The sequence below is a fragment of the Apodemus sylvaticus genome, chromosome 1 (genome assembly GCF_947179515.1).
Source record: "Apodemus sylvaticus chromosome 1, mApoSyl1.1, whole genome shotgun sequence".
Classification (NCBI taxonomy): Eukaryota; Metazoa; Chordata; class Mammalia; order Rodentia; family Muridae; genus Apodemus; species Apodemus sylvaticus.
In genome coordinates, this window is record NC_067472.1 from 15,172,515 (window position 1) to 15,285,897 (window position 113,383).

The following is a 113,383-nucleotide window of genomic DNA, read 5'->3' on the forward strand; positions in this document are numbered from 1 at the left end:
GTCCTCGAGTCCCTAGAGCCCCCGAGACTTACTGAAGCCTACTCTACTTGGAAGGCAATGGCATGCCTTCCAGGCCACAGCACATCTGTACACAGCACATCTGTACACAGGGCTTCATGGAGTATGTCAGCTGTCTCCAGCTTCCTCCAGGGTCCAGACTTGGCAGGCAGCACCAAGCATGTTTTCAGGAAGAGGGTATGAGGGATCGGGGGCGGGGGAGCAGGGCCCCCAGACCCTTGTCTAAAAGGACAGTAAAGTTCATCTAGGAATAAGTCCTGTTTAAAGATCACTATATACATGGCTTCCGAACCATTTTTGCTGAGCAATAAAAATACCATCGGTTTTCACAAGAAAAAAAACAATCATTCCGCAGGTGGAGCATCCTGACTGAGGAAATGCTCGCTGGGGCTGACAGGCAGTGTGTCCTCATGTATGTTCTGCATAGCAGGCTGTATGGCAGGATGTCCTACCCCAGGAGCTCATCAGTGAAACCTGGGGCAGCAGCAGGTGGGTGAGGAGGGTTTGCAGGTGCACCCTTACCCGCTCATTGGCATGTTGGACAGGGGCCTGGTCACATGGGCTTGGCTGCTAGGGTGAGGACCCTGGGCCTGAGGTAGGCGGGGCCTCGATGGGCGTGGCACTTTGCAGTCATCCCCACACTTGCCCTTTTATTCATGGGTATCTCCGTTACAGGCTGTCACACTGGAAGTTTCTCGGAGCAGCCCGGCAGGGCGGAGCCCAGGCTAGTGCAGGGGGCTGTCGAACACCACGTCGGGGAGGATCGACACCTTGAGTTTCTTCTCAGGCCAGCTGTACTCTTTGGGAAGTTTAAACTGTGAAGAGAGCAGAGTGGTTAGCTGCCTTCTAAGAGTGTCTGGAGTGAGGTGGCATGCTGGCCCACACCCTGTCCCTAGGCTGCTGGGGCCAAGACAGACTACCGAGACTTCTCAAAGGCTAGACTCAGGGTGTGTGCGTGTGTGCGGCTGGTCCAGGCCCTCCTTTCCTCTCACACTGCCAGTAACTTGCAGGCTGCAGAAGGCAGGCTTTGGCTCCTTTTTTTTTTTTTTTTTTTTGGTTTTTCGAGACAGGGTTTCTCTGTGTAGCCCTGGCTGTCCTGGAACTCACTCTGTAGACCAGGCTGGCCTCGAACTCAGAAATCTGCCTGCCTCTGCCTCCCAAGTGCTGGGATTACAGGCGTGCGCCAGCCCCACCCGGCAGGCTTTGGCTCTCTGTGTAGATGCTTTCCTGCTCTTTGCCTTGGTTCTGCCTTCTCATGTAAGGAGCCAAAATCATGTAAGGAATCTGTTCCCTGGGGCCGGAGGCCAGCAGAGCAGATAGTACTGGAAAGGTCTCATTGCCATAGACTCTTTCTGAGTCTAGAATCTGTCCTCCATAGCTTTGTCAAAGGGTCCGCAAGAAAGAACCTGTTCAGCCCTCAAATCAGACCCAAAATGTGACCCTGCTGGGAAAGTACAGGATGAAGGTGGTCTCTGTGCATTCTCAGAAGGAAACTTCTTCACTACCCACTGCCCCTGTCACCTTGCTTCCGTTCAGAGTGATCCCAGAGGAGAGCAAAGGTCTTCCAAACTAGAAATCAATGACTACTGTAATTTTGTTTCTCTCCCTCACCTGGGGTCTTTGGGAGAGGAGAAGCTGACTTCTTGTTCCTTCTGGATTCTAGAACCCTGTAAGGAGCCCAGGACACAGCTGGTGCTCAACAGATCCTCCCTGACTTGGTGCAGGAGCTCTGCCCATAGTCTCTGGGCTAGGCTGGAAGTCAGAGCCAGGAACAGCAGGAGAGAATCATCTTCCGGCCTGCCTGAAGCTGGGCTGGACACACAGACACTTCCTGCCTGGCTGCCCCTTGCCTTTTCTCTCTTGGGGGACTGTAGACCCAGGACAAAGTGGAGCCTGGGGCAGGGTGTGGGGATAGCCTCTGGGCAGGAAAGAGGCAGAAGAAGTCATTTTTCGTGACCTACTTTCCTAAGCTCCCCTTGGCTCCTGTCTCTCCTGCCTGGATGATCCTCCTCCTCCCGCCCACTCAACACCCAAGCTCAAAGCAGCAGTTTGGCATAAGGCCACTGCAGTGTGACAAGACCTCTCCGGAAGCACTTCTGGGTAGCTGGCTTTGTCCTGACCGAATCAGGGAGCTAGGCCTCTGAAGCAGTGACTTGTAGGGATGACTGGCTGGCACACAGTGGGTACTTGATAACCTTGGACTATGCAAATGAATGAATGAATCAAGCTGGATCCCTGGGGCAGGGAAGGGAGGGAGGGCATGGCTCTCTGGGGTGACAGTTCTGAGGAGTTTCTGTCTGTCTGGGAGGTGAGGTGCTTTGCCTCAAGCACATTAGGGCAATGGAAGGGAAGGGGCAGTCTTGGCCACAGGTGGGGGAGGGAGGGCCAGAAGGTCCCTCAGGCTGGGAAGCTTAACTATGGATCCCACTACCCCACGGATGGGGGAGGGGCAGGAAGGCCTGCCTGCCCGCTGCCTGGGTGCTGGTTATAGGAGACAGCAGGAGGAGAAGGGACTTTCCAAGATGAGGTAAGTCCCTGCAAATGAGGAGGCCAGGAACAAGGAAAAAAAACAAAAGGGATTATGGACTCCGGTCCTGTACTCCAGAGAAGGAGCCAAGGAGAGAAGTAACCCCACCTGGCCTGCCAGCTCCTCAGACTGAGCTACCCAGGAGGAGGCTGAGAGAGGCAAGCTATAGCTGGAGAAGGAAGGGACTGTGGCGCTTGGGTGGCCCAAGGCAAGAGCAGGAGTCCCCTCCTGCCCACTAGAACTCCCCAGTGGAATGTTCTCTGGCAGCAGACATGGCTTTCTGTTTAGAATCTGCCAGGGAACAGCAGGGGCTGGGGAGAACTCGGGCCTGAAGGCCCTGGCTACTTCTTCAATGAGGTTCTCAAGAGCTGGTCATTCAGTGTGCTGGGTGTCCTCACAAGGGCAGGGGCTGGGCGGGGGTGGTCCATGAAACACAAGAAAAATAAAGTCATTTAACATTCTCAGGGGCTCCTCTCCAGATTATCCCTGTACTTCAGTCCACAGCTGGGTGAACACACACACACACACAGACACACACACACACACACACACAGACACACACACAGACACAGACACACAGACACACACACAGACACACACACAGACACACACACAGACACACACACAGACACACACACACACACACACACGTCCATGCTCTTTTGCCCAGGAATCCTCTATCCACTGATATCCAGAGAAATGAAATAGGCTCACTTCCTCTGGAGAAGTTAGATCTTCTAAGTCCTCCAACATTTTTTCTACAAACTCTTCTGTCAACAGAATCTGGAAAAGAAAGCAAAAGACAGGTTTTTATTTATTTATTTTTTACAGTCTTTTTTGTCCATTGCAAAGGGGTGTTTCTTCTAGCTGTGGAGGGACGACCCACTGATTAGTTCTAGGGACAGAGGGAAGAAGTACTTGAGGTTTTCAGAAAAGACCACACTCAGCAAGTGCCTCCCCGGCCCCTCCCCACTTGCTTGGGACACTGGCTAGAGGAGGGCAGAGAGGCAGGGTGGAGGCCATGGAAAAAGGGATGGCGTCTGGAAGGTGGGCCGCAGGGCGGCAGAGGAAGGTGGGAAAGCTGAGAGCCGGGACAGCTCTTGTCAAGGTCTCTCTGCCTGGTCAAGCTCACATGTTCCCACCCCCTTCTCCCAACCAGGTAGGGCAAAAGCAATCCGTCTGACTCTGGAGTACAAGCCCTGTGTGGGACTGAAATGTACTCCAGTGGTGGAGCACAAGACCTGGACTCCATCTCTACCACTGGAGGCAAAGAAGCAGGTAACAACTGGACAAAAAGACCAAAACCCCTGAGCCTTGGAAAATGAGAGCCTGCCTGGCTGTTCCCAGAGGTAATCGGTCTCTCAGGGTCCCGTTGCAACTGCAGCACTGTCTGTCAGGGCTGCTCCAGCGGCCCTGGGTGGCAGCTATGCACTTCTAGACTTCTGGGGTACTCTCCTACCTCCACTGGCTGCTGCTTTATTCTGATGCCTGTTGCCCCCCCACCTGGCTGGAGTGACTGTCCTCCTCCGCCCTAAGCGAGCTTTCTCAAGCTCCTCCATGTTCTTTTCGCCTTGCCCCTCCACCCTCGCTGCCCTGTGCACAGGGCCTCTCCATCTCTCTTGTGGCAGACCTTGTGCAAACGAAAGTGAAGGGGTCCTTGCAGGGAAACTCTCCCTCTCAGAAGCTGGTGAATCAAAAATTTGAGAAAATCCCTGTTAAATTTCCGGTAGGAGTTGCTCCACTGTGAGGGTGGGCAGAAGTTCCCATGAGATAAAGTGAGGCAGCAAAGGAAAAAGGAAGGAAGCAGGGCAGAGAGGGGCGAAGGGGCCTGCAGGACAGGAGACACAAGGAAGCCCAGAGCAGACACCATGCTGACTGCTCGCTTCTTATCTCTTCCAGTCTCCTTCCAGATGGAGAAACTAAGGCACCGAGAGGTTATGGCACCTGCCCTGTGGGCCAAAGTAAGACCATATCCCAGTCCTGTCTTGGCCTGAAACTTGATGCCTTGGACACTGAGGTGGAGGACACTGACTCATATTGTCTCCCAGGACACGCAAGCCTGGCTCCCACTCAACTAGCAGCTCCCTTAGAGGAACAGGGCCAAATAGCAAGGACCAGGAATAAAGAGGGGGAAGGGAAGAAGGGAGGGAGGGAGGGAGGGAGAAAAGGAGAGGAGGGGAGAGAGAGAGAGAGCGCCAACAGTCCAGGAGATTATCCATCCAAGTTACTCATTTCTTTTCCTCCTCCAAGATCCCCAGAGGGGGTTGACTGGCTCTTTCCAGTCAGTCTATCTGGCACTTTCTGGTCCTAGGCCATATCCAGTCACACCTGGCCTTCCTTCCTGGAGCCTGAGCGCTCCTCTAATCCCATGGGTCCCCTCCCCCAAGCCAAGTTTCTCCACTGGTTATCACCAGTTGCTTGAGTAATATAAAGTCACATTCATATTTTTGGCATTTCCGGGGCTTGTTGCCATCTCTGCAAATGCTAGCACAAACACAAGCATCCCTCAAACCCAGTTATGTTACAGTGACTCCAGGGCTCATTCCTAACCCTCAAATAGTCTGGAGGAGGGGCCCTCTGTTGGAATGGTAACTAGGGCTGGACTGTTGGGCTGGGGTAGCATGGGGTGGGGGAGGGTTCCAAGAACAGCGGCCACCCAAGAAGGCTCCCAAGGGTGTTTTTCAACAAGAAAGGTAAGGCCACCAATAATCAAGTCCTAAGCCAGTCCCTCTGTCAAAGGTCTAGAACTGGTGAGTTATGGAGGCTTTCAGCAGAGCTGCCACTAAGTGTGGCTCCTCTGTGTGTGGACTTCATTTTGTACTCTGCTGGGGGAGGAGGTGACAAGACCCCCAGCCAGGGAGAAACCCTAGCGGTGCCTTCATTTTCACTTTTCAAGATTTGCTGGTTTCTGCTGGAAACCACATTGCTTTAAAAGAATTAAAGGGAAAAAATTATACATGAGATCCACATAATATTAAGGGTGACATTCTCTGCACAGAAACACGACAGACTGTCATAGCTCCAGGCACCTGATTTAATTTCCTTTGGGAGTTAAACCTTAGAAGCTTGGACTGAACAAACAGGCCCTGTTCTTTGTATATTTCAGAGCTGGAGCTGAGAATGTTAACAGATCTTATCAACAGGATACTGGAGATAGACAGCTATGATGGAGCACTCCTGGGAGCCCTCCCTGGGAACAGACTCGCCGTTGTGATGCCACTGTGGGAAAAGCCCGAGCAGGGCTAGGGCCTGGAGCTCCTGAAGTGCACTGTCTGCTTAGAGTAGCCAGCCTCTGCCACAGTAACAGGAGCCTCGAGCAGAGCAGCGTTACAGCAGTCTCTGCCTTATATGCAGGAACCTGTGCTAAGTGTTAACCTGTATCTATCTCTTCCTTGAGTCCTGCTGTGGGTTTCCAAGGGAGGTGACTCTAGTTCTCAATGTGCAGATGACTGGGTGTGGAGAAGGAAGACGGTCTTCCTGACTTCAGAACAGCGCCTACCTGGTGGTGACAGAGCATGCTCTTTTCCTGTTTGCGGAAGGTGTGTCAACTCTAAAGGTGTGTGCACTCAGAGCTCACCTCTTTCTGATGGGGGAGGTAATGGTAGCTTTTACCAGTGACCCAGAAGAACAGCACCCTCAACCCAGCCAGGAGTATATCTTCTCATTTTAACAGGGCTGGAACCTGAGTATCACAGACACACAGCTACTAACAACAAATCAAAAAGCATGCTGGCTAACTGGAGAGAAGGCTTCCTATGTACCCCCAAGCCATCTCGCTGGCCAGAGTCCATACTTGTTTTGAGAAAGAGTCTCTCTAGTCCTGGCTGTCTCGGAACTTCTTTTGTAAGCCAGCCTAGCCTCAAACTCTCAGAGATCCTCTTGCTTCTGCCTCTCAAGCACTGGGATTAAAGGCCTACAGCACCACACCTTATTCTGATTTTAACAGTTCCTCTAGTCTAGAAATATCAGCAGCAATGACAAACCTACAAGCTCTTATGCTTCTAGGAAGAACCAGGACAAAGCACTGAGGTTTATGCCCAAATAGTCCTTGGAGAGAGTAGACCCTCTAAGGAGAGAGGAAGGGCCCTGGACCAATTGAGAACACTGATGCTGGGCCACATGCTCTCTACAACAGTCTACCCAAGGCAATGAGTGAAACCTGCATTTTTACAAGGTACCCAAGAGATGGCAATGGGAGGAAATGCTAGGGAGAGCCCAGAGGAGAGGGCTGTGAAAAGTACAAACTAACAGCTGCTGGCTGCAGCTCGCCCACTGGTTGATTGTGAGCGCAGTTAGCTGGAGAGTTTGGAGCCGAAGCTCAGAACTCACTCCAGTGGGCTCATATCACTGGACCTTTGCGGTGCAGTCAGACAACCTGGCTCACTGGTGGTGAGAAAGGATTGTCAACAACCTCTCAATTCTCCAGGTTCCAGCAAGTTCCAAAAAGGAACCTGAAAAGTGATCTTTTGTCGGTGCCTGCCCTGGGCAGGCCCGCTGTGCTGCAGGCAGAGGCTGGACTGCTACAAATCTGACACTCATTCCAGTCTGCGGTCAACGGGCTTTCTAAGTGGCTGACAGTGCCCATTCCTTCCCTCGGTACGATGACAATCCACACTTTGTCTTGGGCCTTGTTTGCTCCTTGTGTTGACACGTTGTTCTGCTTCCCAGCAAGCCTGGCTTTCTTTCCCTCCCTTTCCTCTTCTCCAGGAAGGAAATGTGCTCTTTACAGAGGCAAGGCCTGCCAAGGAGCAACTCTGGCAACCGCGATGGCTGTGAGGGAGAGACTAGCACGGGCTCCTGTCAGCGGCTCCCCTTCCCCACACGGGCAGACCTTGGCCAGAAAACAGCCTACAGACACTCCCATGCTGGGAGGGGCAGAGCCATGTGCCTGTGAGCTGTGGGGACAGTCACTCATTTCCTGCTCTGGGTGGGTGGTGAGAAGTTGGCTTTGGTGGCCAGAAGCAGGCTCAGACTCCTGCTCTGTCCACCCAGGAGGGAATTACAGTTTGCTCTAAAACTTACTGGGCACTGGACTGAACAAAGAGACAGCTCAAGGCAAGATCTCCAAAGGAGAGCAGGTATAGCCAGGTACCAGAAAAGGAGTGCCGGGGTCTAGGCTGGGGACTCCCAGGTTGGCTTCTACACACATCCAAAGGTGTGCACGGGGATGCACGCAGATAGAAGAACATGGGACCTTGGCTGTAGGAATCTGGGGAGCCTGTTCCTGGGCTGGGATAGAGTTCAGCAGAGCTTTCCCACTGGGAACAGCTGTGAGGAGTCTTCTCCTAAGCAGGACCTCCCATTGGGCTGCTAGGGAGTGGCTGGGACTAAGGGCCCCACCTGGGTGAGCGATCAGACACCACACAGCTGAGAAAGCATTGCAAAGCCTAAAAAAAATAATCTCAATGTTTGGTCATATGACCTTTCTGTGACCTCTGGGACCAAAGTGTCTCTCCTTCAGATCCCTCTGGCTAAGAACTGCTGTGGAACTGACTCAGCTCTGGGCGGGGCTCTGCTCAGAAGACTGACAACTCAGAGTCAACAGGCCGAGGGAGAAGCATGCCACAGCCCCTGGGAAGGGGTGCCGGGCTAGGAAAGGACACTGGCCTGTCCAGCTTTTCACGAAGCTCTGGACTTGGTTTACAGACTATAATCTTAAGGGTGACATGACCTGCCATCTTTAGTGCCCTGGGTCCCCTGAGGTGGCAGTTGGGGATGAGGCCATGCCACCAGCTCTGAGAAGGCTCTGGCTCCCTCCCCTCCTCTTGTCCTTTCAGTCCCCCTTTCCCGGCACTGGGAAGAAGGGTGCCTTTGCCTTGCTTTCCCTAGGCTGGCAGCCAGAACAAGCCGCCAAGCTGGGGGTGCGCCCGCCCTTTGGAGGCTCCTGAAGGCTGATGCAAGCCAGTCTCCCTGGCCCTCCACTCCAGCTGTGACTTACAGGGACAGTTCAGGCAGCCAGAGGACAGCGGGCTGGGTCTCTGCACCCATGCCTGCTGCACCCGGCTGCCTCCACCCTTCTGCCTGCTCTCAGGTCTGGGCTCAGAGGCTCAAGGAGGCCCTGTGGACCCCAGGAGTGGCAGGAAGAGCACTGTGAAGAGCAGCACAGGCCTGGGCCCTTCCTTGGCATCGTGGGGTTTGATCTGTGACTTTGAGAGGGAACCCCAGGGTTCCAGAAGTTTGATAGATTCCCGAGGAGACAGCTGGCCCTTTAGAAGCAACCTAGAGGCCCATAAGTCATTGCAAGCCTAGTTCCCACAAGCCTGGGAGCTGCCTGTGACCACAGAGGCAGGACCCTGAAGGAAAAGTCAGGCTGGCGGTCAGAAGCAGAAAACGCTGATGCTCTCAGGAGGGGAGGAAGGCTGATGTGGGTGTTGGCTTCACTGAGAGAACCGGGCTGACTGGGGCAGGTCAGATGGAGAGTTTCCCAGGGCTCCTTGCAAAGAGCCTGAGAAACCCCTTAGTGATCAAGGGTGCCTGCCTGGAGGGCGGGACCTAAGCCAGCCTTCCCAGGGTTCTCTTGAGGGGCGGCCCGTGGTGGACCACACTAATGAGCCCATAACAGGCCTTTGATTAAGCAGCTCTTCCACAGCAACTTGATTGAAACATGCCGAGGCCAGCAACTCGTTCCCACCGCTCCCTGGTTCCCCAGGCAACAGCCCACGGGAGGGGACCCATGTGCTGGGAGTATGGAAGGGCCCAACTCATTGAGGGGCTGTCTGTGGCGGGGCGGGGAAGGGAGGCGGAGGGGCAGTGGGTCGGTAGTGCCAAGAGTGGGAACACCAGCAGCCTGGGGATTAGGAGCTTGAGAACTGGGTGGGGTGCAGGCGGCTTCCTTCCAGAAAACTGAGGGGCTGCCAGACATCTGCTGAGTTTCCTGGGGCCTAGGTTCCTGAGCAGCTGAAAACCAGAGATACAGACCCGTCCTGGCCCTCAGCCAGAAGATGTTCTTAGAAGGGTGACAGAACAAAAGGGCAGAGACTCGTCTTTAATCTAGGAAGACCCCAGTCCCTAATTCCCTCCTCACAATGTGCTTGAGCTGCCAATGTCTACACAAATGAGCCACAACAGCAATGTATACACAAATGTATACACAACAGCAATGTATACACAAATGAGCCACAACAGCACTCTGCTAAGGCCTGCTGGCACAGCATCTCCGTACTGGAATAATGATCTGTGGGCTCTCGTTCCCTGCATCCTCCGGTTGGTGGTCAGCAGAGCAGGGTGGCAGCCTAGGGCAGGGTTGGGGTGGAAGTGGGGTGTGGGAGGGCTTTCCTATTAGTGCTGGGCTCATTTCAAATGTTACACTTCAGAGCTTTTGCTACAGTAACTACCAACACTACACAGACCAAATCTAACGTTACCAAGTGGGACTTTTAAAATGTATTTATAACTTTATGGTTCAAAGTAATTTTGTTATGAAACAATGTAATAACAACAGTGGAAAAAGGCAAGATAATTTATGGAACACAATATCCCTAAAGCACTAGCTTCCATTTCTACCTCTGGGCTTAGTTTGAGAAGAGTAGCTGGTCTCCTTTGTTTACTGTTTGTTTTAATTAAGGGATAGGACCTGTGGGGGGCAGGGAGGAGGTTGCTCTGAGGAAGGAAGGCTCAGCTGCAAGCAGACATACACAGACAAAATCATACCCGTATTAAGAATAGTGCAGACCCCAGACTGGGCTACCCACGAAGCCAGTGTAATTCTTTGCCTTTTTACTGTAATTCCTACTTGCTTTCTGGCCTCAAATCCATAGATCCGCATCTCTGCTTCCCAAGTGCTGGGACTAAAATTGTATATCAACATATCTAGCCTTGATTTCCTTTCCTGATATTTTTATGAAAGGTAGGTAAATTAATTTTCCCGTACATAAGCATAGCCAATAAGCCAAAAGCCAAAGGCCAAAGGCCAAAGGCCAAAAGTCAAAATCCAAAAAAATAAAAAAATAAAAAAATAAAGAGTATGGCGGACCAGGCTATAAGCCTGAGAGACCTGGGCCCCAAGTACTGTGCTTGACATCAGCTGTGGTCCTTGCTCCAAGAGAAGAACGGAAGAACTGAGTGCTCTGGGCACGCCGTCAGGTTCTGTTCAGTGGTCTCTGTCAGGAGTCAAGGGAGCACCTGGCTGATGAGTGGGAAGCTCGGCTCGGGACCTGCCCGCCCACTCTGGTCAGCATTCACTTCCTCACATTCCGGTGAGGTTGCCACATGCCACGCTCCATTTTTGGTCTTGATTTCCCAGAGTATGGGAAGTTCCCTACTTCTCACACCTGGGTTCCCATTGTCACTGACCAGCAGTTCCACCAATGGCCAGGAAGTGCCCTGCCGCTGTGAGGACAGCAGCGCCCATACTCACAACCTCTGTATCCAAGAGGCAGAACCCAGCTCGGCATGGAAGCTATAGGAGATGTCCAGGGAGGGACGGTAGGCAGCAAGGGAAGAAAAGAAGAAGGAAGAAGGCTGCTTCTCACTTGTAACCAGGGTCCGTGAGCTGCGTACGGGTGCTCCTCAGTGGCAAAGGCACCTTCCACTCCCGTAGACACAAATGTGATGGCCATGTCCCCTGTGATACTCTTGTAGGTGAAGTGCCGGCCATGCAGGAGTCTGCCCCTGGGGATGGGAATATGGAGACGGTGGGGATCCGGGCCTAGAGCAGTCCCTAGCCATGGTGCTGGGGCGACAGAGCAATGGTCCCTGAGATGGAATGCCTGGCCGGTGCCCTCATGATGGCCCACCCACCTGTCCTGTCTGCTAACAGGGGACTTTAACCAAACATGCTCATTGTAGGATGATAGTGAGAGGCTGCCACCAGCAACTCACTAAAGCATCCTTCCTTTAGCTTCTGCCAGTGGACATCCTAGATCAGAGCTCAGAGCTCCTCAGGAAGGAAAGACCAACAAGGCCAGAGAGGGAGGTTAACCATGTGCTCAGCGTCATGCCCAAAGTAAAGGACTCATGTCTCCCAGAGGGATGCTTGGGTACCCTGAACAATCTTCCTTTTGTTCTGGGTTCTTCTGTAACATTTAAGCAGTTATTCTAGAGGCAAAAGCAAATCTTTAAAAACACAAAAACAAAAAAATCTGAGCCAAGCAGGGTCACTGCAAGAAGTCACCGCTAGTCCCCAGTCTGGACATTGGAGGATGGTAGCCAGTGGCAACTGACAGGTAGGATACCAAGCACTGAAGGAGAAAAAAATTGGCTCTGCATTCTCTGCCTGCTTCAGATAAACCCTTCCCCAGGCTCAAAGCCCAGGCCTGTGCCCAAGAAGCTGCTAGGAGGTAACAGCTGGAGCCCGGCGCTGCCCGGCAGGCCCACCTCACCCAGACCACCTGCTACCTTTGCCCTGCTGCTCAGGGCAGTGGGCTAAGGCTGGCTAAACTCAACTCCTACCCCCACCTCTCCTGGCTCCTGGGGACGTCTTCCCAGGCCTTGTCCCCTCAAATTTAGAAGGATTCGTGTTGCTTCCTCAGCTTGCTAAGGGCGGCTGGAACTCCACAGTGTTTGGAAGAGGGCAGCCACAAGATCCAGCCCAGTGCAGTTCTGAGCAGAGTGGAGTTCTGTCCACAGGGCAGCTGCTGACTCTCACAGCAGCAGAAGAGACACAGCTGAGCTTCCAGCCACTCACGGAGTCTGCGGGATTGGTCACAGGTTTTTGTAAAGAACCAAGTGTCTTGCCTGGGCAAGCATCAAGCAGGAGGATGCAGAACCTAACCTGTCAGAGTGCTCTCACTCCTGACCTATGGTGGCAGGGCCATCCCAGACTCTCTTGGGCCACTGAACCCCAAGAAGGATACTTCCTCCACACGTGAGAGTTCTCAGCATCTAGTCCCCATGGCGTCTGACTTGGAAACTTCTTAGAGAAGCAGATGATAAGAAAGCTCTATGTAGGGTACACACCTTCAATCTAAGCACTCAAAAACAGAGGCTCTCTGTGAGTTTAAGGCCAGCCTGGGCTACATAGTGAGACCCTGCCTCAATAAACAAACAAACCTCAGATGACAGACCAATTCAAAAGATACAAAACAATCTCTCTCTAGGAATGAACTGCACGGCCACCTGGCCTTGCTACTGCTTGAAGACTTCTCAACTGCCTGCACAGCCCAGAGGCTTAGATGGGGAAGACACTGCAGGGCCTATGACACAGAATCGCCAGCTTCCACACAGGCCGAGCACAGGCTGTCTGAGTGGCTGTCTTCCACCCCAGCCCTGGACACTGCTTGGGTATCACATGCTCACAGATAACCTGTTTGGTTAAGATGGCTAGCCCAAAGCTATGTTGGGATGAGTGTGGAGGCTCTGAGGCCTGCAGGGTTCTGCGGCTAATGTGGAATGTGCTATCCCAGCTCACCTCAGGCAGAGAGGGATGAGGGCTCCTGACTCCTGGTTAAATTTTAGATGCACGCTCTCCAGCTGCCGGGTGCGGATCAGCTCGTGGGGGATAACGGCTGAGGAGCTGTCGCTGCCCAAGCTGTCCTTGCGGCTCCTGTGAAGCAAGCACACGGGGAAAAACATGAGGACGAGCAAATGGGATTTCTGGTCGAGTTCCGGGTCAACAACTAGGGTGCTTGTTAACTCCAGTAACGACCACCTTCTCGAAGCACTAGCCAGGCCAGCATGATGCCAAGAAGTTCTCAGTGGCTGGCTCCACCCCTGGTGCCCGTGAGGTGGGCACACTGGGATGGAGGGGCGGAGCTGAGTGCCCAGGCTGCACAGCCAATGAAGAGGTGGAGCTGGCGTCTGGTCTGAAGTCACTCAGGTTCTAGTCACCCAACAACACACCCAAGTTCACAGCACACTAAAGTTGCTTGTTTTGCCCATGAAATCAACAGGCGCTCTAAGGAGCCTTTCCCCTGCCTTGAAGCCAGAGAGGCGCTTAGCTCTCTAAGGTGTCACGGGATGGCAGCTCAAGGCAGGCTGGCTGACGCTGGTTCTGAGTGAGCCCACTCCTGCACAGGAGTACTGCAAGGCGGTAACATAAGCGAGGACAGGGAGCAGCACAGTCTTTGCTGAATGGTGAATGTCAGGCTGTGGGAGTCAGTCAGATGCCTGTGCCTAGGTGATACTCATCTGAGCTTCACTGTGGTGTGTGTGTGTGTGTATGTGGTATATGTGTAATGTAGTGTGGTGTGTGTGGTGTGGTGTGTGTGAATGTGGTGTGGTATGTGCGTTGTGTTTTATAAAAAAGAAGAACCAGGAATATGCTTGGTAGAGGGGCAGTGAGGTAGAAGGAGGTGCCTCTGCGGGCCCATGCTGAGGCAGCCCTTCCCTCGGAGGGACCAGTCATTCTATGCTGATGGGTAAGTTTATTTAGGCATGGGGAGGGGAGTTAAGAGGATAGTAGAGACAGAGACAGAGACAGAGAGAGAGAGAGAAAAGTAGAGGCTGAGGGGAGGGCAATAGGTAGAGAAGGGACAGAGGGGGCAGAGGGGAAGAGAGCAAGAGAGTGAGGAGGGGCAAGCAACCCTTTTAGAGAGTCAGGCATACCTAGCTGTTGCCAGGTAACTGTGGGGTGGAGCCTAGAAGAAATGCTAACAATGTGTGTATGTGGTGTGGTGTGTGTGTACATGTGTGTGGTGCCTGTGTAACCCCTGAATTAGATCTGTGCTGACAGTGACCTTGGCTACACTAAACTGCCATTGTCTCTCAGGTCCCCTCCAGCTAAGCCCCCCACTAAGAGCTCATCCCACAGCTGGCCTGCTGGGGCTCCTGTTATTCTAAGTGTTGTGTGTTTCAAATTTAGCTATCCTGACTGACTTCTGCAATCTAGCCCAGCAGGACAAGATGGTCATCCATGGATTCAAAAGGTGGGACTCTGGTCTGGGTTGGGAAACCCAGAACAATCCTTCAAGTGTCTAGCAAAATACCAGGCCCCGAGCATTCATTTTGTTTTTAAATCATTCAAGCAGCAGGCAGGAGATACGCAGGATGTCTGAGCTGGACAGCCACCCAGGAGCAGGCCTCAACTTACAAAGGGAGTGTGAGCACAGGGGCTCACAGCCAAAGGTGCACCTGACAGGCAGACAGACCCCTCCCGGGAAGCCTGAGGCCAGCACTGGCAGCAAGGCAGTCAGTCACTCAGCCCCCTCACCCCAGCTGCTGGGCACCTCAGCTCTGCTGGTTGGCTCCTCCCGGGACCCACCCCCAGATGGCTCCTCTGTCACCAAGGCAGCCTTCCTGTGGCTCCCAAAGCTGCCTTGGGAACTGCCTTTCCCTTGGCAAGCACTTCCCACAAGAACGGTGAAGGAGACAAGCCCTGGTCACGAGGTCACAGTATTTCAAGATTGGAAAGAAACTCAACCTGTTTAATTTACCTCTTTCCTTTTCAAAAGGAAAACATCTCCAAGGTCAAGCAAAGCGCCTGAGTATGGCAGGCCAGCTTGTGACTGTGGACTTCTGACCCCCTCCTTCTCTTCCTGCCTGCCAAGGAGAGCAGCTCCACAACTCATTCAGCACTACTGATGGGTTCAGAGGTGACATGGGGGTGGCCTGGGCTCAAACAAGAGCAGAACACAGGAACAGCAACCACGTGGAACCGAGGGCTTCCTCGAGTCAGGCTTTCTTTTAGATGCATGCGTTCATCGCTGGGTCCTCCCAGCAAGCACAGAAACTCACTTAGCCCTCTTATAAATAAAGTGAGCACAGATAACCCAGAGTTACAGCAGTTTTATTTTGGGGAATGCTGAGGCTGAAACTCAGAGTTTTGTGAATGCTAGGCAAATGTTTACCACTGAGCCCCGCCCTGAACCCCACTGAGTGAGGGGAGCAGCAGAGCCAGGATGGTACTCTTATCTGATAACAGGCTTTCCTATTCTATGCCACCAGGCTGCTCACTGGGTTGAGGCCTGGCTCACTGGGGTGGGACCTTCTGGAGCATTCCAGCCTCAGTGGGCCAGGCAAAAAATGCTGATGAATCGCCTCAGGAGGTAGGGTGGGGGCTGGTAGAGAAGAGTCACATAGCACACAGGGCTAGAGAGTCTCAAGCTGGAGGGAAAAATAAATTGTTGAAAGTCAGCTAAAGTCACCTTGGTAACTGCCACAACACACTCACCCAGAACGAGGACATCAAACCCAACTGCAAACAGCTTTAAAGACGCGGCAAAGAGCTTAATCATCTGAGGAATTAATGCGACAAGTGCCCACATTTACACCTCCCACCAACCTTCAATCATTTGAGAAAACATACTTTAATCTTTTAAGAAAAAAAAAATCTCAAAATGCTGGATCTGCACTCCTGGCGCCTGGGTATTTCCGGCACGCAGCTCAATGGGAAGGCGGCGCTTCACACTCGCTGGAGCCCCGCTTTTTGCTGATTTGTTTTTTTTCTGGACATCGATGCAGAAGCATGAATTATTTGTGTGGGCTGGGCAAGGTATTAAATCTGCAGCCGACACAGGTTTGCATGGTTGTCAGATTAATCTTAGTCATGAAAAAGTAAGCAGTATGCCGGGCGGCATGGCCTGATTCTTCAGCTGGGCTTTCTCCACAGTGAAAGAAGACAGAGCTACCGGGGCTGGGGGGCTGGGAAGGAGAGGGGCCTCTGGGAAGGCCTAGGGGACATGGGACCATGAGGACACTCTGGGAGGCACGTCGTAGGCTCACATTCTAGGTTACCTTGGCAAATGACCTTTCTCTTTCCTTTTTTGAGATGTTTTGCCATGTAGCCCAGGGTGGTTGTTTCTTCTTTTTAATTTTATGATTTGTTTATCTATCGTGTATATATGTGTGTATATATGTACGTGTGCACAGAGATCAGAGGGCAATTTCTCTCCGTTAGGTTTCAGACCTGGCCTTCAGTTTCTCCCAGCATCCCTCAGGCCTTACCAGGCACTCCCTGCTCCCAACCCTGAACTTTGCAGCCCAGGAGCTCGGCTGTCCTTCCCCCAGAGGCTTTTCTCTATATAATCCACTTTGGTCTCGCTTTTCCTTCTCATCTCTCTGTGAGTGCACCCTTTCTCTTTTTCTTCCCCACACCCCCTCTCCCCATGCCAAATTCCTGGCCTTAATCCTTGGGGCCAGCCAACTTGCCCAAGAGCAGCTTCCCAACCTGCCTTTAATCTAATCTAATCTGGTTTGCGTTGGTTCCTTTCATAGCAGAGAAATAACCTATCACTCTCCTACCATGTGGAGCCTGGGAATCGAACTCAGGCCTTTCAGCTTTGTGGTAAGTGCTACTATCTGCTGCAGTATCCCAACAGCCCCCCTTCAACTCTCAGGCTGGTCTTGAACACATATAGCTAGCTCTCCTCCTGACTCAGTTTCTGGATTGCTGGGATTCCAGGTGTGGCATCATGTGCTATATTTATAGGGCGTCACTGTTTCCCTAAGTTGCAACACTCCCACAAAGAAATAAGTAACAGTAGGGCTAGTGTCATACTTAAACAAGATGTGTCTGAGGAGGCAGCTAGCAGTGCACGGGTGCTATAGGGCTTCTTGGACCCTCCTGAAAGACTGGTGCTGGCTCTGATGGCTAATAGAAACTTGTTTGCTCTTATCTTGGACCCAGGATTCAGCTGCCTCTGGCCAGGTTAGTTCCCTGCTGGGCAAGGGTCTTAAAAGGTAGACTAGGATTAAATGGTGGGAAGACCAGATTAAAGGCAAGGACCCTCTCAAGGCTTTTGCTTCCCCCAGGGAGAGAGTGGCCAGTTCCCCTCGCACTCTGCCTCCCTGCAAGTCTCAATCCAGGGGGCTTTAAGCAGCTCAGTTGGTTGAATCACTCTCTCGCAGGTAGCCTTTTGCATCCCTAAGGCAGCTTTTGCATCCCATCAACAGCCTCTTTTTCTTGGCTACATGGCCCCAACTTTCTGCTACATTCTTGACAAGGTTCTGAAATCCTCCATCAGTTCCAGCCCCCCTCCCCTGGGTTAGTTAGAGTCATGTCCGGAAGGGAAGTGGCATGTGTGGAAATAAATACAGTATGTGGTCTAGGCAATGCAAACCTCAGAGGCTCTGTGACTGCTCTTGTCTGGGGCAGTTTATTTCTATTAAAACTGTCATCAAATTGTCTTTCTCTGTAACCTCATCTTACTACCAACTCTTACAGCACTCTGTCAGTGCCATCTTATTCAAGTTCTCTTCCCCAAGTTATCCTCTCCTGAGCTGTCCAGCATCCTGTGGATTATGTGACAGTAAGAACAGACTACTCCATCATCTGGCTAGAGCTGCAGGTGGTACGGCTAATTTTGGACCCCAAAGGCACCATCATCTCCACGTTCATTCCAGACCTCACATCATCGACCGACATAAACGACCATCCTACTATCAATATTTTCAGTCCAGTTTTTGATTAAATTGAGAACAGACCTGGACAGACAGATTCACAACACTGCTTTTTGGGTATGCTCATCCAACCAATTACAAATAAATCCACCTTTCCTATCACCCTCCTGCACACTCTGGACAGTTCCATCTTGCTTGTAATAATGTCTAGAGCATACCCAAGATGTCTGGCTGAAGCTACCTAGGCAAGGCCCAGCATGTCTCTCATCTCAGCGGACACACTGGCACTTAGAAGCCTGACTCCATCTCCTGGGGCTGCTTCTCCAAGAGCAGTCAAGGTTCCTTGCTGAATAATCCGGTCTAGATTTTACTGAGGGTAACAAGCTTGCTGGTCCAGAAGGCAAGCTGCTCTCAGCAGCCTGGACTTCTCTGCCTCCAGTCTGCTGGTGCCCATCTCCTCCACCACCCCCAGACGATCATGACTTTTATCTGCTAATTCTTCTGGTGTTCTGGGGTCAGAGATGTGGAGCTTGGCTTCTGCCCTGTGTGGGCCTTCCTAAGTTGACAGCATTTCATTTCATCGCATCGCATTTCATTTGCGATGGGCATGGAATCCAGCTCCAGTGCACAGTGCCTCCTCTGTCCCTGCTTAGTTTCCTCTGTCCAAACAGTAAGCCCTAGGTTTTTGGCTCCAAACCAGTCCTTTATGCCAGCCACAATTGCTTTCAAGACCCAGCCCTTGAATTCCAGCTGGTTTTATGTTTGCCCCCCAACCCCAGTCTTTCAGGACAGAGTTTCTCTCTGTAGCTCTGGCTGTCCTAGAACTCACTCTTCACACTCAGAGAGCCATCTGTTTCTGTCCCCAGAGTAGCCATTATGCCCAGAAAAGTTTAGCTCTTCTTGGTCCTGCTAATTACAGCTGGAGTGGTGTAATAACACCTCTCTGCCCAGATACTGTTCAAATTCTTTTATAAAACCTGAAGTATGCATTTAATTCTCTACATACCTACACTGGTATCTAGAGATACCATACTTCCTTTGGATTTTCAGGGAACTGTTCATAATAATACTGAGATGTCACTTGTTTTATAAAATTCTTATTGGGGTGTGTGTGGCTACCTTGGTGCACACGTGCAGGCCAAAAGGCTGCTGTGGAGTCAGGCCTCTCCTTCCACTTCTACCTGGGTTCTTCGCACAGCCAATTCTTACCAAGAGCCGTCTCGCTGAGGCACAGATATCTCTTACTGAGTACAGGCAATGGTGCTTCAGCCTGTGCTAAGCTCTTCATATATATCACTTCCTTTCATTTTCATAATAACCCTATAAATAGGAGTTATTTCCCTCACCTTAAGGTTGAAGAAATGGAGCTGGGCGGTGGTGGCGCACGCCTTTAATCCCAGCACTTGGGAGGGAGATTTCTGAGTTGGAGGCCAGCCTGGTCTACAGAGTGAGTTCTAGGACAGCTAGGGCTACACAGAGAAACCCTGTCTCGAAAAACAAAAAACAAAACACAAAACAAACAAACAAAAGATGAAGAAATGGAAAGCCAGAGACCTTAAGGAACAAGCCCCAGTGTACATGCAATGTGCACATAAACGCTGAGGCAACACTTCAGCTCTTTCTGATGCCAGCTAAACCATTTTAAAAATCTCCCACCTCAGGGATGGGGAAATGGCTTGGCTGGTAACATGCTGTGCTGACCAGAGTTCAGGTCCCCAGGCACCCTTAGGAAGGGTCGGCCCCATATGGGGCTGGGAGACGCTTGCTCGGTGGTTCCCAAAGAAGGTTTGGGTTCTCAGCCTCTAACTCCAGTTCCAGGGAACTGGCTGCTCTCCTGCACTCTGTGGGCACACGGACTCAGGCAGAGCTATCCACACACTTTAAACCATCTTTAAAAGTTGGCCTAAGTAGCACGTGGCTATCACTCCAGCAGTGAGCAACTTTAGAACTGTGTAGGCAAGCTTGGCCTGGAGCGACCTATGCAGCCTAGGCTAGCCCCTGGTTTCCCTGAGCTCTTAAGAGAACTGCCTCCCTGGAATACAAGACTGTGCTTCTCAAAAATTTAAGAGATGCTTCTAGAAAAATAGATACGTCAAGGCTAGATTTAATAAGCCACTTCTCAGATCAGTGGTTCACAGAATGCCGGCATTTTGGACAAAGGACTACAGAGGAAAACCAACTGGTTTCATTTTTGTAAGCTAGCATTTTTGAACCTGTCAAGAACTCCATTTTCACTGAACATCAAAATCCCCTGAGGCTCTGAGGATGCCTCTGGGGATAGAGGCCTGGTGCCATCTGAGAGGACTCTGGGTTTCCCCGTCCTGAGCTCTGCCCAGCCCAGCCTCTTCCTTCTAAGGCCATGCCAGCCTACGTCCTCACTGCTTGCCAGCTAGGTCCACACTGAGTCCCACACTCCTGAAGGGCTATCAGAGAGTTCTCTGCTCACCACACCTCATCCAGACACCAGGGAAGCTGGTCACCTCTAGGACATGCTCACCTCTAGGACATGAGTGTCTCTACCTGGAATGTGTCTTAAGCCTTTCCAAGGGCAGGCAGGCTGTAACAGCTCACAGACACTCTTCCTTCCTTCTTCCCTCCCTCCCTTCCTCCCTTCCTCCCTCCTCCTCTTCCTCCTTTTGGTTTTGTTCTGTTTCGTGTTTTGTTTTGTTTTTTTGAGATGGGAATCTTACCACTATAGGCCCAGACGGCCTTCAACTCATAACTACCTTGGTTAACGTCCCCCGGCTTCCCGTTGCAGCTGCCGAGATTATAGGTAGGTGTCAGCAGGCTGTTTCTTCTACAGCTTAGAGTCAAATGGTCCTAACTACAAGGCTCACTAACATAGTTCCTAGTACTCCAGGTTCCCCTCAGAGACAACACTGTTAGCTGGCCTTCTGCATCTTCCAGTTTCAGTGTACTGCCAGAGAAAATCCGTGCGGAGGGTTCTGCTCTCTTCCTTGACTCTGTAACCTACACTGACCCTAAACCCAGACCAGTCCTCCTGCCTCACCCTCCCAGTGCTAGGATCATAAGCATGACCGACCACGTCTGGCTTGATAGAAATGTGTATTGTGTGTGTGCATATAGGCAGGCCAGAGGTCAGAAGCCTTTCTCAGTCACTAGTCACCTTGTTTTTGAGACAGGTCTCAAATGTCAGAGTTTTCTGATTCAGCTACAGGGATTGGCTGGAGCCGTTGATTAGAGCCTCCCTGGTGCTGAGAATACAGGCTTGTGTAGCCTGTTTTTTTCTTTTAAGATTTATTCTATTTACAATATGTCCATGTCTTTGTGGGTATGTGCATGTGAGGCCAGGAGAGGGCACAGAGCCTCTAGAGCTCTAGGGGCTGTGAACCTTCTGACATGGCTGTTGAGAACTGAGCACCGTCCCTCTGAAAGAACAGTATGTGTTCTTGGCCACTAAGCTATCTCTCCAGCCACTTCTGCTTTAATTTTATTTATTTATTTTTGACAAGGTCTCACTGTCTCATCCTGGCTGTCTTGGAACTCACTATGTATAGCAGGCTGGCCTTGAACTATTAGAGACTGCCTCTGCTTCCTGAGTACTCTAATTAAAGGTGTATTCTACCATACCTGGCCTACTTTTTTAAAAAGTGCTTTACACTTTTATTTGAGTATGCATACATACATACTACATATATGCATATGTTCACATGGGTCATGAAACATTGTAGAGGTCAGAAGACAACTCCCAGTAACTGGTTCCTTCCTTCTACCACGTGGGTCCCAAAAACAGAACTCAGTTCACTTTAATTTTTGATACTGGGTCTTTTGAACCTGGAGCTCACAAGTCTGGCTACACTAGAAGGTCAGTGTGCTCTAGGGATCTGCCTGCTCCTGCTACCCAGGGCTGGAGCTCAGGATGTGGAGTATGCCTGGCTTTTTATTTGTGTGATGGGGGATCTGAACACAGGTCCTCAGATTCAGTCAGCAAGTACTGTACTGACTAATCTACTGCCCTATCCTGATATTGTTCTAATTAAGTTTATTTATTCTTCTAATTAAATCCATCCATCCATCCTTCTATTGTATGTGTGTCATGTGCTTGCTGCATGTGCCCCTGTGTGGAGGTCAGAGGACAGTTTGCAAAAGTCACGTCTCTCCTTCTACCATGGCTTGGGATTGAACTTGTGTTGCCAGGCTTAGAAACAGCAGCTTTACCAGCTGAGCCATTTCATAGGTCTCTGTCTCTGTCTCTCTGTCTCTCTCTCTCTCACACACACACACACACACACACACACACACACACACATTTTAAGTGGTAGGGAGACAAGGTCTATGTAATTCTGGTTGGCTTGGAGCTTGCTATAAAGACCAGGCTGGCCTCAAATTCATAGGTTCATCTTCCTCACGAGCTAAAGGGATCTCTATGGTTTTTTTCCCCCCTTTCTTTTATTTTTTATCTTTTTTAAAGACAGGATCTTGTTGTGTAGCCCTGGTTGTCCTGAAACTTGCTCAGTAGACTAGGCTGGTCTCAAACTCAGAGATCTGCCTGATTCTGCCTCTAGAGTTCTGGGACTAAAGATGTACATCACCACAGTTCAGCAATTTTTTTGACATTTTATGTGATATGGGTTTGCCTGAATGTATGTATGTATGTATGTATGTATGTATGTATGTATGTATATATGTATGTATACTATGTGTATAATATGTGGAGGCCAAAAAAGGCCTTTTTTTTTTTTTTTTTTTTTTTTTGGTTTTTCGAGACAGGGTTTCTCTGTGTAGCCCTGGCTGTCCTGGAACTCACTCTGTAGACCAGGCTGGCCTCAAACTCAGAAATCCGCCTGCCTCTGCCTCCCAGAGTGCTGGGATTACAGGCATGCGTCACCACTGCCTGGCCAGAGGACAACTTGTAAGAGCTGATTCTCGCCTTCCACTGTGTGGCTCTCAGGGATCCAACTCAACTTGGGAGCAAATGCCTTTGCCTACTCATCATCATCATCATCATCATCATCATCATGATGTTTTTGGGTTTTTTTTGTTTTGTTTTGTTTTTTGAGACAAAGCTTGGCTGTCTTGGAGATTGTTCTATAGACCAGGCTACCTGGAACCCAGAGATCTGCCTGCCTCTGCCTCCTGAGTACTGGAATACTCTCCCTCTCTCCCTCTCTCTCCTTCCCCCCCCCTCTCTCTCTCTCTCTCTCACACACACACACACACACACACACACACACACACACATTTTAAGTGGTAGTACAGGAGTGCTACCACTTCCTGGCTTTTTATTGTTTCTTGGAGACAGGGTTTCTCTATGTAGCCCCGTGACCATGCTTACTATGTGTATCAGGCTAGCACTGAACCCACAGAGATCTACCTGCTGCTGCCTCTTGAGTGATGAGATTAAAGGCATGTGCTACCATATCCTGCTTATTTTTTATTTTATCAAATAGGGTATCTATCTATCTATCTATCTATCTATCTATCTATCTACCTACCTACCTATTCCAGTCTAGAACTTTAGACTGTTCTGCCTCACTATGCACCTGCTGGGATTCCAAGTATGTTCCGCTCTGTCTCCATTCGCAGGTGTACACAGTGGAAAAGAGATGTGGCTCTTCAAGCAAAGGACCCCAGTTCAAACACTGACTGGTGCTTATTCCTAGTGCCTTGATTCTAGAGGGGCTGATTCATTGATTTTGACACAGTGTCTACGTAGCCCTGGCTGGCCTGAAACTCCCTATGTAGACCAGGCTTTCTCAAACTTGCAGCACTCTTCCTGCCTCTGCTGCATGTTCTGGGCTTGGAGGCATGCACTAGCATGCCCTGGCTTGACTCTATACTAATAAATCTCTACTGTGTGAAGTGGGCAAACAGCAGTCCCCCACAGGTGATATATAATATCTACTCAGCCTCAGGACCTCTCCAGCCTAGGGTTCTGCCTGTGTCAGAGCACAGAGGGTGGGTATGTAGAATGGTTATACTTGATCTTTGCCAAAAGATCAAGCAGTGACTATAGCTTGACAATTCAGACGTAGGCCGAATTCTCCATCCCTCTGTCACTACCACCTGTCTGTATAACACAGTCTGTATTTACCCTTCTCACTGGGTAAGGTGACTTTCCACATAGCCCAGCACACCCTTCCCTCCCAGAGTAAAGATAAGCCTCATGATTTCCAGTCCTGGGTGGTGTGTGGCACATGTTCCAGTCACCCTGCCATCACAGCAGACCGTCAGAACCTAATCTCTATTCCTCTGCACTCTGGGAAGGTCTTAGCTTCTTCACACTCACCGGGGCAGCACCGGCTATTTTCTATCCATGGCGACAAGGGCGGGAAGAAGAACTGAGCAGCTGAAATTCCTGCCAGCCGCAGTCCTCATCCTGTGACAGTCATGACGTCTACACTGGACACATGACTTGAGACCTTCTCCTTGGGGACACCTGGAAGCAGGACACTGGGCTTGGTGACAAATCAGAGGTGAAGTACAATTGCCTGGCAGCGCCCAGCTCCAGCGCTGGCTTCGGCTTTTTGCCTGGGAGATTACTCCTATTGCTTTCTGATTGCTGACAGAAGCTCTCAACTTTCCAGAGAAAGAGCCACTCGTAGGCCTCCCTTCAGGGCAGGCCTGGGAAAGGGTGTGAGGGAGGAAAGCACAGGCCATGTCACACTGTGAGTAACACGTGCGCGCGCACACACACACACACACACACACACACACACACACAGACACACACACACGGCCTGAAGCTCCGGAAGATCCTCCACTGACTCCACCCTAGCGCGGCCCCTCTGGCTTGGGTGGCAAGGCCAGGACCCCTGTGGTCTCGCTGGGCTGAGCCCATTCTACCCCAAGGCCCTGGCTTTCCTTTCTCTGAGAGACTGAGTCAGTTCCTTCCTTCAGCTCTCACCTTTGAACCTCCCCTTCCCTTCCCTGCAGAAGTGACTCACTGCTGAAGTGTTGGGTGACACTGAAGATCAAGGATGGATGATAAAAATATTCCCGATTGTGCAACTCACGGGAGGGGATGCAGCGTCTGCACCTAGACTCACAGCACCAGCCAGGAACCTTGAGTGATGGCCGCTGTTTGGTCTCTTTGTAGAAGTGGGGCAAAGACCAGAGTCCCAACATCTGTTGACCCATGTCAGATCTGTTGGACTTGCTCCCTTTGCCCTCTCAGATGTGGCTCTGAGCAAGGCAGTATAGACAGTTAGCATGACAACCTGGTTCACAGTGAAGAAGCCAAAACAAAGGCCCTGTTCCAGGAGCAGTGGAGGGGAGGCCCTGGCCTCTCCACTCTCAGCCCTGAAGCTGGGCTCTTTCTTTCCAGTGCAAAACCGACTGCTTTGCCAGTATCCGAACTGTGAGTGAAGCCACTGTGACGGAGAGGCTCCAGGCTGTCTACTTCCCTAACACACAACCCTGAGAGTGGGGTCATCCAAACTGTCCTACGGACAAAGTACCACGGCGACCAGCTGCCTTCCCAGGGGGACTCACCTTCCTTCACCCAAATCCACTGGCACAGTAGATGAAACCAGATAGCTTCTTCTAATTACACTGCATGGACACCATAGGCTGAGCAGAACAAAACAGTCTTCTCTAAAGAACAACTCCCCAGCAGGGTGTGGTGGCACACGCCTGTAATCCCAGCACTTGGGAGGCAGAGGCACGCGGATTTCTGAGTTCGAGGCCAGCCTGGTCTACAGAGTGAGTTCCAGGACAGCCAGGACTACACAGAGAAACCCTGTCTCAAAAAACAAAACAAAACAAAACAAAACAAAACAAAACAACAACAACAACAACAAAAAAGAACAACTCCCCAGCCTGAGATGGGATGAGGTGGAGTGAGGGCCAGTGAAGTGCCCCCATCCAGAGGGCAAACAGACGGGAGCAGAGACCAATACAGAGGTGAGAGGAGAGCAAGTCTGGGGCGCTTACCCGCAGCTGCACTACTCAAAAGGCAGAGGAAGAAGCACCGCCCTGAGTTTAGGCCAGCCTGTGCTATTGGTTACCTGTAAGTTCCAGGCCAGCCTGGGCTACAAAGACCCCCATCTTAAACAGAAATAAATAAATAAGAATAAATAAGTAAACAGACAGACAGACAGACAGATTGATTGATTGACAGATAGAAAGAAGGAAGGAGTGTGTATGTGTGTTATGTGGGAATCTTACAAAGGTAATATCACAACAGGAGCCGGGCAGTGGTGGCGCATGCCTGTAATCCCAGCACTCTGGGAGGCAGAGGCAGGCGGATTTCTGAGTTCGAGGCCAGCCTGGTCTACAGAGTGAGTTCCAGGACAGCCAGGGCTATACAGAGAAACCCTGTCTCGAAACCCCCCCCCCCAAAAAAAAATCACAACAGGAGAATTCGTTCTTCAGGAACTTAAGGGGGAACATCCTTACAAACTTCTGGTGCTATTCTAGACAGATAAGAGGCCTGGCTAAGTAGTGATGCTAAGCTTGCTTGCTTCTGAAAGGCCCTCTGACTCCTCAAGAGCCTTCTCTCTCAAACACACATGTGCACACACATGATGTCTGCCCCTCTTTGGGAAGATGCAAGACCCAGAGTTGCTTATGGAATGCTCTCTTCAGTGAGTGACTGGCTGAGTGAGGACAGGGACGGGACACTGGAGGAGCAGCTCACAGAAACAGACCTTCCTCTGCACACACCTGACCACACTGGCTCGCCTGTCACCATCACCATGGAGAGGCTAGAGAACTAATATCAGGCTGGCTGGCCAGGACCTCAGACAGACAGGATGTCCCGTGACTCCCACCCTGATCCCAATGAATGCTGGCAGGAACAGCTCTAGACCAGGCTGTCCTTGTGTGGCATGAAGAGCTGCTTCCCACACTCACCCCGGCAGGCAGTGGGAAGGGAGGCGCCAGCAGGCCAAAGGAGGCTTTTCTCAACTGATCATCTTGGGAAAAGGCAGATACAAATTTCATGGCTGGAATGCAAGGGTTGTGAAATGCTGAAGACACCCCAAGGAGGGCCCAGGATTCTCCTTCCAGGAAGGCAGTAGGAGGATGGCTGGCAACAGTGGGAGGGATCAGAACAGGTTACCCAGAGGGGGGCTACCTTTCTGGGAAGCAGGAAATAGGGCTCCAAAAAGAAACCCCCTGGTCCTGAGGTGGGAGATGAGCCAGGGATAGGGTCATGTGCATTTCTAAAGAAGAAAATAAGGCCTGTGTCTAAAAGTACTTCTGCAAACGAACCGGTTAGGACACAGCTCGTTATGTCTAGGATGGTCGGGCTGATGAGAGGTCTGTCTTCCTAACAGTTGAGTAAGCCTGGCAGTCTGCTAACATGGACCCAGCTTGTCTTGGTGTCATGTGAGCTTGTCCTATCCTTACATGCTACAACCAGTTAGTTACCTCAGTTCCTCCGCTGACATCATTAGTATCGCAGGCACGGCCTGCATGGCCCTCAGTCCATGAGCACAGGGTGAGAAGACCACACTTGCTGAGCGTGCCCTAACTGCTTGTTAGTTCCCTGTGCCTCACCTTTCTCTTCTGTAAAAAGAAAAATATAAAGAGTATCTACTTCGCACAGTGGCCTCAAGGATGAATGAAATCAATACTAGCATAAACTGTTGGCTGCTATGGATGTATGAAATTAGCAAGTACCCAATTCCCCAAGTAGGCCAGGACCCAGTTGCTGATGCCCAGCTGGATCAGCTGTTCTAAACAGATCCATCTCTGTGACCTCTTAGATCACACCCAGACCCACAAAGACCCATGCATCAGACTGCCCAGACCAAAGTCCTGACGAAAGGGAAACTGGACAGGCAGAGCAATGGGCCCACGCTGTGAGGCGGCTCCCAGGGGAGGGCAGACAGTGGTGCCAGCACATTTGGGACTGGCTTTCTCTGCCACGATCTTTATGGTGCGTCTGAAAATGAGGTCAGGTCCCAGGGTGGGCAGCACAGATATTACAATGGTGCTTGCTAATCTCAACTGAGCTGACCACTGTTGAGTCTGAGACAACAGAGAGCTCGGCTCTGGGAGATCCGAGAGCATGCTGGGGTGGTCTTAGCCAGGGAGTGAGGAGGAGAAACTGCTGCTCAACTGCTTGTCAAGTCGGCAAACAGGACTAAGAAACTCAGAGGAAGACATTGTCAGATTTCCGCTCCTTGGGGACCTACTGGTCCCTTGGACTGAAGGGAGAGGAGATGACTCCAGAGCTCTTCCCACTCATGTCTATACCAGCCAACGCCAACAGAGCAAAGAGTGGGGCAAAGGGGACAGCCTTCTGCCAAGTGCCCAGCCCACCACTTCCTTCTGCCCAGTTGTGGTGTCTACAGGAACAGAGTCCAGCCTGTGCCCCTTGCAGTGTCTAGGGGCACAATAGTCAGACACATAAACAAGACAGAGAGTGAGATATCAGGCATGTCTCAGGTCAAAGAAGGGCAACAAGGGTCGTCTCTGCAAGTTCTCTGTCAGAAGCCCTGGCCTTCTTTGAGAGGTGGGAAGGCTATCTGGAAGGTGACTGGCTCCACATTCTCGGCAAACTACCGGAGGCTGCAAGCCCACTAGTACCACCGGCCTACCACCAGTGCCAAGGAAGTGCAAGAAGTCATGCTCAGAGCCTAGGGAGGAGCGCAGCTCTGGGTCAGGGTCCAGGCTGCAGGTGGAAAGCTTCCAGATGCCCCATGACACAGCTTGGCTATCTGCTACTGACAGAGCAAAACTGAAGCAGCTTAAGTCAGTCACTGGCTTGCAGCTAAAGGCATTGGGTGGACTCTCCACTCTGTTAGAGAGCTCAATTCTTTCAGCTTCTGGATGGCAGGTACACCAGGTAGCCACACTGGATGGAAGCGAGCCCAGAGCAACCCTCTTGACACCAGAGCCAGCTCCCAGGGTGCATCCAGTGCTAAGCAGCCAGGCCTCTGTGCTCAGTCTCTGGAGTAGCTTCCCATGATGGCTGCGGGTCGAGGGTACATTCTGGGTCCTCCCTCTCCAGACATGCTGCCTATTCCAGATGCTGTCTTTGCTGTCGTGTGCTGCATTACTGATCTTTCCAGGGACCATGAATCAGCGACTGCAGCCTGATTCCAAACCCATGGTCATTTCCAACAAACTGTGTGTGCAGTCAGACTGCATGTACCATGATTAGTTTATTGTTTCATTTATGTTCCCCAAAGGAAGGCCCTGTGCATCCCAGATGGCCCCCAGGGTTTGAGGTTCACACAGACTCCTTCGAGGGTAGGTGGGCCACCCTGGTCCTGCAGGATTAGTCCAGCTCCTTTCCCACAAGCCCTTGCAATTTCCTCCCAGGCAGGCAGGTGAGGTCCCTGCCGAGTGGCCAGCACCCAGGCACCCTACCTGGCACCCTACCTACCGTGAAAGAAGGGAACTTCCAGAGCTAGCCTTGTTCACCACTTGCCTCCTAACAAAGGAAGAGGTGGGAGGAAACAGAGCTGACCTCGGGACTTTCTCCTAAGGACTACAGGACTCTTAGGCAGGCAGCAGAGGCCTGCAAAGGACTTTCCTTCCCTTTGCTGGGCCCCAGGAAAGGCAGGCAGGAAGAAGGGCCTCAGCAGCAGGCATGCAATACAGGGCTGGCCAGACAAGGAGGTCTCTGGGGTTGCAGCTATCAGCCAGAGCCCAGGCTCCAGGAAGGAAGGAAGGGCAACTCTGACCCAGAGTGAGATAAGCAGGGCTGGCTTAGCACAATGGGCTCCCACAAGGCTCAGAAGCCCTCAGTCAGAGTTTGTCCCAACCTGGACTCTCTCCTGTTCACACACCCCATGTAAATATTTACTGCTGTTTATATTCATGGTCCGCAAAGTCCCCTTTGAGGCCCTTTGCTATAGCATACAGATCCATGTGCCCTGAATCAGGGCTGTGCTGTTCCCTCTCAGGCAATCCTCAGGCATGGCCTCTCAGGAAACATCGTTTTGTCCTAGCCCCAGACAGACACTTACGGAGCCCGGTCCTGGGTGAGGCCGTTCTGTCGCTGGGAATTGATTGGTGGAAGAACAGGTTTGCTGTTAATCTCCAGCCCTCTCCTCAGGGTCTCCCGGATCTGCTCTGTGTCTGCAATGAAATCACAAAGTTGCCGGATGGCCCTCGGCTCCCAGCCTGACTGAGAGCCTAGAAGAGCAGCACACTGGTGAGAGGTAGGGCTTGGTGGGAACATCGGCAGGCCTAGCCTAGCACTCGGTGGTTGAGTTTGACAAGCTTGAGCTCAGCTTGGGTGGGCTGCACACAATAGCACACTGCCTCCAAATAAAGGCAGAAAGGAGAAGAGATGGATGGGCCGGCAGTGCTAGTGGAGAAGGCACGACCAGCAGCTTTGCTGTGTGACCTGTTACTGTACAGGTTTATCTTACAATACTTAAAGGGGCTGGGCATGGCGGTTCAGGTCTGCACTCCCAGCACCGGAGAGTTTGAGGCAGGAACTGGAAGCCAGTCTATGCTGCAGAGAAAGAGCCTGTCTGAGAAACAAACAATAAAGAAGATAGCAACGGCACCTGCAGCTCGGGCGCCACTGCCAACCTCTCTAAAGCATTCTTTGGTAAACTGCAACTGGATGTGAGCCCCTCTGGCTCCTGCAGGAAAGGAGCCAAGGGTTCTGATGTTAGCACTAGGAGCTGAAGTTGTCTTTTTAGAAACCTTTTTGTGTGTTCTCACACGTGCAGCATGGAGTGCGGAGATCCGGCTCCACTGCACAGTCTGGGCTTAGCGTCTACCCCAGACAAAAGAGACAGAAAGAAAAGGAGGAAGGAACAAACGGAGGGAGGAAGGAAGAAGGAAAGAAGGAGGGAGGGAGGAAGAGAGGGAGGGAAGGAGGGAGGAAGGAAGGAAAGAAGGAAATAAAAAAGAAGCCAGGTGTCATGGTGCTTCTGGAAACCTAGCACTGCAGAGGCTAGAAGCAGAAAGGGTCAGGAATTCAGGGTCATCCTTAGCTACACAGTAAGTTGGAGGTCAGCCTAGGCTACATGAGACCCTGTCTCCAAAGTAAACCAAGTCGGGTATTTTATTCACGGCCAATGGCATTTTATTCTTTGATAAGTGAAAAAGACAGAAATACTGAGAAAGAAGGAGACAGAAAGCCTTAAACATACCTGTATATAAATGGCTGCTTTTCCTCTGGCATTAGCTAGGGACAGACAGCCCTAGCAAAAAAACAAAACAAAACAAAACAAAACCCAAACCCACAAGTACTTCTGCAGCCAAGACCAGCATGGGAGCGTCCAACAGGACAGCCACATCCTCCTTCTCCAAGATCTTACCCGGAAGGCAGAGGGAGCAGGCTGACCTGCCACAGTGTGGGACTTCATACTCAGGTCCCTCTCATTAAAAGCCTAGGAAGGCTCGAGGAGAGAGATCCTCTGGCTTGGCATGGCCTTCATATCTGCGGTCTGTGTCAGCTCTGTGGTGGTAGACATATGCTGTCTTGTCTTTGGGTAGACTGTGTAATTTTCTGTTAACTATTCCATGGTTCGCACTCACACACATGAGGCCAGATTCCAAGGAACAGAGTGCACACAGTTCCCACTGGTGTGTCTGAAATGCACACAGGAAGCAGCTACAAACAGGCCGATAACGCCTGTGTAGTTCACCCACATTGGAACGAACGATTCATTTGTCAGAAAACAGAGTGGGCTGCTATTTAGGTAGGGACTTGTCCTGGGGAGCCTGGAAGGAAGGGGGCGAGGCGGGGGAAGGCCTCAACCTTTGCCAGACAGCCTCCGGGGCTGTGTGCTGAGGCAGATGCTCCGGCTATCCTCATCGTCCTCCGGAGGCCGGCTGAGGTCATCCCAGGCACACTTGGCACTGACACCGCTCAGGTTAGAACCGTCTGTCTCGATGCCTTTGTCAACTCTCTCCTGCTTGAAAAGAACCAAAGAGTCAGAGTTCCTTCAGTGAACTCGTGTGCCCCAAGGTTACTGCCCCTGGCCCAGCTACACGCTTCCAGTATTAGTCCTTGTAGGTGCCGATAGTGGACAGCTGCTATAATCAGGGTCTCATTGACCTTGTTCTGTTACAGGGATAGTGGCTCCTGCCAGTCCTTGGACTCCTCTGGGAATGGGTTAGGGACTCCAGAAGGAATGAGCATGCCACAGACACTTCCCTCCCACCAGCATCCAGCACAAAGGCCTTTGTGCATCTTTCGGCCCTGACAGCTCTAACCCTCTGGCCCTCAGAGCTGATGGAGCAGACAAGACCTATTTCTCTCAGGAAAGGCAGAAGGCTTCCCCTTTTCCTGATCCTCCAACAAGGACCATACATACTCTACCTCACCCCCTACAGGAAGGAGTTAGGGTGTAAACCCACCCTGACTTGGGAACCCATACCTGCAGTTCTTCATTATGACAGCTAGAGGGGGCCATCGCCCAGAGCAGAAGTGCTCCCTGGGCTCAGGTGCCAGCTAACTTTGGCAAAGGGCTCTGGATGGGGTTCTTCTCCACTTCCTAGGCTGAAATATGGGGTCTGAAGGGCAGTGACCATTGCACACTTCCCCCAGAGGCCTTGCCTTTGTGTAGACATTGGCACAGTTCAGTCTAAACTTTTTCCAAATGGCCTCAAGGAAGAATTGTACTCAAAACATTGCTGGATTTTCTGGTAAAACATCATTCTGTGGTGCTGGGCTTTAGATCAAAGATCATCTGGAAGACTCTAGCAACCTTGTCCATAAACAGTCATGCAAGCCAAGTAAACTTCCTGTGAAAAAGCTCCTCAGAAGCCCCCATGTCCCTGTGCCAGTCCGTCCCTCCCCAGGGCTCCTAGACAAGGGCATTGTTCTTAGCCTTGGTCACAGGTGGCCTCCTACCCATAAGCCACCCATTCTTCTGTCTTCTGGTGCTGTCACCACCTCGATGAGGCCGGCAGCAGGCAGGACACAGCTCTAGGTGCTTTAGGCAGATGCAGAGGGGTGGGCTGGAGCTGCCTGGGGCGAGCCTGACTTTTCTTGACAGCAGCTGCCCCGAGACCCTCAGTGAGGTGGGGCTGAGCAGTCAGCTCACGGCCCCACTAGTGCTGACCACTGACCTTTAATGTAAAAAGGAAGACTAAGACCCATAGACATGGCTGCTGTGGTAATCCCAGCTACTCAAGAGACTGAGGCAGGAGGATGGTACATTTAAGGCCTGTTGGGGTGCAGAGTGAATTCAAGGCCAGCCTGGGCAACTTGGTAAGAACCTGTCTCAAAAAGTAAAAAGTGGGCTGGGCTGGGGTCCGTGAGTAGTGCCAGAGCTCTCTCCTCCTGTGTGAGACCCTAGATTCAGCACCCAGGATTAGGGAAAAGGTAGTGAAGGACCTGCCTGTTTAAGCACACAGCTAGCTAGTGGTAAACTAAGATCAAAGGAATAGAAACCAGCTCTCAATGGACCTAATGGCAAACACGCCCCAGAAAGGCCCACGCAGTGCTCTCACTCGGGACATGGAGCCACCAGGAAAGCAAGCCATTTCCTCTCTCGCTGGCTTCGGGTCTGATGACCCCGACCCCAGGTGCTGCGGGTCTTGCAGGGTGTCAGGGAGCCTCAGGCTCTCAGCATGCAGAAGGGGAAGGGTCTGCTTGCTCTACTAATCCAGGTTACCAAGTCTTTTCTAAGTACGGGGATAAATAAGCCTGAAGAGCCCCATGCTGTGCCCCAGGGTGGCTGCAGAGCACGGGCCTAGGGAATGATGGAGCCTCCATGGCTTCTGGTTCTTACACAAGCAGAAGCCACACAGAAGTTCTGGCAGCACTGAGACCATTTCAGGGTTAAAGGTACCCAGAAAGTGGAGGGGCCTCATGTGTATAGGAGGAGGCTGTGTGCCCCAGAACTCACAGGTCAATAGCACGGAACCTATCGTTCTGCAAACTACAAGTCGCTGCCACAGCCTGTCTTCCAGGCTCTCCAGAGCCTTACGGAAACATGCCAGATTCAGTGAGAGCCATGACCTGCCTCTGGTGCGAGGTGAGCTGAAGGAGCCGGTAGTCTGGTGCTTCAACCCTTGCACAGTGTGCAGGAAATGCAGCAATGCTCTGGGGCTTCCAGAATGCAGCTGTGTACCAAGTGACCATCTATTCTAAGCCACCAAAGGTGACAATGACACTGTCCAGGCAGCCACAGTGGGTCAGCTGCAGACTGGCAGGGTCTAAAGACACCTTCACATACCAGAGAGTGCCAAGCTACCTGGGCAGGGTTCGGGAATGAATTAGAAAGAATGACAGGATCATTAGACCAATCAGCACTCGCCCTGCAAATGGACTGTGGGGTCAGCATAGCCTGTGCTGCGGTCTGATACAAGAAAGGCGCTCCCTGAAAATGTGGTAAGATGGAGGAGCAGGGAAAGGAACACAGGGCAAAGAAGCAATATTCCTTATGATTACCTTCCTTTGTTGGTGGCAATCTAATTTTAAGTTGATATATAACTTACATATAATAAGGTACACACTTTTTAAATGCACACATATATGCGTCAGGCTTGCTATGGAATTCAGGGACAGGTTCCAAACTGTGGCATGTTTCTGTCAGCTCCTACACAGAGTTCCTCTGTCCTGTCAGGACGAGAGCCAGTGTTATTTGGAAGAGTGTGCTAGCAAGGTTTTCCTCACTCAAGACATACTTGCAGGTGTGGATCCATCTCAAATATGGTTTCTCCCCTCCGCATGTCAGTTATCAGCCAGGGACCGCCAGCACTGTGGACAAGGAGAGATGGAGGTAACTAAGGTCTGAACTGCTTGGCAGTCAATCACCTTTGCTGTCCCAGGCCCAGAACATAAAGGCCAGTGCTAGTGGTCAGGGACCACGGAGGACTGTGTGGCCCACGCAGCAAAGCAAGACTTGTCTGGGTGGGATGGAGGAGGACAGCCGCCTGAAGACCCGGCTCCAGGCCTCCACCTTACGGGACATGTACTCACATGGGCACTGTCCGCAGCAGTTCCAGGACGCCCTGCCCATTCCACTGTTGAGCCGAGTGTAACTCTTCAGTGCAGACGCCAACAATCTGTGCCCAGGACGAGAAGCCACTGTGTTTTAATGCCATCCCTCCTACACGTCCAACCACCTGGGCTTTCTCAGGGGCATCTCAAGTAGGGGGCACATAGGTAGGGTCTGTTTTGAGGCTGGTGTCCCCAAAATATAATGGCTCCCTTAGGAGGTGCTTGCCTAGCTGAGGGGTTCCCGAGTGCATGGACAGGTATAGAGGCCTGACCAGGTATCTAGTGGCACAGAGCCTAGCTCTTGGCTACAGAAGAAACCACAGGCAGCTTATGCCTTAAGAAGGGGAGGTCCTCCCAAAGGCCAGGTGTTTAGGGGCGGGGTGGTCAGGCAGCTGTTCCGACAAGACTACACCTTTGTGTAAATCTTGAGGATACCAGCTGAACCCTCTTCACCTTGACCTCATTAGAACTGCCAGCAAGAGCAGCAGCAGGGGAGAGCCCGCCCACTGGGGAGCTATGATGTAAGCCTGGGGCTGGCTGTCACCTGGGAAGTCCCTCTCCTGTGTGAATCAGATAGCCCACCACAGGGAAGAGAGGACCAAGGAGAGTCTTCTGCCCTTCATGTCCCCCTCCACGTTCCCCTCTGTTCTGGACTTTCCCCACAAGGATAAGCCATCTGAGACCTCTGATGGCACCTCACCTGGAGGAAAGTAACCACCCCAAAGGGTGTCCGCACAGGCAGCATCTGTGGGTCCTCTGTCAGCAGCATGTGCTGAATTCTTGACTCACTGTTATCCAAAGGGCTGTGCCAAGACACGTGGTCCCCGCTACAGAAGGTGTTCTCTGTGGAGAGACAGGAGGACGCTGAGCATGTGGATCCAGGCCTGGAGACTGTCCTAAGCTCCTCACTCCCCAAGCCTCTTAGAACAGCCGGATGCACCCACTCCCAATATGAGCAAAGAATTGTAGCTACTCCCAAAATACCAACTGGTTCAGGCTGGCCCGATCTGTTTGCCTTCACCAGGAAGGGTAGGCTGTTGGTGTGCATGCTTACTTGGCCTAGGAAGGCCAAAGACTTCTAGCATCTGTTGTGCGTCTCCAGCACCACTACCCGCGGTGGGGAAGGGCATGATCAAGTAAGCCAAGAATGAGGTGCTTTCCAGTGCAGTCAGTGGACCATCAGAGAACAAGGAAGCTGGGAACAGTGGGAAACCTTCTTGGAAAAACAACACAGGATTTCTGTGCTGGTGAATCAGCACAGAAAAGGAACAGTCAACCTCAGAGAGCCCTGGAGATCTGCTACCCGCCTCCCACAGGCAGACGGAGGGTGTCTGAGGATTGCTGCGGGGAAATGGAGGTCAGGATGGTTCCTTGCCCACCTCAGCAGAGTGGGGGTGAGGTGCCTCTGTGACAGCACAGTAACTCCACCCTCAGGACACAAAGGCCTATTACTTAAAAAATAAAGTAAAATAAAATAAAGTGCCAGGAGTAGGAGGGGCACATGCATGCAATCCTAGCACTCAAGAGGTAAGGCAAGAGGACAACAAGCTGAGGCTGGCCAGGGCCACCTGCCAACAGTCTGAAAAAAATAAAAACAAAAACCCAAAGAGAGCATGTTTAAGGCAGCAAAACCTTGGGGAACACCCCATGCGGTACTAAGTGTCCCCAACCCTGTCTACTGTCAAGAACACTCAGCTTGTGCTGCTCTAACCAGTTCATGTGCAACCAGGTACCCGGGCTGGCCCCCAGTTCCCTATGCGGCAGGGGATGACCTCGAACTCTGAACCTCCTGCTTTCATCTCTAAGTATTGAAACTACAGACATGTGCCACCATGCGTGGTTGTGCATTCCTTTTTAAAATGGCTGTTTTGACTGCATGTATGTCTGTCTGTGTTCTACTTAGGTGTTTGGGGCCTGAGGATATCAAAAGAGGGCACCAGGTCTCCTGGATGTGAACTTTTAGACATCTGTGAGCTGCGATGAGGGTGCTGGGAATCCAATCTGGGTTGTTTGGATGAGCGGACAGTGCTTTTAGCCACTGAGCTATTTCTCTAGCCCTGACCACACACTGTTTCCTGATGCTGGAGACATAGTCTGGGGCGCTGGGCAAGCTAGGTGAGTGAGCACCACCCCCAGCTCCCCTCCATTTCTTTTCTTTGAACACATATGCAAGGACCCAAATGTCCACATTTCACCCACTTCCACACCTTAGAACTCATTCCACACCTGCTTGCCCAGAACCTCCTTTGCTAAATGTCTGTGTCATATGTGAAGGCAGAACACGCCACAGATGACATGCACACGTGCACATACCAGCCTAAGCTCAGAGCTTCTGCCCTCACTTGCCCTGGCTATCTTGTCTTGCTCTGAACTCTAATTCCTTCCTGTGTCACCTAACACTACCCAGCCATCTTTCCGAGGCACACACAGGCTCGGGGAGTTGCCAACACCACCACAGTGTTCGTCAGGAGGGGAGAGAGAGGGCTCCTCTGGGAGATCGGAGGAGAGACATGGAGGAGAAGGCGGAGCTCCTGAGAAAGTCAAATTTCTGGACTCCTGCTTGCATACTCCTGAACCTCTCTCTCTTCACTGCATGTCCACAACCAGCAAGCCCCTCCCCATGCATACACACGCAGATATCATATTACATATGCAATAATAAACCAGCAAGCCCCTCCCCATGCATACACACGCAGATATCATATTACATATGCAATAATAAAGACTGAAGAAAAGAGATAATCAGGGTTACAGGAGTTTACAGCAAGCCTGGGCTACATGAGGTCCTGCCTGTAGGAATAAAGATTAAAAGACAGAACACAACAACACAACACAACACTGGTGTCTCTAAGACATGGAAAAACATGTCACAAAATTCAAAACAGATAAAAGCAAACCAAACCAAACCAAACCACTGGAACTTGGACTAGATGGGTGCTTCTCACTCTCAGAGGACCCTGGAACCCCACAGCTGATACTGTGCTCAACGGTGAACCAAGGACTCATTTCCTTCTTCCATCAAGAGCAAGACAAATATTTTCTAAGCTCATCCCATGGAACTGAAAATAAACACATAAACAAGAAAAGAGACGGAGAACAGAGTCGAAAGGCCTAGCCTCCCAGGTCTGTTTGTTAGTCTGTGCATTATTGAGAATCTGACTCAGGGCCTCCACATACATGAGGCTAGTGCTCCACAGACATGAGGCTAGTGCTCCACGTACACGAGGCTTGCTAGTGCTCCATGTACATGAGGCTAGTGCTCCACATACACGAGGCTAGTGCTCCATATACACGAGGCTAGTGCTCCACGTACACGAACGAGGCTACTGCTCCGCGTACACGAGGCTACTGCTCCGCGTACATGAGGCTACTGCTCCGCGTACAGGAGGCTAGCTAGTGCTTCACGTACACGAGGCTAGTGCTCCACGTACACGAGGCTAGTACTCCACATACACGAGGCTAGTGCTCCACAGTGAGCCAACCCAGCCAACCCGCCTGCTTTCAAGCTCTGAAGCCACAGTAGCTAAGTGAGTAGAGTCTGGCACAAGGAGAGAGAATGGATCAATACAGCACAATTGGGAGCACAGAAATAAAGCTGCACACTGCTGGCCATTAATTTTGATAACAGAGCCAAGACACTCGAGGCGGGGGAAGTGGGGGGAGTCTTTTCAGCAAATGGTGTTGGAACAACGGGCTATCCAAATTCAAAGGACTTGAATTGGAACTCTTCCTTATACCATAAACAAAAATTGACTCAAAATGGATCACAGACCTAACTGTGATAGTTAAAACTGCAAAACACTTAGAAGAAAACAAAGACATGTTAGATTAGGCGCTGGGTTCCCTAGATGGAATACCAAAGGCACAAGCAACAAAGGACAGACAGATTGAACTTCATCAAAATCAAAGCCATTTTGTGCTATAGCCATTGCCATCAGGAAAGAAAAAAGAAATGCAAATCAAACCACGCCTACTTGACATCCATTAGAATGGTAATTATAAACAATAACAAAAACAAATCCAGAAATACAAGTATTGGTGCCTGATGTGGAGAAATTAGAGCCCTTGTACCCTGCTGGTGGTGATGTCAAATGGTACTGCTGCTATGGAAACAGTGTAGCAGGTCCTCACAAACTAAAAAACAGACTCACCATACGGTCCAGCAATTCCAGTTTGGGGTACATAATCAAAAGAACTGAAAGCAGGGGCCTGAACAGATTGTGTGCAATGCTCTCTGCAGCAAAAGAATGGACGCAGCGGTGGTGGCGCACGCCTGTAATCCCAGCACTCTGAGAGGCAGAGGCAGGTGGATTTCTGAGTTTGAGGCCAGCCTGGTCTACAGAGAGTTCCAGGACAGCTAGGGCTACACAGAGAAACCTGTCTGGAAAAACCAAAAAATAAATAATTGAAAAAATAAAAAATTAAAGTTGAAAAGAGTGGACGCCACCCAAAGGCCCATTGATAAACTGATGGACTAATGTGTAATTTACATAAAATGAAATACTATTTAGCTTTAAAAAGATGAACATTCTAACCTGTGCTACCACTTGGATGGACTGTGAAAACATCCTATTGAGTGAAATCAGACAGCCAAGGAGCAAGGATTCCTGATCCCACTCCTGTGAGGAAGCTTCTGTGTAGTCATGTCACACACTGAGTTGGGTGACAACTGAGGAGCTGGTTTAACGGTGTAAAGTTCAGTCTAGGGAGACGAGGAAAGGACTCAGGATGGACAGTGGGGACGGCTGTGGGGACAGCTCTGCAGCAATGTGCTTTAAGGTGAGAATCTTCATGTTATTTATGTCAAATACAATTTTTAAAAAGACAACCTACAAAATGGAAAAATAGTGTCATGCCAAAAACCTGATAAACCCTCATAAAATATATTGTGCTCAGAATATATAAAGAGCTCTTACAACTTAATAAGAGACAAACAATCCAGTTAAAATCGTGCAAAATATCCAAATAAGTGTTTCTTCAAAGAAGATACAGCCAGTTAGCTCATAAAGGGGAAATTAAAGTCAAAGCCAGGAGGAGATAACACCGCTCTGTACGCAGCAGAGTGGTTAGAGGCGCAGTGAGACCATGGGCAGCCTGGCAGGGGCCATGCTCAGACTGCTTACTATGTAAGCATGAAGACAAGTTCACTCAGAATCCAGGGAAAAGTGGGAGTGGCAGCCAGCACCTGTAATCCCAGCCCTGAGAGACACACAGCAGGAATTTTGTGCTGCTGGCCAGCATGAGTGACAGGCCCCATGTCCAAAACCAAGAAAGGGCGGGAGAGCCGGTGCAGCGGCTGAAAGCATGCGCTCCTGTGGGGGCCCAGGCTCGGGTGCCAGCACCCAGACTAGACAGCCTGAGAACCTGAGTTTTATTCCCCAGGACTCACACAGTAGAAGAACTGATTTCTGAAGTGGCTCTCCAACTCCCACGTGTACTGTGGCACATGTACACATGTGTGCACACGAGCACACACACACACACACGCACGCACGCACGCACGCACGCACACACACACACTGAATGAATGTAACTTTAAAAAGTTACACTAAATAAAAAGAGCTAGTCACAGAAGATCATCTATTTCTTTTCTAATTCTACTGCTATAGAGAACTTGGACCAGCTGGAGGAGATGGAGAGGGACCAGCGGAAAAGGTCTGCACGTGTGTTTCTTTGGGAGATGTTGGAAACATGCCAGGTTTACTGAAGTAATGATTTCCAACTGTAAATTATATATTATGTGGGTCATCAAAAGCTATTGAGAAAAAGAGGAAGGGGAGTAAAAAGAGGAGGAGGAAGAGGGAGAGGAGGAGGAGGCAGAGGAGGAGGAGGGAGAGGAGGGGATGATGATACTGGCTGGAGTGGAAGAACCACGCCTACCCTTACACCTCCCTGGCTCAGCAGCCAGCCTAGAGGAAACCAGCGCATGCTGCTTATCATCCACAGCGGCAGAGAGGGTGCTTGAGACTGCCAAGCATGCGGCACGTCAGTGAGAACGGACCCTTCCCAACACTCAGCAAGGCCTCCAAGAGCTCTGCCTGGTCTGTGTCACGCATCAATATCATCTCATTTTCCCCATGACACTAACACACCTTTTTACTCAAACAAGCTTTTAAAAAGCTTTATTTTTTTATCTGACTTTTTTTAAATAAAGATTTATTTATTTATTACATGTAAGTACACTGCAGCTGTCTTCAGATACCCCAGAAGAGGGCATCAGATCTCATTACAGATGGTTGTGAGCCATCATGTGGGTGCTGGGGATTGAACTCAGGACCTTTGGAAGAGCAGTCAGTGAGTGCTCTTAACTGCTGAGCCATCTCTCCAGCTCTTCTTCTTTTTTTTGGGGGGGGGGTGGATTTGGTTTTTTCGAGACAGGGTTTCTCTGTATAGCCCCAGTTGTCCTGGAACTCACTCTGTAGACCAGGCTGGCCTCGAATTCAGAAATTCACCTGCCTCTGCCTCCCAGAGTGCTGGGATTAAAGACATGTGCCACCACCACCGGCTATCTCTCTAGCTCTTTATCTGACTTTTTGCCTGCATGACTGTATATGTGCCATATGTATGCAGTGCCCTAGAAGAAGAGAAGAAGATGCCAGATCCCCTGGAACTGGAGTTATAGATAGCGGTGAGTGCCATGTTGGCACTGGGAATCATACCTGGATCTTCTGCAAGAGCAGAAAGCACTAACAACAGCTAAGCCAGCTCTTCTGCACCTAAACTAATCTAATTTTACTCAAACTGACTTTCTTTACAGTGCTGGGGATGGAACACAAGACATACACATTAGGCATGTATTCTACTAAACATTCCCACCACAACAAATGCATTTTAAAAAACAAACTTTAGGGGGTGGAGAGATGACTCAGTGATTAAAAGCACTGACTGCTCTTCCAGAAATTCTGAGTTCAATTCTCAGCAAACACATGATGGCTCACAACCATCTGTAATGGGATCTGATACCTTTTTCCCATGTGTGTGAAGACAGCTACAGTGTACTCATGTACATATAATAAATGATTCTTCAAAAAAAAGAAAAATGTGAATGATCATGGTTCACAATGCTGTATAAAGATTAAGAAGTCATTTTAAACTCAGACAAAATTAACAGTGCTGTAAGAACTCTGGTGGCTCTAAGAGCAGGCAGTGGCACAAATAAATAAATAAATAAATAAATAAATAAATAAAATTTATCTTACTTATGAGTATAAATAAAAAATACTTCTTTTTAAAAACCACCCTATATCATCATACTAAATGAGGAAAAGGATCTGAAGAATCAGTATTGTTTAGTTGACATTGAGTAAAATCAGACCTCTTCAAAACAATACAATGAAAGAAACTCATTATGTTCCAGCTGATACTGTTGCCAGATTATTGAAAACTGGGAATGAACATGGTTCACAGTGCTGTATAAGGACTAAGAAGCCATATTAAACTCAGACAAAATTAACAGTGCTGCAAGAATTCTGGTGGCTCTAAGAGCTGACTGCGGCACTCTGGAATTTGGAGGCCTTTGCCCCTTACTAGTTGTAGCCTTAGACTAATTGCCCAATCACAGTTTCTAATCTAGGTTCCTGGTCTATACTCAGTACACCACCGCCATGTACTGAAGAACTACCACAGACACTCACTCCCCATCAGTCAATGTGTATTTGCCAGAAAACAGGGCAGCCATTGAGCCTGTGGTAATAGGAAGAGCCCAGTAGGTGGCACCATTGCTCCTGATTTACGAAACAGATGGTCGAACCCTGCAGGCTTGTCCCAGGGCTCAGATAGGAACCACTACAAACCAGGCAAGGTTTTAGACTGGAGAAGGGTGGAAAGGTTTAAACTATGGCTTTCATCAACCATTATTGACTCCAATTTAAAAACAAATGGTTGCAAACCCAGACTGCTTCAATAAGATTAAGCACTGTGTTCAGCCTTAATTCGGAAGTAATGAAGAGACCCAGGCAAAGAGTCTCAGCTGTGGCTGCTCTGGGGCCACAGACACACCCTGCTCTAAGCATGTGTGTGGCCAAGCCTACAGAAACCATAGCTGAATTCAGGGGTCAACAGAAAGCCTCACTTTGCAATAAATGTTCAGAGAGCATAACACACTAACAGAACTTTCCAGAGAACGCGTGGTCTGTAGTGGCCAAAAACAGTCTTTCTTAACAATCAAAGAGGTTTGGTCACAGTTTTCAAGTTAAGGACAAAACCACAAAGGGCTTATTCTTGAGTCCATCCTGGTCTTTATGCCCTGGACACTTGGCCCTATTCTGTGGGAAGCCACCACAGGTCTCAGTGCTAGGCCCAGGAAGCTCTGGCCCTTCAGAGCTGTTTTCAAATGCTAATAAAGCCTTGGTTGGAGGCCCAGCTGTCCAGCCAGGAGCTAGAGGGGCTCATTCCCTCTCTGGTTTCCGAAGCCTCCTCACCAAGAGGGACTGGAAATCCCTGGGGTCAGGCCTGGTCTGTAAAAGGTCATTCCTAGCAGGGGCTGGGAAAAGGTTTTTTATCCCTTCCTTCCTGTGAACCTTCAGGTTACATGAAAGACCACAGTCGGCTAGCAGAGCTCAGCCCTCTCTGAAAGCTGTATTCAGGATTGTAGAGAACGGAAAGAAAGCCAGTTCCTGCCAGTGCCCTGCCCTGGTTGAAAGAGCTCATGAATCCACATGAACATCTCTCAGTAACTACTGCCTGGCAAATCTCTTCACACGTGTGTGTGTCTGTGTGTGTGTGTGTGTGTGTATGTGTGTGTGCATGCTTGCAAGTCTAGTGCTGACTGAGTGAGTGTAAAATCTCTCAAGGGCACCTCAGATTGCCCTCCCCCCACGCCCCTGCAGTCCAGTGTAGTCACAGTGCTCTGAAGCCTGACTGGCCAGAATATAACAGACTAGCAAAATCTAGGAAATGGGTTTCAGGAAACAGCTATTGTTTGAAAAATAATTAGCTCTGCCATTGAAACACTGAGGAAAAGTGAATATATTCTCCAAGGGTTCCTAAGTCATCCTAACCCTGGAACACAATGGGCTGGCTGCCCCCGTTGTGTGTAACAGTACAGTCACACTGGTCTACATGGAAAAAGTATGGCTCCACACCCATCGGCCCTTAGAAGTGAGGTGCTTAGAGTTGGAGGGAAGATAATGATCTTTTGGGGTGTTGTGTGACTGAAGCAAATGTTCCTTTCTCCCAGTACTGTTTTGAGCACCCTAGGACGATGATCACAGGCCTTCTAGGGGACAGACAGTAACAAGCAAGAAATATGACTGAGGGGCCAACAAGCCTGATGAACCTACATGGTGGAAGAAAAAGCAACATCCCCCCCCAAGTTGTTGTCTGGCCTCTATGTGTGCAGTGGCACACTCGCAACCACACCCACACTCCTCACATGCACTTAAGTCCAGTAGGCCACACATATATAGATTGGAACAAGCAACATGACTCCCCAGAGGTTGCTGCTTTAACCAGGCCTGGCTGAGGCAGTGAGGGGAATAAAGCTCAAAGCCACTCCTCTTGGCTCTGCCAAGTCCACACATCCCTGACTGGGTTCCCTGACCGCCCCCACTGCATCTCTCCCGAAGTTCACCCTGATTTTGAAAGTTTAGGTAAGGGCATTTCCCTAAAGACCTATGCAATACTAACCTCATTTGGGGAAGGGGTTGACCTAGCACTGATATTAAGGGGTCCTAGGCTGTGGTCGGGGTCCTAAGACCCCTCTCTAGTCAGCCTCCACCTCCCTCTGAGAGCACTTACCCATCAACAGAGGACAGCACACTCCCACCCTGCTGAGGAAGACCAGTCCTGTCCTTTCCCTCAAAGGGATCAAATACAGCTGTGAGTGAGCACCTCAGCAGGAGCCTGAGCACCCCCAAACACGCGCGCGCGCGCGCGTATACACACACACACACACACACACACACACACACACACACAAATCCCCAAGCCACAGGCAAGAGCTCTGTCTTACAGGTTCACTCAGGGAAAGCAGCTGAATGTGAGGACGTGCACACATCACGCAGGAGCAAAATCAAAGTACGCTCTGGGTAACTAACTCTGTGTTAACACTTAAGTTTCTGTAGGAAGAAGGAAAGATGTGCCGCTATGGAGTTTGAAGTTCAGTTGTACAAACTTGCACCCCTGCCTTTCTGCACACGTGCACACAGCAGCCCCACTGCAGGGCTTCCAAACAGACTCTACCAGAGAAGGGATAGGGTAGAACCATTCTTTAAGAAATAGGAACAAAACGAGCAAACACACTGTGTGCACAGACTGTCTATATGGATGGTCAGCGGGATCCTCTGTAGGAAAAGGCCGCTCAATCTTTCATAGCTGAGCAGCTGCAGATAGGAGGCAGCTATGAAGTTCTTCCACCTGGTGCAGAGGCACAAGAAAGCACCTCCTCCTCCAGCTCCACTGGGCCACCTTTTGAAAACTCTGAAACTTGAAACGTTCGTTTGAGTGGGGTTCCTGATATTAAGTTGGCTAAATGAGGCTGAAGATTCCAAAAGGAGAAACGACCATGCACATATCAGTAATCAGGAGGAAGATTGGGAAGGGCAAGCCTGTAACCCAGAACTCAGGAGGCAGATGCAGCAGGATTTTTGAGACCCTTTTCTATTCCTTCTAGGTTCGTCTGCTCGCCATCAACTCATCAACCCATAGGAGTTGGAAAGGACCAGAAAGCTAACCACAGCAGCTACAGAGCTGTGACCCTAGGAAACCCTGCACTCCACCGGGGCATGATTCCACCGGGGCATGATGCTCCACACCTTTAACCCAGGCATTTGGAAGGTAGAGAGAGGCCAGCCTGCTCCACATAATGAGTTCCAATTCAGACAAGTTTACACACTGAGACCCTGTCTGAAAAAACCAAACCAAAGCAACAAAAACTTCTCCCTCTCTAGCTTCCTTCCTCTTGCTGAAAGTCAGTCTCAGAAAGAGGATTGACTACACAGAAAACCCTGTGCACAGTCAAGGGAGCTCAATACACTGCAGTTATGTAGGCCTGTGCCCCAAATAAGTCTCCAGGGCTGGCAGAGACAATGTGGGTCCCTGATCCCTGTGAGCCAGGCAGGACGCTCCCCGCTGCCTAGAGCTCAGATTCCTGTAGTCACAGTCAATGGCTACTCCTAGTAAAACTCCACTGATTTCATCTACCAGATGTTCAGCCTATGCACTAAAAATAGGGCATAGTCCTAGGGCTGGAGAGATGATAGCTCAGTGGTAAAAAGCACTGGCTACTCTTCCAAAAAGGACCTAGGTTCAATTCCTAGCACCTACATCTGGAGGTTCACATCTGCCTATAACTTCAGGAGTTACATCCTCTAAGAGGATCCAACACACATGTCCTTACCTACCGCCAAACACAATTAGAAATGAACTCTAAAAGCAAAAAATAATGAAGCTGCACCGTGCTAGGTGTAACTTCTAACTCCAGCAGTCAAGACCCTGAAACTATAGGATCATGAGTTCAGATACATCCTGGGCTACACAGAGTTTTAGATCAGCCTTGGCTATACAGAGACCTGTCAGAATAAAGCAAGATAACACCCAAAAATAAAATGGCCTTTGGGTCACTTATTTAAGTACCCAAATCAGCCAAGTCCATATACAAATTGCTTTACTCACAGGACACTGCCCAAGCTTTACCAGGGCAGTTTCTGAGACGACAAATCTACTCACTGCCTAGCCATGTTAGGAAAAATTTCTGAGCTCTGATGAATAGCTAAGAGTTTTCTAGTTAAATTCCATTAATAGGAAAAAAAAGCACAAAAGGAAACAGCAAATCCTTTGCCATATGGCAAGATGGCAAATAGCTCTAAGCACCTGCTGTGGGTCAAGGCTCAGCACTGCCAGAGAGGCCTCTGTTCCCTGGCCTCTCCTGCATTCTTCACCCACTGCCCAGTGCAGAGGCGGTGAGAGCCTGACAGCAAGCCCTTTCTGTACACTTCGGATCTGCTATGTAGAGTGTGGCGCCTACGCACCCCCCCTCCCATCAACTGGGCTGGAGGCTAGCCTATGGTATTGGTTCCCCAACGGGGCTGCCTAGTCTGGCCTCTGTGAGAGAGGATGCGCCAGCAGGGTGGAATACAGAGGGGGCACCCACCCTCTCAGAGAAGAGGATGGGGATGGGGAGGGCCTCTGTGAGGAGGGAGCAGGAAGGGGGCAGTGTTTGATATAAATAAATTTAATTTAAAATTAAAAAAAGTGTGGCACCTAAGAGGGGCTGTTGGTCACCAACAGCAGGCGAATGTGCAGAGGTAAAGTCGAGACTCTAGTGTCCGCCCATCCGTCCCACTGTCCCAAGTACTTCAGGTTCCTCCCACTCTCAGATAAAGGAAGGAGAGGACGCATAAGCAATTCTATTTGTTGACCTGACTGAAGGAAGAGGCCGTAATGGTTACTAGTGATAGTATTTTGGTGCTTTGATCAGACTCCTTGCGAGGACTAAGGCTAAAGGCAGGAAGCAGGGTTTGCTGAGGGCCAGGCTCTGCTGAGTTGTTAAGTCTCTAGCCTTGGAGAACATTCTTGATGCTGAAATCACGGCAGCTTTGAAGCCCTAAGACTTGGAAGAGTCCTGTGTCCTCTGTGGACTTTAAAGTGATACAGCACCTTCCTTGGTGCCCTGGCTTCTGGTGGTGAGGGTGCAGCAGCAGTCCCAGCCAGCAACACTTTGGAGACTTTGCCTTCCTTCTTAAAGGGCAGCTGGCCAGAGGCACCAGCTATAAATGTGCAGACTGCATAAGCTGGCAACCCACTTTAGGAATCTGTCCTCAGCTGAGGAGCCACGGCTGCAGGCTGCACACATGCGACCCTTGCACATTATGGAGTCTGCCATGGCACTGTTGTGCAGGGGGCACTATACACGGGTGTCACAGACCCCTTCTGAGCCGAACTCACTCATTCCCAAGACTGGACAGTGTGGTGCACAGCTGTAATCCCAGGACTTTGGAGGCTGAGGCATGGGGACTGCTTATGAGTTTCAGGCCAGGGTTCCAGTGACTGTCCGGCCAGCCTCAGCTACACAGTGATATGCTGCCTCGAAAATAAAAACCATCAAAGATTTCACAAAGATGACAATGGGTCTAGAACATGTGTTTATCCTGGACAGCACCTCGTAGAACTGTCCGACTAGTTTCTGTCCAGAGCCGAGCTCAGAGGATGACAATGACAGAGGCCGCCTCGGCTGGGTGCTCCTCAATGCTTGCTTTTTATTTGAAGTAAACAGTTACACAGGCAGAGAGTCAGCAGCCGAGAGTCTCTTCTCCTGTAGCCCATGTTAAAACACATTTACTGGTGTGTGTGTGTGTGTGTGTGTGTGTGTGAGAGAGAGAGAGAGAGAGAGAGGGAGAGAGAGAGAGAGAGAGAGAGAACAGTGGCCACTGGAGGACAACTTATGGATCTGATCATCTACCTCAGGGGTTTGGCAGTTGTCTTAGTCAGAGTTTCTATTCCTGCACAAACATCAGGACCAAGAAGCAAGCTGGGGAGGAAAGGGTTTATTGAGCTCACACTTCCACATTGCAGTTCATCACTAAAGGAAGTCAGGACAGGAACTCAAGCAGGTCAGGAAGCAGGAGCTGATGCAGAGGCCATGGAGGGATGTTACTTACTGGCTTCCTCCCCCTGGCTTGCTCAGCCTGCTCTCTTATAGAACCCAAGAGCACCAGCCCAGAGATGGCACCATCCACAAGGGGCCCTCCCTCCTTGATCACTAATTAAGAAAATGCCCCACAGCTGGATCTCATGGAGGCACTTCCCCAAATGTGAAGTTCCTTTCTCTGTGATAACTCCAGCCTGTGTCAAGTTGACATCAAACCAGCCAGGACAGGCAGTCAGCTCCTTGCCCATCTTGCCAGCCACACTTTCTTGTGAGGATGGGTAACCAAATTCCCATTTCTTTTTGCTTTTTCTGGGCTGGGATAAGAATTCAGGCCTTGGTATCATTTTTTTCCCCCTCTCTCCTCTCCTCTCTTCCCCTCCCTACCCTTCCCCTCTCCCTCTCCCTCTCCCTCTCCCCCACACCAAGTATTCTGTATGTAGCTCTCGCTGTCCTAGAACTCATTATCTAGACCAGGTTGGTCTCAACTCAGAAATCTGCCTGCCTCTACTACCCAAGTGCTATGTACCACCACTGCCCAGATAACATTTTTATTTTTTTATTTTTTTTAATTTTTTTACTTTTTGATTTTTTTGAGACAGGGTTGCTCTGTGTAGCCCTGCTGTCCTGGAACTCACTCTGTAGACCAGGCTGGCCTGGCCTCGAACTCAGAAATCTACTTGCCACTGCCTTCCAAGTGCTGGGATTAAAGGCATGTGCCACCACTGCCTAGCAAAAATGTGGCCGGGCATGATGGTGTATGTTGGAGGTTGATCTGGTGTTGCTATGTATTCTCTGATTGGTTAATAAAAGTGACTATAGCCCATTACTGGAGAGAATAAAGGTAGGCAGGACTTTGGTTACCAGACTGGAGGGTGCAGGTAGGGACCACAAGGAGAGAGAAGGAAAATGAGAGAAGAAGGAAAAAGATGGAGAGAGCAGGCGGTCTCCATTCGATGGGATGCATCGGGGCACTCGTGGAAAGAAGTGCACCAGGAGGGCAGACTGAGGAGAAATGGATGGCCCAGATACTCAGACAGCGAGGCCTTAGAGAGCACAACCGGGAAACAGCCAGACAAGGGCAGAAAAACAGATTCAGGCTAAGTACCTATCCAATAATTGTGCTAGAGCTGAATAGTAAATCTATAGGACTTTGTCTTGATTACTGAAGGGCTGTCCTGGTCACATTAAGAACTCATAGAGTTATTAATAGCGATTACAACAACATGTACATGCCTTTAATCCCAGCACCTGGGATCAAAGGTAGATTTCTGTGAGTTTGAGGCCAGCCTGGTCTACATAATTGAGTCCAGGACAAACAGGGCTACACAGAAAAACCTGCTCTCCCTGCTGCCTCCTTCTTCCTGCTGTCCTCTGACGCACCTTTTATGTTCCCTGTATCACCTGGGTATCTTAGCTGTAGCAAAACAAGGATAAAGTTACATTAGGGAACCTAACATGCTCCAGCTAAGACAGATATTAACAAGTGTGTGATGGGGAAGAGGAGGGCAGATGGGTAGACTCTGGGAGGGGGCAGCAGTAGGGATGTAAAGCAACCAACCAACCAAGCAACCAACCCATCAATCAATCTATCAGGTATGTGACCTGAGTGACCCAGTGAAGAGAGGAAAAGGACAAAGGCTTCAGAGGTCAGGTCACCACACTACTCATGAGAACCAGAGACACCCAGTGGAAGCTGACAGCATCCTGTTCTCCTAAATCATCAAATCCAAACAAGGTCTGCACGGAGCAGGTAGACTCAGCACTTGGGAGGCCACTGGCTCCCAAGAGCACCCGGGGGAAGTGCTTCTCTGAGGTTTGGGCATCCGGCAGAACAGGGCCCTTGTTGCTGCTGTGGAGTCCAGCTGGTCTCACGGTATCCCCAGCCTGGCTCAGGTGATCCCACAGGGGCCTGAGTGGCTGGGACCACATGTCTAACACCATCTCCCTAGAAGAGCACCACAGGGCTCTTCTCCTCTCTGGTGCTAGCTTCCTGGAGAGGGCTCCGTGATGGCTCAGACATGCTCCTGGCACCTCATCAGAACTCTGGAAGGAAAGTCAGTCATACCTGCCACTGATTCTTCCCAGTGAGACAAGAAGGAAGGCTTGACTGGTGGTGAGGTCCAGCCCCAGGCATCCGAGTCAGGGAGGGCTGTGTCTGGCTTACAGGTGCTAGTCATTCCCTACCCTACAGAGCTGGAAGAGAGAATGCAGGCCAGCAGCCAGCCCTTTGTGTTTCCCCGCTAATAATAAAACCACATCTCTGTAGAAAATTCCAATATGGCAGGCAGATACAAGAAAGGAAGCAGCAATGACTCCTAACCCCACCCGTCCCACTATCAGTGCCTCTGTGACTACCTTCATCACCCATGTGTCACCAGGACATGCTATTAGCACAACTGGGACCCACCAATATACAGCCCAGCTTTCTTTTCATTTCTTTTTTCTTTTAATTGTGCTGGGAGTGTGGAAGCATACACCTGTAATCCTAGAGTTCTGAGGTGGAAGCAGGAGGATCAGAGCTCGAAATCATCTTTGACTGCACCATGACTTCGAGGCCAGCTGGGGTTAGAGGAGACTGTCTCAAAAACCCAAATAAACAACAACCAAAACAAATCCCTGAGAACAATGTCACCGCTCCCATGTGTGATGCCAGGCATGCACCTGGAGTCCCCACATCTAAAACTGTTCCTCAGGTGGATAGTCATGCCTTTGAGGAGACATACAGTTCTGACCTAAGGTTCTATGCATTTCACCTTGCTGACCTGGGGATTTGAACCCAGGAAGTCTGACACTTGGGCCCCTGCAGCACCATTCCACAGTTTTCACTAAACCTATGGGCATGGTCATCAAACAAAAAACAATTTAAATAAATAAATAAGCCTTCAAAGTGGTCAGAAGTCTAGCTGCATCACCCAACTCTCCAGCTGTGCTGTCTTCTTGCCGGTGGCCTACAGTGCCCCCTGCGGGGAGCATCCCTAAAATGCAGGTGACAGAAACAAAGGAGTCACTTTCACCTTGAAGTTAGGCAATTAAGACTGCACAGTGGGAAGAGATGAGAGCTGCAGCCTCGGGAGTTATCTCAGCTTATTGTCTGCTAAATAGTCACTTTGTTCTAAAGCTCAGACCTGGGAAGCCAAAAGAATTTGCTCTAGTCCCAGCAGCAGCTCAGCGGGAGATGTGCTCCCTCCCTCCTCAGAGAACCAGGCTACAACTGACCCCTCTGGCTGGGGTCCGGAGACAGCTAGGACAACTCCATCCTCAGAGCTTCTGTAGCCTCAGACTCTGAACTATATTATATTATATTATACTATACTATACTATACTATACTATACTATACTATACTATACTATATACTATACTATACTCAAGTGCAGAGGTAGGAGGCATTTTCCAAGTGAAAAGCTGGGCTGCTGAGAGTGGCCAGACACTAAGTTTCTGTGGATTTTAAAGGCCATGTAATGTTGGTTTTGCTTTTCTGGAGTTTGAAGACTGAACTTGGGTCCTCACACATGTGAAACAAGTATTCTACCACTGAGCTGCATCCCAGCCCTATCATTTAACTCTACTGTTGTGGCACAAGCACAGCACGTCAGTGGAGTCTCCTGGATAAAGCAGGTGGTCACAAGAATATGGCCTGTGGGCTACAACTGCTGACCTTGCTCTCAGTCTTCCTTACAAATGCTTAGCTTCATTAGCTCAGGCTAAACCACTTAGACTTTGGAGCACCCGCTCATTTCTGAGGACTGACCTGTTTTCCTTCTATGGCAGGAATGCAATCTTTCAGCTATTAATCTAAAGTCTTGGGAAACTCAGAGAAAGTGTTTTGACTTGCAGTTGGTCAGTATTACTAACAGATGAAAGGGCAAATATTTTACAGATCCATAGCAACCAGAAAAGAGGATAAATCAGCCAAAGGGAAAGAAAATGTCAGGAAAATCAAAAAGACTAGGAGGAAGAAAAATGATGCTAATAGAAGCAGGCAGCCCCATTTGGCTTTGGTTAGCAGGCTGGGGCGGTGAGGGCAGCTCATCCACGCAGGAATCACCACCGCCATCACGGAGGCACAGATAGTACCACCATATTCACGTGGAGCCTTAGAGAGAAGCAAACCGGTGGGGATCTGTGGCAGGGCAAGGTCTGACCTGGGCGGGCTCTGAGTCCCCTGTGTGTCTGTTAGGGGTGGGGAGACAGGAGGAGGCAGAGCCCGACCCCCCCTTGGGACCTGTGGGATGCTGCTGAGCACTGTTTGGGCAAGGACCACAGCCCTGGAGAAAGAGAAGGCTGCAGGCCTCGTGGTTAGCGTTTGGGGAAAGGATCTCCTGAGCTAAGGCTCCCAAGGACTAGGATGGCAGAACATGAAATCTGTAAGTGATGTCTGGGCTCTAACTTTAAACCTCAGCACCTTCTGGGGAAGAACCACTCTCAAAATATAGGTAAGGGGCTGGAGAGATGGATGGTTTTCTGGTTAGAAGAGTACTTGTTGCTCTCCCAGAGGACCTAGGTTCAGTTCCCAGCACTCACTGACAGCTCACAATCACATGTAACTCCAGTGCTGGAAGATCTGACACCTTGTTCTGGCCTCCGTGGTACTCAGTGTGAACTCCATACAACGTAGTGAAACACACACACATACACACACACACACACACACACACAGAGAGAGAGAGAGAGAGAGAGAGAGAGAGAGAGAGAGAGAGAGAACATCAAAATGCAGGCACCTCAAGTCTAAGCACATCTTATTAAAAGGAACAAAGTTTGCACTCTCAAGCACCTCCTCCCCCACCCGCTCCTTAAAAGGCATTTGTAGCTTTCCACTGGCGGCCTTAGAATCAATTCCAGACTCAGTCCTGACTTGCCTCAAGGCGCAGCACTCTCCCATCCCGGCTGCACCTCCAGCTGCCCACCCGCCTGCCCGTGCAGCCTGGCCTTGCCTCTGCCCTCAGCTGGCTGAGGAAGCTCTTTCCCTCCTCCAGGGCTCACACATGCTGTTTCTCTCTGCCAAAAATGTCTTCTCTTCCCTCTTGCCTCCAGTCTGTCCTTTGCCGACCCTGAGATCTGAATGCTGCCACTGCGTTCATGTTTCCGGAGCCCTTTGCGCCTCCCTGACAGAATCCCTTCTCCTCCGTCTTGGGACAGAGTACTGCATCTTTCATTTCGGCTTCCCCAGCATCAGTAGACCCCCAGTGTGCAGCAGGCACACAAGTAAAGCAATGCGGAGAGGACACGCTCTTTTCCACCAGCCCCTCCTTCCCCATGGCAAGGCCGGGCTGGCTCCTCAGATGTTCTTGGGGGGACATGCCGGAAGCTGCTGAGCCTAGAGAATTCTGGAGGCCATGTTTAGTTGAGTTTTAAAATGCACTACTATTTATTTTATTTATGTGTTTGCTTTTACTTTTCAGATAGAGTCTCGTGTAGCTGGAGTCTGGCACTGAACTATGTAGTTAAGGATGATCTCAAACTCCTGACTCTCCTGCCTTCACCTCTGAACTGCAAGTATGAGCCTGACCTGCCTCTGCCACTACAATTTCCTTTATAAACAGAAAAAGAGAAAAGTTTAAGAACCAATTCCGTGCTGCCAGTCTGTCAGTACCACAGACAGTTCAACTTGTCGGTTGCCCCCATCTGGAGGCTCGGGAAAAGGTCCCTGCTGCAGTCACTCTGTCTCCCTATTTAAGTCTGAACTGTCATGATGTTGCAGCAAGTGAGGGCACTGGGCCTTCCACTGTGCTGATTACAGGGGTTGGCAACGGGTTTCTCTGAAACCTCAAGTCAAACTGGCCTGGAACTTGTGGTTAATACCTGCCAGGGGCAGAACTGAGTGCAGGTGCCCTCTGCAGCGGAACTCTAAAGCACAGCTCAGGAATCAAGTCCTGCAGAGGCAGAGTTGGCAGGGCTTCCTCCTAATGAAACCCAGAGGGTGGGCAAGAAGAGCTGCCAATGGCCAGCTGCTGAGAAAGAACAAGCGGACCAAACAGTTAAAGCCTTCCACAGGGGCTAGATTTGATTCTAAGTCCACAGGCGAGAAGGCATCTGCCTGCCCCACAATTAGAACAGTTTTCTCTCCTCATGGCACTTTTGTACTGTCCCAGGATTTGACCACTATGCAACGTTCCTTTGGCCCCTGATGCCTTATTCTCTTTGTGTTGATATAGCAAAACACCTGAGGCTGGCCCACCTATAGTGCAAGGAAGTTTATCAGGCTTATGACCTGACAGCTGGAGGTGCTATGATTCTGGTGAGGGGTTCCTGTGTCACGTCATCTTTTGATGCTTCCTGAAAGTGTATAATCCCCTGGGGCGTCTCTGCTGAACACTTAGTCCCCAGAAGGTAGCAGCAGGACACGAGGACACTAGGGCACAGGACGCGAGGAACAAGCCTTTAAGGTTAAGCCAGTCTCTGGTCTAGCCTATGTTTGCCGTGAACAAAACTTCATGTGTTCCTGCTACAGCGTCCTTGTAGTTTACATCTCTGTGACGCCTTCAGTCAAACACCCCATTGCTCTCTCAAGCTGCTCCTGTCAGGTATCAGTCACAGCAGCAAGAGAAGTAACAAATGTAACAGAGAGAAAGCAGGAAGGTGCCGGGGCAGTGGTGGCTCACACCTTTAATCCCAGCACTCAGGAGGCAGAGGCAAGTGGATCTCTGAATTCAAAGTTAGCCTGGTCTACAGAGCTAGTCTTAGGACAGCCAGGATGACACAGAGAAACCATATTTCAAAACCCAAAAACAAAAAGACAGAAGCAGGAAGGGAACTGGGCACGAGCAGAGGAGACCGATATGTGGCTGGCCTTGCTTTGTAACAGCTTGCTCTCTTGCCAGACAGCACGGAAGGTTCCAGTCCCTCCTGTCTCTACTGCACGGTGAACAACTGATTCTGCCAGCCAGAGCCACGCCCATTCTTTCTCTGCTAATAGTTACCCTTTGGCTTAAGGGCCCCTCCCCACTTTCTGTGGTTGGAAGTAAGGGTGAGGGGGATCTGAGGGAGACCCAGAGCTATATCTGAGCTCGGGCAGCAACAATAGTAGTTAAATGACACAAGTAGAACCGATGGGAATGCTCGCTCTGCAGGACTGACACACAAGTGCTGGGAGGAAAGCAACCATCCACCTCGGTCTGCAAACCGAGAGCTGGGAGCAGGGCTGGTGTTGTTGCGGTTGCTCCTGGCTGATGAAGGCCGCTCTGCGGAACAAGACCACTGCTGCAGCCCCACCTCAGCTTCCACCTCTCAGCACACCTCCCAGGGGGCTGGTCAGAGCTGAGGTTAGGGCCCACCTGACACGCTTGAGAGCAAACTTGAGAGGCTCTCTGCTGTGGTCTGGTGGCTCGGTGTGGATATTGCTGTACCCACGCGATGCCCATCAGAGTTCAACCTCTTTCCCTTGCTGGCCACTGGCCTAGTGTTTGGATCTGGAAAAGTGGGTCTCAACACTCATCTGAGATACACTGCTCAGCATGTCCTCACACAGCTGGAAGAGGGAAGAGGGCCATGTGTGACGTTCATGCGTTTGGAGTGGACAGAAGAGAAAGGCAAGAGCATCGGGCAACATTCCGAGACCATTACCTGTGCACACACCAAGAAAGAATACATACATATGGCCTAGATATACAATTATATGTGCCCTGATAGAGTGTGACCACACAGGGCTTAGTGACAGCTACAAGCCACAGGAGGGGTCTATCATCAGCTGAACACAATCCACTCTGAGAGTCTGATAAACCAAAATCTAATCTAAAGGACAGTCAATCATACTATAGAGATTCTGCTCCCTAGTCAAAGTTTACTATATGGCCCCACTACAGAGTCTATTACATTTAGAACAGGGTTTCCAAGGTATACTGGCTTGTGTGTCAACTTGACACAGGCTGGCATTATCACAGAGAAAGGAGTCTCTCTTGAGGAAATGCCTCTGTGAGATCCAGCTGTAAGGCATTTTCTCAATTAATGATCAAGGGGGGAGGGCCCAGCCCATTGTGGATGGTGCCATCCCTGGGCTGGTGGGTCTGGGTTCTATAAGAAAGCAGCACCCCTCCATGGCCTCTGAATCAACTTCTGCACCCAGGTTCCTGCCCTGTGTGAGTTCCTGTACTGACTTCCTTTGGTGATGAACAGCAGTGTGGAAGTGTGAGCTGAATAAACCCTCTCTTCCCCAACTTGCTTCTTGGTCGTGATGTTTGTGCAGGAATAGAAACCCTGACTAAGACAAAAGGCAAGTCCCTAAATCAACTACATAAAATCAAGGACAGCCAGGTATGATGGCACATACCTTTGACCCCAGCACCTAGGAGGTATGAGCATTTAGTGAGACCCTGTGTCTCAAAAAAACGAACACAAAATAAAAACAAATCAAAAAGCCCACCACACCAACCACTGATCCAAGCTCAGTTTTATTTTATGTTTTATTTATTTATTTATTTATTTATTTATTTACTTATTTATTTTGGTTTTTTGGATTTAGTTTTTTTCGAGACAGGGTTTCTCTGGGTAGCCCCGGCTGTCCTGGAACTCACTCTGTAGACCAGGCTGGCCTCGAACTCAGAAATCTGCCTGCCTCTGCCTCCCAGAGTGCTGGGACTACAGGCGTGCGCCACCAGTGCCCGGCAACCAAGTTCAGTTTTAGATGTATACAACATTATCTACAAAACAAGTAACTGTATCTGCATTACTACTGCTGGTTTCCACCACAGGGCAAGACAGTACAGAAAGCAAGACATTGCCAAACAAACCTGCAATCAAACCACACAACTTCACAAACCACTTGCTGATCTATATAGTCTGTTTTTCTTTTCTCTCTCTCCTCTCTCTTTCTCTCTCTTCCTTCCTTTTCTTTCCAGTTCATATAGTCTTTCTTTCTTCTATCTCTCTCGCTCTTCCTCTCTCTCCCTCCCCCCACTTTCTTTCAGATCCATACAGTCTTGAAGAGCAAGTAAGATCAAGTAAAAATAATGGCAGATGACCAAAGGCAGGCAAGGCTGCAGGTGTGGGGTGTGACAGGTAGAACAGTGATGAGCCCACAGGCCTCTCGAGGTTTCTGGAGGACTAACTTATTTCTTCGTTTTGGGTGTGGGTTATGTGGACTATTCAGTTTATGAAAATTCATCACTCCATGTAAAACTGTCTTTTATTTGCCTGAAGTAATTGTCACCTCTGAGGCTCACTGCCTCAGCCTGCTAACCTAGGCCTAAGCTTCCAGCCTCCATATAATCTATTCTAGGTTTAAATGCCTCAGCCTCTGAGACTTACTGCTAAATAAGCTCACCCTTGCTCTTTCTGATCTCTGGCTGATTCAACTCAGCTGTTCTGGCTCAAACTCTTGTCCAAGCCAACTGATTCAAACTGGCTTCTTTCTTGGCTTCTTTTTTTGCTCTGCCTTGGCCTCAAACTAACTCTGGCAATCTGTTCCAGTCTTCTGGCTCCTCGTCATTCTCTGACTCATTCTGTCCCCACTTGTGTCTAGCTTGTTCTCTCTGTAAACCTCTCCAGGTAAAGCTGCCTCCTCCTCCCTCTGTGCTGTTCTCCCCTAAGTAGCCTCCTTTCTCTCTCTCCTCATGAGAGTTGTTCAGATCCTATTCTGTCAAACCTTTCTTTGTCACTTCACCTGCCTCTCAAATAGACATCACTTTCAAACATGGTGCTTCCTTCTACAAACCAACTTTACCTTCGTTGTTTAGGATTGATGGTGAGTGCTAAGGGCTGAGATGTACTACAACTAGAAATAGGTTTGTTGTTTTTTTTCCAGCAAATAACACAATCTTCGGGTTCACAGTGTGATCAAATATCCTGCAACATTCCATATACAGTTACATGTGCACTTTGTACACAGATTTCATGAATAAAAACTTAAAAGAAAAATCTGGAGGTGTTAGCACACATCTGTGATTCTACCACTTGGGGGAAGAGACAGGCAGATTTCGGTTTGCAGGCCAGGAAGGCTCTGTAATCCACAGGCCAACAAGAGATGCTGACTCAAAAAATAAAGTGTGGGCTGTAGAAATGGCTCAGTGATTATGAGCACTTGGTTGATCTTACATAAGACTCAGATTTGGTTTCTAGCACACACAGTAGGCCTGTCACTCCAGTTCTATGAAATCTGATACCTTCTGGCCTTTGACGGCATCAGGTACACATGTGGTATACATGTCACACATATGCATACAATAATAGTAAGTCTTCAGATATATATGGCAGATAGCTCCTGGGGAACTACAGCTACGGTTGTTCTCCTATCTCAAGAACACAAGTGTACCACACACAAGTGCACCAACACATGTAGAGCTGAAGACACACATAAAAATTTTAAAACATAAAAGCTGTATCTAAGAGGATTTGGGAGATTTTTAAAACTGCTTAAAAAAAAAAAAAAAAAAGAGCCAGGCGGTGGTGGCGCATGCCTGTAATCCTAGCACTCTGGGAGTCAGAGGCAGGCGGATTTCTGAGTTTGAGGCCAGCCTGGTCTACAGAGAGAGTTCCAGGACAGCCAGGGCTATACAGAGAAATCCTGCCTCGAAAAAACCAAATCAAAAAAAAAAAAAAGATCCATTTTTCCAAGACCTCCAGGCTGTCGCCCTATTGAGCATTAGTGTTATGTAACACTGAGCAAGTAGCCATGTGTTCAAGCAGCATTTATCCACATGGATGATTTTCAAATTTCTCATGTACAGCCTGTGGCATCAGGTAGACCAGATGTCTGCACAGCTCCTATCACTACAAAGCTGGGGTAAAGTGTATTTCATTCATTATGTGGGCTCACCCCTTCACACCCTTCACTGCCTTCACACCACAAGATCTGTGATCTTGAATGGTTACTAACCTCAATCTTGTGTTTTGTGACTGTAAGGCTGATATAAACCTATATTCCATCCCCAGCATGAAAAAGAAAAAAAAACAAAACAAAAAAAAAAAAAAAACAATCTCATGGCAGTGGGATGCTAGCACTAGACATACAATCTACAGTCACATTTTCCAAGTTGTCCACAAGTATCCATCAAGGATCAAGTGTTGTCTATGACCCACAGTGTGTCTGTAAATCTCACACAGTCCTACTAGGTACAGGCATCCAGAGGCTGTACTGTAGAATGTCCCACAGTGTGGCCACATCTGGCTGGACCTCATGCTTGGATCCCGGAACGGTGCTACTCATCTGACGCACACCCACACACACACACACACACACACACACATGCAGTAGCACTCTGTCAAGCAGTGATGCTGTGCTTGATCCTTTGGGGGCTCATGGTGACATCTGCTGAGGCCTTTCTTTCTCAAAGATATATTTATTTTTGTGTTATGTGTATGAGTACTTTGTCTGCATGTATGTCTATACACCCATAAATTCTCTCAGCTCTTACAGAGGCCTAAGAAAAAGGCTAGAAAAAGGAGTTGGCTCCCCTGGGACTTAGAGTTACAGGAGGCTGTGAGCTACCATGCCCATGCTGGGAACTGAACTCAGGTCTTCCATAAGAATGGCCATAAGAATTAACCAGTCCATCTTTTTCCTATCAATAAATACGTAATCTGTAGAATGAATCTTTTGAGTTCTTGTCTCCTAACAACTTTTTTAAAGTAGCGCATTATTTACTGAGGATGAAGGTGCATGTCACAACACACATGTGGAAGTGCAAGGACAATCTAGGAGAGCTGGTTCTGTCCACCATCTGGCTTCTAAGAATCAGACTCGGGCTCGGCAGTAAGCACCTTTACCCACTAAGCCATCTTATCAGCTCCCTTTTTTAATGTAATAAATTACATTTATTTGTGTGTATAAGTATGTGGGCACACGTGCCCTGCCATACACATGCAGATCTGAGGACAACTTAAAAGAGTTGGTTCTCTCCTTCTACTGTGTGGGTTCCAGGGATCCAACTCAGGAGACCAGCACAGTAGCAAGTGCCTTTACCTAATGAGCTACTTCCCTAGTCTTCTAATCACCGTTTCTCCTTTTTTGGTTTTGACACAAGGTTTCTCTATGTACCCCTGGCTGTGCTGGGAAATCTCTTTGTAGACCAGACTGGCCTCAAAGTCACAGATACTGCCTCTGCCTCCTAAGTGTTGGAATTAAAAGTGTGCACCACCATCACCTTTTTAACCAGTTAAAAAGGATTTGAACAGCTTGGGCTATATATCAAGACTCTGTCAAAAGAAAAGGGCTGGGGGGCGGGGAGTAGGAGGGCGGGGGTTGTAAAATAAAGCAGTCACTAGTGAAATTTATTCTGTATGTGAATAAGTATTTACAAATAAGACACTATTTTCCACTGATTTGCATTATAACTTCAAAATGACTTCACATTAGAAATGACTGCGATTTTGTAACATCTATTTTTTATATTTCTCTGATCTCCGTCTACCTAAGCAGGCACACTAGTAAATATATTAACAGTGGCCAGAGTACCTGTTTCTACAAGCAAGAAGTTGCCTCATCTTTAGAGCCCTATTCCAGCAGCATATCAAAATTTACATCAAAGAAAATCTATTTTCAAAGTTAGACCTTTGTGTTGGCACAGGCCTATAATCAGGCTGAAGATCAAGTGCAAGGTCAGTGTGGACAACTTAATGAGATACTGCTCAAAATAAAAATACAGACGGATGGCTGCATATGGGTCAGTGTCAGAGCACTGGCCATTATGTCTAAGGCCCCAAGTTCATCTCTGTCAAAACACACACTCTCTCTGCCTCTCTGTCTCTGTCTGTCTGTTTCTCTCTCTCTCTCTCTCTCTCTCTCTCTCTCTCTCTCTCACACACACACACACACACACACACACACACATACACACACCTAGGCTTACATGCTTCCTATAATCCCAGCACTTAGAGGCTAAGAGAGGTGGATCTTCACAGTGACTTTCAGGCTTCCCAAGGCCATTATGTTAGGAAGGAAAGGATGGGAAGGGCAGGAGGAAGCAGGCTACATATTAAATCAAAGAAACAGAATCTAGGTCACATAAGTACTCGGAACTCCCTGAACATTAGCCACAGAGAATATTCAGGAGCTCTGAGGCCTCCACAGGCTGGAGGGTTCTGGCAGAGTGACCTAAGAAAATAAGAACAACATTCCCAGCACAAAGGCCTTACCCAAGATCCATTGCAGCAGTCCCCAGCGGGCAGTGGGAGCAAAGGACAATCTCTTGGAGGGCATTGGAATAATCTAATTCAGTTCTTATTTTAGCATCCCCTCTGCCCTGTGAGGGAAGGGTACAAGCTCCAGTCTACTATTTTTCCAGACTGAGCCAAGATTAGTCTGTGTGCTTGAGGCCTGCAAACACACAGAGATAACCAGGCCACTGGGAACAGGAAACAGGTTAATGGTGACAGACAGAAACAAAGTCTCAGGGTACCAGGACACTGACATAATCTCTCTCTGCTAGAGTCCACCCACAACAGGACTCTATAGACATCACAATATACCTGCAAGTTCCCGAAGCCCGTCAAGCTGACGGTCCCAGGACAAGCACGCAGACCTCTGGGCTATTACCTGACTGGAAGACATATCGGGCTAGGCCCTGCATCAGCTCTGCTGGCCATGTTGGTGGGGCGGACTCCCCAGTTTCTCTCTTCAGACGAAATGTCAATTCAAAGCCAAATCCACTTGGTCCGTCTGTTCCTGTAAACCTGAAAGGAATGAATGTTTTCAGTTTAACTACCATAGGACAAAGTTCTGCAAAGTCTTTGTGTGGTGTCCCTACACGAAAATCACGAAAATGTAAAACAAACTCAATGGAAATCCCAGGGGGAAGAAGTCTCTCCAAAGCCCTCTTTACCCTCTGGTGAGCTGAGGGTGTATATGTATGATGTCAGCCCGGCCTAACTCCTACACTTTTTTTTTTTGAGTTATATCTTCCAGATTTTTGTGGTTCTAGATATTCTTTTTATATAATAGAGGAACCAATACTGAAAATCTCCCTTATTTTCCTCATTTACTCAAACCATTAGTTAGCACCCACTGAATGTGCTAAGGATATATATCCTGTGATCCAACAATACAGCAGTGTGCTCTGTGAAGACAGCCTTCTTCCAGCCTACTTCTGGGGATTCCGGGACTCCAGTGCACCAGGACTCTTGGATGCACTCACTGGCTTCCTGAATGAGCACTTGAGTCAGGTCCCAAGGCAGAATGAAATCCTGAGAGGGCCCTCTCATCCCAAGGTCATCGAACACCCCTCAGTCACTGGACCCCATAGCAGAACAGCAACAGAATGGGGAGAATTACAGTTTCTGTGGCCACACTCCTCAGGGTGACTGTAAGCATGAGATCTGAATGCCTGCCTTTTATATGTTAGGAAGCACTCAGGAGCCCTGAGTCCCAGGGAAGTCCCTGAAACAGATCACTGCTAGGCAGAGAAGCAATGTCATCCAAGAGCAGAACGTGGCTGGTAGGGTGCCATCCCTACTCAGGTGAGGGAGGTGTCCTGGGAGGAGTCCCCAAGAGCCCCACAAAGCTTGCCAAGATGAGAGGGGTGAGGAGCTGAAATACGTTCATCATGTAATTCTGAGTAATTATATCTTGTACAAACATGAACCGCAATGATTACACACATGTAAACTCCCAGCATACAAACACAAACCATAAGCTAAAATGACGGCTGATACCTTCCTCACACCCCTTGCACGCTGAAGACATGATGGCGGTTCGGCCCTAGACCCCCTTGCAGCATCCTTCCTGGTCATCACCCCCAGAGGCTGGATGGGGACTGGGTGGAAGGAAACCCCGAGCCTCAGGAGCTGCCACGAGTCCCAGCTCGGGCTCTGTGTGCTTGGGCATGCGCAGGGGGTACAGTTCCCTTCAACTGTCAGAAAGATGACTCTGAGAAGCTGCCTTTCTGGCTAAAGAGACATCTTTAGAAATCATCACAGTTACAGGAAATGTGTGTGGCTTTCTTATTTCTTTGGTTACCATGTGCGAAGCAGAATGTATTTAGAACTACACATGTGGATTTTTGAAGACAAGGCTACAAGTTGCTTAAAGTGATACCATTTACACTATTTGTTCCCTGATGAATTGCCAATGTTGAGGTCAAGTCCACACAGAGTCTGAGGCAACAGCTATGTACATCGAGGATGCCTCCCGGAGACCCCAGGTTTGGGAGACCCCAGATTTGGAAGAGTGTGAAAATCCAGAGTTATTAGAGATTGACTTTGCAACTCTGCAGAGAGGTAGGGGCATGGTAGTGCACAGCCTTTTGCCTTAGCACTGGAAAGGTAGAGAGAACTCAGTGGGCTCTAGGCGACCCAGAGCTGCACAACCCTGTCTCAAAAATCAACTAAACAAAACTCTACACAGAGAGATGGGTCACTAGGGCAAATGGAAGATCTCAAGCAGCCTCCAATTAGAGACAGCTTTGTAAAGTGCATTAGACGATTATTCCAGGGCTTTCATCTCAGGCCAAGGAAAATACATGATTTCTAACCACAAAAACTTGAGGAACAGACTTAAAGGAACATACACAGTATAGACCATACTGCACAGTGGAGAGAATCCACAGCACAGAAAGACAAGTCACTGAGTCATTTGCACCCACACCACATCGCTTCCCTGAAGAGAGCTGTGTGCACACACATGTATGACTGTGCACTCATGCGCACACATACATGTGCAGGCCATCTGTCTCCACATAGGGTGGTTTCTAAGCCAGCTCTGTGGTGGGCAAGCCAGCTCTTACTTGGCTGAGGAGGGACAGACCCCGACAGATGGTCTCCACCTGTGTTTGATTACCACACACGAGGCTGGCTGGACATAACCTCAACACTCCAAAACACGAGCCTGGAATGGCCAGCCTTAGGATAAACACATGACCTGGGCCTGTCAGATTTCTTTTTCAAAGCAGGCTGTCCAGGCAATAACAGCCAAGCAAGAAGACCACTCAGTGTTTAGAGTTCCCCGCAGGGGCTTGGCTTGGTCTGGAGCACTTCACACAAAGGCTACTCTGCCAAAGAGGGTCTGTCTGATCAGAGAATGGGGCCACTCCAGGGGAACAGCTGTCTTTCATATCGTCTAGGATGAAATATGAGAGCAAAGAGACATGTTCACCCTCACTCACCCTCTCACACACATGCCCCTCACCATCTCACATGTACTCATGTGCCCACACTACATACATATAAAAAAAATAAGCTTATAGAGTGAAAAAGAGTAACTCAATATTAATTATTGAAAAAGATTTCTTTTGGGAATTGTGGGTCAGTGTTTATAAAGTCTACAGTAGTGCATCATAATGTCCCGGGGCCTCGCAGACACTCACTAGACTCAGCCAGAGCAACCTCTAGTCCTGGATGCACAAGTGTCCTATACACGCATAATGTTTCTCCACTTTTTGTGGGCAAGATGTCTTCACTGTGTATGAATGCATGTGTATGGGGTGGCAGGGTGCACATGCCACAGCACAGATGGGGCTATCAAAGAACAATCTGCAGGGGCAGCTCTCTCCTCCTGTGTGGACCCAGGCCATCAGGCTCGCAAAATAGCCTCACCTCCCAAGGGCTGGGATTAAAGGTGTGCTCCACTATGCCTGGGAACCTTTCTCTTTGCCTTTTTTTTTTTAAATTTTTAATTTTTATTATATTCAACACAATATGTATTTTTATACCAATCATATAAAAATGATGAACATGTTATTAAATGAACATAAAAAGATAAAGTCTTTTTGTTTGTTTTGTTTTAAGCAGAGCTTAAAATCTTGACTCTTTCTGTGATACAAACCCAGAATAAGAACAATTTTTAGACATTGGAGTTCATTGTAATAAGGCTGTACTTCAATGTCCCTTACATCCCCAAAGGATTTTATCTCCATAGTTAGCTGAGCTAAGAGTTGACAGTTCTGCTGCACCAAGGAATGAATTGTAGGCACAATTATTTGGACACAGATTTCCTGCTATGGTCAAAGCTATTTGACTTGAGTGATTGTCATCATTCTCAGCCCACAGGGAACAGGTTACATTTATTTAAGAAATGGTGTGTGTGTATAAAGATGGTCTCTCCATGAAGTCATTCATCAACTGTTTCAATGAACAATGGTTCTGCTAGGAGGGTGGCACAGACATTAGTTGAGGGTAAGATTCTGGTTCTTTGGCTGTGATGATTCTGAAAAGCATTCATCCCAGAAAAAGAGTAACTTATAAGGCCATCTTCTTCAAAATTGATACAATAATTATAAATATCAAGCAAAACATTCAGTCTCACTCTTTGTTGTTCTCTTACAAAAGAATGAATTGTCTGTTTCTTTTGGCTGTATAAATATTTTTGAAATATGTAAGCTGTTCTGAAAACCATAGTATAGTGTAAAACCATCAAATAAACTAATCAAATAAACCATCAAATTCTACTAATAGGCTGAGATAAGAGAAGCATGATTTCAAGACCATTATATGGTATAAGGCAAGACACTTGTACCACATAATGTCACGTACAAATAAGCAGAAAGTGTATATGGATTGTACGATACTGGACATATCTCTCCAGTTACCAAATTAGAGAGACCACTGGATGACAGCCAACAAATTTCTAATTCCTCATATTTTTGAATTTCAATCGACTAGGATATGTTGGTAATATTAATTTTCATATTAAGAGATATTAAGGAAAAGTGATTGTTACTTCCTGTTATTTTTGTTGTTAGAGGTGGAATTATGTGTGGGTTTGTTGAAAGATTGCTTTCTTGCTTTTTCTAGGGTGTAGTTTCCGTCCTTGTGTTGGTGTTTTCCATCTATTATCCTTTGAAGGGCTGGATTTTTAGAAAGATACTGTGTAAGATGGGTGGTGGTGGCACACGCCTGTAATCCTAGCACTCTGGGAGGCAGAGGCAGGCAGATTTCTGAGTTAGAGGCCAGCCTGGTCTATAGAATGAGCTTCAGGACAGCCAGGGCTATATAGAGAAACTCTGTTTCGAAAAAACCAAATCCAAAAAAAAAAAAAAGAAAAAAAAAAAAAGAAAAAAAAACTGTGTAAATTTGGTTTCTCCATCTATGGTAATTGAGAGTTTTGCTGGGTATAGTAGTCTGGGCTGGCATTTGTGTTCTCTTAGGATCTATATGACATCAGTTCAGGATCTTCTAGCTTTCATAGCCTCTGGTGAGAAGTCTGGTGTAATTCTGATAGGCCTGCCTTTAAATGTTACTTGACCTTTTTCCCTTACTGCTTTTAATATTCTTTCTTTGTTTAGTTCATTTGGTGTTTTGATTATTATATGACAGGAGGAATTTCTTTTCTATTCCAGTCTATTTAGAGTTCTGTGGGTTTCTTGTATGTTCATGGGCATCTCTTTCTTTAGGTTAGGGAAGTTTCCTTCTATAATTTTGTTGAAGATATTTACTGACCCTTTAAGTTGGGAATCTTCACTCTTCTATACCTTGGTCTTCTCACTGTGTCTTGGATTTCCTGGATGTTTTGGGTTAGGAGCTTTTTGCTTTTTGTGTTTTCTTTGACTGTTGTGTCAATGTTTTCTATGGTATCTTCTGCACCTGAGATTCTCTCTTCTATCTCTTGTATTCTGTTGTTGATGCTTGCACCTATGATTCCTGATCTCTTTCCTAGGTTTTCAAGCTCCAGGGTTGTCTCACTTTGTGATTTCTTTATTGTTATTTGTTATTTGAGTTATTTGTGTCTTTCTTAAAGTCCTCTATCATCATCGTGAGAAGTGATTTTAGATCTGAATTTTGCTTTTCAAGTGTGTTGATGTATCCAGGATTTGCTATGGTGGGAGAATTGGGTTCTGATGATGCCAAGTAACCTTGGTTTCTGTTGCGTATGTTCTTGTGCTTGCCTCCCGCCATCTGGTTATACCTGCCCTTGCTAAGGAGCCTGGCCTTCCAGTGATCCTGGTAGTGTTAGAACTCCTCAGAGTCAAGGTGTCTCTGTGATCCTATGATGCTAAGATCCTGTGATGCTGAGATCCTGTGATCCTGAGATCCTGGGTGTGTCTGAGCTCCTGAGAGTCAAGCTGCCTCTAGGACCCTGAGATCCTGTGATCCTATGATCCTTGGCGTGTTAGAGCACCTGGGAGTTGGAGCTTCCTCTAGGTGTCGTGGGACAGGCTGCGGAATTTGTGCCCAAGGTCTGCTGGCAACCTTTTTCTAGGTTTTGATATACAACTATTGCAATGTTAACAACCATATATAGTATCTGGCATATTAACATGCTATACAGGCTTGTAACCAAGGAGTGACAGGCTGTGCCATATGCTGTCAGGTTATACGGTGTAGGTCTGTGTAAGTACACTATATGATAGCCATAAAACAACAGCAGAGCCCGGTGATACATTTGCTAGAACAAACTCCCATTAACCAATGTATGAGGTATATGCCTCATAATCATGTGATAAAATGAAAGACGTAAATGGGAGCAAATGAACCTCTATGCCCACCTATCAGATTAGCAAGCATTAACAAGTACAATGCTACACTTCGCTGGTGAGGTCACAAGAAAAAGAAATTTTCATAGGGCTGGTGGGAGCACAATTAGCACAACTATTAAGGAGGGGAATTTAGCAATACTTAACAAAACCACATCCATGTTTACTACCTCCAAAATTGTACCTTCAAACTACTACAAACTACCTAAAAGCTCATTTATATTAAGTGATTTAAAGAGTTATCTGCAGCTGTAAGAAAGAACATAGAAAGCAGGGACTTAGGAGTTGAAGGTCAGTCTTTTTTTTTTTTTAAGATTTACTTTAATTATGGATATGTATATGTGTATGCCTGTGTGCAGATATGTACACGAGTGCAGATGACCACAGAAGGGAGAGGTGTCAGATCTCCCTTGAGAAGGTTACAGACAGTTGTGAACCACACAAGCACAGGGGCTGGAACCAAATGTGACTCTTCTGGAAGGACAACAAACACATTTAACCACTGAGCAACCCTGCCCCTTAAGATTTTATCTTTAACTTTAATTAAATCTATGTAGACACATGAATGCAGGTGCCCATGGAGGTGAGAGGCATTAGATGCCCTGGAGCTGAAATTACAGTTAGCTGGGAAACAAATGCAGGTGCCCTGGGAAATCCGGGAGCACTCTTAGCCATGGAGCCACATCTCTAGTCCCTGAAGGTCATTCTGATCTTAGCAAGTTGGAGGCCGACCTAGGCCAGCTCCTTGAGACAACCATCTCAAAACAAAACAGAACAAAACCTCACCTGTACAGTAAGCCAACAAGACAGCACACCAACAGTCAGGACTAACTGGACTTTGTGGATGCTTAAAAAAACAAAGAAACTTACAAGGACAGGACATGACAGGGACAGGGTGCTGGGGCATGCAGGAAAGGAGCTGAAGGTGGAAATGATCCGGAAACATGGTTTACATGTATGAACTGTTGAAGAATAAATAAAGTATATTTTTCTCTTTTTTATTCATTTTACATCCCAATCACCAGCCCCTCCCCATCCTCCCCTCACACAGACCCTCCCCCCAGCCACTCTCCCATTTTCCTCTGAGAGAGTGGAGCCCTTCCCCTACCCCTCCCACCCTGGCACATCTAGTCTCTGCAGGGCTAGGCACATCCTCTCCCACTGAGGCCAGACAAGGCAGCCCAGCTAGGAAAATGTATTCCACAACAGCTGTGGGACAGCCCCACTCTAGTTGTTCAGGACCCACATGAAGACCAAGCTGCACATTTGCTACATATGTGCAAGGTCCTAGGTCCTGCCCATGTGTGTTCTTTGGTTGGTGGGTCAGTCTCTGAGAGCCCCAAAAGTCCTCTTTTCTTTTTTTAATAGCAGATCTGGAGAGAGCACAGTCCTTCTAGAGGACCTGGGTTCAGTTCCCAGCAACCACATGATAGTTCACAACCATCTGTAACTTCATTTCCAGGAGATCCATTGTGCTTTTTCCCAGCCTCAGAGGGCACCAGGCACACATATGCATTCATGCAGGCAAAACACTCACACATTAAGAAATATCAACCATAAATGAAGAAGTCTAATTTAAAAATTAAAAATAATAGTGCTTGTACTTTAACTGGTGAACAGAGAATGAAAGATAGGTAGAAAAGTGAATCCTCTTTGCAGCTCAGAACCCAGTCTAAGTCTTGATAACCAAGACACTCAATGTGATGATGATATTGATAATGAAGTTGGCTCTATGTAGAGCTTATAATGAAAAAAAAATCCAAACAAAGCTAAACTGATGCGATATTTTAAAAAATAACAACACTATTCATTTCTGTGGAAGCCACACAGGAAGGATAACCTGGGAAGGAGACAAGATGCCTACAACAGTGGTATGAATCAGATGGGAGGGGATAGAGGCAATAGAGTATTTTTTTTAACTTTTCTGTAGTTATAACTGTAGCCACACAAGTATCTTCACATATTCAAAATAAGCAGTTAGTGACTCTCACTGTTTGAAATGAACTCATAACTGCTCTAAAGAGAAGTCAACTAAGTCAGCTGTGGATACAATTTGTTGACCATGTATCTTCAGGAGAAAGACAGAAAGAACAGAAAACAAACATTAAGCTCTAGGGGGCTGGTTTATTGTTACATTAGTATAAGTTAGTAATTCTGAAACAACTCGAGTGTTAATATATTGAGGGTAAGGAAAGTCGGATTCCTCTCTGTCAAAGAAGTAAAAAACTGGTACTCAGGGCTGGAGAGATGGCTCAGAGGTTAAGAGCACTTGACTGCTCTTCCTGAGGTCTTGAGTTCAATTTCCAGCAACCACATGGTGGCTCACAAACATCTGTAATGGGATCTGATGCCCTCTTCTGGTCTGACTGAGGACAGTGATGGTGTACTCACATGCATAAAATAAATAAAAGCTTAAAAAAAAAATAAAAAAGCTGGATAAGGGCTGGAGAGATGGCTCAGTAATTAAAAGCACTTCTTATTCTTTCTGAGGACCCAGATTCAGTCCCCAGCACCCAAATGGTGGCTTACAACCATCTGTGACTCCAGTTCCAGAGGAACTCTTCTGACCTTTGCAGGTGCCAGGCGTGCACAAAGCACATTTACATAAATGAATACACATAATTTTTTTAAATATTGAAAAAAAGAAAAAGGTAGGCTGGTGAGACGGCCAGGCAATCAGGAACACATGCTCTGCACTCAGGAGACCATGGTTCGGAGCACCCACATGACAGACCTAATGACAGACCTCCCGAGGAACAGTTTTGGAAGGGAAGCATCTATCTTATCAAGTCCACCATACAGTGAGACTTTGTCTAGGAAAACAAACCAAACTTCTAGGAAGCTACTTAATTCACGTGTAATACACAGAGCCAAATGCTTCAAACAACACCTGAACACAGCAAGAAAAGAGAAGTGCTGGCTCTTGCTCACAGGCCAGCTACTAGTTCTGCAAACTCACCATAAGGGAGCGATCCTGGAAAAATGCTTCTGGCATACACATAGTCAGTAGTATTTATCAAACAAAACAAAAAATTAGGAAAAACTCCTGCTGTTCTATAAGTAGGGCTTACAGAAGGCCCAGTGCTTCACTAGGACCCCAGGACGAAAGGCCAGAACTGGCAGGAAGCAGACTGGCCTGTGAGCACTGAGAGGAGCTCTCTGCGCCATCACCTGAGGGCCAGGAGCCAGATGACATGCACACCCCATACCAGAACCTCTACTGTCACCGTCAGGTAAAGGGTAAAGGGTGCCTCATCAAGTCAAACAGCCATGAAGTCAGAACTCTTCTGCATGGCTAGTGGCAATGCAGTTGCTGTAGAAAACATGATGGCTGTTTTCAAAAAATGAAAGAGAATCATGCAATGAGCCAGTAATCCTACCTCTAGGTAGCTATGCAAAGGCCTGAAAATAGGGCCTTGAACACCCTGTGGACAGCAGCAGCATTCGCCACAGTGCTAAAGGGTTCACAGACAGCACAGGTAACCTTAGAGCCTACTGCCAGGCAAGGAGGTGGGAAAGTGCAGATATGAAATGGTCAACTGGTATCTGTCCTTCAGAAAGGGAGAAGCAGGGTGCAGAGCATATTCCTGACGTCCCAGCACTTGGCCAGTGGAAGGAGGAGAGACACTGTGGCCTTTGCGGCCAGCCTGGGTTGTATGAAACTCTGTCTCAAACACAAGCACACACAGATTCTTACCCATACGACATGGGTGAAAGAATCATCATGCTAAGTGAAATAAGCCGACACATGGAGCAGCCCACATGCATCAGCTTAGACTCTGACAACTAGAGCAGTCAGAGTCAGAGAGCAGAACCCTGGTTTCCAGGTGTGGGAGACATGAAGAGTGAGAAACTATCATTTGGAGAGGATCTAGTTTCAACTGGGAAAATTAAAAAGTTCTAGAAACTGAAAGTGTAATGGCCATACACTAATGAAAAACTTAATTTCACTAAACTATACCTAAACATTTTGGCAATGGTGATTTCCAGATCATGAATATTTTACCATAAATGAATGGGCATTAAAAAAACAAACAAACCATGAAACAAGGCCAGGTGGTGCATACACCTTTTATCCCAGCACTTGGCAGGAGTGGGGGTAGGGGGTGGGGAGAGGGGGCAGAGACAGGCAGATCCCTGAATTCCAGGTCAGGCTAGTCTACAGAGAGTTCTGGACTACTCAGAAAAAAACCTGGCTTGGGAAACAAAACAAAACAACAATAAAAACCATGATGCAAAAGCTAATAAAAAATTATCAAAACTCCCTGTGACTGGATACAATGTGTCACCTCACTGTTAGCTACTAAGAGTCACACTAAATAGATAAATACATACACAAATACAATAACTGATTAAAAATAAATAGCTGCTGGTGCAAACCTTTAATCTCAGCACTTGGGAGGCAGAGGCAAGTGGAGTTCTGTGAGTTCCAGGCTAGCCTTGTCTACATAGTGAGTTCCAAGACAGCCAGGGATGTTACACAGAAAAAAGCTAATGGCTGAGATAGAATGGCAAGTCTGCCAGGAACAAGAAAGAAGCTGGGCAGCGAGGAGAACATAGCCCAACAGGTTCACAGCAACTTCCTTGACCCAGGGATGCTGCAGGGTAGACTGTAAAGCCACTCGACCCCAGGATCCCAGTTCAAGGCTGGATAAGGGAAGAAACAGGACAAGCACAGGTGCGGAGACTGATGAGCTGACGCCAGCTCCAGCTCCACCACCTTCTCATGACCCTCAGGCAAATGCCATGTGCCCCAGGCCCTCATCCGCACACGGATAAGGACATTCTGCACACAGTGATGGGCCTTCAACCTCAGGCACGAGGACGCCTTCGGCCTCTCTTCTCAGAGCCGGCTGAAAGGCCCCTGTCCCACCGTCTCACACCTCCAGTGTGTGAGGGACTCTGGCTTTGTAGACACAGTCCTTCAAGAACCACTGGCCAGTTTCTGCTTGTTGTGCCTCATTTCCTGAGACGTCTGGATTCCTACTGTCCTCTGAGTGACAGCAGCACGGTGGTGAAATTCCGTAAATAATTACTGAATAACCAGAAGCAGAGGGGACATTCTCATTTCGAATCATTCAGAATTATGATAACATCATTAGCCATTTGGAAACAGTGTTTGGTAACAATAGTATTATACTGGATAGTAAAACTTAGCAAAAAAAAAAAAAAAAACCTAAAATTTTTTGAGATATGTTTATATGTCAATATTCTTCCATAATTAAGACTTCTTTAAAACTCTGAGTTATATTAAACTGCTTTCTATAACCTTTATAAAAAGAGGGATGAAAGCCAGTATGATGCCATGAACTTATAATTTTAGGATTTAGGGAAGTGAAGGCAGGAAGATCAGCAGCTTTGAGGTTCCCTTCAGCTAGCAAATTCAAGGCTAGCCTGGGCTATGTGAGAACCTGTCTCAATAAGAGAAAATTTACAAAGGGTGTTGTGTTGAATGGCAGAGAGGGGTCAGGGAGGAAAAAAAAAAACCATCATCCTAAGGCCAGAGGCTGACCCTGCAGATGGTCCTGGGTGGGAGAAAGAACTGAGGCGGGATCACAGCGCATGCTCGCTCTAGAGCTGAGCGCTAACAGAGTTTCACACACTCGCTTCCTGCTACGCCCTGTCCAGTCCGAATCATGGAATCTATCTGTCACTGGTGTAGCCCTTTTCTGAGATGCTGCCAGAAGCCAAGGATCACATTCCCACAGCACTCCTCAGGCTTAAAAACAGTAGTTCCCAGCACAGATCTGGCTAAGAACCCAGGCGGACAAAGCCTCCTGTTCCCAATACTTAGCAGCTTAACTGCCCTGGCTTCAGGGAGCAAAGAGCTTCTCAGCCAAGACATGGAACTTAAAATAAAAGCCAGGAGCAGCAGTCTTCCTGGAGAGCAGTGGGGCTCAGTCGACCACCCCAGCCCCCATGCAAAGGTCTGCTCGAGCCTGTTCCCTCTGTTTTCAGCCACCTCCAGGGGGCAGGCAGGCAGACCTGGGCCAATGATGGCAAACTACAGTGCCATTTGGGAAGTGTGCCTCTCACACAGGTGCATAGCTCCAGGCTTGCTGACCTAAGAGCCAGAAGGCCTGCCCAGGGGCCTTTTGTCCACCCACTATCTCCCAAGACTTTGAACAGTCAGGTGCCTCAAGACACCTGAAGCAGGTAATTCAAGACAATCTTCTCAGCATCTCAGCTCCCCAAGGGCAAGGCTGTTCTTTGTGTGCGCATGGGGCAGGTACAGCATGTCAAGGTTGAGTATCTGTGTGGTTGACACTCCCATGGTTTCAGAGATGACCAGACCTTGACATTAAACAACAAACAAGCAACATCAGTGTCACGAGCTTTCCTCTTACTGTCAGAGCTGGGTGCAAATACCTTTCTGATGCTACCTTGGGGGGGGGGCTCTTATAGCCATCAGTCACCTTGGGTCTGTGGCTCTCACACTCAGGCAGAGCCCGCCTCCAGGAAAGTGTCCCTGAGGCCCTGTGTTCCCCATCACCCATGAATGCACTGCCAGTCCTTTTCCAAAATGAAACTTTATTTTAATTCAGTTTTTTAGACTTTAATATTTTCTGTGTGCATGTATACACACATACCATGTGTGTATCTGGTACTGGAGGTCATCAGAAGGAACTGGAGTTATAAATGCTTGTCTTGACTGTCACATTCTTTTTGAAGTTTTTATTTATACTTTATGTATACAGGGGTGTTTTGCCTGAATGTATGTATGTGTACCAGGTACATGCCTAGTACTCAAGGAGGCCAGAAGAGGGTCTTGAACTGGAGTTCCAGGAGGTTTTCTGAAGGACCACTGGATGTTGGGAACCAGCTAAGTACTCGTAACCACCGAGCTATCTCTCCAGTGCCAACAACATTTCTCACACTGCCTGCGGACTGCATGCCCGTCCTGTCCCACACTGGCCTTCCTTCTGTACCTAGAAGGCCTCAAGGTCCCTCCTGCTTCGACTTTCACATAGCTGGATGGTTAGGGCTATAAGCACCAAGCACCCACTGCAGAACAGTATGATCAGTGTCCCTGGAGTTATACAACACGACAGTCTTGGCACTAAAGCCTCATACGAACCAATTTAAAACTTCATACAAAACAATACCAGTCCCTATGAAATGAACCCTCTCCCTCTCTTAATCTCACCTTGATCTCAGGTACTCTTTTTTTTTTTTTTTTAAGATTTATTTATAGCCGGGCATGGTGGCGCACGCCTGTAATCCCAGCACTCTGGGAGGCAGAGGCAGGTGGATTTCTGAGTTCGAGGCCAGCCTGGTCTACAGAGTGAGTTCCAGGACAGCCAGGGCTATACAGAGAAACCCTGTCTCGATAAAACCAAATCAAAAAAAAAAAAAAAGATTTATTTATTTATTATATGTAAGTACACTGTAGCCATTTTCAGACACTCCAGAAGAGGGCATCATATCTCAGTACGGATGGTTGTGAGCCACCATGTGGTTGCTGAGATTTGAACTCAGGACCTTCAGAAAAGCAGTCAGTGCTCTTAACCGCTGAGCCATCTCTCCAGTCCCTAATCTCAGGTACTCTTGATTAACACTTGATTCCCCAACTCTATTTTCAACCTGGCACCTGGACTTTTTAAAACTACCAATACAAAAAAAAAAAAAAAAAAAAAAAAAAAAAACCAAAAAACTACCAATACATTTTCATTTGTCTTTCCCTAAAATTTAAGCCTCAGGGAAGCAGAAATCCTGCCTTGCACTGCAGGGCACTCCAGCACTGAGTGGGGCACAGACCTCTCACTAGTGCGCCCTGGGAATTTGAGGAAGATGAAGAGCCTCCCAGGCTATGTGCAGCACTTGGTTCTTCACTCAAGCCAGTTAGGCTCCACCCACATTCCACACCACTCCCAGAGGAAGGCTTGATGTGGCCCTGGCAGAGTCTAATCTCCAGAGTGGGGGCCTGAATGGAAGAAATGCCCTCACCTGAGCTCAGAGCTCAGACTTTGTGCTGAGGCACACTGTCCTTCCCTCTAAAGCTAAGACCTCTAAAGCTAAGAGCCCTTCTGCAAGAACCAGACCCGTGGAGCAAAAACTGCCTCCAACTGACTCATTTAGCACATACTGGAGTCATCAGGAAAACATCAATGCATAAAGTAGATAAATACAGATTTTATATACATGTGTGTGTGTGTGTGTGTGTGTGTGTGTGTGTGTGTATTCAAGGCCAGTCTGGTCTACACAGTGAGACACAATCTCGAAAGAGAAAAAGAAAGGAGGGAGGAAAGGAGGGGGAAGAAGAGAGGTAAGAAAGGAAAGAGGCAGTCAGAGAAGACCTAAGGCTGCGGGAGTCAGGGATGAGACTACTATAGGCAGAGCTCTCCAGGTTTGCACAGACAAGTGCAGAGGCCTTGAGATAGGAGAGAGAGCAGAGCAGAGTGAGGAAGTGCAAGAGAGGCAGAGGCAGAGGTAGAGGTGCTGGACCCTGAAGGCTACGTATGGCCATGGCTTTCCTCAAGTGAGCAGAGACATGACCGCGTGACATGCTATGCATATTGTCTCTGGTCAAAGACCTAGCACAAAACTAACAGGCCCACATCACCAACATTTCTAGAAATCTCTAACTCCAAAGGCTCAGCTGCTGCCTTCCTGCTGGTCTTTTCTCTATGTAAAGCCCCTGGTTACAGGAATGAAAAATGTCCAGACAGGGTGGGATCCAGCATCTGCAGCCTGATCTTGGAAAGGCTGGAGCAGGAGCCTGGGCGCGCCAGAATGTCGCCTATCAATTGTCACCAAGCATTTCTCTGTCTACTAGCCAAGCCTTCAGAGGTGTGTAGGAGTCCTATCTGCAGCCAGCACAAAGTGGAGCCAGCCAGCTGGATGAGGCCTGAACACAGAGGCAGACCCCCTTCTCCAGAAGCTCTGACATTTCACAGCCATGACCCCTAAGCTCTGACCTCTCACGCTGGAAGGCAGGGCTCCCAGCAGCACAGGGTATCACATGAAAGCCAGTTCTGGAAATCATGAACAGGTCTTTGAGTGGTCTTTCTGAGGCAAGGCTGAGTCTATGAGCAGGGTCTGTGACCCCTAAACAACAGGAATAGGAAAAGAAGGACCTTTGAGGGTTACATTGGAAGTCTAGAGCCCAGCGTGCTCCACTTTCTAGGAAGCTGTTATGAACCCAAGTCCTCCCTGTCAAATGGCCAACTGGCCTTGCCTCAAATCTAGGCTGACCACATTTCTAAGCCTCTGGATTCCTTCTCTACAAGGCCAAGGCATGAACTCTACAAGAAGAGACAGTCAGGCGCCATGAGGACCTAAGGCTCTGAAGTGGTATCAAGTCTACCTCCTACAAAGAGACTTCAGCCAAAAGACAGGCATTAAATAGCAGGATTGTCTGTTGTTCATTATCACAAGCCTCAGGCCCAGAACCTGTCCAGCAATGACTATACAGTGAAGAAATGCCTAGCCCTCCAAAGACATCTCCAGGATGTCAGCCTGTGGATGTCAATCAGTAGGGCTGCCAACCCAGCACCTGGTAGACCTGTGTCAAAAAGGACAGGGGGTCATCCTTTCTTCTTGGCCCAAACACCAAGGATCACATCACTTGACTTTCTGTGTACCATAAAACGTCTAACAAGTCTGGCCTAGAATGGAGCTGATTTATTTCAGCAGCTAGACTTACCCACCATGGCATCTGCGTGCATATCTGTGAAGAGTTTGCGTATCCTGGGTACAAGGGTCCTGAGAGAAAGCTCAGCTGTTAGGAGCACTTGCTTTTTGCAGGCGATCAGAGTTCAGTTTCTAGCACCCATGTCAGGCAGTGGCTCACAACAACCTATAGCTCCACTTCCATATTTGGCCTCTGTGGGCCACACATACATGCAAACAAACACATTTATAAATTTCTGATTTAAGTATAGGTTCTTGTTGGTTACAAATTTGTGATACTTGTGTCTCTATTTCCCAAGTGCTGGGATTACAGTCACAAGCCACCACGTCCAGCCTAAGACTGACCTTTTAAAGGGAAAAATGACATGATCAACATATCATCAAGATGGCTACAACCAAGCCGGGCAGTGGTCATGCACACCTTTAATCCCAGCACTTGAGAGGCAGAGGCAGGCAGATTTCTGAGTTTGAGGCCAGCCTGGTCTACAGAGTGAGTTCCAGGACAGCCAGGGCTACACAGAGAAACCCTGTCTCAAAAAAACCAAAGATTGCTACAACCAATCATAAAAGTACATTTATGATTTTATTTAAAGAGTCTAGGAGCCAGTAGGCCATGCGTGTAATACTGGCACTAGGAGGCTGATGCAGGAGGATTTCTAAAGGTCAAGGATGGCCTGGATGTAGTAGTCACAGTTCTCTAAAACAAGACCAACAGAATGATTGTGTGTGTGTGTGTGTGTGTGTGTGTGTGTGTGTCTGTGAGAGAGAGGGCGGAGGGAGAGGCGGAGGGGGAGAGGGAGAGGGAGAGGGAGAGGGAGAGGGAGAGGGAGAGAGAGAGAGAGAGAGAGATTTATTAGAGCAGCTTTAATAAGCTGTAGCCCAGCCAGTCTAACAATGGCTATCTACCAACAGAAAGTCCAAGAATGCAGTGGCTGTTCAGTCCAAGAGGCTAGATGTCTCAGCTGGTTTTCAATATACACTAGAATCATTAAGAAATAAGTTCTGGTGGCTGGAGAGATGGCTCAATAGTTAAGAGCATTGGCTACTCTTCCAGAAGACCGGGGTTCAATTCCCAGTACCCACATGGTAGTTCACAGCTGTCTGTAACTTCGGTTCCAGGGCATCCCAAAACCCTAACACTGACATACATGCAGGCAAAATACAAATGCGCATAAAATAAATAGGTTTTTTTTTTTTTTTTTTTGGTTTTTTGGAGACAGGGTTTCTCTGTATAGCCCTGGCTGTCCTGAACTCACTCTGTAGACCAGGCTGGCCTCGAACTCAGAAATCCGTCTGCCTCTGCCTCCCAGAGTGCTGGGATTACAGGCGTGAGCCACCACCGCCCAGCTTAAATAGTTTTAAAAATAAGGAATATAGGGCTGGAGAGATGGCTCGGTGGGTAAGGGCACTGACTGCTCTTCCAAAAGTCCTGAGTTCAAATCCCAGCAACCACATGGTGGCTCACAACCATCCATAATGAGATCTGACGCCCTCTTCTGGGTTGCTGAAGACAGCTACGGTGTTTACTTACATATAATAAATAAATAAATCTTTAAAAAAAAATAAGGAATATAAAACATTAAAAAAGAAGAAGGTAAGAAGGGTCTCCAGCTTCTTCATCACATTCCAGTGACAGAACGGCTCACAGTGAGAGTGAGAAGAAGTGGGCAAAAAGCAGAGCTTCCCCCACATCCATGCCCTTTATGGAGTGGGCTCCCAGAGCAAAGGTGGGCCTCCCACCTCACTAGACCCAGGCTAAAGTAGGCTCCCATTCCAAATGATTTAATTAGAAAAAATTGGGGGCTGGAGAGATGGCTCAGTGGTTAAGAGCACTCACTGCTCTTCCGAAGGTCCTGAGTTCAAATTCCAGCAACCACATGGTGTCTCGCACCCATCCGTAAGGAGATCTGACTCCCTCTTCTAGAGTGTCTAAAGACAGCAACAGTGTCTTCACTGTATTATTACATATAATAAAATTTGTAAAAAAAAATTAGGAAAAATCCTTCACAGGTGTACCCACTGCTTGGGTTTTAGTTAATTCCAGATATAGTCACCTTGGCAACCAAGAACAACTATCACACTGGGGTACCAAGACCTTGTCTTAAAACAAAAGTAAATAATAATAATAAATAACACTAACAGTAAGGCACAGTGGTTTAAAACTTTAACTCCATCAGTCATGGACAGGAAGGCAGGAAGATGAGGAACTCGAGGTCAGCCACAGCTACACAGCCAGCCGAGGCCCCAGCACAACGTAAACGAGATGTCAGTATTAACTGAGAAGTAGGCAGCAGCTCAGCCAGGACCACGCTTGCTAGCACTTGGGCCTAGCGCCACAGAGGGAAGATGAACAAGGCAAAGTGACACGCCGACTGCAGACACTGTCCTCACAGGCAAGTGTGTTCTCTTGGGCTCTGTGAAGCTGAGAACAGGTAGCCAAGTGCAGAGCCGCCTTGGACATGGGCGGGCTCGCATGGCGCAGGGGCAGCAGTCACTCCCACCTGTTTCAGGGCTCAGAACAAAGGATCACACCCAGAGGTAGGAGGATTATGAGTCCTCCCTCCCTGCTCTAATTTCCAAATCTGAGAACAACAATGGTGGAACAGGAAAAGGCCAGGCCAGGCAAGTTGTAGACTGTCTTTTTGTGATGGTTCAGCTGAGACAGGGAGAGTCTAAAATGGGTTGAGACTTCAACAGAGCATGGTCCAGTCACTTCTCAAACGGCAAGGTTATGCCCACTGGGCTCCAGTCTTTCTGCAGTCTGTACAGAGCACACACCCAGTGCACCACCTTGGGACCTCCCTTGGACTGTGGTTGCGCATCCCAGAGTCGCTGTCTTTCATTGCTTTTTCTCCATCAGTGAAGAAAAATAAAGTGTAGGGTTCACGAGCTGGCTCCAGCTACCACAGAGACCTAAGGCTTCAGGGCTGGGCTTCTTCCCCAGCATCTACACAGGAGCTTATTCACTTAGAGGCTTCAGAAGACCAAAGAGGGCTGGAGATGTAGCCTTACCTATAGGCCAATCGATGGAGGCATTTTCTCGGTCCAGGTTGCCTCTGCCCAGGTGACAAGCTGACAAAACACTAACCCCTACACCATGTGAAGGTGGGAAGAGAGAACCAACCCCATAAAGTTGTTCTCTGGTGGCTACACACATGCAACAGTACAGATGCACACACTAAAAACAATACAAAAAACTAGGGGGAACTCAGTGGTAGAGCGTGTGCTTAACGAGTGCAAGGGCTTAGGGTTGACTCCTACACACAGAAAGGTGAGAAAACACCTGTCACACTTACACAATGAGATGTCACGTGATGAAGAAGGCACGCTCAGTATTGCTGCACAACAGGCGTGGGGAAGCCATAAGTGCTTACTACTAAACAGAGCCAGGCTGCAGAGGGCTGTGCACTGATTCTAAGGAGACGGCATTTTCATTTTCAAAAGAGAACGCTAGAGACAAAAGTTCAGTACTTGCCGGGGACAGAGGGAGGGATGACTAAATGGAGCCAGGAAACTTCTAGAGGCAGTCAAACTACTGTATGTCAGTCACCCTATGAAGGTAGACAGGGACAGAACATGGGTTTTCCAAACCCAAGTAACTGAATGGCCCAGAGTGAACTTTTGAGAATTCTGTCAATGCTGAACTTTAATTAATAAATTATCAGTAATATATCATACACAGAAGGAGGCGATTATGAAACGTCTTTTTTTTTTTTTTTTTTTTGGTGGAGGCCAGCCTTGAACTCATCCTCTTGAGTTCAGGGATTACAGGTATATGCCATCATGCCACATGAGTCTGCTCAATCTGTTACAAACCTAAAGCTAGTCTAGCCAGACACAGAGGATCCACTGTTTAATCTCAGCACTCATTGTTTTTATTTCCATGAATGCATGTGTGTGTGTGTGTGTGTATGAGAGAGTGAGAGAGAGTGAGAGAGAGAGAGAGAGAGAGAGAGAGAGAGAAAGAGAATATGCCAAATGTCCAATGTGTGTGTCCACGGAGACTAGAATGAGGATGTAGGGTCCTCTAGAATAGAGTTAGAGGCAGGTGTGATCTGTCATACGGGACTGGGCAGTATGTAACTTAGGCTCCCCTAGAATTCACTGTGTAGTGCAGGTTGGCTTCACACTTTCAATCCTCCGATGTCAGCCTCCCAAGTGCTGGGGTGGAGGAATGGGCCGACCTGGCTGAAGGGCCTCTGGCCTCCTCAAGCATGGCGAGCATGGCTCTGGCAGGCCTAATCTTCTCCCCCATTCCCTCTGTCTTGCTAAAAAAAAAAACCATTAGATTACATTCCTGAAGCTAGTCACCAAGGTCTGCTTCCTTACTTGGCCTGCCTGTCTCCTCTCTACCCAGACACAGTCCTTTGTGTCAGCCCCTTCCCAGTGACCCCAACAAATATCCCTCTCCTTTGTTCCCTTCTCCTTCCTCAGCCTCTCTTCTCCTGGCTTCTTCTCTTCCTCCCTTTGTCCCTCTGGGGCAAATATATCTCCTTTGTGTAGAGAACTTGGTCTTGGGGTCCTGAGTTGATACCCTTCCCTGTCAGTTGGTCTGGATTTGTTTATTTTTATTTTATTTCATGAGTATGGATGTTTTGCTTGTATATATGTATATCACATGCATGTTTAGCACCCACAGAGGTCAGAAAATGGTGTTGGATCTCTTGGACCTGGAGTTAACAGATGGTTGTGAACTGCCATATAAGTGCTGGGAGCTGAACCCAGGCGGTCCTGTGTAAGAGCAGTGAGTCCTCTTAACTGCTGCGTCTTCTCTCTAGGTCCTGATGGTGTAAATTTTAAAGATGGTTCACTATTGCTTTGCTGGTGTGTGTGCTGCACACCAGCAGATCTCTAGGTCTGAGGAGCAGGTCAGCAAGCTGCAGTTATTTGAAGGGATGGGGAGATCATCCATCAGGTCTCAGTCAGGTCAGAAAGGTCAAGATCACTCTAGTCTTACCTCAGGGTCACAGATCAAAAATAAGATACCTAAGACAGAATATGTAGCTTATGGGACAGTCCAGAAACAGAATGCAGGAAGGAATTTAGGAGTCAAGGGTCAGAGCCACCGTTTCAGGATAGGAATGTTGGACAAGGAAGGTGCTGGCGAACCCAGGCAACCCAGGAAGCGTGAAGGCAGGTACTCACTATAATAAAGGCAGGCTCGGAATGTACTCGGTTGGTAAAATGCTTGTCTCCCACACACAGACATGGGTTTGATTACCCATGCACTGCACAAACATGGTGTGGAGCTAAAGATTTAACTCAGTTGGTTGAGTGTTAGCCTAGCATCCATGAAGCCCTGGGTTTGATCCCTAGCATTCCATAAATCAGGCATGGTTCAGGGAATGGTTATAATTCTGGCACCTGGGAGGTAGAAGCAGGAGGATTAGGCAATCTAGATGATCCTCAGGTATACAGTTTTCATAGCCAGCCTAGACGACATGATATCCTGTCTCAGGAAAAAAATTAGATAGATGATAGATAGATGATAGATAGAGATAGATAGATGATAGATAGATAGATGATAGATGATAGATAGATAGATGATAGATGATAGATAGATAGATGATAGATAGATGATAGATAGATAGTTAGATGATAGATGATAGATAGAGATATAGATAGATGATAGATAGATGATAGATAGATAGATGATAGATGATAGATAGAGATAGATAGATAGATGATAGATGATAAATAGATGATAGATAGATGATAGATGATAGATAGATGATTGATAGATGATAGATAGATAGATGATTGATTGATAGATAGATAGATAGATAGATAGATAGATAGATAGATAGAGTTGGGTAAAGTGGTTGCGATGCAACCATGAGAACTGGAGATTGTCTCCTCATCACTGTGGAAAGGTTGAGCACAGTGACAAGAGGCATGCAGCCCAGTGCGGTGAGTGGGGAAGCAACAGGCAGGGCTGAGGGCTTAATGGCCAGCCAGTGTAGCTGCAGTAGCAAGCTGCAGGCTCGATGAGTCCTGGCTAGTGTTATGTCAACTTCACAGAGTTTCATTCATCTGAGAGAAAGAAACCTCAACTGAGAAAGCATCTCCGTAAGATCTGGGGAGGCAGGACTGCGGGGCATTTTCTTAGTGACTGACGCAGGAGGGTGCAGCTTACTGTGAGTGGAAAGCACCCGTGAGCAGGCCGTGAGGAGCAAGCCAGGAAGCAGCACTCTGCCATGGCCTCTGATCAGCTCCTGCCTCCAGGCTCCTGCCCTTCTTGGATCACTGCCCCTGACTTCCTTTGACTGTGATAGAAGAATATCAGTAAAATAAACCCTTCCCCTCCCTGAGATGCTTTTGGCCATGGTGTTTCATCACAGCAACAGTAACTCTAAAACAGTGACAGATCTTGTCTCAAAACACTAAGGTGGAAAATGATCACCTTAGGAGGAAGATAACTGTAAGCAAACAGGCAAGTGGATACACATGCATTCAGACTCACAACCTCGCAGTGCTCTTCTGGTGGACAGCGAAAGGGACTTCTCTGCCCCGACAGCCTCAGAGGTCTAGGAGCCTATGGCTCTAGAGAGCTTGCCTAGTCTACTCAAAGCCCTGGGTCTGAGTCCCAGCACTACAGCACTACAGCACTACAGCACCCAAGAGGCCTATGGAGCTGCTGGGGCGGCTCAGCAGGGAAAGGCGCTGCTGCCGAGCCTGCCTAGCTTAGTTCGGTCCTGGGAATCCACATGGTGGAGAAAGAACCCATTCAGGAAGCTGTCCTCTAACATGTGTACCAGGGCACATGTCTGTGACATCCCCAAATAAATAAATGTAATTTTAAAAAAAGTCTAGGCCCCTCCTTGAGCTCTCCCTCTGTTCAGCCTTCCACACTTCTCAGAGTCTGAATCCCCAGCCTTAGCAGAGACTGTTCCAATTTCATAGTCACCCTGAAACTAAACACCTCTGAGGTAAAGCAAAGGGACCAGGCTTCAGAATGGCCTGCCTTCTGCTGACCAGCAAAGCACTTCCTTCAGCAGCCGACTTCTGCTGCACTCTCCTGGGACCACCAACTGTGGTCTGTCTTATGAGGCACTCCAGGGAGAGAGACAAGCTCAGATCCACTGGGAGAGAAGGCCAGGACATGTACACACGGCGAAGGCAGGGTTTCTACTGGAGACACCCACACAGAAAGGCATGTTTGTCTGTTTGTTTTGTTTTTGTTTTTTTCGAGACAGGGTTTCTCTGTGTAGCCCTGGCTATCCTGGAACTCACTTTGTAGACCAGGCTGGCCTTGAACTCAGAGATCCACCTGCCTCTGCCTCCCAAGTGCTGGGATTAAAGGCGTGCGCCACCACCTCCCGGCAACAGAAAGGCAAGTTACAGAGCTCCTTTAAGGCACGCTTTGAGAAAGGGAAGTTAACCTTTCTAAACTGCGGGAGATTGAGTCCACACTCAATAACAAGTGGCCAAGTTAATCTGTGGCCAGTGTTTCAATAAGTAACTCGTGTGGTGCAGAGTCCAGTGAAGAAGAACAGGAAGGGAAAGAAGGCTTCCCACTGCCTCAGTCAAGGTAGCTCCAGCCTCAAGGAGGACCACAACAACCTCCAATCCATGTGAATGTGCCATGTCTGTCAACCAGTCAGCATCTGTAGTGCACAGCCTAGCTCTCCCCTGGTGGTGAGGTGTGGCCCTATGGGCAGGGCCAACACCTGGGGCAATTTCACATGAAGCCAGCCTTTGGAACCAGTCCAGTAATTCTACAGAAGACTGCCTCACAAATCACACCAGGAAGTCTGTCTTGGTTCATGAATACACGCTCCAGCTAGGGACCTTCCTCTGGCCTCAGGAACTCTAGAAGCCTGTGAGGGCTTCTAGAGGTCCCAGGAGCAGCAGCAGAAATCTTCAGAGGAAGACACTGAAGCTGCCTCTTCCACAGTCTCACACATCTCTCCACTTCATCCGTACGTGCCTGACCACAAAGGAAAAGGCAGAGTGGCAGGCATCCAACTAGTGCCTGTCTGCTGAGGCCCAATGTCTGACAGCTCCCACCGGGGGTGGACACTGGGGAAGGGGCAGTATCTCTCCGACTGAAGGCATTTGTAGGCAGCCTTTCTAGAAAATCTCCCTGCCTGCCCCTATTGCTGCTCCACGCTAGAATCGTCATCTTTCAACTTCAGAAACAGTCTCTTCAAAACCTTTTGGGCTAGGGGTGTAGCTCATCTGGTAGTGTCTGCCTAGCAGGCACAAAGCCAGGGTTCTTTAGCTCCAGCACCACACAAGCCTCGCTTTGGTAGCACACAGCTGCAACTCCAGTAGCAGGGTAGGACAGGGCAGGAGTGTCAGAAGTCCAAGGTCATCCTCAGCAACACGATGCGTTCAAAGCAAGTCTCAAGTACATGAGACCCTGAGACTAGGGCTAGACAGAGGCCTCAGCAGCACTGGCTGCTCTTCCAAAGGATGCAGGTTCGAGTTCCAGCACCCACATGGTGGCTCACAACCATCTGTAATTAATGTTCTAGGGAATCTAATGCCTGTTCTTGCCTCTTCTAGCCTCTACGTGTGTGTGTGTGTGTGTGTGTGTGTGTGTGTGTACATGCGCGCATACACACACAGACATGCACACTTGCACACAGAGAAATCATTTTTTTTTTTTCCGAGAAAGGGTCTCTCTATATAGCTCTGGCTGTCCTGGAACTAATTATTTAGGCCAGAGTGGCCTCCTGGATGCTGGAAATAAAGGTGTGTGCCACTACATGTTGGACATTTTCTTAATTAATTATTAATTAACCTGGGAGGGTGCAGCAGTTTGTGGGTGGTGCTACCTTGGTCTGGTGGAGCCAGGTGCTATAAGAAAGCAGGCTGAACAAGTCATGAGGAACAAGCGTTGCTCCCTGGCCTCCTGCTTTGGCTTCCCTCAAAGACACTAGGATTCAGGATATGTAAGCCAAATGAACCCTTTCCTCCCCAAGTGCTCTTGGTCATGGTGTTTCATTCCATAGTAACCCTGGCTATGACAGAGCATGAGGATGAACATGCTCATGCCCACTGTACCATGTCAAGAGCATGGGGCTCAGAGAGCAGCTGTGGAGCTGGTCCCTCCCAACCTGGGCTGCAGGGAATCGCTCAGGCCATCCTCAGGCTTGGAGCAAGTACCTTGACCTACGAACCATCGCACAGGCCCTGAATAACATGTTCAGAGCACTTTCTGTTCTTCCGGAGAATCCAAGGTAGGTTCCCAGCACCACACCAGGTGGCTCACAAGCACGGGGCACTCCAGCTCCAGCAGATCTAGCCTACAGTGAGATCTAGGCCAGCATTAGCCACAGAGTGAGAGACTGTCTCCAAAACCCAAAAGAAAACACTCGGCACAGTCTTTACTTCCTCCTCTGTTTTTGTCATCTATCTCCACTGTAAATACTGTACAGCAAGGTCTCCACTCAGGCTAGACTAAGTCTGTTCCCAAGGTTTCTTCTTCTGATCCATTTGGATGGTTGTGAAGGCAGACATAAGCACTATCCCCCATGTGCTAGGAAAGAGAGGAGGCCTGGCCTCTGAACCTAACAAAAGACAGAGAAAGCGAGCCTGGGCTGGTGGGCAAAGGGTTGGTATGGTTTAATGCTGTGATCTAACAGCTCAAACTCTGGACTCAGTCTAATGCAAATTCCAGTTCCTTCATAACCTAGAAGTGAGGAGTAAGTAACTCAGTTTCCTCCTCGATAAGCACCCGATAACAAGGGAGACTCCCCTTCTGTCTGGGACTTCTATCTGGTACTTAGCCTAGGCCAGTTGAAAAAGTAGCAAGACTCAGGCAGGTGACAGTGTCACAGGCCTTTAGTCCCAGGTGGATCTCTATGAATTCTGGGCTAGAACAGAGAGGGCTACACAGAGAAATCTGTCTCAAAATCACAACAAAAAAATAGCAAGGCTCCTCTTGTCCTGACTCTGTAGAGACTGACTTTGGAGATGGTAGTATGTTAATGAAAGTGATCATAACTTTCTTCCCAGTTAGTTGAAGTTCTTTATATCTTCCATGTTGCTGTGTTAATACTTTCACATAGTGACTGCAGGCATGTTGGGGCTACATACTAAGAACTTGTCTTAAAAACCTAAAGACTATAAACTACTTAACTGAAGATGTAGCTCCATGATACAGCATTTACCTACTATGCCTGAGGCCCTGGATTTGATCCTGAAGGAGTCTGACCTATGGGGCCAGACTGTCTACATCTAAATCCTGGCTCTAAATCAATTACCCAGTCAATCGATCTTGGCTCTCATACTGCTGAGAAAAGATATTGTGTTATTGAGGCTCTTTATGTTTTCTCAGTACTAAGTGGAGCAAATATTATCACCTAGTAGTTTTGAAGTGTTATGCTGAAAATTGAATTCATTAGTGGCATGTATGTATAAATGGCTACAAGAGTACCTGGTACATAATCAGTGATTAAAAAAATGTTAGCTTCTATAATTATTCTAATTGTAATTTTGGAGGATTAAATACTAAGTTAATTATATTTCACTTGGTATCAAAATGTGTGTTGGAATTAAAATATATATTAGTTGATAATAAAGAGAATCAGGGAGTAAGAGCATTTTAATTTTCTATTATTTTATGTGTCTGGGTGTCTTAGCTGCATGTATGTCTGTGTGCCTATTGCTTATTTCTATTGCCTACAGAGGCCAGAAGAGGGCACTGGGCCTGCTGGAGCTAGAGTTAAAAGACAGCTATGAGCTGCCTTGTGGGCTAGGACATGAACCTGGGTCCTCTGGAGAGCAGCCAGTGCTCTTAACCACTGAGCCATGGCTAAACCATCTCTCTACCCGAGAGGGGTGAGAGGCACAGGGCAGCGAATAGCAGATCTGGGCTAACCATGTGAAGGGGGCAACCCAAGCACAGATGAATCCAAGGCTGGCGACACACATCTGCAAGCCCTGTCTTGGGAGGCTGCAGTGGGAGGATGGACAGTTCAAGACCAGTTTAAGTGATCCACAAGCCGCCCTTCCACCACAACTTCAAGACCGGCTTGGCCTACATAGTGAGTTCCAGGCTACCCAGCACAGGCAGAAGGTGGAACCAGAGAGGTGACACCAAAAAGTGTCACTCCTGCAGAACCAACATACTCAATAAAACCTCAGAAATGGGCTTAGGGTTAAGGAAAGACAAGTGGCAGACACTCACTCGTGGACTCTGTTGTCACCATAGAGGTCGCTCAGGCCAAAGCTGATGTAGTGCCAGTGCTCGGGGATGTTGGCAGAAGGACTCCCCATATTCCTGTACATGCTAACATAATCCAAGGGGTCCGGACCACCCAACCTGCAAAAGACAAAATGCAAGGTGTCAACTCAAACCTGGAAACCAGGAAATATCAAGATGCTCTGTTCTACAAACACGAAGGCCCCATTCTAGAGGAAGCTATAGTGAAAGATACCTAAAGGGAGGCAAAACAATCTCTGTAGAGATGAGCCAAGGGAAAAGCAGCCGAGGCTGTGTGATCCCACATGTTCGAGATGTTCCCTTCTCTTCCCTCCAACAGGCAGGGCCTCTTTTAGAATGAGAACACACGTGCTGCTTCCCCATTTTGCTTTTGCCTGTTTCAAGTTCTGACTCCAGATGAAGTGAATCTTCATCTATGTCAACATGCTAGGCTCAAGGTAAGAGACATCAGTTAATCAAGGGCTTCTGCTGAATGACTGTCCAGAACATGCCCAGTGGGTATCATTCCTGAAAGTACAGGTTCCACTCTGCTGTTTCTTAGCTAGTTTCTGAAAGACTGTACTGTGCCTTTTTTGTTGTTGTTGTTGTTGTTGTTGTGGTTGTGGTTTTTCAAGACAGGGAAAGGCGTGTTTCTTCTGAATATATACAAAGCTTCCACTCTGCACAGATCAAAACTTAGTCACTGCGAGTGAGGAAGTCCAAACAGCAGCTAGCTCAGCTCTGCACAGAGCAGTGTGAGCCAGGCTGGGCCCTGGGAGCACCTGCACCCTAAAGAGTGAGCCGGGAGGCACTCGGCTCAAAGGAAGAGCTGGGACATTTCACGATTTGAGGCACCTAAGGATCACATTAGATTTCCCCACAAATCCAACAGAGAAGCAGTTGAAGATTCAATTCAATAAAAGCTTATTTAGCAATTAGTGCTTAAGAAAAACAAAACAGCAACAAATAAAACCTGCTCTCCCTTGGGAGTGGACAGGAGACTTGTGCAGCACACTAAATGAAACCCCTCAGCAGAAGAAAGCATACATTGAGCGCATAAACTGGGCATTTGAGCCGCCTCACGTGGACCACTCCACAGACCTCAGAGTGGAGTTTGCCCCTGGAACATGGACAGGGGTGCACTCTGCAAGTGCGCTAAACTACTGAGGGAACGCTAACGACCAAAGGAAAGACAGAACACAGGAAGCCCAGCAACCGTGCCAGGGCCGTGCAAGTCAAACCCTATTCTAAAACCAGTAAGTCTGGTTTCATCCTCTTTGCCAGGATGTTACTAGCCTTTGTTGAAATCTTTATTATTGGGGGAGGGGGAGGCTAAGTTATTTATAGAAGTCATAGAAAGAAAGTCACTAAAATAGCTTAGGGTCCCGCCTGAGGGAGCAGGGAAAGGACAAAGCTCTAACTCCGAGTTCGCCAAATCATTCGACTAAACCCATAACCAGCTATATTTAGAAATGGTTTGGGGATAGACAGAAGATAGAAAAGGACCCCATTAAGGCTGTAGAACCCTAAAAAGGAAAGACTCCATATTCTCCCCAACCTCCTGCTGTAACTCTCCAACAGCTCTCGATGCAGCCTAGGTCCACCCACACTAAGTAGTGGCGCCGTGCTTGCTGTCCTTTTGCTGCCTGCTGGCACGCTGCGGCTCCTGCAGGCAGTCTCCCGAGAGGTCCTATCACGGCAGAGGCTTTAAGAAGAGTCACGGAATGGCCACGAATCAAGCAAAGTTAGCCATATACTCACACTTAGATGAATGGGGAAAAAATCATATTTCACACTTAGGAAGAGATGCGGTCCAAGGGCCATAGCATCCCTTACCTTCATCCCCTGAACACCCGATTTCTTTCTCTCTGTAGGGTAGTAGCAGGACAAGACACCAGGCTCTGCCTCCCTACTTTGATCCTGTCTTGCTTGAAAATATCAACTATCAGCTGGTGTATTCCTGGTGGCCAGAGGGACCACTAGCTAAAAGACTACCCCTGAAACCCTCAAAGAAAGTCCAGCGCCAGACCCAAGCAGTGGAGTCAGTCATATTACTGTGAGAACTAAAGGGGCTGGTAAGATCCTACTATAAGGGACAGGAATAAATTTCAGTATCTCAATTCTGCAAACCCCTCTGGCTCTTAAAAAGAACCAGTTACAAAAAAAAAAAAAAAAAAGAAAGAAAGAAAGAAAGAAAGAAAGAAAGAAAGAAAGAAAGAGAGAGAGAGAGAGAAAGAAAGAAAGAAAGAAAGAAAGAAAGAAAGAAAGAAAGAAAGAAAGAAAGAAAGAACCAGTGACTAAGCTGGTCCCTCTCGGATTCCTGTGTCTAGGTGGCTTTTCTTACTTCACAAAGTGCTGTACATGCCTTCTCATTTGTTAACAAAGGCTGGTCTACCTCTTGGGGTACAGCCTCACTACAAGCTTATAATAGAAAGAAAATGAATAGTACAACTACCCTTGGTCCTCTGCTTCCATACCTCTAACACACAACTCTGTCTTGATGGCCTTGTAGGTGACATAAAACCTGGCGCCCCCTATTCTGCACAGGGACTTTCCCTGACACTTAAACAAGATCAGAGCAAATAGTACGGCAAGGCCAGCCCTGTTTTTCTCACGACATGGGACAAGTTCATCACAACTAATACAGAGGTGCCACTGAAATGGGTGATTAAGTTAGCAAGAGCTGCTACCCACTCAGAAGCAGTCTTCAAAACTCTCTTCAGTCTGGAAACAGGCTGCCCTGCGCAGATGCCTTGCCGACATGTCTCCTGGGGACAGGTTGGTCCCCAGCCGCCTGAGGCTGTCAGGTTCCTTTGCAGCATGCTCCCACTGACACGGAGTTAGCCTCAGCCCTGTACAGCCCATCTCCCATCTCCAGAGGCAATTCGAGGATGTCACATAGGAAAAAGATTTGGTTTTAAAGGGGGGGTGTAAAGCCATCCCCCACATCAGGTCCACCTTTTGCCAATACCCCAAGCCATTGCCCTAGGAACTTTCCAGGATATCCTGAAAGGGGTCATCTAATACAGCGACTGCCTGCATGAATGTGGCCATCGCTTAGTCTATTTTTGGTCCACAAAGACCACAAGGACTTGTCCCATAACACTTGTTTTGTCTGAAGGCTGACTGAAGAAAAAGGTTGCAAACAAGAATAGGATATTAGAAAGTGCCATTTCTACCCCCAAGGACAGCCAGCCCATTTGGAAATTGATCTTTTACTGGGCAATTTTAAACTTCAGCCGAAGTTTAAAATCAAGACACGAAGCGCTTCTTCGGGCTACACTTCATCCCTCCTGCTCACTCAGGTCTCCATCACGCACCTCGTAGCAAGCTATGATCCCCTTCAATCCCGAGCCAAAGCTTGGCTCTCTCGAAACCTGCTCTTAACTAACGTCGTAAAGCAAAAGCAGCTGCAAAGCCAGAAGCAAGCTCTGCAGAGAGAAAGAGAACTGTGCAGAGTAAGCAAAAAGTTTATCTGGAAGAGCTGCTCTGTCAAACTTCAAGAGCAACAGCTTCGCACTGAATGACAGAAGCTTCTCCGCTCGGGAAGGTCCGGAAAGAAGATTCAAAGAAGGCCTCTCTCTCCTCGACTCTTCACTCATCAAAGGCACAATGTCTTCATCTTGCTCCCTCCTAACCCACAGGGGCGTCCTGGCTCCCGGATCGCCCTAGACTACGCGGTCTCGTGCCCTCCAAAACCCTCTCAAATGTTCTTCAGGCTCCGCCTCACTTTCCCCCCCAGTCCCCCCAAGCCGCCCCCCCCCGGCTCCCCCAAGCCCACTAATGACCCACCACAGGCGCCCCCTCCTTTCTCCACGTTTACAGTTCGCTCTCACAGTCCCCCCTCCGCTCCTGTATACACCCCCTGTTCTCGGTTGTCCTAATCCCGGTTAACCCCTCACTACTAAAGGGATCCATTAACCCTTTGTCCCCATTCCCAACTTCTGTCCTAACTCCTTCCACAGCATCAGGAAGCTCCTGCTTCCCAAGTTCTTTAACCGTTTTCTTCCTCCCCCTTCTGCAAATTACTTCGTCCCTGGTGCTCGAAGCTTTCCCGGTCGGACCCGGTCCTCCCGAGGCCCAGAGCATACCAGTACTTGACGATAGCGGTAACCTGGAGCGGGTTCGGCTGGTCAGGGTAGAGGCGGCGACACTCTCCGTAGATGGCGTGCAGTCCCGGGGGAAAGAGTGAAGCAAAGGCCGGAGGGGCACTAGGGCCAGAGGCCGGGGGCGCGGCGGGACCGGGGGCGACGCTAGGCCGCAGCTCCGCCATTGGGGCGCGTAGGGCGCGCGGGGAACCCGGGAGGGTAAAGGAGGGAAAGCGCCCCTATGGGCCAGCGGACCCACTGTGGCTGAGACTCCCCGAGGCGATGGGGGCTACGGCGAGGTCTAACTCCGCGCCTGCGCACGAGGCTCCGTCCGCCCAAGCCGGAGCCTTCAAGACGTCGGCCAGAGGATGCTGTGGGACCGCGGGGAGCTCCAGGGGGCGGGGCGTCAGCGTGCCCTTCCCTGGTACCCATTGGCTAGTGTCTTTGCCAGTCACAAGTGGTGAAGGCGTGACTTGACAATAGACTCCGCCTCCCTGCCCCTGGGTTGGGAGCTTCCCAAGGATCTCGGCCTCCCCCTAGTGTTAGGAGGAACCCAGTTTAAAACAGACGCGGTACCTTGAGGTGCTAGGGTCCCATAAAAGCTCTAAGAAACCCCTAAGAAGCGTTTAACATTGTTTTGCTAATACACGATTTTAAGATAAGCCTGACAACTGATTAATTCATTAGACTGTGTGTCGTTATTATTAATATATTACGACTCTAATATTTCTTGGAACTATTGACAAAAAGGGTACCTCGAAAAGTGCCTAGGGAAAATGTCTGGCTGTTTTAAAAATATTTACCTATTCTTCCTCTTCACCTGGATATTCTCATCCATCAAGGTCAAGCTCAAGAAAAATAATAAAACAATTTCTAAACCTTTAGGTGATCGTTTAGACCAGTAGTTCTGTGGCATCCAACTTACAGGTATTTTTGATAACTTACATTGGCTTTTGCTTCGTGGGTTTTGTCTTGTTTTGCTTTTTGTTTCATTTTGTGTTGTTTTTCGAGACAGGTTTCCTCTGTATAGCCCCTCACTGTCCTGGAACTCACTCTGTCAACCAGGCTAGCCTCGATCTCAGAGATCCTGCAACCTTTGCCTCCCGAGTGGTGGGATTAAAGGCATGCAGCACCACCCCTGGTACTGCTGGGGCTCTTGTATGTGCTAGGTAAGCATTCTACCACTGAGCGACATTCCAGTCCCACAGATGTTCATTAATGGTTTGTATTGCCCAAGTGAAGGAATGGCTGAGAGGTAGAATTAATCTGTAAAATTCAACCGCCCCTGAACTACTGACAAATCCAATCCCAACTACGCACAAGTACTTCTGACTTCAAAATTTAAGAGTGTGCTGGAAACCCCTTCGAAGGGACGTCAAATCCAGTCATGCCAGATAATCATCAACAGTGTGGCTCTTTAATCTACAGACACTTCAGACCCCATGGCACCATACGTCGGAAATACACTGTCCAATCTCCTAAACCCGGCCAGCCTGGGACCGGGTTTGGAGCGCAAGCCCTGGGGCAAAGAATGCTGGGGATTGTAGTTCCTCGGAGGCGAGGTCGGGGCCGCTCCCCGGACGCCCAGTACCGGGCGACAAGACTGCGCATGCGTGTCAGTGGCGTTTGCTGCGGACCGGGCTGGCAGTTCCTTCCTCGGAGGGAAAGATTCCTCTGCCATGGAGTCCTACGATGTGATCGCCAACCAGCCTGTTGTGATCGACAACGTGAGTAGCATCTTTCCTATCTTTAAAGGGACTGTGTTCTCCTCCAGGAAGGACTGTTTCCGAGGTTTCAGCCTAGGCCGCCAGCTCTTTGTCACTGGCTCGGCCTGTCAGGCGGGTTCAGCTGCCGCCGCCCGCGTCCTCCTCGTGCCCATAGTTTGAAGGGAGGGCCTCCAGCCAACATCCGTGTAGTGGAGAGTTTGAGGGTAGACAAAGGGAAGAGCTGTAGTCCGTGAAGGGTCCTTGGACCCTCGGCTCAAGGGGCCTTAACCGCTCTCTTAGAGCTTGGCACCCGCCTTCTCTCTGGTTTTCCATCACTCAATTGGCTGTTCTTGCTGTCTATCTTGGCCTGTTGGTCCCGCCTTTGGGCCTTGCCGGATTAGAGCAGCACTCTGCAGTTATTGGCTCCGGCGCTTGTCGCTCTTCCTGCCGCCATAGTGTTTCCCTTCTGTAAGAGGCGGTGCCGTGCACTAGAACTGTAGGGATTGGCTCGGCGACTCAGGGTGCGGAAGGCGGTGGCTGGTCTACCGGTGAAGGAGGGCAGTTTCCTTGGGTGTGAGCTGGAGGGGCGATTTAGTAAACTGTATCTGGGTGGGGCCGGATAAACCGGTGCCAGAAATGGCCATAGGGATTTCAGTTATTTTCGTGATTATAAATTATAGTTAGTAAAGGTAAAGAAGAAAGGGGAGTGACAAAGCAGGCCAGGTGCTTTCCAGTTGGCAGTGCCCAGTTGAGAGGCAGGGAGATTATCAAACACAGTGGTTGTCGGGTGCGCTAGCGCTTCCAGGGCGCTTTTCACCAACATGCATGTTGAAGCCCCCCCAAAAAGTGAATAGTTAAGAAGGAAGTTTGCGCCACTTTTCACAGACTGTACGAACCCCGAAAGATGGAAGTGATCAAGGTCATACAGCAGTGGTACCCCACAACATCTTTGCCTTATCTAAATGGTATTCCTTTGCTAAGCACCGCTGCACAAATGCATCGATAAAGACAAATAGAAAGAACTTAAATATTGCGTTGGGAGGGGCAGTTGTCTTTAATTTCTGAATTTCACTAAAGGTTTGGTCCCTCCCATACTGGTTGGAATCTTCCGGTGTACTTTCCAGGTCTCTCCTTTGAGGCAAACTACCAATCCCCTCTGACCTAGACTGACCCTTTCAGAATAACTGTGATGCTCCGGCCCTCGGACCTGGTTCTTTTCTTTGTGTCGTGGGTGGATACAGATTGCTTTCTCCAGTGTATGCAGGAACAGGAGGATTGGGGAGGATTTTTTCAAACCACCCACTTTAGGGGTTGAGGATCCAAGACTCACACTGAAATCTGGTTCCAAGTTCTTCAAGGAAGGCTGCTTTATTTGGTGTGAACTGCCTTTTTAAAAGGGAGGCTGCGGCTGGGGGGTGCTGCCCAGATGGTATTGCTTGTTTGACATGCATGAAATGCTGGGCTCCTTCCCCCAGCACAGCATAAACTTGGTGTATAACCAGGTATGGTGGTCCGCATCTGTAATCCCAGCACTAGAGAGGTGGAAGCAGGAAAGTCAGAAATGCAAGGTCATTGTTTGAAGCCAGCCTCTAAGATGTGACACTGTTGGGAGCAGGGGCTGGGAGCAAGGTTAATTAAATGACACATGTTACTTCGGGGGTTTTGGTTTTGGTTTTAGTTTGTCTCCCTCACCAACCTCAGACTTTTTAACCCTTGTGGGTAGGGGAGTGAGATCCTTCTCTTTTTGTTTGTTTGTTTTAGATCCTTCATTTTTTTATTAGTCCCTCTACCCACTCAGCACAGTACCCAAGGCCCCCATATGCTCTGCCTCTCTCCCAGTCTCTGTCTCTCTCTTGTTTGTACACACACACACACACACACACACACACACGTGTAAAAGCGTGTGTGTTAGTTAGTGCCTTTAGAGGCCAGAAGAGGTCATTACATTCCTTAAAGCTAGAGCTGCAGGCAGTTATGGGCTATCCAACATGGGTGTATTGCTCAAGGGACCCAAACTCTGCTCCTCCCAAAGGGCTGCAGCTAGTGCTCCTAACTAATGAGCCATCTGTCCAGCCCTTGATTCCTCTCTTTACTCACCCAACTCTGCACGGCACCGAGGGCCTGGTACCACTATGTACAAATGAGGCCTTCTTATTGACTAAGTGGTAAATAGACAGCTAATGATCTGTCAGATAACAAAGATGTCCAGTGTCGGTGGGGGGTGGAGGACCCAATCAAGATGAGGGGTTTCAGCTATGTAACACTGTAAATGATTGAATAACATTTCTTTCTTTTGTTTTATTTGAGACAGGGTCTTTGTAAATTCTTGTTCTCAATGTTAATATCTAGACAAAACCAACTACTTAAGTCTTTAGCCAGTTCCTGTGTGTTAGGTCTACCCTTTTCTTAGTTGGTGAAAGAAAAAAATGCATAGAAACAATCTCTCTCAGAGTGGAGAAATGGCTCAGCAGTTAAGAGTGCTTGGGGCTAGCTGGTCAGTGGTGGTGCACGCCTGTAATCCCAGCACTCAGGGAGGCAGAGGCAGGCGGATTTCTGAGTTTGAGGCCAGCCTGGTCTACAGAGTGAGTTCCAGGACAGCCAGGGCTATATAGAGAAACCCTGTCTCAAAAAAAACAAATCCAAAAACAAAAAAACAAAAAAACAAAAGAGTGCTTGGGGCTCTTCCAGAGGACTAAAGCTTGATTCCCAGCACCCACATAGGCAGGCTGCAGCCTGTCACTCAAACTCCAGGGCCTCAGACACCCTCTTTGGTCTGAGAGCACTTGCAGTCACATACACAGACCCCCTACACAAGACGTACACATATATACAACTGTACATAATTATACATAATTAAATGAGAGGCTTTTTTTTCCATTTAAAGTTACCAGTTTTGCTTTGGCATTAGCAGTGCAGGAGCAGTCTGTCCATCCCACCAGCTCCCCGCCCTGGACCCCTGGTTACAGGTGGCTGTGAGCCAGGCAGTGAGGACGCTGGGAACCAGACTCCAGTCCTCCCGAAGAACAGCTAGTACCCTTAACCGGGCCCCTTGTTTCTTTTTTCTTTTTTGAGATGTAAATACACATGCATGCAGTGCCTGAGGAAGCCAGGAGAGGGCATCGGATGCCTTGGACCTGGAGTTAACAGTCAGCTGAGAGCCTCTGACTCACTCGGGAACTGAACCTGTGCCCTGTGGATAAGCAATGCGTGTGCTTAATAGATGAGCCATCTCTCCAGCCCTTGTTTCTTTTTCAAAAAGACTCTTACTGTGTAGCCCTGGCTCCCCGCTTCCCTGGCTCCTGAAAGCTGAGATTACAGGTGTATGCCAACTACCATACCCAGCGGATTCTCTGATTTTTCCAGAAAAATAGAAAGATGATTTCACGTGCAGTCTTGCATTTGTAACCATTGCCAGCTAATATGAAGTGTGTTGTGATTTACAAAAAACAAGTACGTCGGGAGTTGCATAGTGCTAGAAGGATGGACACAGCTGATGCAGAAGAATGGTTGGGGCGCAAGGCCTCTTTTTGAGTGATAAAAAAGTTCTTCTATTAATTACAAGTTTGTGGCCAGCCTTGGCTATATGACTAAACCGGTTATATACAATTCTTACTCTACTAAAAACATTGAATTGTACTATACCTTGAATTAGTAAATTATATTTGTGACATGTAAATTTTATCCCAGTTTTTTGTCATTCTTTAAAATACTTTAGGAACCAAACCAAAGGCTTAGGACCAAAATGGACCAATTAACAACCTCTGTCCTAGAACCCGTGGCCCCACCTCTCTCAGAGTCTAGTCTTTACTTGTTAGATGGAAGACCACGAGCCTCTTTCTCAGCACATCACACAACCTGAAGTCCTTAAGAATCCATTTTCTCAGGTCACAGCCTGTAGCTGGCTGGTTCTGGGACAGGCTGCTAAGGGAGTTGTTTGCTGCCTACATCAGGAGAATGGTCAGTGGGGAGCTGACTTTAGTCTTCATAGATCAAACATTGCATGAGACTCTGTTTTCAAGAAACCTCTGCAGGGTGTCTGCTCTTTCCCTTGCTGAAATGTGTGGCTGGGTGGCAGTGCATTGTCAGGTGCTCACAGCCCAGTGTGCTCTGAGGGGCAGCTCGAAGAACACAGTGCCTTGTCTCACCATGTCCTGCTGCTGCACGCCTTGGTCCACGCCTTGTCTTGGCAGGCCTGCTAGGGCCTTGGGGACAAGCTGGGTCTGGTTGCTATGAAAGCAGCCTTCCCTGAGCTGCTCTGTCTTCCCTGTACCACCTCTGCCTGGGGCTGTGAGCCTGTCTTCCAGATGCTCGCTCAGGTTCAGAATTTAGGTTTCCTCCGCCAATTTTTTTGTTGTTGTTTTGAAACAGGGCCTTGCTTTGTAGACCAGACTGAACATGAACTCGCAGAGACCCACTTGCCTCTTCCCCCTAAGTACTGGGATTAAAGGTGTGCACCACCATATCCTGCTGTCTGCCCACTTTTTTTTCTTTCTTTTCTTTCTTTCTTTTTTTTTTTTTTGGCCAATCTTTTGTTCATAAATTTAACTCTCACCAGCTAGTCTCTTGAGTGTGTGGCAAATGACAGATACTGCTAAATGAAGTCTTTGATCTTGAGGAACTTGAAATGAAGTAGCGAGAAATAGGAAGCACAAATTCTAACATAGGGCAGTGATATTCGTGCAGTGTCATGATACAGGTACTAGTGAGGGCTGGGGTTACCCTTCAAGGAGGCTCAGGATTGCACCTGGGTTTGCGTATTTTTGAGATCTGTTCGTTTGCCTGCATGTCTTTACGTCACATGCATGCAGAGCCTGAGGAGGCTTGAAGAGGGCGTCAGATCCCCTATAACTGGAGTACTGGCCCGTGTGGACACAGTGTGGACACAGGAAATCCAGCTTGGATCCTGTGGAAGACCAGTCAGTGTTCTTTACTGTTGAGCCATCTCTCTAGGCCCTTGCTTGTTTTTTTTTTTGAGACAGGGTCTTGCTATGTGGCTTTCTTAAACTGTGGCTCTTCCTGCTTCAGCCTTCAATTGGGATTGTTTACAGGCATGTGCCACTATGAGTAGCTGACTCTAACATCATAACCTGCCTTGTTACCCAGACTCTTGGTTTTCTACTAAAAACTAAAAAGCAAACAACTTGGAAAATCAACTCTTAAAAATATTCAGATCTGAACATATGTATGGTAGCACATGCCTGTAATCCCAGCATTCAGGAAGTAGAGACAGAGAAACCAGAAATTCAGGGTCACTTTCTGCTACAGAACAGGTTTGAGGCCATCCTGGGATGTATGAAATCCTGTCTTAAGTAAATAAATTTAAATCCTAGTCTAAGGTAAAGATCGCACTTTCATTTCTCATGTCTTGATCCCCTGCTAGGAGAGCCAACTAGTCTGTTGGCATTACACACCCTGATGAAGACAATGAACAATTATTAGAAACTTGAACAGGTTCCTGAAGGTCTTTTGCACAATGCTGTTCCCACTCACCCGTCCAAGCCCCAGGGTTTGCAATAGGAGAATTTCCCCTCCTTCTTAGACTTTGAGTTCATTTCACAGCTGCACCTTCCTGGGTTCCCAGTCAGCTGCCAGTGAGTTTGCACAGTATCTCCTGTTTGCTCTCTCTGCCGGCAGGTATTCCTCCTCTTCTGGAGAACTGGCTGTCCCTGGTGTCCCCTCCTCTCCCCACCACACTGCTTTCCCTGTCCTTCCTCTACTTCTCACCCTGTCCTCAGACTTGCTAGGGCAGACACCAAGGTAACTGGTCTCATCACCTCCATCTTCCCTCCACACATCTCTGTAGAGGAGCAGGAGGCAGGGAGGCAAGGGCATGCAAGAAAGCCGTTGGAACAATGATAACCTTGCCTACTGTGAATCTCTTGAGTATTACTGATGCTGTGTGGACTCTGAAAGTTTGCTGTGCCCCGGAGAAGTGGTTGAGTGCAGCTCAGATCAGGTAGAAGGACATGGGAACTAGATATGGTAGTAGTTAAGTTTAGGAGGAAGGTCATTTGTGGTGGTGTACGCCTTTAATGCCAGCACTCAAGAGGCAGAGGCAGGTGGAGCTCTGTGAGTTTGAGGCCTGCCTGGTCCACATAATGAATTCCAGGATAGCCAGGGCTACACAGAGAAACCCTGTCTTTAAAAAAAAAAAAAAAAAAAGAGGAGGAAGAAGAGGAGAAAGAAGGAAGAGGAGAGAAGGAGGAGGGGGGGTGGAGGAGGAGGAGGAATGGAGAATATTTCCTAGCAAGATCAGGTCTTGATGTTTTCCCTGCACAAAGTTGGTATCAGTGCTTACATTGGTCAGTGTTTACATTGGGTGGGTCCTGGAAGGTGTGAGAGATGCTTGTTAAAAAACGGTTCTTTCCTGGCACTGCACTCAACCCGCATGCCAATATTGGAGCAGGAGTTTGCGTCTCCTCTTGTGCCCTCAGACAAGCCATCAAGGCCTCTGTTTATTATCAGGAGACGAGGTAGTAAAACGCTGGCTATAGACAGACCAAACTGTGGAGTCCAGTGCTTCTGTCCCTTTGTAAGCCTGAGAACATGCTTCTGTCAGAATCAATGCAAGATACTTGTAGTGGGATGTAGCCTAAGACCCGGGCACAGGGAGAGCTGCGCCTAAGGTCGGAATGAAGGTTGAGAGCATCCATGCCAGCAGCCTGGGCAGGAATGCAGCTCCCCGCCTCCCTAGTGTGTTCTGACACGTGTAGCTTCTAGGTAATATTTCTCAAGCTTCCTGCTTTTTCTCTTCCCTTTATTCATATTTTAAATTCCATTTTATTATTGTATATGTGTATAGAATGTACAGGTATGTACATACCACAGCACACATATGGAGACCAGAGAGTAAGTCTCCTTTCAGCAGACAGCATAACGAGTGCTTTCTTTGATCTGACAAGCCATCTCCCTGACCCTGTCAGATTCATATGCATTAATATTATTTGAATCAATGTTATATGTAATGCTCAAAGTAAAGTATGTTCCATGCAGTCAAGAAGAAAAGTACAGCGCACTTGACCATTTCCCTGAGGAGGCAGTGAAAGTCCTGCTCACAGCTTCTGGTCCCTTCTCTTCCTGGGCGTGTGTTCACCATTCCAATGCTCCTGTCCACGCACCCGTTATCCACACAAATATAAGCTTTCTCTCTTCATGGAGATGGAACCATCCAGTGGTGGCTCTCACTTCTCTTTATCCTCTCTCCCCAGGGATCCGGTGTGATTAAAGCTGGTTTTGCTGGTGATCAGATCCCCAAATACTGCTTTCCAAACTAGTAAGTAATTTTGAATCTTGGTTGTGACTCTGGAGATCTTGTCATCTTTGCCCTACCTTGTTGAGGAGGAAGAATTCTCCAAGTTAGTCTTGGTACCCAAAACAGTAAGCAAAGCGTGTGCCCTGGGTCTGGGATAAGCAAAGGGATGTTATTACCTGGCGTGGTGCAGAGGTCCAGCAGAGGCCTCTATTTTCTTAAGTGACATGAGTGTGTGTGTTGGGAGAGGTAGGTGCTATAGCATGTGTGTGCTGGTCAGAGCTCAGCTTTGTGGGATCAGGTCACTCCTCCCAGCTTCATGCTGTTCCGGGGATCAAACTCAGGTCACTCAGGTGCACAGCAGCACCTTTATCCACTCTACCATCTTGCTGGTCATCTGATTCTTCCTGGCATGGTGGTGCATGCCTTTAATCCTAGCGCTTGAGAGATAGAGTCAGGTGGATCTCTATGAGTCTGAAGCCAATGTGAAATCCAGGACAGCTGGGTTATACAGAGAAATCCTGTCTTAAAAAAACGAAAAATTGTTTCTAAGGCTGGGCGTGATGGCTCATGTCTTTAATCCAGCATTTGAGAGGCCAACCAGATGTACATAGAGTTCCAGGACTACACAGAGAGGCCCTGTCTCAAAAAACCCAAAACTCTGCCAGATTCTATCTACTGCCACCAATTTTATCCTTGGTGACTCAGAGAACCATGGAGCCCCCCAACTTTTATTTTTTAAACAGATTCTCCCTATATTGCCAGGTTGACCTCAGTTTCTTGAGTTCAGGCAATCCTGCACCTCAGCCTCCTCGGTACCAGGACTGTAGCAGGCACACCACACTCAGCCACTCTCTCTTTCAAATCCTCTGCTCCTGGACCAGAGATGGCTCAGCGGGAAAAGGCACCTGCCCTGAGCCTGAGCCGAGCTGGCTCCCAGGACCTGCTCAGTGGGAAGAGAACCGACTCCTGCAGATCCACACACAAGTACATCTTTAAACAGCTTTTTCATTCTCCCGTTTTCCAGCCCAGAGTTTATTTAGCATTAAACTACTTTTGCCGTCTTAGACTGAGGGCTCAGAGCTTTCCCGCAGGTGAGAGATTACAGGGAGAAGATGGCGTTGCAGGCTTAGGGAGTCCTGACCTGGGAAGGAAGGCGTGGCACCTGGGCAATGGCACCACAGACTCAGTATCCTGAGACAGGCAGGGGCTTAGAGACTTCTTGCTTGCTTTCTTCTTTCTTCTTTTCTTTCTTTCTTGCACAAAAAGAGATGAAATACAGGACAACATGCATGCTGGACTCTGGCCCGAGCTATATCCCAGCTCCTAAATTTTTTTTTAGTTCATCATTATTTATAATTCCTTTTTTTTTCCAAGACAGGGTTTTTCTACATAGCCCTGGCTGTCCTGAAACTCACCCTGTAGACCAGGTTGGACCTGGTTAGAAATTCTTTTTTTTTTTAAAGTCATATGCTACCTTGCCCAATGATACTTTCTTTATCTTTTCTTCTCTCTCTCTCTCTCTTTCTCTCTTTCTCTCTTTTTTTTAAGATTTATTTATTCTCATTTATGAGTACACTGTAGCTGTTTTCAGACACACCAGAAGAGGGCATCAGATCCCATTTCAGATGATTGTGAGCCACCATGTGGTTGCTGGGATTTGAACTCAGAACCTCTGGAAAAGCAGTCAGTGCTCTTAACCGCTGAGCCATCTCTCCAGCCCTCTCTTTCTTTTTTTTATAAGATTCATTGAGTGTTTTATCTACATATACACCTGCATGCCCAAAGAAGGCATCAGATCCCATTACAGATGGTTGTAAGCCACCTTGTAGTTTCTGTGATCTGAACTCAGGACCTCTGGAAGAGCAGACAAAGCTCTTAACTACTGAGCCATCTCTCCAGCTCCATTTAGAATTTATTTCCATCTAATATACATTGGGGGGAAAGGAGAACTAGAAGTATTATTTATAAAATAATATAACAGAAATAGACAATATGCAGACAACTTCAAACAGTCCATGATCTTTATATAAAACACAAACAATGTGTAAGAAAGGGAATGGAAGTAAGCTGAGCCCTCCCGCTCAGAGATGAGCGCAGTAGACCGAGGGGACACTGGTGTATCTGGACTGTGTTCTTCTGGGTCTGTCTTGAGATTAAAAAGCATTCCTTTCTGCTGTCTTCTCCAGTGTGGGCAGACCCAAACATGTTCGTGTCATGGCAGGAGCCCTCGAAGGCGACATCTTCATTGGCCCCAAAGCTGAGGTAATTCCCCATCTGACAGAAGCTGCCTCGAGCTTGCAGAGGACTTGCCTGTTTACCACAGTGAACCTAGCAGTGAGGAAAGGGGTCATTCTTCTCCCAAGAGCAGACTCTGACCTTAAAGAAGACACATCTGGAACCCCACATGGTGGGGCAGAGACCAGTGTAGAAAATGGCACTGTTACTCTGTCTCTGTATCCTGACACTGTCTTGCAGTCATTAGATTGATTGGCTTGGGTATATATTTGGCAAGAGGGATTCAGAGGGGAAATCCAGTCTGGCCTATCCAAGGTATGAGTTAATTACCCTAGCTTTGGCAAAGCCCTCAGACAGGCTCTAGGAAATATAACTATAGAACCATTACTGCCCATTTTGGTAAAGCCAGGACTCCGTGTTCCAGAACCGAGCAATGAGGTGGGTACACAGGGCACCTGGGGGCCATGGAAATTCAGAAGGCTTCTGCTTCTCAGATGCTCGCTTGGAGAGTCTGGCAGTTCATAGCATCTAGTCTCCAACTTAGAGAGTGAATGCCTGCAGCAGTGTGGACAAGGACAGTGGGCTGGGACCGGGGGAAGCTAAGGCTCCTTGAAAGTGATTCTACCTGTACCCTTCGGCTGCGAGGGCAGGGTGCCAGGCAGAGCCTGACTGCTACAGGCTGTGTCCTCTGCTTGCAGGAGCACCGGGGGCTGCTCTCAATCCGCTATCCCATGGAACACGGCATCGTCAAGGACTGGAACGACATGGAACGCATCTGGCAATATGTCTATTCTAAGGACCAGCTGCAAACTTTCTCAGAGGAGGTGAGGGGCCTGTGTGTAGGACACTCCTGTGAGGATGCCAACTTAGGTAGAACTTTACCCCAGAGATGACAAGGAGGATAAGAATGATTATAATGACTGCCAAAAGCGTTCGAGTACAAATATGAACAGCACTGAGCTGTCTGCTTCCAGATGTATTCTCATTCTGTCTCCATATCATTCCTAGTCATACATGAGATCTGAAGTTAGTGTAGGGATACGCTTAGAACACTAACACCCGCAGAGCAGAGGCAGCAGGGTGGGGACCGTTTGAGACCTATCTAGGGCTATTTAGCAAGACTCTTATCTCAAAAAACAAAAATAGGGTCTGGAGAGATGGCTCTGTGGATAAGAACACTGTCTGCTCTCCCAGAGGACCCCAGTGTGGTTCCCAGCACCCACATGGCTGCTCACAGCCATCTCCAGTTCCAGGCACATTTGATGCCTTCTGGCATCTGAGGGCACCCACACATGTGCACTTACATACACACTCATAAATAAACATAAAAAGTGAGAATAAACTCAAAAGACCTAGGTAGAATTATTTCCCTCTTACAAACAAGACAATAGAAAAGCAGACTGGACATTGTGGTACACATTGTAATACCAGGAAGCTCGGGGCTCAGGGCGGTCCTGGCCACACAGCCTGTTTAAAGCCAACCAGGCCTATGTATCAAGAAAAGAGAAAACAAACAAAAAAGTTAGGGCAGCAAGATGCCAAGTAGAAGGTGAGCAGCCACTCCACAGGCGGCCACTGTGCATGTGTGCATGCACGGTGAGTAAAGGTAGAAAGATAAAAATAAGAGAATAGGAAATCAGAACACTCTAAGGGGCATTTCCAGAATCATTTAATGAATAAAGGAGTAGAGATGGGATTCAAGCCCACATCTGTCAGAGCACATACCCATTAACTTCCAAGGGAGCGATTCCCTTGAAGGTAAAAGGAGAACCTGTCAATTTCCATATGTACTGGAGAGACAGCTCAGCAGTTATAACGAGTTCTGCTCTTCAGAGAACCTGAGCTCTGTTCCCAGCGCCCATACAGGATGGTTCATAACCCCACGTAACTCCAGCTCCGAGGGGGTCTAGCCTCCACCAGTACCTGCATCTACATTTACATGTATAGATACATATATATAAACATAATTTAAAATACTTAAAATGTAAATAGCCCAGGCATGGTGATATACTCCTTTAATCCCAGCACTTGGGAAGCAGAGGCAAGTGAATCTCTTGAGTTCAAAGCCAGTCAGGGGTACATACATCTTCTTAAAAAAATAACAAAAATAAGTAAATAAAAGGGCTAGACATAGCCGGGTGGTGGTGGCGCACGCCTGTAATCCCAGCACTCTGGGAGGCAGAGGCAGATGGATTTCTGAGTTCGAGGCCAGCCTGGTCTACAGAGTGAGCTCCAGGACAGCCAGGGCTACACAGAGAAACCCTGTCTCGGGGAAAAAAAAAAGGGCTAGACATGTAGCTCTATGGGGAATGCTTATCTAGCATGGGAAACAATTTTCAGGACCACGAAAAAAAAATCTTTTTTAAAAAAAAATCAATATTAAAGCTGGCCAGCGGTGGCACACACCTTTAATCCTAGCACTTGGAAGGCAGAGGCAGGCAGATTTCTGAGTTCGAGGCCAGCCTGGTCTACAGACTAAGTTCCAGGACAGCCAGGGCTACACAGAGAACCCCTGTCTCGAAAAAAACAACAGCAACAACAAAAAAAGAAACAAAACAAAAACCAATATTAAATTTAAATTTTCTATTTTGAAATATATTTGCAGTATAATAACTCAGAGTTTAACAAAATCTTCTTGACAAGTAGGCGACCCCAGCTGACACAGGGACTTATATGATAAGGAGACCCTTTGGAGGACAAGGAGGTGTACTCAGGGGGTAAGGGCGGAGTGGGACTTTAGGATGTGACATCGGAGAGTAAAGACGCCGACTCAGGCATGGCTTGTGTCGGCCTCAGCTGAAAAAGGCCTCCTGAACTACAGACTTTGAAGGCAGGGTCGCCAGGGTAGAAAGCTGACTTCACTGCCTGCTTCCTGGGCCTCTCTCCCCAGCATCCTGTGCTCCTGACTGAGGCACCTTTAAACCCTCGGAAAAACCGCGAGCGAGCTGCAGAAGTTTTCTTCGAGACCTTCAATGTGCCAGCTCTCTTCATCTCCATGCAAGCCGTGCTTAGCCTGTGAGTACAGCCTGCCTGGTGTGACGTCACAGTGACCTAAGCTCTGCATGCTCCACGCTCCCCAGTGAGGGAGGACGAGTAAGGTAGTGAGAAGAAGAAACTCTCGCTGAAACTAGACATCGGTGCTCCTCAGATAAACCAAAGGCAGTGTGGCAGGTGCCCGGTGCTCTCAGGTTTGGGGTCCAGGTCTGTGGTCCCACACTGCTACGGCCCTTCCTCAAGGTTCCTTAATGTATCCCAGTATTCAGTCTGTTGACTGGTGTCAGCCGTTCTGCTGGGCTGCTGGGCTGCTGGCATACCTGCGATCCAGACAGCACCACCCCTGCCTCATGCCTGTCCACATCAGCTGCTGAGATGGTACCCTATGACCTACACAGACTATGTATTTGACCTTGTTAAATCGTGGGCCAGCATTTGCAGGCTGGGAGATTTCCTGGGCTGGGGATGAGCACTTGTCCAGCTCATGTCCCCAGCACCTTCCCAAAACAAAAATACATTGAAGGATTTCATATCCAAATCTAAATTTCTGACTTCTGAACAAATGGAAACCTCTGTCTGATACTACCGGGCCAGCATGCCTGTGGGACTAAACCCAGCCTTAGCTGGCAGCAGTTGCCCTGGCACACTGACCTGTACGCAAGCTAACTTGACTTGTTGACCTCTCAACGCTGAGCCCGATAAGGGTTTGCCCCCATTCCTGAGCCTTACGTCTGTCATTTGGATATTAAAAATAAAACAAACAAAAACTAGGCCGGTGTCAGAGGCAGCGAGGGAAAGATAGAGCTCTTGAGAAAACAAAAAGCAGTCCCTTTTCCTCCTCCTCCTCCTCCTCCTCCTCCTCCTCCTCCTCCTCCTCCTCCTCCTCCTCCTCCTCTTCCTCCTCTTCCTCCTCCTCCTCCTCCTCCTCCTCTTCCTCCGCTGGCTGCTTTCCCTCCTCTTCACTTGGGAGTTGAAATTGCCCTTTAGTTCAGGTCCCTAGGACAGTGAGCGCCAAGCTGTCCTCAGACCAGAAGGATGTCGTTAGGATGCTGGAGAAGCTATGTTCCTCACTCGGTGTTTCAGGGTCTCCCTAGTACCCTAGCCACCCAGAGGGCCCAGGAGAAAAGTGCACCAAGGCCCAGAGCTCCGCTGACTCTGAGCTTTAACACTGGATTTCTTTCCAGAGGGTGTGGGGCTCAGTGATTGTTTGTCCCTTTGCCTCAGTTACGCCACAGGCAGAACCACAGGTGTGGTGTTGGATTCTGGGGATGGTGTCACCCATGCAGTCCCGATTTATGAAGGCTTCGCCATGCCTCACTCCATCATGCGCATCGACATTGCTGGCCGAGATGTCTCGCGCTTCCTCCGCCTCTACCTTCGGAAGGAGGGCTATGATTTCCACTCCTCCTCCGAGTTTGAGATTGTCAAGGCCATAAAGGAAGTGAGTGATGTCCTGCGGGCCAAGGGTGGGATGGAAAGTGGTGACCCCAAGAGTAAAGAGGTCCGATGCTCCTACGCGTCCTGGGTCAGGCTGTGGACCTGTGCGCATCTATCTCTGTCTTCCTTCCTGAATGCTGCCAGCCTGTGGGAAAGGTCTCCAGTCCCTAGACCCAGCAGGCCACTGGACCTGAGTTTAGGATCACGTGCTTGAGAAGTTGAAATGCCTTTTTCTTCATAAGTACATTGCACCCTCCTACATGTATGGTTGTGGAGAAACCTCTGAACTAGTGGGTCATGGGAAGCCAGAGCCACAGCAGAGGTAGGAGGAGAAAGACGCCTGAGCCTGGCTAAGCTTAGGTGGCCACCGGCCTGGGAGCTGCTGAGTCAAGTTCCCAGGTTTGCCTACTATGAAAATAGAACAAGAGCTCACGGTCTAAGTGTCCCCAGCGCAGTGCGACAGACCTCTGCCACTGCTTGTGAGCAAGCACTTTCAGGCAGTCGCTGCAGACAGGCACATCACTCCTGTGGGACCTTGCCTCAGAGTGCACTAGGTTTCCTGCAAATATGACCGTCATGTTTGATTCTGCAGAGAGCTTGCTACCTGTCCATAAACCCGCAGAAGGACGAGACACTGGAGACGGAGAAGGCTCAGTACTACCTGCCTGACGGCAGCACCATTGAGGTAGTAACACATTTTTCTCCTTTCCCCTCACACCTACCATTAAGCTTTGGACTCAGCAGAAGGTCCTGCAAGAGCCTGAACAGCAGCCTGAGCAGACACGCAGCCTCGAGCTTCTCTGTATAAAACTCTGTATAAAAGGGAAACGGCCCTGGGGGACCCTGAGGGGTGGGGGAGGAGTGCTTGCTGTCTTTAACCATCTCTGGGTACAGATTAGCAAAGTCACTGCTCCTGGAACTCCCATTGGTAAGACATTTCCAAGAGTGTTAATGCCAAAGATCTCTTAGTTAGAAAATGCCAAAAAAAAAACAAAAAACAAACAAACAAACAAAAAAAAAACCCAAACAAACAAAAAAGAACCTTAAAAAAAAAAGAAAAGAAAAGAAAATTCCAGAACTGCTGAAAGGTAAGCACTTCTCTCCCTAGTTCCCCACAACTGTTTCTTCTGTTTGTCCCAGGAGCCCTGTCTGCTCCTTGAGACCCTTGTCACAGGTTTGTCTTCAGCCTGGTCTTCACAGATACCTGGTTCCTAAGAGATAGGCAGAAAGACCTCTTTTGTTCCCAGTGCCAGGGGACCTCAGTCCCAGCCCAACCTCTGAAGCCGGCTGTTTACCCCACAGATCGGTCCTTCCCGGTTCCGGGCCCCTGAGCTGCTGTTCAGGCCAGACTTGATTGGCGAGGAGAGTGAAGGTATCCATGAGGTGCTGGTGTTTGCTATCCAGAAGTCAGACATGGATCTGCGGCGCACACTTTTCTCCAACATTGTCCTCTCAGGAGGTTCCACCCTGTTCAAAGGTTGGCCTTTGCTCTTGGGACCCTTGGGGAAGCATCCTCACGCTACAGGGATGCCCAAAGAATTAATTTGGGGGGGTCTCTTTCTGCTGTGTATTTATTTGTTTGTTTGTTTTAGGTTTTGGAGACAGGCTACTGAGTGAAGTGAAGAAACTAGCTCCAAAAGACGTGAAGATCAGGGTAGGGGCATACTGGAGGCTGGGCTGGCACAGCGGGGCTGGCACAGTGTGGCTGCAAGGACTCGGAGGACATGACATGGTGGTTCCATTCTCCTCAGGCAACACAGCACTGGCCCCCATGGTCCTAGCTAAGGTCTTTCAGGAGAACCGAACTGACAGTTTGACCTTACTTCTGGTCGCCATGCCCTCTCCATTACCAGAGGCAGAGCCCTGTAAAGCTCAGGAAGGAGCAACCCCTGCCTCTGCTCCTCCCTGTGTAGGGCAGGGCTGCCCACAGCTCCTGCAAAGGGCTCTTGCATGGCGTGCGTCCACTGCACTTAGCACGGATGGGGTGGGGCTGGCACTTGGTGTGCAAGCACAGGACCAGAGTTCACACCTGAATTCACATTAGAGCCAGGCAGGCGTGGCGGCCTCTTCTAATGGCGGCCTCTGGGAGATGAAGACAATGCCCCCCCAGGGCAAGCTGCTGTGTAGATGAGCCAGAACTGGCAAGCTCCGGGCTCAGACAGACTCTTGCTTCAGTAAAGAAAGTAGCGTATGATCAAGAAAGACACCAGATGTCAACACTAGGCCTCCCTGCACACACACATGTGCACACACCCACACGTACATATGCTCCCGCACACTTGGAAATACACACATGTAAAAGAGAGGGGTGGCTAGGGTCTGGGTGTCTCAGATCCCTCTTCCCTTCCCCTCTGCAGATATCTGCACCCCAGGAGAGACTGTATTCTACATGGATTGGGTGAGTAGCCCGTGGAATAAGAGCAGAGTGGGATACGAGGTTCTAACCATTCTACCATCCTACCTTGTCCCTTTAAGACAGGCCCCCAGGGGATTGACCTGCTGCACAGTTTCACTCACTCACTCATGCTGTTTCTTTGGGTTTTCTCCACTCCAGAGGTTCTATCCTTGCTTCCCTGGACACCTTTAAGAAGATGTGGGTCTCTAAGAAGGAATATGAAGAAGATGGTGCCCGATCCATCCACAGGAAAACCTTCTAATATTGCAACATCACCACCTCTCTCTGAAGTTAACTCCACTTTAAAACTCGCTTTCTTGAGTTGGAGTGTTGGAGAGGAACTGCCTATGTGTGTGAGTGAGTGTGTGGGTATGGATGAGTGTGTGTGACTATGGAGTGCTGGGTGGCCCAGAAGTCCTGGGCCCAGAGAGGACATTGAACTACCCACGATGGTGATGGCCTGAGGCCTGGGGTGACTACTAACTGGCCCCTTAGAGGAAGAGCTCTGGCAGAGGCCCACTCCTTTCTCAGCCAGGCCTTTGGCTGTGTGGAACTATGGTTACTACCATAGAGAGACCTTGCTGCTGCCAATCTAGGCTGGGCTGGCCCCACCCCTCCCCACCCTACCTGAGAGCCCTGAGGCCTGAGGCAGCTGCTGTCTCTCCTGCTCATCCTTCTGTGCTGTTCTTGCCTCTGCGTCAGACTGAGAACTGGGGCTGGGGTTAAGTTCTGTCTGGTTTTGTTTCAGTTTGGGTGTGGAGACTGAAAAAGCACTCTAGCAGTGGTTAGAGACCAGGCTCAGCAGAGAGCAGGGCACACTGATGTCCACCTGGGCACCAGGCAAGAATTAGGACCACACTGGGCATGTGAGGACAGGAGGTAGCTTCAGGGTTAATTTATAAGCCACAGCCATGTCCAGGGGTCCTGGGACACTGTAAGGACCGTGGGCTCCAGGTCCTGCTACTGGCTTCTCATACATCCTGGTTTCGATGCCATTGCCCACGGTTTTATTTATTGACACGTTTGTTCAGTAAAGGGACTAAAGAGAGGGCTCGCTGTCTCCTGCCACCGGTCGCCTTGCTTACACTAATGTTTACAGCACCCAGGCTTTCCATAGCATCCGGGGCTCTGTCATTCCCTGCTGATCGTGAGCTGACAGTATTCATGGGCCTCAGGACCCTGTGAGATTGGAGGCTGCTCACTAAGGCACCCAGCCAACCTCTTCCTTTCTCCTAACCCCACTAGCTCACTGCCCTGGAACCAACGGGCTGGTTGTGGTTGGATTTTCTAAGACAGGAAGTAGCATCTTTGGCAGAGGCCCCTTGCAAGGAAGGTGTGTTGGAGATCTAGACCCATTAAAACAAAGCAAGCTGCGGCTAAGCTGTTGCCTTTGCCACTCTGACTGACCAGGGGACTAAGTGGCAGGAACACCCCTTCTGGGTTGGTCCGATTGGAGAGAAGGGGCCAGACCAAAGTGCCAAGATCTGATGGGCGCCAGCCTGGCTCTCAAAAGTGGTCCAAGGGCCTTTGTGCCTGGTTCAAAGTTAGGGTGAGCCTGTCTTCACCGGTACCCTCAGTGACACCAAGTCTCACCTCAGTTCCAGATCCCAGACAGTATTCTTTCTCTACCATCCTATGACCAAAGGCCCCTGCCAGATGTAAAGCGAAGCTGGTGTGTGTGGAATCGATGTGGCAACCCGTGGACTGCAGTGCGCTTAACAGCTCACCTCTTGGCCCAAGCCTGTCCCTTGCACAGCCTCGCAATGCCACGTTGCCTGGTGGGGCCCAGTGTACTTAAATAAAGTTCCGATAGATATCTCAGTCTGACCTCTTTCTGTGACCAGTGCCTGGTAGGAAGAAAGGGGAGTTCCCTCAAAGTGATATGCAGACCACACCCCAAACTGTGGGGTGGACAGAAGAGCATTGAGGGTCTACCTGTGTATATTGTGGGTGAAACTAGACTTCATCTCTGAAAACAGAGAGGTTTTTGTTTTGTTTTCTCAGACAGGATTTCTCTGTCCTGGAACTCTTCCTTAGACCAGACTGACCTTGAACTCACAAAGATCTGCCTCCCAAGTGCTGGGATTAAAGATTTATGCACCAACACACATGGCCTAAAGCAGAGGGTCTTTTTTCCTCCTCTTCCTCCTCCTCCTTCCTTCTTCTTCTTTTTTCTTCTTCTTCCTCCTCCTGCTCCTCCTCTTCCTCCTCCTGCTCCTGTTCCTCCTCCTCCTTCTTTTTCTTTTCTTCCTTTTTACCCCCTTCCCTTCTTCCTCTTGCTCTGGCCCATAGGTTTTTATTTGTTTCTCATTACTGATGATCGTGAGCCACCATGTGGTTGCTGGGATTTGAACTCATGACCTCCAGAAGAGCAGTCAGGGCTCTTAACTGCTGAGCCATCTCTCCAGCCCAACAGAGGTTCTTAACACTCATTTGCAGAAGACATATCAAACAGGCCTGTAATCCTAGCTACTCAGGAGACCAAGGCAGGAGATTGACATGTTTAAGAACTGTGTGGGTTACAGAATGAATTCTGAGCCAGTCTCCACAATGGCATGAAGAGGGCTGGGGTTGACAGTTCAGTAGCAGAGCACAGCATGCATGCAGCCCTGCTGTCTACCTCAGTCCCCCTCACCCACCCACAAACCATTTGGGGATATAGTAAGATGAAGAGCTTGAGTCACTGAGATGACTGCAGATCTGTCCATCTGTGTCTGACTCCCAGGACCCACACGGAACTGACTCCATGCAGCAAGCTGACCTTTGACCTCCACTCCACAAACAGATACAAATAAATGTAATAAATACCTCAGTAAGTTAAGGAGCTGGGTGTAGTGGTGATTGCCTTTTACCCTAGCACTCAAGATGTAGAAGCAGATGGATCTGAGTTTGAGGCCAGTCTGGTCTACAGAGTGAGTACCAGGACAGCCAGGGCTACACTAAGAAACCTTGTCTCAAAAAAATAAA

General features: G+C 48.6%; 2 protein-coding genes across 4 annotated transcripts; one reads left to right on the plus strand and one right to left on the minus strand.

Moving 5' to 3' along the window:
- Positions 1–203: 203 nt before the first annotated feature.
- Sufu (SUFU negative regulator of hedgehog signaling) lies at positions 204–92,788 on the minus strand. 2 transcript variants are annotated; one of them, XM_052184520.1, is made up of 12 exons: positions 92,401–92,788; positions 88,295–88,429; positions 61,653–61,789; positions 35,299–35,441; positions 34,578–34,663; positions 34,283–34,355; positions 31,404–31,557; positions 29,650–29,761; positions 12,894–13,028; positions 11,017–11,155; positions 3,260–3,328; positions 204–833 (listed from the first exon to the last, which is right to left on the minus strand). In XM_052184520.1, the coding sequence occupies exons 1-12, from the start codon at positions 92,580–92,582 to the stop codon at positions 744–746; spliced, it is 1,455 nt and encodes a 484-aa protein (XP_052040480.1). In that variant the 5' UTR covers positions 92,583–92,788; the 3' UTR covers positions 204–743. The 2 variants fall into 2 exon arrangements, with proteins under 2 accessions (XP_052040480.1, XP_052040471.1); XM_052184511.1 differs by having other exon boundaries at positions 31,404–31,560.
- A 1,207-nt stretch (positions 92,789–93,995) lies between these two features.
- On the plus strand, positions 93,996–112,237 carry Actr1a (actin related protein 1A). 2 transcript variants are annotated; one of them, XM_052184533.1, is made up of 11 exons: positions 93,997–94,124; positions 101,312–101,376; positions 103,542–103,617; positions 104,289–104,414; positions 106,481–106,605; positions 107,809–108,025; positions 108,614–108,706; positions 109,324–109,498; positions 109,614–109,675; positions 110,379–110,419; positions 110,576–112,237. In XM_052184533.1, exons 1-11 carry the CDS (start codon positions 94,077–94,079, stop codon positions 110,676–110,678), a joined length of 1,131 nt encoding a protein of 376 aa, XP_052040493.1. In that variant the 5' UTR covers positions 93,997–94,076; the 3' UTR covers positions 110,679–112,237. The 2 variants fall into 2 exon arrangements, with proteins under 2 accessions (XP_052040503.1, XP_052040493.1); XM_052184543.1 differs by lacking the exon at positions 109,614–109,675 and having other exon boundaries at positions 93,996–94,124.
- Positions 112,238–113,383: the final 1,146 nt, after the last annotated feature.

What these genes read in the sequence shown, in the direction of transcription:
- Sufu (XM_052184511.1), bottom strand. Translation starts at nt 92,582, where the DNA reads ATGGCGGAGCTGCGGCCTAGCGTCGCCCCCGGTCCCGCCGCGCCCCCG. An exon ending in ACCGCTATCGTCAAGTACTG is followed by an intron (nt 88,430 to 92,400) that starts GTATGCTCTGGG and finishes TGTCTTTTGCAG; the next exon opens with GTTGGGTGGTCCGGACCCCT. An exon ending in GGTGACAACAGAGTCCACGA is followed by an intron (nt 61,790 to 88,294) that starts GTGAGTGTCTGC and finishes CATTCCTTTCAG; the next exon opens with GTTTACAGGAACAGACGGAC.
- Actr1a (XM_052184533.1), top strand. Translation starts at nt 94,077, where the DNA reads ATGGAGTCCTACGATGTGATCGCCAACCAGCCTGTTGTGATCGACAAC. An exon ending in TCATTGGCCCCAAAGCTGAG is followed by an intron (nt 103,618 to 104,288) that starts GTAATTCCCCAT and finishes CTCTGCTTGCAG; the next exon opens with GAGCACCGGGGGCTGCTCTC. An exon ending in CAAAAGACGTGAAGATCAGG is followed by an intron (nt 109,676 to 110,378) that starts GTAGGGGCATAC and finishes TCCCCTCTGCAG; the next exon opens with ATATCTGCACCCCAGGAGAG.